This window comes from Parus major, chromosome 7 (assembly GCF_001522545.3).
Source record: "Parus major isolate Abel chromosome 7, Parus_major1.1, whole genome shotgun sequence".
Taxonomy (NCBI): Eukaryota; Metazoa; Chordata; class Aves; order Passeriformes; family Paridae; genus Parus; species Parus major.
Genome location: NC_031776.1, coordinates 26,520,131 through 26,664,309, shown reverse-complemented (window position 1 = coordinate 26,664,309; position 144,179 = coordinate 26,520,131). Strand labels below are relative to the sequence as shown.

The window sequence follows — 144,179 nt, the reverse complement described above, 5'->3', positions numbered from 1 at the left end:
ACAATTCAGTTTATACATCATGTGCAGTTTATTTTATATGGAGAACAGTTATTAAGACATTTTTATATTAGTAAGATCCGATTTAGTACTTGTACTCAATATTCATGGCAATTTTGTCAGACTGCATTAAAAGATTTAATCTCAAAATTCCCAGGTGGAAGAGAAAGAACTATCAAATGTCTCAGAGAAGGAAACCAATACACATGATTTAGGAGACAGCAATAAAATAGGGAATTTGGTATTCAGGAAAGGACTAACTACTCTTACAAATAAAAACTTCCATAGTGTCAATGGACAAGCCAATCTTGATTAAAACCAGAATCTGATTATAGAAGTTTTCTCTCTACTTCATAATGTGATCATTGGAATAACATTGCTGTGTAAATTTAATTTCAGCAAAATAAAAGTTACTAAGATTGTCTGTGCAACCCACATAAATATATAATTTTATAAAAAAGGACCAAGAAATAGATTACATTCCACTTTTACAAGTAATATGTCTCATCTTCAAATTCAATAAAAAACTGTTCACTGTATTTCAAAAATTAATGAAAAATAACACCATTCTACTCAATTTGTTTAATGTAAACTATCATAAAATATTTCATTCTTCATTGCCTCTTCTTGCTTATATGGGAACACAATGAAGACTGACATATATTGCTTCTAGGTCTCATCTTGTAACTAGGAGTTTAATAAAACCCCCTTGGTGAACCAGATCCAGGGAAGTATGTAAGCCCTTGATTTCAAGTTAGATATATAAACAGCCTAACAGTCCTGTGTGCTTGTATTTATGGTTTTCAGGAAATGAAACACTCAAGGCACAAAATGTACATAAACACTCAAGCATCATGTGACGAATTGTAGCTAATTTTAATCATGTAAACAACAAGGGTCCATCCAATAGCACACTGAAGTAATTTCCCATTTAATTTCAGTCTTATTAAATCTCTAAAGATAATTGGAATTTAAACAAGGACTCTCTAAGAGTATTGCTAAAGAAAATGCACCAAATAAGACACATGTAGCTCCATGGCATCCTCAATCTTTTCACCTTTCTTCACTAAGAAACCAAACAAGACAACACTTCTAATCCTACGCATAGAAAAGGGTTTTCAAACCCACCCAAAATGACACATACTCAAAAATGACATATGCAAATATAGTTACTGATTTTCAACATGCACTCATCCCAGAACAGGACTAAGAAACGTGACCAATGCCTCCAATGTCCTTATACAGAACCCAGCCAAGGAGCATAGAAACTCCCAAGGGTTCCCAAGGGCTGGCACAAGTCTCCATTAGGCAGAGGAAGTTGGGAGACAGGAACTGGAACAGAGCTCACTCCCCAAAGAACTTTCAGCTGTGATATATGAACCTCACTATGCATCTAAAAATCAATGTATTTTTGAGAGGACAAGAGCTCAGCAACAATACAAAGTAGCTTTCAATTTACACAGCTTACAGACATACGGGCTAAATCAAGACTTCCTCCAGCACCTCAAAGACCCTTTAAAATCTTGTTGAACACTCTTCAAAAATGTATTCTCTGAGTCTGTTCAGATCTTCAAGTAAGATACTCTTTGTGAAGCCTTGCAAAGACCATCACTACCTTCCTGATGAAAAATCATCCTCAACTTCATAAAAAAACATTATATCCCTATAGATCCATAGAAAAACAGGCTTAAGTCAACCAAGACTTTTTGTCACACTGCTTCTGGCACCAAGACCCCTTCTGGGTCATCCTCTGGGAGGCATACAGTTGCCAACAGTATTCCCCAGGGTACCATCTATACACCCTTCCCAGTCCACATATTCCTGCCATTCCCTAATTGTCTTGCTTGGGTTGGCTGCAACCAGACCTTCAGAAAGAATCCAGGAGATAGCCTCAGCAGGCCAGAAGGAAAAAGGTCACAAAGGCCAAGAAGCCTTTTGAGGTTAGAAAACCAAAAAAAATTGTAATTCTTCCCTCCTAGAACCCTTCTGTAGAGAACTGGAGAACAGCTTATTTAGCACACCTTTCACTAAAAATAAACACTGCTGTTGTCTCTTCTCAGAGGGCCCCATGCCTCTCTGAGAAGCTATAATGGAACTGGATCATGGAATCCAAGAAATGCTTCTTGTAACTATTAATATTTATATTCATGACTATTTATTGTTTCAATTTCCAATTAGTTAAGAAGCAAAAAAACCCAAACCTGACCAAACTTTTACAGCCAGTATGAAACAAGGAGCAGGTACATAAGATGCACAACAGTAGTATGGTTAAGGATACAAATTTATGCAAAGAACTTTTATGTAAAGAACTACTGTGCTGCAATGAAGAACTGAAAACCAGAAAGACCAATACTTCTGAACTTCTTCTGAAGCATCATAACACAAAATCAGACTTAAGTGACAGCAGGCAGCTACTTATCAGTTAGATTTACCTCTGACTGTGAAGTATAGGACTATCTAACAGCACAATCTCCTCTCAAATTTTGACATGCCTCATTTACAGTGTCATACTTCTGATACTTGCCAGGTTTTACATGTTGACACTTCACAGATACATTTTTTCCTGACAGCTTCTTTACTAGCCAACTCCAGTGACAGATGATTGAAGTCAAAGAGTAAACGGTGTAGCTTCTCCAGAGTAAATCTGGTTTAACAGCAAGCAAAATACTGCCCTTGCAAGATCAGATTCCACCAACTTTACAGCTTCAAAACAATAGCATCAAATCCTCCTGGAACACTTGTACTGCAAAGAATAGGTAACTCCTCACAACATGCCTCCAGTGGAAGTGTCCCCCATGGCTGACTCAGGGCTCAGTAGGTCTCCTCTCTGCTCCATGATGAACCAGGTGGTAGGACTCCACCATCACTTCCAAAGTAAATAGCGCCACATTGTCTGTGGGAATCACCCAGACTCAGAAAACAGCATGAAACAAATATCAGAAAACAATCAGGGCCCTCACAAAATCTGCTGATCTGGAAAGAACTTGCTCCAGTGCTCATATGTACTCCTTACACACATGGAGCCAAATGAGCTGAGATTCTCTATTCAGGTTACCTACCAACATTCTCTCAATAAGGAAAGCAAGAAACCAAGAGCAATGGGGTTGTTCATATCTGCACCTCCAATGAACATAGGAATTGAAAAAAAAACAAACAAGCAAACAAAACAAAAAAAAACCAACAAAAAACACTGATCTCCAAAGCAATCAGTTAAGGAAATGAGAAAAAGACCTGTATACACACTCTCATCAAAACAACCTATACGTGAAACCAAGAAATCCCACAACTACACCACTAATCACATTATAAAAGAATAAAATACTAAAGTTTCTTTTCCCAACAGTTACTTCAAAACTTTTCCAGTATTAGTTTGCATTGTTCAGGATCAACTTCATAGAAAACGTGGAAATACAGACTCAGCTCTCTAAGCACAGGTTCACATCTACCTTTATTTCCTTCATGTCATGAGAAGCCAGTCTTCACAGTACAAACCAAAATAACTTAGATTTTAAGATAATTAACAACACTATTATGTATCAGTCGAGATACATATTGCCAACTTAAGTCTAAACTGCTTGAGAGAAGACTGGATGTACAGCCCCCATGGACTCATTTCAAGAATGTACTTTCAGCCCAGTATATATTATTCCCTCAATGCCTCTTCCGTTTTAGGAAAAGTAATTCCAATTTTGAGGCCTTCTCAAACACAACTTTTCTCCCCACCTGCTTTCACTTTTCCTTCCTCTTCCCCCTCCCACAAATGAGGACTATTAATTCCTAAATAAATGGAATAAGTAGCACTTAGGATCAGGAGCCACAAGGGTCCACTGGTGCCTATCTCCTGTTTAGAGGTCTGTTTAAACAGGAATTAAAAGAAATCCCTTCAGTGGATTTAGGCCCAAAAGCTGAAATCTTCAAACATAGGCTGACCTCTCTGGAATGGTCCCCGGGGTGACCACAGAGGAACCATGTAGACCCTGGGGAAGCTCTCCAGAGACAAACACCACTTTTATAAGTTTGGTACAGAGATGCAACAGGCTAAACACAAATTAGGAAACTCTCCCTTGTACTTCGAAACACCGAAGCACAACTTCTCTGTCTTCCCTGTCTTTATATCTCCCTAGCACAAGGAAAAGAAAACCACAGACTTCATGTCCAGCCTGCTTTTAAAAATTAAGAACTTGTTTCATGATGCAATGGCCACCCTGAGCAATGACATTACTTGATCCAAGCATCAGCGCATGTTTGGTAACCAGAAATCGCGACCATGTCCAGGTCAAACAGCAGGACGGCAATGCCGGACTGGAGCACACTCCTCCAGACCCACACCTCACCTGCGACGTCAGATGCCCTAATTCCGCTTAGCTTAAGTATCTTCCTTGTGAATGGACTTTGATGTGTCTTCGTTTGGGCACAGTACTGAAAACAGCAGTCATGATGCCTTTTAGTGTATTACTCAACCCTTTTTAAGGCCAAGGCCACTGAGCTCGAGTGTCCCCGGTCTGGCAGCGTCCCCTTCAGCGGCCACAGGACCGCGGCGTCGGGGGACACGGCCACGGCGTCCCCGCCTGGCCCGGGGGAAGCCACAGGAGCGGGTCGGGGACTCCCGAACCCCCGGCCCCGCCACCCCCGGCCCCGCTCACCCTTCTTGTCCATGAGCCACATGAAGAAGAAGCAGGGCGCGAAGCCGATGGGCCCCCAGAAGACGAGCAGGGCGATGTCCCAGCCGCTGAAACCGAAGGCCAGGCGGGCCGAGTTCTGGATAGGGCCCCAGGTGTTCCACACCAGGCCCTGGGCGAAGCCCAGCAGCGAGAACAGCAGCAGCACCAGCCACCGCCGCCCGTACACACGGCCCGACAGCGGCGGCAGCCGCCCCGCCGGGCCCCCCGCCGGCCCCCGCGGCTGCGGCCGCGGCTGCTGCGGTGGCGGCGGCAGGAGGGGCCGCCGCTCCTCCGCGCTGCTCCAGCCCAGCCCCATCTGCGGGGGCACTGCCGGGGGTCCGCAGGGGAGGAGGGCACGGGGCCGGGGGAAGGGACACCCACACTTCAGCCCCCGATCGCGGCAGCGCTGCCCCGGCCCGGCACTGCCGCATGCGCGGTCGGGAAGGGCCGGCAGCCGCCTCCTTCCTCCGCCGGCGAGGGGAGGAGGAAACCGGCGCCGCAGAGGAGAGACGAACCCGCCGCCCGCGGGGAGAGAGCCGCACCGGCGGCCAGCGGGGGCGTGCGGGACGGGGAAGGCACCGGGCCACCGCCCCGCGGGGAGCGGGGGAGAGGAGCCCGGGGCAGGTGAGCGGCGGCCCGCAGGCGCTGCCGCCCGGGTGCCACCGGCAGGGCCGGGGAGCTCCGGCCGTCACGCTGCCACCCGGCTCCGCCCCGCCGCGGCGCCCGGGCCGCGCTGCCCCTTCCGCCGCCGAAGGCGGTGCCGAACGAGGCCCGCCCGAGCCGCCCCGCAGGCAGAGCCGCCGGAGCATGGCCGGGGCGCGGAGCTGCCGTCCCCCCGTGCCGGGTAGGTGCCCTTCGTCCCGGGCCGCCCTGGGCCTCAGCGCGGCTCGGCTCCAGGCCCGGGCCGAGGGCGGACACGGGGAGAACCAAGCGGCGGCTGAAGCGGGGCCGTGACCGGGCCCGCCGAGGCTCTCCGGCAGCTCCGACACGTCCCTCTCGGCCCCGGGCCCCTCACCGCAGTGTGGTACCTTCGCGCAGGGAGGTGCTGCAGCGGGGCATCCCTCGGGTATCGACCCTTTTAAAGGGAGAAGGAAATCGTGTTGCTTTGGTGGATACAAATCAACCATGGTCCGAATTGTGAGGAAAAAAAATAGCAGGGTTCAGATACAATATGCATTGAAATTCATTTTGAAATAAATCGCGTGAATATGCTATCATGTGGGAAACGCTATGCTCATTAGTATTATCATTTAAAGAGATTGAAGTATATATTCATTAGACTAGGTTATGTGAGAGTTTGTCTGTATATCAACCATCTGCACTTGTCATAAAATTAATGGCTCGTATGCTGCACAGTGCTTCATCTTCCCTAAAAAATTGGGTATTTCAGTGTGGCTTGATTAGGCATTCTGTCACAAAGTCTGGAAGTTGGCTTGATAAATGCCCCATTAAATGGGGAGAGCTGAACGGTGGGATCTCCACAGACTGGTTTCAGGTCCAGTGTCAGTGTCATAACTGTTGATGTTCTGGGCAGTGCACAGCTGAATTTCACACGTGGCCCTCATCCCACAGTTTTGCAGCCAAAACCACATAATCCCATGAAATTCTCAGAACATAACAGACATTGCATTTTGTTTAGTACACACAGTTCATTTTCCTTGACTGAAAGTGCAAAAAGGAAGTCTGTGCTGACCGAAATCAACAGAACTATGATCAAAAGGAGATTGTATTTTGTCTACAAAAGTTCAGGAAATGCTCCAGGAAAAATAAAATTCATGCACAATTAAATAATGGGGGGACATACAGCAAACTCAAATTTGAGGCTGCTGTGTACAGCTGCAGTGACAAAAGTACTGTAAAAACATAGGATGATATTCAGACTTGCTTGTGACTGATGTATATTCTGGTAGTGCTTTGGGGCCCCAAATATGATTAATTCCCCATTTTACTAAGTCTTTTTCATACATTTCCACCTCAGCATAGTTTAGCCCATGCCAAAATGTTCTTTCAATTTAAAAGGGTACGTTACTACTGTAATTTAAGTGATTTGCTGGCATTCATCCAAAGACAAAGTGCTGCTATTTGCAGAAGTAAACAATGTGAAAAAGTACTTCTCTCTTTGAGCATTTTTCAATTAACTGTAGTAATTGTGGAGGTTTCATGGTTCTAGTGGCAGGAAATCCATCCAGAAATAAGGCAAGTGGGGCTTTGTGGTGTCCTTTTAACTGCAAAACTTGTCTCATGCTTTGTATTATCTGCACGGTCAAATGAAAACTTGAATATAAGCCGGATAACTCTTTGATAACTTATCCAAGGCACTTCATCTTATGATGGGTTTCAAGATATTTTGACTCTTTTGTGGGTCAACAAGAAAGAGAAATTTCTGAGAAACAGCAACAAACTAAGGGGGCTGTTGAAATAGGCTCAAAAATATATGTGTATTTATTATTGACTTAATGATGATTTAAATAATTTATTTTAATTGCTTGATGTGAAACCACTCCATCTTTTCATAGCTTCACAACCCATATGCGCATCTTTCAGTCATGGCCTGACCTTTTCTATTCCAGCTATTTAATTAACACAGCGTAATATTCTGTGTGAATTATTCTTGTTTGCAGGATATGGTATCGGTTAAATTTGTTAATGTAAAGGAGCAGTGTATTGTTGATAAACTGTTAGAAACCAAATTAGCTTTATCTTGCAGCTAGTTGATTGCATTATTTCACTCATGGGTATAATACTCCTCTGAATATGCTAATTTCACTCTTTTCTCCGTGTGGTGACATTTTTACTGTTCTCATTACTGACATTTGTAATGTTTGAGGTGGGGAAATTTTTCTTGCTTTAACCTCATTATAACATAGCTAAAGAGATTTGAATATTATCAGATGAAATGCACATATATTCAGGCAAGCAGAAAGGTTATTTTCTCTCCAGGCCCATAACTTTCATGCCTATAGCAGGTCTTGTGTGGACAGAATGACACCTAGATCCAAAACCATGATACAGGTACCCATACAGGTACTAATTGCCTAAGCACAATAGTGTGTCCATTGGTAGGTGTCTTCATTTCCAGCCTACAAGCTCTGAGGTGGTTGTGTGACCATATTCATGCCTGTGTGCCTGTGTCTGACCTGAAACATTCTGGAATTCATCTAAGGAGGAGTTAGTTGCCTGGAGCTCTGATAGACTAGTGGTGACAGACAAAAATTACATGGCTGAGGCTGTTTCTGCTTCCAAATGCTCTTGCCATCCCTGAGGCAGGACTAGTGGATCTGCTTAGAAGTTGGAAGCCGCATGTGTGCCGATTTAAGATTGGCTTATTAATATAAACTGAGGCTCTGCTGGGTTTGTTACAACCTTGAGGCATCTTGGAGAGTCTGGTTCAGCTAAAACACATCTATCATGTAATGGTTGTGCTCAGCAGTCCAGGAGAGCTGGCAACCCTCAGTCCCTAACACATTAGAAAGTGCCATTTGCTCTTTCCTGTCACCATGATTTTGACAGATTTGCTCTCCATGTGACATTCTTCAGAGGGATTCAGTGAACTTCAGAGTCCCCTTGGTTCTTACACCTCTCTCCCTACAGCTCCTGATGTCATGTATACAATCTTGTTCTTTCTTATATCAACTCAGACCTTGCAATGTGACAAGCAGCAAGTGATTGCATACCCTGTAAAGGTTAGAAGCATTTTGGCACAAAATGGTCAGAACACAAAATTAATTCAAAGATTGAAAAGTAAATTCCTAACAGTATCTAAAAAAAATTGTCTCTACCAGGGATTTTCCTCAATTTCCAGACTTCAGCTGGAATTGTGACAGTGCAGTTTCAGAGCTGCCATAAACAACACTGGTGTAGCAGGGAGCTGTAATGGGTGTGTTCTTTACAACCCATCTTGAAAAACAGTTCTGAAGGGAACCCTGTGAGGTGTGAGCAAATCCTGTTCTTCCTTCCTCAAGTTTTGACATCCTTTTTCTATTAGTTGTTCAGGAACAGGTTGGTTGAAATCTGCTCTGTCTTGGGCTTGGTTTGGACACCTTCCAACCTGTTTATTCAGTAACCTTCAGAATATTTTCTTGCCTTTCTTTTTTATTGAGAAGTATGTAAACTCCAGCTCTAATGTCATACAATGATTTCCTTGTCCTTCAGTTTTTACGGTGCTTCCTTTTTTCTGGTATCAACAAGAAGCAAAAGTACAGACCAGACACATCTTCAGCTTATGAAAGCTGAACAGTTTTTATTCTTAAATTCAAACTTCATTTTTTTCCAGTGGGGAATTAATTTTTACCTTTTGATTGCAGGCTGTGTATATTCCCACTGCAAAGTGACCATTGGAGTTTAGATGATTCCAGGTTTGTGGGAAGCCAGAGCCTGTTGTAAGGTTCTCTAGGGAGAGGTGGGATAGCTTCTTTTTCTTCTCTTGTGGAGTGTACCCTTGTAGCTGGCTAATGAAAGACATGTCACTATTCCCTACACATCACACTGTAGATTCTTTGCTGCAGCTCTCGAAAGGAATATGCAAAAGTCACATCTGACTTGGGCTTTGAGCACATTTAAAGCATTTTGTGCTCCATTTCTGCTTGTTCTGCCATTCATCACCTACTTAATGATGGACATGTAAGTGATGATTATATCTTCTTTGAGGGGGAGGTGGAAGCTACATGATGTCTTTCATCAAGGTAATTTTGTTGCCTACTTCCCTACCTCACTTAGCCTTCAGGCTCAGTGTCTTAGATGGTTTAGAGAGTTTACGTTGGAACTCCAGCTTCAGCAGACTACTGCCCCTATGTTATCTCATTTTATTCAGGGCCACCATGTGTAGTAACTGCAAATAATATCAATGGGGTATTTTACACCCCAAAGTTATGTTAAGGAAATTCAGTTTCAAAGACTGATGGTTTCCTCTCTTCCTGAAAACCTGAGAATTATGTAAATGAGCTGAGTCACAGGGATGGTGGAGGATGAGAATTGAATTGGGAAATACAAGATGAAAATCTCCACCGTCTCCTTGCACTAGGACTGCCTCTGTGCTGCTCTCATTGTCTCTGATGCCAGCAAGGAGAGATAGTCATGGTGCTCTGGTACTGCTCTGTCCATTGTGTCTCTGATGCGCGTGTTTCTCGTTTCTTATCAGACTGTGCTATTGTTCTGCTGTTGTCTTACACCAAAGCAGCAAGGGGTAACTTAATTACCTCTCTGCTATAATTAACAATGTAGACATTACGAGTTTGTGTCTGTTGGTCTAGTCATGTTTAGCTCTCATACAATAGGTATGCTGTGAGCACTGCAAATGAGTCGTCTGAAGACCCGATTGTCTTGGTAGGGGTTTGGGATCAAATCCATGTTGAGGACACAAAGCTCACAAAATACTGTTTGTCTCTTTGAAAATGTGATCCTATCATGTAATTCCATATAGAAAGAAGAGACTGAATTGATGATTTCTTTGTCTGTGCTTTTCTCAACAGGGACATATAGGAATAAAGTTTAAACTATTCTATGCTTTGTGATCACAGACACAAATTCTCGGAAGTAGATATAGTAGCATGAGATTTTGGGTTCTGTAAGAGTATTTTAGAAAAGTGCAATGGTAAGGTATTTTGGATGTCTTGGGATAAAAGTGCAACTTTAACCTTTGCAGTTTTATTATTTTGCTAATGATCAGGGAGTTATCTTAAAGTTCTATGTACCATGTGCTTTTGAAGACCAGACATAAAAGACATAATTCTAATACTAGTATTATATCACACAGTGGTGAGTAGAGTGATGCTAATATTTAAAAAGAATATGAAAATATTGAAATTCTTCTTCTGAAAGGAGTTTTCCATATTTACTGATAAGTTGAAAAATACTGAGTTTTGGTTGATTTTGTATATTGCAAGAAACTTCCAAAATTCAAAGCAGCAGCACTGTCATAGTTTGTATAATTAAAGGTCACCTTCAGTCTCCAGAAATGCAGGTGCAGCTGATTATAACAGGAGTTCATGGAGATCTGAGGAGACACATGGGCCTGCAGTCCTTGATCTTCTCTACTATTTAGTCTTGGTGTTTACAGATAAAGAAACTTTGCAGGCAGTTGTTATTTGAAAAAGAAAAGAGAAAGGAAATCTCTGGAGGGAAAATGCTAAAGATACATTGGCATCACTAGCAGCAGTTTGTTGTATTGCAAAGTTGTGAAATGTATGCTTCTATGTAAAAAGGCTGTGCTTTTTCAGCTACAGAAGTTTATCTTATGTTTAATAGTTATATTAAAAAACAGAACTAACATGAATTATATATTAAGGTTGAAAATTAAATTAGAAACCCTCGGTAGTTCACATTTTTGTAGGCTGTTTTGGTCAAGTGTATTCTTGACATTATGTCAAAGCAGTATTTTTGCAGTCTATATGAACCCTAGGATTCAAAACATACACTGTTAACAGTTTTTCACCAACAAAATTCATGTTGCAGCATGAGAACCTTTACAAACAGAAATAGCAATTTGAAGCAAAGATTAAAGGCACTTCTGGTTGTTTTACCCATGCTGAAAGAAATGGAATAATGTAAACAATGAAATAATAACCATGCTTGTTCTTTAGTATGCCTGTAATAAAGAATCTGATAATCTTCTTGTGCTTTTCAGAAACTGTTCTTGAGGTTCACGTGGTGGGTTTCTTTCAATTTGATAATTTATGTAATTCAAAAACTTATTTTACCCTTTTAAAGTATAATTTCATTCTGACAATTAATTATACTTCTAATTCACTCAGTCATTAATCATAATTTGCATCCTGTGCAGTATAATAGTGAACAAGGTCATGTATACTACCATCATTACCACTTTGTGGATCAAATTTAAAAGGCTCCATTGTATTAATTACTATTTATTACAATGGCTTGTAGGGAAAAAAAAAATATTTTGAGAATACTATTGACTATTTACTACAATAGCTTATGGGAAAATAGAGTAAATGAGAAGATTTAGATTCTTTTGTTGTTGCCATTTTGAAGTTCCTGTCAGTCAAGTTTGCAGGACTGAACAACAGTAAAGTCACAATTTGTTACAGTTTCTGACAGTGAATTTTATACAGTGTATTCATCTATTTAAGAGTACTGCTTTCATACTTACTACTGACAAGGAATTGAAAAAGAAATACAAATAAACTTTGCTAGTAATATGAGCAAGTTATTTTTTTTTTCTTAGAAATACACACATTAACTTCCTGACATGCCAGTTTCCTTACTTTCAATTATAATGTTATATTAGTATTGAATTTTGTATTAAATTTTCTGATTATTAGGAAATGTCAGAATTGTGTATCAGTGCCAGTGGGCTACTGGGAAGACATGATTTGGCTACTGAATTTCCTCAGTAGCAGGTGTGTGTAATTTACACCCCACAGACTAATAGAAAGGGGGAATTTTGGCAGCCTAGCTTAAGGAAGAATAGTCTATCTTTTTATATCCTGTTTCAGATTGGTCAAAGACCATAGTCTTTTCCTTCAAGCATTTCTTCTACTGGAGGACACCAGAGGAGCTGAGATCTTTCAGCATTCAGTTCATTAGCTGAAAACTGGCATGACTGCATTCTGCACCTGCACTGCGGGATGGTGGAGAGACAGCAGGCAGAAGCTGGCCAGAGGTTCAGGAAGAGCTTTTGAGGAAGAGCCTTAGGGCATTTAGGGGTAGGATTTCCTAAAAGTATGCTTGAGATGATGCGCTGTCATTTAGAGCAGCAGTGGGAAGTCCCTCCCAGAGCTGTGTTCTGGACTCAGTCCTTACTCCTCCCTAAGGAGTCTGGCAGCAATTCCCATTGCTTTATCTGAAGGACAGCATGAGGTTTGGGCATGGCCCCCATTCCTATCTTATTTCATGTCTGAAGTCACTTCAACTTCCTGTAAGAAAAACTGTAAGATGCTCAGCCTTGCCAGAGGAGCACTGGAAAGTGAGTCCAAATTCCTCTTTTAGCCTCTTTCTTTTCTTTCTTGGGCTGCCCTCCTTCTGTGGTAGCAGATGCGGATAGGAAGGAAGGGTGTGTTGGCTGCAGGCTGCCAGAGTGAACTGCAGGTGCCAGTATTATGAGTGCAGACTGGTTTGTCCTGAGAGTCTCCATGCAACTATCACCTCTCCTTCAGTAACCAAAACATCTGCAAATCTAGGGCAGCTGCCTGCTGGCTGTGTGCATTTACAGTATTAACATTCCCAGAGTCAAAACTAATAGCAACAGCAATAGCTGGCTAGGAAGTAATACCTAGATGTTGATGCAGCCTATCCTGAAAACTGCTCATGGATGTTTAGAGGCATTCTGTTTGCCCAGAGGAGGCTGATTATAGTGCATAGTGTTGTAATCACATGCAGATTATTTAAAGTTGGTTTTTTAATTTACAGAGTTAATGTACTGTGAAACCATTAAGTCTGACCTCCAAACCAAGTCACTTATATTTGGTTTGGGAAGTTTGCTCATCCTCCCCCATACCTTCTCTTTTCCCACTCTTGGTTGTTGAACAGTTAAGATTTTGGAGATTAGGTGATTTTTTGACTCACCCGTCTGCTCTGTATTGATGTATTCAGAATGTAATTATTTTCTTTTATATTTTTTAATATATTTTTTAAATAAATAAGTAAAAGGAAGCATTACAGATTTGCAAGAAAAAACAGTTTGATGATGCATGTACCAAATACGTTACCAGGAGTTCCTTGTACTCCCTATTTTAGAAAATAATTTTAATACCTCTCAATTAAATCTCATATTTAAGCAGCAGGGTGTTTTGGCAGAAGCCAACTGCCACGCACTAATGAACTCTTATAGTTTGCTAAATTATTTTAAATGAATGACAGTACATTTAGCTTTTTAATGACAGTACATTTAACTTCTGAACAACTTTGATCAAGTCCACTTTTAGTTAGACTGCCTGCTGTGCTAAACTCTTAATTCCCAAACCCCACTCAGTTATTCAGAAAAATTGCTAATCAGAAATATTAAATTATTTTCTATTTCAGAAGCACAAAGTCTACTGGAGAGTACTTGGCCAATTCATTACATTTCTTTTACCTGTCCTCATTGCTAAGTCTGGATGAGGCTTAATATTTGACAGTACTTTGTGTAAAGACAACTGGAAAGCTTTTTTTAATTGGGAGATCTCTATTTTGCAAGGTGTTGCCTTTCTAAAGAACACCTATGTTTTTGCCAATTATATAAGCTGCCACAGTTACAAAACTTGAGCTGAAACTTGGTTCATTTTTTCAGTTCCTGGTTGGATTCTGTACATGCCTTGGGTAAAGTCAAAACATGAGACAAATTATTTCTGCTTCCTTTTGTACTGTGAAGTCAAACCGTTTGTTGAGCCTGATAGAAAGAACTAAGCTGAAGTATTCCTTTTCTCTTGTGGATCAGAGTACAACTGAGAAAATGAAGACTCCCACAGAGCTTTTCTTTTTCAAGGGAATATGCATTTCTCTTCTCTCCTGCTACCCAATCTCCCCTAGGAATTTGGTATTTAATGTCTAAGATGTGCTATGGATACTTTTTCTTCTTTGCTACACATTTTGTTTATTCACCTTTCACTTGTGCACATCTGTATCCAAACTGTATGTGCTTACATATGCTACACAACCTCCGGTTTTGCCTCGGATTCAATTACCATCAATCTCAGGCTATAAAATACCAAGAAGCAACAGCCCAGTTTATAAGATCTTTGTGAAGCTATGATAACAGTAACTGAAGAAAAGATTATTTTAAACTATAATCCTGCTAATCTCTCTTCAGGTCTTCTATCTTCAGATATCTCTTGTAATTACTTTTTACCATTCTACAGCATATGATTCCATCAGAAGTCTCTGTTGGTTTTGAGCAGAGTTCTCCAAATTATCATAATATCTATTTGCTGTAGTATATGATACTTACCTTTTACCATGTTCTTCTCTCCAGCAGGCACTTAGATATGCATGACAAGTGTTGTAGGGAAAGAATTTTGTTTAGCTGACTCCATTCTCACTAAGGAATACATAAAGGCAAATGAAGACACAGATTCTTTACACAGATCTAGCAAGAAATCTGCATTTGTCTTTGCAAAAATCCCTAATGTATATTTATTTAAGTCTTTAAATTTTCTAAAATGTTTCAAATGTCACTGTGCATTATATGTATGGTATGTGATTATATCAGAAGATATATACTTATTTAACAAAGATTTTAATACTGTTTGAAGATAGGAATTACTAGCATCTTAGTAAGACAGACTATCCTCTTTCACTTTTTCTTAATTTTATAGGGAAATACGTGTACAGCTGAACATGGTGACATGACAATCATTCAGTAGAGGAGAGGCTATTTAGCCTAATTGTGTTTGTACTCTCCCAGTAGCTTCAGCTCTGAGCTTCCCATTGTGTGTGTATGCACTGTGGTTAAAACCACACCTTGCAAAAGCATGATGTGCATGTGGAAATCACATTAGAAAGCCACACAGAATCAACAGTTGGCTTCAAAGAGCCTTCCTGTCTCTTCCAGTAAAATTTCTGCATTTGTAGAACAGCCCAGCTGTTGACTAAAGTTTACAGGATAAACCTGAAGCTTTTGCAATAAAAGTCAGCTTTACAAAATCCTCCAGAAAAGTGTCATCAATTTCTTGCATTTATTTCAGTTTATATCCTCTAAAATACTGAAATGTAGTGCCCTTAAAGCAAAAAAACCCTGAGTAGTCAGAAAGACAGCCATACAGTGATAAACATGGCCTAAGAAGAAGTAATTTCATTTTTATGAGCTGGAAAATCTGAAAGGTAGGTAAGGCCTGCCAGCTCCCACATGGTGAAAGCCACCTCTGTACAATATTATAATTGCACTGGTGAAAGACAGAAGTTTTATAAACCCCCTGGGGGTGTTCAGATCTGGACCAAGGTTTGTGTTAGCTCTTGAACAGAATCACTGTGAAAAAACATGCTGAGCTTTAACCTCTTTCCAGCCTTCAGCCAGCCCTGGTAGCTGCACCACACGTTCCCTTGTGTCTGCAGATGGTCTTTCTGCTTTCTCTGGACCTGCTCCCTCTAGGTATGCTAACCTATTTCTTGGAAAGCCCCAGAGCCTCCTCCCAGGGGTAGGGAACACCATATGGTGAGACATACGGTCCCTGTGAGGCCTCCTTATGTCCTGGTTGTGTAAGTTGCTGGAGTGTGAGACTGGAGGCCAAGTGTCAGAGACATCTCTGTGTCACAGCAACACCATCCTGTCAAGTGTTGCTCTGCGTATGAGAGAAAATGTGGAAAACAAACCAAAATCCAAACTCCCTCCTGTCATCTGCCTTAGGAAAGAGAAGCCATTTAAAAATTTTATGTTCCATGAAGATAAAATACCAGAGGCCTTTAGTTTTAAAGCTTTAGAATGGAGTTTTCATGAGTGAAAAGTGAAGGATTTGGTTTCCCTGGAAGTCAATGGAAAAAGAGATCCATTGACTCTAGGAATTCGCAGCCCCAATACCGCCCACTGAGTTTGTGTGAAGATAGCAGCTTAATTTAGAAAACCAAAAAGCACATCTATGTGGGATTACAAACCCTGTCAAAAGAAGAGGGAGTCACAAAAGTTGCCAACAAGATACAGCACCCAGCATACACAGGACACCTATTATTCCTCCCATTCCCACTTAAGCATTCATAGATTTATTTTGGATTTTGTTGCATTTGAATTAATCCTGAAGAACATTTCTCAGTGACATTGTTCCCAGTGGGTCATCTTCTGTGTTCTCCCCAGCTGGCTCCACAGGGTTGCCCCATGTGCGACTGGGTGGTTCTCTGCTACCTCTCACACATGGGGAGATCGACAGGCAAAATTAGCAGCCAGTACTGAAGGAAATTTTCTTGGCCTGTATTTATTTAACTCACTGTGCATGCCAGACCATCATTTGACCCCTAAATACAATGATTGAATTGAACTGGATTGTTTGTTTTAAATAAACTGCTGGAAGTCACAGGGAGCCATGTGTATCAGTTCAGTATGTTAAATCTTAGCCATTATACAGATACAAATTCTGGATGAGTTAACTTCAATAGAGGTTAAAATAATGAATGGATTTTTTTATGATCTGAAGCTGTAGTCCACCTCTTCAGCTCTATGGAGATGTTATTCCTTTTTTTAAAAAACTCAGATTTTCCTTCTGAATAGATCCCTAAAGAAAAGTTGTTCTGAAAGTGCTGAGTTAATTCAAGATTGCCAGCATTTCAGCTTGACAGTTTCAGTGGGGCATATAAATCTCTAAACAGCAAAGGAATAAATGGAAATCTTGGGCTAGTTTAGTTCTTGGATCGGCACAACTTCCTTTTTCTAAAATTCTATTGATGAAACCTTAAAACACCTCAAAAATACCTGCTGGTTGGTTATGCTACTGTTCCTTTGTTTAAAGAAAATGCATGGGAAGCTGGTTTCCTATCTCTAACAATACACAATGATTTTGGAAAAGAATCCCATGCAGAAAAACTGTTACTCATTAAATTTATGTTCTCTAAACAGTGGACGTTATTTGAAAGTTTATTTTATTGTTAGTCTGTTTCTAAGCAATTTGGCTACAGTGCTTTATTGTCTAAGATACAAGTGAAAATTGTAAGCATGTGCCTATTTTTATTTTTTGCTTTACATTTTATGTGCTAATACACTGCTTTAAACTTTAATTTACACCTTCCAGTGTTTGCTGTACAACTTTGATTTTAAAAAAATTTACAAATGTAATAAAATAATCAGTCATAAACAAAGGAGGTCTTAATTCTTAATGTTTTCTGTCCTGTGGAAGATGATAGGTAATGCTTCACGTATGATAAATTATCTCTATCTGTTTTTTTTCTTTACATAGATGAAGATGTCAAACCATTTCCTCCTGAGAAAACCAAGGAAATTGTGATGTCTCTAAAGCAACCTGCAGTCTTCTGTAACATGGTTGGTGACTGGCCAGCCCTGCACTGGAATGTGAAATACCTTTCTGCCATGTTGGAGGGAAAGACAATCCAGTTTAGGCTGGGCCTGAAGACGGTGGATTTAGGTGAGAATGAGGTGGACAGGCATTAATTACAATTAATTAATTAAATACAATTAATCACAAGTCTGTTTTTTAGGTCCTGCAATTATCTGCCTTTTCATTATAACTGTTCTTTCTCTAATGTATTGCTTTTCATTGCAGGCTTTGTTTTTAGGAATGAGATTTGGCCAGCAGTAGAACTCTCCCTTCCCTTTCTCATGTGTTTATTGTTAGTAGAAGGTCTGGTGCATACCAGCATTTAAGAACCAAGCCTCTCAGTTTTCCCCTGCTTTGTAATATGTGTGTTTGGTCCTGGTCTTACAAGATTACATGATTAGATTGTTCACATGAGCTGAGCTTCCATATCCATAAGCCTGACTGTGTTAAGAAATTATCTAAATAATTAGCCTGACTTGGGGTTTTTATCTGTAACGGTGGTAATTCTCACCTTCCTCCAGAGGTTTTTAAGACTTAGGTGATTTTCAGTACTTTAAGGCCCTGTGATGAAAGATGTGATGGAAGTATGAAGCATTAAGAAAATCATTTTACACCAGTGCAATAATTTCTATGCTAGCCCTCCAGATTCACTCATACATCTTGGAGCATGCCATTGGAGAAAGACAATTTTCCAACTTGATTTTAAATACTACAATTTCATCTCACTCAGTAGTGTGTCCAGGGACAGACTGAGTTTCACACCATGAAGGGAAGATAGAAGAAACATGTTCCAAGGTGGTAATCTGCTATCCACTTGGAAGGTTATGCACTGCTTTATTCCTGCCCTTTATATCCTTTGCCCTCCCAATGACATAGCAAAATACGTTTTGCCATGCATTTTCTCCCTTTTGCCTGTAAAGTATCTTGACTAACTTCAGGATTTTTTTTTAACCCTTAGGCCAGAAAAATTCACTTCAGAAATACTTAATATGTCATGGTCTTTTAAACCCATCCAGCTATTCTTTCTGTCATCTTCTAACCTTTTTCAGTTGGTCTTCCTCTTTCTTGAAAGGTAGAGTCTGCAGGGTCTGCCAGTTGCAGTGAAAGTGATGGGATTACATCATACTATCTTTCTTAACATTGTGAAATTTTCTTTCTTCACAGCATCATAACTATGTTATTTCATGTTCAATTTTTGCAGAAGAAGTGATGAAACAAGTGTTAGAGGGAAAATGTTTGGTGTGTTAGGATTTCAGTGCATTTTACCAGCATAGATTAATGATTTCTATGCCATTCATGAGGAGAACAGATACTGTTTACTCACTTTCTACAGATGGGAAAACTGAGGTGTAGAATTAAAACCTTGGTACACATCTTCATAGCAAGATCTCAGTAGTTCAGTGAGGTACCACCTAATTCTTGCACTAAGTGTGAAATGCATCCTATTGCCAATAGAGAAGGTGTAGGATATATATATTCTATGTATATACATTATATATATATATACATATATGAGACACTTCCCTTGATACCTTGTTAATATATCTGAGTTATAACACACAAGGCCTGCCAGGTAAAAAAGTAGTTTTGGTCCTACTCTCCATTAATTAGTAGGCACTTTTTGAAAGCCAGATGGATGTTCCTACTGGCAGAGTTTCTGATGGGACTGATGGAGTGTTATGTCTCTGAGTCACAGATTGGTGCTACCAACTGAGTAGGTAAGAGTCATCACTTAACAATAACTTGTAGTCACTAGGGATACAGAGTGGATTTAAATTGGAATTTATATCTTGAAGCATCTATCTGCATTTTGCTTTTTTCCTAAAGGCATTTATCCCTGTGCAGCAATCAGTTTGTCTCCAGGAACCTCCATTATGTGGTAATGTTGGTTAGAATTGTCTTCAAGGAGATGGGTACAGCCTTCAGGGGTTATATTGTAACTGAATGAGACCTGTGATGCTGTAAAAAATTTCAGTGTAAGAATATATTAGTGAAGCCATTATCCAAGCCATTTCAGAGTCTGAAATAATGTAATACATTCCATGTGCCACTGTCATTTGGAAGGTGATTGATCTCACTCTTGCATGCTTAAAACTACTTTTAATGAGGGCCTCTCTTTCTTATTGTTCCTGCTAACTTTCCTAGGTGAAATTGAGCCAGTGGTTACAGTGAGAACAGAATTTTTAGTTTAGAATGCAACTAAAACTGCATTGATTTCTCCCTGAATATTCCTTCCATGTTCACAAAGGGTTTATTGCCTTAAGACTAGGTGGGACTACTCCTACTATGGAATTGGAAATGTAGGAGAAAAAATCCACTCTCCTGCTTAAAGGCATATTTTGGTGACACTCTGAAAGGGCAGCTTCAAAGTTTCTGAGGTTATTTAAGCTGTTCATCTGGACAGAAGTTCATCTGGAAGACTCAAAATTAATGGAGACCTCTTACTACAGCAACTTCTCATCTTTCTTTAGTGCCACATCTGCAGCCTGGATGGGTTTCCCAAGCTGAAGATTCCTTAATGTACAAAAGTGAGAATTGCAAATGTGTCAACTTGTAGGAAGTTGCATGGACTTTGTATTTGCTTTTCTTAAAAGTTTGTAACTTCCTGGGGCATATCAATGTGGATGGCACATTTGAAACATGGAAAAATGTGAGAGCAGTATTATTTGTGTACATTATTTGTACCTGTGTGTTTGATAGTATTCTGTCTGATTACACAAGTCAAACAGTGTCCATAAGGGGGAAAAAATACAATCAGAGGAGTAAGCATTGAAAAAAGATATCTTCAAAGAGAGTACCAGAGTTCATTGCAAGAACAGTGAAGGTGCTGTTAATCAGGAAATCCCTTCCCATCTGGTTCCAGCCACACTAAAATATTTATTTTTCTGATATGGAGCAAAGGATAGGCCAAAGCTAAGAAGTCTCACTTCTGACAGAGCAAATGCAGCATTGTAGCCATTCTGTCTGATGGCTACCTGGACTACACCAGCACAAATTAAGAAGAAAATTTACACAGAACTGACTCCTGTATGCAGACATTCCTTGTTTTGACCATTTTTGGTGGCTGCATAGTAAAATGAATCAACAATGAGTTTACTGTGAAGGAGCTGGAGTGAACAAGAAGCTGTCATGCTGATCAGTTTCTGAGTCACAAGATCTTTGGAGGATGTTTATCTTACTGATGCTGGATAGAGCTCATGCTGTCAGATGTGCAGTTGGGTAGGAAAGGGCTGCAACTTTACCATCTTGCCAAGAGGTTTTACCACTAAGGATGGCAAAAGAATTCAGGTCTCTGAGGTTTGATATAGAGGGAGACTGCAAAGGTTGTTGTACAATTAGTAGCTGAATAGGAGGCTGAAAATACGGTACAAATACTGTACACAGATTAAATGTTGCATAAAGCTGAGATCTGAAGTGATTATTGGAGTTGGATATGCATGGCCAGGTTTTTTGTTTGTGAGTTGTGAGTATGTCTGTGCTTTGTTATAATAGCTATTCTTTGCTTGGATTATTTGTTTAATTCCCCAGCAGCTATGAATAGGGGTTTGGTTTTCTTTCAATAAATGGAGAAGACATTTCATTTGCATTCTTAATGGAGTTTTAGGGGTTTTCTATGGCTATTACACCTTCTTTTTCTACACTTTCCTTAGTACACATTGAAAACACTCTGAGAAGAACAGGTTTTGGCAACTGTCAGAACCAGACCTTAACTAAGGAGGAGAGCTGCTTCTCCAAAACCCACTTCTTCCCTCTCTCCTTCCTTCCAATTTCTATCTGTGGTATTAAGGGAAAGTGGAGAGCTCTTATGCCTTCAGGTACCATGTAGTCAGACAGAACTGGCAGCCTACTTTAGACTTGCATGGCTTAATCTGCAAATTGTCAATTACAAAACACCCTCACCTTTAAGTCATTAAGTATTAGAAAACTGGTTAATAATGTTCTTGCCTTCAGTTGCTCATTGCTAATATTTTCACCCTTGTTGCAGCCTACAAACTCATCTAAGCAAACTGTCTAGATTGCCCAAATATTTTTTTTATTACTATTTATTTTTCCATAAGCACCCATACCTTGGTACTGAATAAGGTATAAATCAAACCAAGAGCCCTGCCCTGAGGAGATTGTATTCTACAAGATAGTCTTGCCTTTCATAGTTGGATTTTTTTAAAATGAAACTCAGAGTGAAATATGTTGAGAGGTAGAAAGAGCATATTTTTTGCCCTTAAAACATTTTCTTCTGAGTTATCTTGGAAAGTAGGCAGTGTCCTACACACTCTTACTGCTCATGAAAGTAAAACAGATATTGAGGCACCCTCAGTAGTGCTTGTATCTTTTGTCTAATTTTTCTGTCAGACCACCTTTTAGTAAAATGATATACATTGCATTAAAAACTGGGTATCAGGAGAGGGACTGCAACACAGATATGGGAACCAGTACAGAGGGTTTTGGTTGTTATTTTGTGAATTGAAAGTGATTTTTATGACTTGTATGCAGTCCTTAGGTAGGGAGCCCATCCGCTGCACAGACCTAGGTTACACACTGTTAAATAACGAGGCTTATCTGACATTTTTAGTTAATGATTTGATAGTAGTGGGAAGGAAACTACTACCTATGTTACTACAATGGAAAACAGCAAAAAAATAGTGATAGAGATTTGTAAAAGCTGTATGAGACTCTGTGAGAATTGCTGCAGTAACAAAACGAAAGTGGTAAAGAATGAGGAGCTGCTGCTGTACAACAGTGAAAGAATCGCATTTCTGTGCAGCTCTATGCAAGTTACACAAGATTAAATTGCAGCTCTGTCATTGTCATTCATGCAAGCTGCAGTAATTTTTCCTCAGTAGTGGTTATAGTAAAGTAATATATTTTTTTTTTAACACTGGATAAGTCTTTTTGAAGATGGCACAATTAGTGGCAGCGGGAAATGAAGATCTCTGATTAACTGCAATTAAAGTATACTGTGATGTGGGTTATCTTACAGACCTTCCAAGTGACCTGACCTTGAGCTGAAAGGCTGTATCAGTCAGCCTGACCAAAGCATGCTGGGAGAAAAACCCTGCTGGTAAACACTTTTTGTGTCTGCCAAGGAACACTGCAAAATGCTTTTGTCAGTCCCAAATGAAAAATAAGGGCACACAGCATTTTCGATGGATCATTGGCAGCATGCATGTGGTTCCATACCTCACTTTCTATGCATGACCACACTGGTTTGGTTATTGCTTTAGGGAAAGGGTAAGGTGACCAGGTCCATCTGCATAAATCTGTGGAGACAAAGGATACAGAAATACTTGATCTGCACATTTTCAACTCACACTTAGGAAGGGAGATGAAGCAAAGTTGATTAGCAAACTTGGGTGTGTTATCGAGTTACTGTGCTGAAGAACAGCAGTAGCTATTGGTCTGCCTTTGTCTCACAGCAAGTTCAAGGTAACAGCCATTCAATTAAACCTTAATGAAAAAGCAATAGTCTCAGACTTTACTTATGAGTTAGGTCATGAGAACCATTTTATTGACCAGAGTCAAGCTACCTAGTCAGATTCGTATCTCATGTTGCATTTAACCAGAGCTGAGAGAAACTGTGTTTTATTTTTACTGGTTCTATGCTCATGTAATATTTGGTTTTTCTTTTGTTGCTCTAGTTCCCCAGTTTGAAACCAGTTGTAGCTATGTGGAAGCTACACTTGAAGAGTTTTTGGCTTGGAGTTGTGGGCAGCCTTCTTGTCTCTCTGGACCATTCAGTTGTTATGATTACTCCAAATACTGGGCTTATGCTGACTACAAGTACATTGCTAGGATATTTGAAGACAAGCCAGAAATTTTCCAGGTAAAACATTAATATTATCTCTTCCTAGTTGAACTATTGCAAATTATCTAATGTAGCTTCTGAAACCTCTACTGCTATCCCTCTCTGCTCCTTTGGCCACTTACTTTAAAATTCTGAAATAAAAGCTATTGGCTCTCAGGCTAACTGAAATCTGCCAAGTAGGAGCCATCAAAATTCTGGGTCTCCTTATAAATTTAGAAACACCACCCCAAGTGACGAAAAAAGAGCTATCAGGTTGGCATCACTGTCCTTCCCATTTAGGCCAGATCCGCCTTGTGCCGAAATGGTGCCCAAATTAACAGCTCCACTCCAGAGGAAGGATTGATGGCATGTATTTCCTTGTAGTAACAAGGCTGTAACATGGCTTTGCTCCATATTTTGCCTTGCGGCTCATTTTTTTAAGCATCTCAGCTCCTTCCCTTAATATAATTAGATTAACTGTGAGGAGGAGAGATTCTGTGGAGGCAGTAAAATATAGGAAGTAACCTGCTCATGGAAGTACGTCATCTGTGGTAATTACCATACATAGTAGGACAACTACCCAAGGTAATTCCTTTCATTTTCTCTGCCTATCTCCTATTTCAATGTCTTGATTCATCTACATTCCTGCTACCTCTCCTTGGAAACTGTAAGAGGGCAAAATTAAGGATAGTTATACAAAAGATGTATTTCTTCAAAAGATACAAAGAAAGAGTAAGTAAAGCCTTATTCATTTCTATACTTTGAAAGGTGAAAATGGAATCATAATTCCCTGTAAAAACACTGAATCTCTGGGTTGACAACGAGTATGAACTGATAAGCCCCCTCAAATTAATTATTTCCTCAGAAAGCATTTCCCATACTTCTTATATGTATTTTATCCTTTTGTGCCTGTAAAATTGGTGGTTTTCAGTGATCAGTCTTTTTTCAGACTTTCTGTTGGGTCAGAACGTAAGGATTGAACACAGAGATCATCTTACCTTTCTTTCCCCTTCCCTTCCTGAGCACACTGAAACATAACCAGGATCACATAACCTTGGGCTGCTCATGTTGTCTGAACTAAATTGGGAATTCCAGGGATGTTTCAGGCTTCCCCAGATCTTTGCATAACTTTCTCTGTCTGTGGTCCTGTCTTGGTCTTCTCTTTGTACTGCCTCCAAAGGCAACATTTCCATGTGTCTTCCAGCACAAGCCAGTAGCAGCTCAGAAGCCCTGAATATCCTGCTGCTTCCTTCACACTTGAAGGAAACAACCATTTTTCTACCTCTTTCTTTCCCTTGCCCCCATTCAAGAACAAAGTTGAGGCTTCAGAAGTTGCATTTCTATGCAGGTGTCATGCCACAACCTGATCACCTGACCTAACACACAGCAGATTGTACTGCAGTTTTAGAATAGACATCCATAACGGTTATGCCTTGGATTTCTTTGAAAAGCAGAATCTGGGAAGGAAAAAATTGGTGGTGTTATGCAAGCAAATATGGTGTGTGTCATCTGCCATTTTCACAGGCATGGGAGAGAAATGCATCTATCAGTTCCACACTTGCATGGCTTTGGAAACACTGCTACACAATTCGTACCATTCAGAAGAGTTCTTTGTAGAAATTCTCTTCCATTCTTGTGTGAATTTGATGATAACTCCTTTTTTTCTTTCTAGATTTTATTTAGATTTACGTAAGGTTATTTGAAGGGGAGAAGAAGGCCAACTGCACTGTTATTTATAGTGATTAATAGGGCCATTTAGAAGTTGTTTGAAATTTAGATTGCACTGTTTATCATTTACAGTTGTGTGGGCTAAGGTAATGATTCCATTATTCTAATCTATGAGCAATATCTAGCATCTTACATTTTTTGTTCAGTTGATATTTCATTACAGAATTTGAGATATAAATCAGGAGCAAGATACATGCATGAAGTTTAAATAGAAATGAGACCTTTTAAAGTGACGTACGAGTACAGATTAACTTCATTATAAGCAGCAAATGAAATAAATATATATCACAAGTAATGTGCCATCTGTTATGGTTGGAACACCTTTTAGTGCATTTCTTCTTCCTGTGGCTTTTTATTGTAGAAAAGGAACCCAGTGTGACAAGATTTCAGTAATACTACCAGTTCCTTTTCAGTTCATTGGTTAAAAACTATTTTACCCATAATCGCTTCAACTACTTACTACAGCAGCAGCATTTTCAAAAAGTTCTTTTAAATCTAATATTGATTATGTGTGCTTTCTTTTCACTTAAATTGTAACAAAATATAAAAACTATTTAGGTGTGAGATTAAAGTGTAGAAATGGTGTTACGCTTAACTTTTTCACTGAAATAGTTGTATTGAATTTCAAATTTTATGCCTGCTGAAATCTATAGGAGCAACTTTTTCTTTTTGATCTTTTGCTGTCTTTGACAAATGTTTATATTACACTTCTGCACTTTTTTCAAATGATATCTTTAAAATCAATAACTCTGAAATTCAGAATCTTTAGCAATACCTAATTTTTGGAAAGGTTATCACTCATTTTGAGGGTTTCCTGATACAGAGTCATGGTAAAGTCATCCTTATAATGTCTAGCTGTAGTTTACCTCGTCCATAGATCTTAAAAAAGGATAGTCATCCACCTTTCTGCAAGCAGAAAGCTTACATACTTAAATTAGGACTCCTAGACTCCCATTTCTCTTTATAGACAGCAGAAAGAGAGAGGCTTTTCCAAGGCTTGATTGAGAGTGCTTTGAGTAGAGCAGGAGCCAAGCTTAAATTAGGTTCCTAAAGTTAGGTGATGTGAATGACCCCAAAGTGCTTTACTGAAATGGAACAAACACCATTATCTTCCTTTTCAAGATGGGAAAAATGAAACTCAGAGATGAAGCGATTTGCCCAAGACCATCAGAAAGCCAGAAATTTAATCTGTTTCCTAAGGCTCAGTCTGGGGCTCCAGCCAAAAGGTGCCAGTATCTCTGGCTGGTATTCCTCAAGTGCTTTCCAATAAAAACAAATGATCAGGCCCTGCAGGTGGCAGGGAGAGCTGTAGATACATTGGAAAGCTTTATCCAAGCTACACAGAACCATTCTGCAAAACCCTTGGATTGTCTGAAAAATACCTCACTGTGCCTCTTTCCAGCTGTTAGCCCCAGGGATTGGTTATAGGAGGATCAACGTTCTGGAAAGATCCAGGACTGTGTTCATAATAAATGCACACCTGTTCTGCCCTCTCTCACCCTGTCATCAAGTTGTTTTAAGTTCACTGTCTCTGCAGTTGCAAATGTGTCCATTAAATAATAAAAAACTTAACCTGGCATAACACTGGGTCACAGATGGGGTAAAGTCTGTGTTCCCAGACTACGTGGAGAAAGCTGAAATAGGAGCAAAGAGAAAGCAAAAATTCCACATATATTACCATTTTTTTCAAAAAGGAATAGGGATTTTTCTTTCCTTCTTTCCTTTCATTATCTTTTTAAATGCTATGTATAAGAATTTTTCTAAAAGCAATCCTGAGCTTGGGTGGATGGTTAAGGGTGGAGAAAGATAAAAAACAGTGTTTGAGAAGGAAAAGAAGCCCCATGTCGCCATGAGAATTTGGGCAACCCTTTTGTAGAGCAAAGGAGTAACTTGAGTGGTATGGAAGGTGGGGGTGAGAATTTTGGAGGAAGGGGAACGGACTATGCGTGCTCCAGAATCCTACCATGGAAAAACAGCTGCAGTGGATAAAGAGTGATAAGCAGTGGAAGGAGAAGACAGGAGACTCTCAGAAGTAAGGATAGGATGTGAATCAGTTCAACAGCTTACATAAATAAACCTTTTTGTTGCTGTAGGATGTAAGGTGGTCTGACTTTGGCTTTCCTGGAAGAAGTGGAAGAGAGAGCACGCTGTGGATTGGTTCTGAAGGAGCAAACACTCCCTGCCATTTGGACTCCTATGGCTGCAACTTAGTGTTGCAAGTACAAGGAAGGTAACAAGTGCACATACATACAGCAAATACAGGGGAGAGTTCTACCATTTTTGGACTCTACCAGTTTTGGACTCTTTGTATTAATTCTAGGTCCTGATTATTTTAGTTTTCTGAGTTCTCAATGATTGAAGAGCATTATAACTGCTCAGTAGGAAATGGACTTCTTTACTTTGTCTGGTTCATGGAGTTAACACAATTTTATTTTCTTGTCTGTGTGTCATATGGTCCAGTTACAAACACTTTAATCTTCCTAGTAATGAATTCAGGAATTTGGAATTAGGAGATAAAAGAGTTAAAAGTAAAAAGCCCCCAAACAAATTAGAAATAAACTACTTTAGACTTTTACAATATTGTCTGTGCAAGAGCCTCTAATAGCCTGCTAGAATTAATTTAAAAGGGGACCATCAGGATGGGAGAAGCCAGCTGTGAGCAAAGTTGAAAGGGACATTTGAGGCTCCAAACTCATTTGGGAGCTTGTGGCTGTTGCTGTATCTTTCTGCCTGTTTGCATGCATTCTTTTTTTTTTTTCCCCATTCTTTTTTTTCTCCTTTCCTTGCATATTGGCCTCAGGGTGGTTTTTTTTGGTTTTTGGGTTGTTATCTATTACTGCTAGAGTAGTGCTAGAGTAACTGAACAAGTAGCACACACTTTTTAAGTTTGATAGAGTGGAAAGAGTAATTTGCTAGGATGTTTTCAATGGGATTAATTACTCTGCTGTTTTACTCTGATCATGATGGTGGTGTGATTTAGGTGCAGGATTGGAATTCAGGCGTGTTGCCTTCTAGCTGGGCAGTGCCACATGCTGACTGGCTTTAAGGCCTGAGGTAAATGAATTTATCATCATCTTACCCCTAAGAAGAGTAGCTCTGTGTAGGGTTTTCATTCATGTTTGTAAACAGCCTTGAAGACCTTGGGTGGATGTGCAGCAGAGACACTCTAAAAGCCTCCCTTGGCACTGCTGTGCTGCAGCCAATCCTGTACACTTCTGATCACATCTGTGAGCATTGTGCATTGAAGTCCAGACACTTCATTGTATTCAGGAGCCAGAAATCTCAATGAAAACCATGAGACTTAAATGCCATAATCTTCTAAATATCCACTTAAATGCTGGGTGTGCTAAATAAGTACAGTGATGTTGCAGACACAATACCTGCCAAGCCTCCTCAATCTCTACCTTCAGATGTTGAACTCAAGCCAGAGTTTCAGCAGCAATTTTGTCCACCTTCCCAAGGCACTCCCCCTCAAGTAGACCAAAATCCTTGTTCGTCTCAGGGAAAGAAATCCAAAGCCTTTGCACAGCCTGAAAAGACAAAGTTGTTTTCATTTTCAGAACAAAGCCTTTAAATAGATTTCAAACTTTCACAAGCTTGTGAATCCTATGCTTCTTCAGAGCAGAAAGATTCCCTTTTGAGACTCACAAACAAGACAGGCTTCGTAACAGAATATAAGCTTATGCTAAACTTAAATAGATTTGCCTTTGCAGGAGAGCCAGGGACAACTCCTTAGCCCTTTGTTGCTATCTTGAATTTCCTCCTTGCATCCCTCAGGCTTCTTAATTTTTTGCTTTATGATATTGCTTTGTTGTGAGCCTGCAGGATTAACCCTGAGCCTCCTAACCTAGTCATTCTCTGCACCTCAGAGGATCTAGCTTGGAGGGCAAAGTAAAGTTGCAAAAAGGCTTGAGTTTCAGGAGAAGTGGTTTTATGCTTGCATCCAGCAGTTTCTTTGGTAATTACCAAGAAATATCAGCAGCCTATGGCACTTGCATCTGTGCTGGTCTCTGTAGTTCTGACTATCCTGCTATTCCTGTCTCCTGTTCCTATCCCTTCTGCTTTTGTGCCATTTGGTTGCTTTGCTCCCATTTTCAGATCTGTGACTTAGAACTGACAACCAGAAGCAGCAGACAAAATTCAAGAATCGAGTGCCAAGGGAAAAGACAAAGAAAAGCCCTTGCTAGAGTCCAAAACAAAGAGAAGAGCTACACAAGCTTTCCAGCTGTGCTGTAAAAGTCCTGCCTTTACTTTTCCATTGCTTAGTGGATTGGTCATGCTGTACTCTTTGTCTGGAACCTCTTAAATGTAATAAATTCTCTTTGTGTATTCCTCCTGGTTATTTCTATCACCCAGAGTACTGCCATATAAAACTTCTATTTCTAAATACCATATGTACATATAATTAAGCTATTTAATTTATGATACCCATAAAACTGGCACCACCAGTTCTAGTATTTTTTTTTTTTTCTCTTTGATCTGGTCTATGTAAGTGAAATAGAAACATTAGCTCCAAAGTGTGGTCTCAGCTCTGCTTGGCCTTGCACTGTGGTGCATTCATGTGCTTCTTTGGGTATGTAGAGAGCAACCTAGCACAAGTGCCCTTATGAGCAAAACAACCCTGTCCTGCTCCATCTGGCATTTAGTTACACCAGTATGTTCTTAAATGCACAACCAGCTACATTTTCATTATGTGGTAGTGATAACACAAAAAAATACAGATGTTTAAGGATGGTTATGTCTATGGATGTATCTGGTTTTATTTATTTTTATTTATGCCATCATTTTATTTTGGCCATCTTTGGCATAGGAACGTCAAGGTGATTTTTACTAAGAATGGGGGGTTCACAACTAACAGCCATGTAAGAACTGCAGGAAACAGAAGATAATGTTTATACCCTTCTACTGTTGTGCCATCCTAAACACACAATGCCCTCCCTTCAAAACAAATACAGATTTGGAAAGGTTTTTATTCAGTGAACAAAAATACATTGTCTGTAACAAAACTATTTCGTTTATAGAGCAGTTTTTAATGCTCTGAGCATCTGTAAATGCTGCATGTAAAAAGGAAGAAGAAACCAGATGGGAGAGGTTTTTTAAATTTTATTTTATCTGCCTTTAAAAATGATTGGTGAGAAGCTATAAATCTTTTCAGTTAAAAAATTAAAAAGTGGAATATTTTAAAAACACTTTCAGGAGACAGTCTGTAAGCACTGGCTGTGTTCTCACTGCGTAGGAGATTCACACAGCGAGGCAGATTTATGTTTTATTGAAAACCTTGCTACTGCCTTTAGTTCTTTGCTGCAAGAGACATGCACTGAATACATTTTTATCTTCTGTCTATTTTCAGGAAGAGATGGCACCTCTTTCCACCTGGTGACACCAGTTTCCTTTATCCTACCAGGATCCCTTATGAGGAATCCAGCATATTCAGCAAAGTCAACATTGCCAACCCTGATCTGAAACGCTTTCCCAAGTTTAGGAACTCAACAGCCCATGTTGTTACACTCAGTCCAGGGCAGGTACCACTTACATACAAGCTTTATATTATGCAATATTCTATTTAACTGGCTAATTAAGGAAATGTTCACAAATTGACTGTAGAACGTCCCTCTTCCTTCACTCTGCATTCAGACTTTATAGATTTCTCTCAGCACAGGAACTTTCTTTGCTGACAGTTACTTGCTTAGACTTTTTTGTACAAAAACTGCAGACATTTGGAGAGCTAGTTCAATCAGCTGCCTGATTCCATACAACCACCTTTCTTACAACCACCTCAAATCTGTCTACTTCAGAACTTTATTGAACTGTGACCTGTCTCCTCTGACCAGCAGTTATGTTCCATAAAATGCATTTGGTTAATGAGTATACAGAGCTAGCAAAGGAAGTCATATTTTGGCAGTGAATTGCCTTCACATGTTGCTTTAATAAATACTTTAATGATTATACTTGCATTTAGAGTGCACACTATTCACAGATTTCATGGTGCTTTACAGGGCGGTGAGAATGTTTTTAATCCTGCTTTACTGAGAATGTTCAGCTCTAAGTGCCAGGCTTACAGTCACACAGGCAGGCAGCAGCAGTGTGAGAGTAGGGCTCAGGACTCTTGATTCCCAGTCTTCTGCTGTAAATAGTGTCCTTCTTTATTTAATCAACAAGGTCTGTATTTGGAGTCTGAATTACCCTTTTTCATTTGTTCAGCCATGCATGTCCTTGTAACGCACTGCTGCGCATCTCAAACTGTCAGGCCTTTCCAAAGGAATTTTGCAATGGTCATTGCTCAGACAGTGGAGTTGCTGCTTCTGGAGCCCTTTTGCCATTCTCCTACCAGATATTGTCACCTCTTTTGACCTGCCAGCTCAACAACTTGTATGAGTATTCCCCTGTCCCTAAATGGCAAACCCAACTGCTTCCAACAATGTAAAGAACTGTATTTTTGCTAATCAAGTTAATTTTGAGGAGGCAGAGTGGGGCAGGACGGTAGCTTCCAACAAAAGGATGATACCCATCAACTGGAAGTGTATGCTCCGCAGTTGGTACAAAAGCAAGTGGGGAATCTATGATCAGCCTTTTCTGTTTGCAGGACATTAGCTCATACTTGTACTCCTAAAGCAAATCATTAGTTTCACATTCAGCACTTCGTAAGGTTGCAGCAATCAGTAATTTAAAGCACAAAGAACAAATTTTACTATGATAAAAATGCCACATCCATTCAGCACTGCGTTATCCCTGATCCCCAATACTATTTGAATTTATAATCTCCTTTGCAATGATCAAGTGTACTAGTGAACCTTTAATATGATCTTAATTTTAATTAGGCTTAAAACAATTAAAAATTAATCTTGCTAGGAATAAAGATCTTGAGCCAGCTCAGTAATACAATTTGTCTGCATTGCCATGAACAAGATACCATTTGGATTTCTTAGTGGGGAAAGTAATGTTGAAGCAATGATGGAGCAGTGAGGTATTTCTTTCATCCATTTTATCAGTGCCTTCTATGTGGTGCTGGCCAGCATCTCATCCAGCTTTTGGGGCAGGTGGCTGGGAACTGCTGCCATTTGATGTTGAGGATAAGAATGACCTAGAAGAACTCCTTTATTAACAAGGGAGAGGATTCCTAAATAATGTCTTGATATGTGCTAACAGTGGTTTTCACATAGAATTAGCCCAATTACTGCAGAATTTGTTGGCGTCTTTATTTTGTGATAATATGTAGCATCTCCACTCATTCCCAGAGGGTATGCAGAACATTTTGGATTATTGTAACAATAAAAGGCTGAAAAAATGAAGACAAAGGTGTTCTTAGGTATTCAGGAAAGCAGCTGCATGTAGGGTGAGTGCAGCTTTGAATATCAAAAACTTAATGTGTCTAATGCCACCTTCTGGTCAATGTTTGCTACCAGCCATTTTTCTACACCCCTTCTGCTTGAAAGCAGAATTCCTTTATATAACATTGTGCCAGTGTACAGAGTGTACTTCAGTTACATCTTTTGTGCCCTTCCACTGCACTGTTCAGAGGTGAACCTCTGATATGAATTTTGGTAGTTGACTGAGACTTAAGGTTTTATAAGGTCTCATCCTGTACCTGACCATTGGCTGTCAGCTGCATTTTGACAGACATAACTTCTGGTTATACATTAGTGATCTGTTCTGAAATAAATTATGAAAACATTTAGATCTCAAGTTTACTCAAATAGGCAGCTGAGTAGTTAAAGGGCTTGCAGCAGTACATTACTATATCCACTATATCCATGAAGTTACAAGCTCAAGTTGTGTCACACAACTTGAATAAGGGGTTCCTTATAAACGTTTGGACCTGGTCACCTATGTGATGATTGCAAAGCTGAGTGTGGAGTAGCATTTCTAGTAACACCTTGATTATTTTCTCAAATATACAAATACTCCCTAAAAGACCAGAAATTACACAAAATATATCTGTTCCAGTATCTTCTACCCATGCTCTGGGCCAAGTGTTAAGAGAGTTAGGGATCTGTCACCCTCAGTTTAAATCCTGTTCAAGACAGGTGTCCTATCTGCCATCAGTGACACCTGGCACCTCAACAAGGTGGTTTATCTTTCCTGTCTTACACAATTACAGTCCTGCAGGAACATTCATCCCACCTTGTCCTTCAGCACAGGCTATAGAAGGAGCCTACGCACTTAGGTACTTAACTTTTTTTGATGATTAAAAATAGGAGAGGTGAATACCACCTGAAAAGGCTACAAAAAACTGAGATGCTGTACAGGGATAAAATCATTGATCATTCTTTCCTGTGCCCCACTTCTCACTGACTTCTGGCTTCCTTCCTGCTCACTAATGTAATTGCTCTTAATCCATCTCCCTGTTAATCCATATCCACATAACTAGACAATGGTAGAGAGACTAAAAAGTGCATCTGAGTTTATCTGAGGATATGAAGAGCAAGCAGCTGCCACTCTGGGCTCCCATGAGCAATCCCCTTCCCCTTCTTGCTACACCAGACAGGTGCTGTTAGAGGCCGTGCTTGCCTGCCCTGTGGCCTGGCCCTGTGCCCCAGTGCTGCCTGGAGCCAGAGGAGCTGCTGTGCAGAAGTGCAGGGAAAAGCCTAACTCAGGTAGTCTAAGAGGCACATTGAGAAGGATGTCCTCCCTTCAGCCTTGAAAAATATTTTCATTGGATGGGAAAAAATGATTTTAGAAAAAGATGAACATTACTGCTTACTGGTTCTCACCATGGTCTGCTGCTCAGAAGCTCCTCTCCCCTGCTGCTGCTTACCTGCTTTCTCAAAGTCAAGAAACACATTTGTGTGGCCACAAGTACAGTTGTCACTCAGTTCCTGTGTTTAGCTGTAGGATTTTCTCTTTCTGTGCTTCTGCTGCAGAATCTAACACACCATGGGATCCTGCTCAGCAGCAGAGCTCCCAACAGCACAGAAAACTTCTAACCTAACCCTGAGCAAGAAGAAATCTTCATGAAGTCAGGGAGGGATTTCCCTGTGTGCTGTCTTTAAAAGAAAGGGTGTGAGTATGCCAGATTGGGCTTAAAGTGGGGAACAGCAGAACACACAGTCCAGATAGCCAAGAAAAATATAGTTGATACCAAAGAAAAGTGTTTTAGGAAGTCAAGAAATGCAGTAATTCGAAGGTAGTGTAATGTTCAAAGTATACAAAAGACTTTTTAAAAAGGGTTACAGTAAAACAACCTACTTTTGTTGGAGAAGAGTTTATGTGATTTTGCTAAAAGAGTTCAGAGTTGGCCCCAGCATTATGCATAGTAGATGGTTGATAATTCTGTTCTGGGGATGGAATAAAGAGTTTTCACATGGAGACTGCAGAGCTGGCCCCAACTCACCCCATAGAGAACGCAGACAGCCCAACCCAGCCTCAAGACATCACAACTATCATCTATCTCAGAAGAAGCAAAAGAGTCCAGGAGCTGAATTTATGCTAGGATTGGTGATAAAAGTACTGCTCAATCTGCAACACATATGGAGAACCCCATGAATGCCTCAAAAGCGAGGCAAACCAAAGGCCAAAGCTGCAAGTTCCAGACTCTGCTTCTCCAGCCCTCCCCTGAATTTCCCTCATTCTCTCACCTGGGTCAGTGTGGGTATGGCCTGATACAGCCCTCCCTCCCTCCCTCCTTCTTCACTGTGCCTTTCCCCATGGGTGTGCTCATATTTCCGACCCCAGTGGCCCTTCAGCTCCATTTCTGTAGACAGGAAGACTCCAGGAGGGAGGCAGGATGAGAAGCACCTTCCAAGCACCAGGACAGGTGGGCAGCAGCTGGGATGAGGCATAGGCTGGGGCAGCAGCACTCACACAGAGTCCTCAGAAGGTGTTCCCACAGAACTGACTATGCCTGCACCTACTTCATTTTATTTTTCATTGCCATGGTTGCAAACACTTCTGGGATTTCCTTGGGTTCCCCTGTGCCCCCATATCTTTATTTTCCCATCACTGGCTTCCTTTTTGTGTGCATTTACCTAAATATCTTTTTCTAATGAGCAGAAATTTCTTGGTATAATATTTCACTTCAGGATATGCTCTCTTTTTGAAGCAATTCCACCTTTGCCCTACCTTTGCACTGTATCAAGTTAATCATGTCCGCTGAGAATTCAAACCTGCTCTGTTCTTTGTGCTGTACAAGTCTTCAGCATTGCTCCACTTGCTCTCCCAACTGTTCCTTTGGTTTCTTTCCTCCCATTACAGCATCTCATTTTATCTTTTCTGGGACTTCTGTCCTACTTTAACTTCATTTGCTATATTTGGCTGTCACTAGCCTAAATATTAAAATTATCTGATTGGTTACTGTTTAGATCAGTATCTTCCTAGCACTAATAAAGTTAGATAAGTTCTGCAGAAAGCAGGCTAGCACAAGATAATCTCTGAGCTTGGAGTAGTTCTGTCTTGCTCTTGGACTTTACATTTTCCTGTAAAATGTGTGCTGCATTTGTGTGTGTTGTTTTACTGTGGCTTACTTTCACATTTCCTATATGAACGTAGCTAAATCTGTGTCCCATATTCATAAACATATGGAAGTCAGCTTTATTTAAATGTGGAATTGATCATTAGAGGTGGCAGTGGTGGGTTTTTTGTTTGTTTTCATTTTATTGTGCATGTATTTGCTTCTAATCTGAAAACCTAGAAGAATACTAGTTTGTAAACATAGAAGAATCATACCTCTTCTGTGTTCTTGGGTTTTTGGGTTCTTTGGTCTTGTTAGTTCTGCTCTCTTGCCAGCAGTATTTTTTGGTTTTAATTACGTTTTTCCATTTCTTCATCTTCCCTGAAGTTTTAATCCTTTTGCTTTTTGATAATTTAAATTTTTCTTGTTGTATAAATCCTTATTTTAATAAGCATAAGCATGTTAAACAATAAAAGAGGGAGAGCAAGTGTCTTTGTGGACCCTCCTTTGCCTATTTGAGTCATAGCTATAAACTGCATCAGCAGTGTCAGCTGCAGAAAGACACACCTTTGCAGTTATTACCCTTAACCTGCTGGCAAGGGAAATCTGATTGGTCTCTAAAGGACCAAATTCCTCCTCTTTGGTTTGAAAACACAGGACAAGTTGGGGGGATTGCATTTTCCTTCTGGCTGTACCTCCTCTCTCCAAAGCGTTTCTGTCTCCATTTTGCATGTGAGTTATGAGGAGCCAGCATGTTCCAGGCTTAATTTCCTTCTTGGTTTTCCAGGCAGCATCTCTTACCGAAATATTTATACCCTTCTCTTAATTTATTTCTTGCTCCTGTTCCCTTGCTACATAGTCCCTCTGCACCAATTCCCCAGTGTCTTCATCCACTTCTCCAGCATGTTGGAATCTCACTGTTCCCACACAAGTCTCTCAGGAAGGATCCCATTGTTGCAAACAGCTGCTTATGGGAGCTCTGCTTGCTTCTGCTGTAAAACAAAGTTTTCCAGGGTTCATCATTACACCCAGTCACTTGGAGAGCACCCAGATTCTTTAGCAGAGTTCAGTGAGATCCCCTATAGAGCAGATGAGCATTTGGGGAGGGGTGGGGAGTATATGATTTTGCAGTCAGTGAAACTGGCAAACACTTCCTTATAGATAAAATCATTGCTGCTAATGCAACTGCACTGTTCATTTAAAGTGGATGTTTCCTTGATAAAAACAAAACTCTGAAACTTGTTCAGAATAGAAAACATGTTTTGGCTACAATCTGTAGGGTTTCATCCACTTATAATGTCAGGACTAACCAGTGATATTTTTAAAATAATGACCCTCCACTGACTGGCTTCCCTTTCTGTTCTGTATGCTGTACCAGATTAAAGAGTAATGTCCAAATGATTTTGACCTTTGGAGAGCCAGTGATTTTTTTGTTTAAATTGAAGCCTATGGAGAACGTCTTGTCATCTGGCCCAAAAAATGAGAGTGTTCCAAGTGTCCTGTGTTTGCAGGGCTGGTGCCATAGTTTCCTGCACAGACATTTTCTCATTAGCTGTGTTTTGATATAATGAAGCACAGGGCTATCTGGGTAACAGAACATTCTTCAAAGTAATTTGTGTCTACCAAGAGAATGAATTGTCTGCAATTCAGATACAGATCATTGCTTTACTTTCCCCATTGTGAAGTGTATATTTTTATCTCTCTCTGACCATTTTTATAACTTGTCAAAAAATATTTTTTATGCTTTCCTTGATAGTTCCATGTTAATCTAATGTTCAGTAATCTGCAAAGCTTGTCCTCTATCATCAAAACAACATCAGTGTCTTGTACCATGAAAACCATGGGTTGGAATCAATTTTATGTCACAGCTATTATCCTGATATTGTTGTAAAGCTCTGATCTAAACTAGATTGTTCTAGAAATCATGACATTTCTCTTAAAAGCCTGTCTACTAAAAGTGACAAATTTAATACTGGTGATTATTTACCAGAATTAAAGCTACATTTTGTCACCTAGTCATCTAGACGAGCATAGGGATGCCTGCTTTTTGGGGAAACCAGCTGGCAGTTCTAAAGGAACTGGGAAGTCTGCTCAGTTGGAGAGTCTACAAAAGAATTCCTGCTTGGCTGAGGCTCTATCTGAAGCCCTGATATACTGCTGCAACTCCTCTGTAGTGCTGGACTTTGCTCACCTACAGCAGTTAAAGGTTATAGTCCTGCTTGGGACTATATGGGAAGGAGTTTGGATGAAAGACAAGAAAGAAAGTCCTGGATCATGTCCTTTTCTTACATGATAGTATTGAACAGAGTGGGCATTTAAATCTTGAGAAAAGGGTCTTTTAAACAGAGAAATAAATATCTCTCACCCATGTCCTTGCTTCAGTTCTGTCTCTATATCCCACATCACCTAAATTAAAAAACCGTGTCTTTCTTCAGGCTACTGCTTGTACCCTAACGTAATGTCTCCAATTCCAGGTCCTGCTTGTTCCAAGGCACTGGTGGCACTATGTGGAATCCATTGATCCTGTCACTGTCAGCATAAACTCTTGGATTGAACTGGTACTTTCCTTTTAATGTCATGGGGATGTAGCATTCCAAGGGATTTCTGCCCCTTGCCCAGGTTTGGTCCTGTTGGGTGTGTTGTGTTCAGAGGCTGGGGATGGAAAAGCCCTTATGGAAGAACCTTTCAAGGTTCCAGATGTGAAGCCCCAGTTCAGCAGAAATCCCCTATCAAGTTTACTTTAATCAGGTAAACAGTTAAACACAAGATAAATGTTCATGCCTAGTTTCTTCAGGGCCAGCCAAGCTTTGTGCTGAATAGGGAGCAAAAAACCATCAACTTCACCTCAAGGACAAGCTTATGTGCAAAGCTAAATTAGAATTTAAATCAGATTAATGTGAATAGGAAGGGAGGGGAAGAGGATTTTTGAATTTCATTCCTCTGTGATAGTTTTGATTTGGCTGAAGTTGGATTTCCTCATGTATTTAATTAATTTTCTTCTCCCTGGGCTTTGATTTTTCTTGCTCACGTTAACCAGAATATTGGATGGAAATATATGGAAACCATGGATGATTCCATGGATATCACACAATCATGGAATAGTTTGTGTTGGAAGGGACCTTTAAAGGTTTTCTGGTCCAATCACTCTGCAAGGAGCAGGGACGTCTTCCTCTAGATCATCTTAAAACTCCAGAAGGTTTTCTGATTGACATTACTTTATTATTAACCCTAGGTTAATATTAAAAAAAAAAAAGGACTTTTTGAAATGGCCTGTGAAAGCTGCCTCACTAAAATACTCACTGCTTTTTTTTTTTTTTTTTCCTATTCGTAAAACCTATGTTAGACTGGAAATCTGCAGGGGAGGGAACACATGCATTCAGCTGCTGTTCCAAGACCATACAATGCATTTCTCAAACCAACATCAAACCAAGCAGGGCAGAGGAAATCACTTGGGTATTTCCTTCATGGAGAAATTTTCAAGATGAAGCTTGTGTATTTAGCAAGGACAGCAGACCCACAGCCCAGACCAGGCTCTAACATAGCCCTGAGTGCAGTCAGGCTGTTTCCAGTGCCAGAGAAAGCTCCAGTTTTATTGTACAGCAGTCACTTAAGCCTGCCTTCATTTTAATTTTGAGCCTTTGAGGTAATTCAGAGGAGCTGGCTGTGTGCTCTGGGTGTGGCAAGGCTCTGATGTCACCACACACACTTGTGCCCTAAGCTGAGCCTCACAAGCTGTCCCCCTCTGGAGGAGCAGGCTGTGATGGGATCTGCTTGGCTGGTAGCTCCCAGGTGCTGGGGTGAGGCTTGAGCACTTCTAGCTGTTCTTATGTGTTGCAAGGAAAAACAAAAGTGGAGCTTTCCTATGGACTCAGTGTTCTTTTCTGTCACAAAGGTCTTGCAGAAGTCACCAAGATCCTGTTTGGTGAGAGCAAGAGTCAGTGGTTGTGTGGCATCGTAAGCAGGGGGGTGTTTGCTGGATCTTGCTAGTGAACAACACACCCTTCCCAAACACCAGTATCCATCCTGAGCAAATGTGCCTATTGCAGCCCAGGTGAAAGCTCCTTACAGAAATCATCCCTGCAGAATTGTTTGTTAGGTGTTGGGCAATCCATCTATAAAATAAAATCTGGCATGGATTCCAAAAGACAACTCTGAGAACATTTGCATTACCAAACCAAGCAGTTCTTGCTTGCAGCTGTTACCAGCTGCTTTCATATTGACAGATGTGAATCACACCAACAATTACAGTCCCGGTGAAACCATTAATTATATTGGCAAGAGTCTAGAGTAGAAATTTAATTTGTTTTCAGCTGGATGTGAGCTACCCAAAAGTATTCCTTGCTTTCTAACATTATTGTCATGCAACCAGTACAGCCCTGTTATTCAGCAAGCCAGGATGAATACCAAGAATGCAACACCTTAAATAATTTCCACATGTAGATACCAATTCCGTATTTTGGTGGTTTTTTATACAAGGCCATTAAAAAGCTAAGCATCCAAACCCACAAAATTCCAAGAGCACTCCCCCCTGCTTCTATCCCAAATTCTCTTTAGGGTTCCAGGACAAATCACTGCCTTTGGCATTCATACCAGCCAGATGTGTGGTTTGCTTGACAGGTTCCCTGGAGCCACAGTTAGATTGATCAGGGCTATGGGCTGACCATATTGCATCTTCCCTCCAAAACAAATACATCTAAGCATCTCAATTAAAGCAGATTTATGCATCCACTTCTAGGTGCTTGTCATTGAGATAACCAAAGCACCATCCTATTTGGGGAGTCTACCATTCCTTCCACGTACAAGAAACTCAAATGGGAAAGAAAGCTAAGATCCTATAAGGTTCTGTTCTGCTATCCTAACCTAGCTAGGATCCAGCTGACCAAGGGGGCCTGAAACAAGGAGCCTGTTATTTAGTAAGTTTTTAGTTTTGCAGGAGAGCTTTCAGAGCAAACATGCTTTTCCTTCTGTTGATGTTCAAAAGCGCAGCAGTTTGTCAGCTGCTGTTACATGATAAAATATTTCCTAAATTTTCTTAAGATTCACTGCCTTGCTATTACATCCTGTGTGTTTTAATTGCTTAAATTAGACATAATATGTAGAAATAAAAATGTGCTATGTACTTCTATGGCTCTTCTAGTCCTAAAGAGCTGTTTAAATGCATACATTAATTAAATGCTAATATTGCATTTTAATTTCAAGCACCAGATTCAATTAACAAAACACTATTAAGGGGAAGGATTATATCCACATACTATTTTTTGCAAATCCTTATTCAGATGAGCAGTCACACCAAAGCCTGTGCTGTCACCTGTTTGTGGCTGTACACAGGAAGAGCCTGAAACATTCCACTGATTTCATGTACATGAGTGTGGCCTTCAAACTAAAGCCATCTATGTTGTTCTGCAGAGACCCAGGAGCTAATCTGTCTCCTAAAACCTTCTGTTCTCTTGAGGCAGGATGCAGATCATGAAGCCCGTGTAGAAGAGGCAATAACTCGAATGCTGGTATGTGCCATAAAATCAGCAGAAAGTCCCAGTGATGGAGATCTCTGGCTAAATCCCACGGAGGTAAGCCCTCTACTGCTCCCATTATAGCAGCAATAACAAAGAATTACTGACATTTTGCTTAGCTCCCCCTGAGTCTTTTTGCTGCTTTGAGAAAAAGAATTTTAAGTTCCATCCCTTCATGTAGCAAAAGTAATTCATGGAATACAATCACACAAGGCTGAATTGAAACATGTCTCCTTTTAACTGAGTGTATTCTGGGTGTTTTCTTAGGTTGAGGCAACATCCCATGAAATCAATCTTCAGTACCTGAATAAAGCAGTGTCTGCATACCTCGAGTGTCAGGAGACAAGCGTGTCAGGACAGGCATGTTCCAGCAGCACCGGTGCAAAGCAGGGGGCAAACACAGCATGCAAGAGGAAGAGAAGGGAAGTTGGCTGTGAGCCAGAGAGCTGCACATTACTAAACCAGGAATGTGACTTTCCAACACCCAAAGCAGAAGAGCTGAAGAAAATACCTTTCGGGCCTCATCTTATTCAGGTTTTACCACAGTCTCGCAAAACAAGTGTGATGGGTGCAGTTGCAGTTGAAAGTGACAGTGGAGATCTCCATGAAAATGAAGGAGAACATTTTGGAAAATTACACTGCAAGAGGAATAGATTGCTAATGAGTAATGACTGTGAGACAGCTGCACATCAAATGGATTCAGACTGCGGTCCATGCACCTCACAAACAGCCCTTTCTACCAATGACTTGTTAGACTGTCTGGTTAATCCTCATGTCATCAGTTTAGTGGCTCAGCTGCTGTTGGAGAGAATGAGAGAGTGATGCTGGAGTGCTTTATCATTTCTGAAACAGAAATCAAACAGCAGCCTTGTTCTGCATGTTTAAGATCTGTAATAATTGAATGCTCCATTTCAAATAATTTTTAGGTACAGCTAGACATGGTTAATGGTTAAGTGCAGGTTGAAGTTGAGCTGAAAGAAGAATAGCTGGTTACTGATGGCTGGGAAGAGAAAGGTGTGTTTAGTCAGGGAGCTCTCAACATTATGAGCAAGAGAGAGCACACACAGTCACACTCCCACAGTGCTGTGCAGGTGGGATCTTCACAGTGTTCCACAGCTCTGAGCTGCAAAACATGGCTTGATGAGAGACAACAGGGGGAGTGCTGGGACATGGTCACATAGCAGAGGGGGACCAAGGGTGGGAGCAGATAGATTGACTGACTGTAGACTGCAGACCTTGAGCACATTTAATATAAAATGGTCAATAAGCAATCAGTTGATTACATTCGAAATAATAAATTCAGGTAAACCTAAACCTCAGCCAAGAGACAATGCACTCACTAATGCATCTACTTCCTCTCTTCCACTAAATAACTTCAGTTTTGTCACAAAGCTCTAGGTTGGAGTGGGACAAAAGTCCTTAGCAAAAAAGTAGCCTTTAGCTAGTTCAGAAACTCTTAAGCTGGGACATTAAGGGTCATTGGGAAGTTGCTGCTATTATTTGTTTAAACCTAGATGGTACAGTCCCCTATCTCTAAGAAACAAAGCAAAATAGCAATGACTTTTTACCTCTGACCTTCTCTTTACCATAACAATCAAAATGTATTATTTTTTTTTATTTTGGTTGTAAATGGTTGCTGTACAAGATCATCCTTTCTTCAAAGGATCATAGTCCTTGGATTTGTTTTTGTAGGCTAGGTTGTTCTTCGATTGAAAAGTCAGGGAACATGAAATAGAGTTATAGAAATATAGTTAACTCTGAAGCTATGCATGGAGGCTTGACAAAATCTGGGCAGAAAGCTGCTGGCATCTTCCAGAATGCTCTCACCTCCTCTGATTTCAGTTTGTGGTGGCAACAAAGGCATTTCCCTAACTGAAGGGACAGCTTCAGGGACAGCTCCTGTGAAACCTTTGCTTTTAAAATGTCTTTTTGCTTGTGTCTGCTAGAGACCTAGAAACCAGTTTCTATCATCAACCTGTTCCCATATCCATAACCTTGCACCGTCAGCCCTCCTGCTGTTACTTCCTTTGCTTGGTGTGTGTTCCCTGCTAAATAAGTGAAGCTGGTGCTGTTTTCACAAAGATCACCTTCCAATAATTTATAGCTGAAAAATCCTGATAGCAAAGGTGCTTTCTCTCTGCATTTATTCAGATTGCATGTTGGCAAGGCCCTGATGAATTATGGTAAGGGCTTTAGATATGCACCAATAGATCAGGAATTCAGGAAACCTTGCCATTTCAGAAATCTCCCCAAAAACCTAATACACTTGGAAGAGGATTAAGTTGAAAAGGCTCAAAGGTTCACATTTAACAAGCACAGAAACCTTACCCTGATGGAAACAGAGCTGTGTATGTAGTTTGCTGGAGACCCTGGCTTTGAAGAGTGGCTGTGAGTTAGCAGCAGAGGCCACACAACCTCCATCTCTGACCCACAAATGTGCAGTTTGCAGTGTCCTGCTCTGCCCTGGTAATTGGGCTCAGACCCTGATAACACCTGTGTGTGATCCCAAGGGCAACCTGCAAGCAAGATACAATTCACAGCAACATGAGAAAACTGCTCTTGTTTCATGTTTCTTCACCAAAGGGTCTCAGTGGGGTTGCACCCTTGCAACCAGACCAGAATTTAATAAACAATCCTGTTGATATAGTTCCTGTTTGTGTAATGGCACTGCTGCAACAAAGGGATTCACTTAGGAATCAGCTAGGAAACACCTTGGTCACCTCTGCTGCCTTTAGTGATTCACCAGGCTCATAGGGAGCAGTCTGTGGGACAGGGCAGACCCATCTCGAGACACAGGCACATCTCAGCAGAGCTGGGTTTAGCAAGACCCTGCTCATGTCCTGCTGCTGAGCTTGCCTTTCCCAGGCTGGCCAGAGGGGCTGGGACCAGCTAGGGAGCACAGCTGCTGGGAGCAGTTGCACTGGGAAGGAGGGCTTGCAAATGCTTCATTTTAATTCACTGAACAAAAATAGTCTTGCAATAAAAAAGCTTTTATGTCTAGAACAGATAGAGGTGGGGGAGGAGAAGCATAGGCAGTAAAGTGGAGGAGGAGGAGGAGGATGGCAGCATCATCTTCTAGTCCCCACAGTGTGAACTTGCTTAGCTTAAGCTTTCCTCCCAACACACAGATCATCTTAACATACCCCCACAAAATCCACCCTGAGTGTTTCATCCCTCTGTATTCCAAATGACTGTCCTTGGAAAGGCTCACTGATCATGTCAGGGGTCTCTGGAGGATTTGCCCAAATCGCCTTTGGTGCCTGTGCCAGAGAACCCACCTTGGGCTCAGTGTAGGAGCAGCATTCTCCCAAGGCTGAGCTGTGTTCAGAGTCACATCCCTCACCTCTCCAATCAAACCCTCTCTGTCTGGGGACAGTCACAGTTTATGCCTGTCCAGGTGCAGCCCATGATTTAAGGGCCAGGCTGTGGCCAGAAGCCATTAAGCCAAGGGGACGGGGAAAAGAGCAAGTGAGGCTGTTTAGGATGCAAGGCAAAAGCACCAGAAGGACTTTGTGTCTCAGAGGTGCAATATAAAATCTCAGTCATACACTCTGCACACAGGGGCAGAGAGAGAAATGACCACAAATTCAGCAAGTCACGTATGGCAAATGGCTTGTGCACCAGTAGGAGGAATTTATAGCTCTGACCCGATTCGCAGGATGCCGAATGCCACGATTCCTGACGCCGTTTCTAAATTCATGGCCGCTGTGTGCAGAAGCTCAGACAAGTTTCTACATATTCATAGCGTTAAAAATAAATGATTTCTGATCTCTCTGGTGACAGCCTGTCTCCAAGAAGAGCAGGAACCCAGTGCTAGCCCTCTGCAACTGCTAATAGAAACTTTCTCCCCCAAGACAGAGTATTTCCCACCACTGTCAGCAGTGGGCAAGGCAGCAGTTGAACTCATAGCCTGGAGCCATCACTAGGGTGGTCACAGTGGTGACATGCTTGTCATCTCTGCTTTAGCTGAGTGACAGTAAGAGATGGGCACTGCAGTACCTGGTGTTGAGTTAAAGCCTTACTCCAGCCCAGGGCCAATCCAAGCAGCAGCATGGACCGGCACATTCATGTCCCCACACACAACCAGGCTGATCCCTTGGCTGGTGGAGACCCTGTGTGCTCCCTGCCCCAGTGTCAGCTTTGCAGAGTGGCTCACAGCCCAGCCTGGATTATCTCTCCTGGTCTGACATTGCTGCTCGCTGGCCCTGAGCATCACCCAGGAATCTGCAAAAACCTCACCCAGGTCTGAGACTCTCAGCACTCAAGTGAGCAGGAAGGGAAAATCCCAAATAGTAACATCTTCCAAAGTTTCAGTCTTCTCTGGAAAACCTCCCCACTAAATTTCTGTGGGTACCACTGGGTTTCACAGTGCTGTTGCCCCCATTTGCCTCTCTCAGAACTTCTGCTGTGACACAGTTCTCTTGATGCCACAGAGCAGCTCAACTGCGGAGCCATGACATGTTATCATATAACATTAACCATAAATTGAGCTTTTAACAAACAAACATTGCATATTGAAGAGGCAGAGAGAATCCCTCCACAGTGCTAATTGCCCTTTAAAAATAAAATTGCTACGATTCAGTCTGTTTGCCAGCTAGCAAGCTTGCTGTGTTTCTCAGCTACAAATGTGAAATGTTTGGTGTTTGGCATGAGCAGGCTTCCACTCATGGGAGTTTCCTGCCATTTCCAGTATGGCTGATGGGGAAAGACCTCTGCAAACAAATGGCCTGGTTTTACCATCTGGGTCATCCAGATGGGGGAGGAAAAGGATCCTAAACCACCCGTACCATATTCGGACAAAGAGGACTGACCCACAGCAAGATGGGGACACACTTTGCCACTCTGGCTGAAGGAGCAGTGGAATGAAGGTGTCTCTGATTAAAAAGACACACATTTCAGAGCTGTGGTTTTGGAGACATCCCAAATGGATGCTCCCACTAAACATTAATTTCTCCATCTAATTAGTGGGGTTTGTCCATCTTAGCAGGGTGACTGGGAGCTGGAAGTTCTGGTCACCTTGGAACAGCCAGTTTGGCAGGGCCACAGCATCCAGGGCTCCAGGGAGGACTATAGGGCAGTGGAGACAGCAATAGCAAGGGCTGTGCAACAGTGGTGGGAAGAGGATTTCTGTGAGTCTCTGAGAACACAAGCAGAAACCCTGGAGCTCTCTGACCTCCCAGTGCCCCTGTGCTGAGGGACCTGGGGAGCCCTGGAGCTGGTAAAAGTGTCTCACATGCCAGAAGCATTGCTTTGCAGCCAAATCTCACATGCATCACAGCTCTCCTGGTCCCTGCATTTATTTACAGGGGCAGTGTCGTGGAAAAGACACAGGGAGCTCCCCGCTCAGCACCAATTACAGATTCTTAGTGAAACCTACCTCTGGGTTTTGAGGGTGCAGACTTTGCTGCTTCCAAAGCTCTGGCAGAATTGTCCCAGCAATGAGTTCTCATTTCTTGTGATGACCTATGGAAACCACTTTGTGAAGGTCTGAATCTGACACTTTCATCACTGAAGAACTTTTAAATCAAATTTCACAGCAAAAGAGGTGGCCCCACATCTTTCAGATCAGAAAGGTTGATCGTAAAACAGGTTTCCATCTCCCTGGGAGATATTTGAATCATGTAGAGTCACTCTCTGTCCAATCACTGCCTCAAGGGATGGCAGATGAACTTCAAGGGCAGGTAAAGAGTTAAAACTGTTCCTGAATTCATCTCTCACCCATGCCATGTCCCCTCCTCCTGCTCCCCAAAGCCTGGGCTATGCCCATTGAAAGCACCAGGCAGTAAAACTGTTCCCTTCTGAGCTGTGCCAGGCTTGTCCTGTGCCCTGGTGGGACACATGAATCCAGCCCAATTAGCAGCAGCCCTAACAAAGCTGGCTGAAAATCCACTATTAAAATGAAAGATGGTGTTGTGTAAAAAGAAGGCAGAGCAAGCAAGGCCATAACACAACTTATTGCTGTCCCCAGACAAGCCCCATAACTTATGAGAGACTCGGTGCCTCGCCTGCATTTCAGCCCCCAGGGAGGTAATGTATTACCTCCACATTTGCTTGGAGCTTTGGGGTTTATCCAAAGGGATTAGGATCTCTGCCATGGTTAAGAATGGAGCTTTTTGCCACGCTGTGATAGCTCACTGCAATGTGGTTTATTCCTTGTTTGCTGCTGCTCCCTTGACTGAAAGCTGCAGCACTGCAAAGATCGATGCCACAAACTGCACGTAGCTCACCCCTGCTGTGGCCGTGGCTGGCGTCCCTTCACATGCCAGCAGCCCCATCTCCCACCCAGGGGTGGTGCTCTGAGGACAGCCTTGCCTGGGTGAGCTTCCTCTCCTTCCTGCTGGGGACTCCATGGGACCAAAGGTCTCCAAATCACCAACGCATTTGACTCCAAGCATGTGAATAGACCCGATTGTCCTGAGGTTACATCCATGAGGAGGAGCCTTGTGGGCAGATCCAGGCCAGCTCGAGGGTACAACACATCAACAGAAGCATCCTCAGTCCCATGACTGCTCTCCTGTGTCTGTCAACCATATTATTACTGTTCTTAACTCAAAACAGTGTTCAGAGCTCTACCAGAAGAAGCAGTAGAGCAGGAATCAGTCCTGGCTAGGGCAGGAGAATGAGGATGAGATGGCCATGCAGGTCTTTGCCACCCCTTCCTCTTCAGAGAGTCAATCAGCAAGGCATGGTAACAGTATTGGTGCAGTTACTGCATGTGCTGATTACAATAAATTTTGTCCTGCATGTTAAAGTCAGAAACATCTCGCATCTGCCAAACAGCAATCAGGACCAATTAATGAAGATGTAATTTCCCCAGATGCTGCTATTAACATAATTCACCGTGCTCCTAGCAACATGAATATAATTAACCCAGTTAACCACAGCTCTCATCACCGCCACACCAAGCTGTCCTTGCCCTCAGAGGAGCCTCCCTGCCGTGTCCCCAGTCACATCCACAGGGCTGAGGGGCAGAGCCACTCCCCATTCTCTCACCTCAGGGGGTGGGTTTGGGAGCCACAGACGTGGCCCCCAGCCCAGCAGTGACAAAGGCTCTTCTCAGAGACAGGACAGCACAAGAACCCTGACACCCAGCATGGTTTCCAAGATTCAGGTGCACCTCCCCAAAGCAATAACCTCTGCAGCAGACCTGCCCCAGCCCTGGGAAAGGCACACACCCGTGCTGGACAAACACATGACAAAATTAAGGCAGTCCCTTAGTGCAGGGTGCCCTCCAGCCCTTTTTCCCAGGCTGATGCCAGCACAATGATGTGGCTCACACACAGCTCTGCCTTCACCACCACCCAGAGCACAATAACTCACTGTCGGTCCAGCTGCGAGTCAGGGGCAATCCTCACCCAGGGGGGCAGTCCTGCAGGGCTGGGACCAGTATCCATCGACACCTCCACACACACAGAGACATCAACAAGATCCAGGGTCCAGCACAGCCCAGCAGACGGGAGAAAATGGATTCCAGGCTAGAGAAATGGGATGATATAATGCAAGGCCCCTTCTGAAGAGAGGCTAAAGCCAGGACTGGTGGCTGGGCTGAGCTGCAAGAGGCTCCAGTGCCCTTGGGCAGGTGTGTCCCAGCTGAGTCTGGGTAAAGCCATGAGGGCTCCCAGGTGCTCCTGTGATACCTGTGCTTGCCATGGGCTGGGCACAGGTGATGCTCCTGCTGCTGATGGGGAAGGCCAGTGGCAGTGGGATCTCCTCCCCTGTCTGTCCTAACTCAGCTTTGCTGCTGCTTCTAAAGAGCAACTCAGGGTGAGAAAGAAGAAGAAATGAAGGTTCAGGTGTTCAGACCAAATTTCAGGGTTTACCCAGTGCTTTGGTCCTTGAAGGGTTGAGGCAAAAGTCTCATCCTGTGCCTGCATCCCAGTCTTGCTCTCAGCTGATCATTCTCCAAATGCTGAAAGCAGGAACTGGAGACACTCTTGGGAAGGACCAAGCCTCCTGCAGCCCCCTGGGTCATGTTTGAGCAGAGAAACATAATCACTGTCTACCTTCAGGGCTGACACAGGGTGCAAGCAATATGCCTCAGCTAGTCTTGGCTGTTTGCACAAAAATTGCTTCAATTTCCCCCATTTTCAAGTGGTCAAAATTGGTCAGAAGCAAGTTTCATCCACATCAGAGTGTGCCCTGAAAGGACTTATCAGCTGGGGGTTTGGGCTGGATTTTATTTAATCGTTCCACATTTTCAATGTAATTTTACTTGAAAAAAACCCCATGAGCAGCATTTCTGAAAAGCTCAAAAAAGTTGGAAGGATTTCCTGAGGGAAGAGCCCCTGGTTTCTCTTCCAGCCTTTTTTTCTGGTGAGAGAGGAAACTAGAAAGGGTATGTTAAAAATTAATAAATGCTTTTTTTTTTTTTTTTTCCCCACAAGTGTGGGGAGTTTTCAAATGAATTTAAACTATTCAGTTAGTTCTTTTGATAGCTTTGGTCAATAGGGAGTTGATTTCCCAGCCAGCTCTGGGAGCACCTTGAAACTTCTAAAATTTGGAGAAGCATTGACCAAATCCCATTTCCTAGTGTGAGACCACTAGTACTTAAAATAATTAATTCATGTGGTTTCTTGCAGATTGATTTAACTCAAATCACCTGAAAATGCTAAGTGTGAAAATGTGGGTAATCTGGCGGGTCAGAAAAAGCAAGACATTTTAATAAAAGCATAGACCTCTCCAAACCAGTGAATAGTTTAACAATTACCTGATATAATAACACGTAAAAAGATGCTGTGGACAAAGGTGAGATCATTCACGTTAATTAAAGTGTCTGAGCCGCAACACTCCTGCCTTAATGGTGGATTTAAACCGAGGCGTTGTAAAGCGATGATAGAACGGTCATTGCTTCCGTGTAATTAAGGGAGAACAGAGAATTAACAAGTGTTTCTGGGGAGGGCCGAGGGATCGCTGCCAGCTCCTCACGGCTCCGCCCGGGGCTGCTCGGGGCTCTCCTGGGCGCTGGTGGCAAAGCCAAGGCTCAGGCAGGGGATGTCGGGGTGAGGGGATGTCGGGGTGAGGGGCTGCCCCAGCCCGGGCAGGGGGATCACCCCAATCCAGCCACGGGAAGGGCTCGGTGCCTGCGGATCCCAGAGCTTTGCTTTTCCCGCAGCCTCCTCCTGCCTTCCCACCGCTCTCTGGAAGATGCAGCCGCCAAATCGGGATCGCTGCCAGCGCAGAGGAGCCCTGGGGACACATTTTAGGGCGTTTTTCTGCGGTGTGCTGTCCTTTCTCAGCCTTTCCCCCGGTCAGGCGGACTGGAGCTTCCCCAAAGCCCGGAGGGATGAAATATTCATGGGGAAAAGGCAGCGAGGAAGGGAGCGATTGACTCCGTGCGGGGCCGATTGCGGCACGGGCGAGGGGGAGAGAGACCAATTATTCCGAGGCAGGGAGCAAAGCCTTCCAGCACCCTGCTGCCAGCAGCCGGAGACAGCCGGGGACAGGACAGACCCCTGCCCACTGCTGCTCCATCCTCAGCCCGCTGCCGTCCGTACCCTCTGCAAGGGATGGGGTTTGGTCCCCAAACCCGAGTGGGGTAGAGACTCCGCGCCCCCAAAAGGAGGAACCTGGCTCCCCATCATTGCCCCGCTTTCCTCTGGGCCCTGCCTGCTCCCAGCACAGGGCACCCAAAGCCGTGCCAGCGTGTCAGTGCAGGCTGGGGCTGCAGAAGGATGCTGTCCCAGGAACACCAGCCCCACTGATGCACAGCACGTGCCAAGGTGGCTTTTTGAACAAAGTTTGCTTCCTTTTTTTTTTTTTTTTTGTGTCACAGTAATTCTTTTATTCCGTCAGCTACAGAAAATCAATGTGTCTTTTCAGTTAGAAGCCCTGGCTTGAAGCTTTCAGTTCCTTAAATCATCTTCCTGTGATTTAAGGGCCGGTGAAATCCCTCTCTGGTGCAAGGTGTGTGATGCCTTCCCAGGAGAAGCCCCACCACAGAAAGACAAAGTGATGGCACAGGATGCAAGAGGGGCTGAGCCTCCATCCCCTGCCCTTTCACCCCCCTGACCCCACTGGGCCCCTCAGCCACCCCACAGAGCCCCTCCTGCCCCAGTCCAGGACAGTGGCTCTGTCAGGACTGGCTTCTCCACCTTCCTCACACCTCTCAGCACCGGTGGGGGAGCTGGCAGGACCCCCAGCTCCCAGAGGAGCCACTGGAACCACAGAACATCCTCTTAACTTGCAAACACATGAGCTGGGTGGGGAATAACCCAAGCACAGCAAACATGGGTGCTCCATGTTTGGAGCCAGCTCCAGCCCCACTGCTGGGAGGGAGCACAGGATACCCATGTACTAACCCAGCCAGATGTTATTAAAGCCTTGATCAAATCAAACATAGTCAGCTTTTAAGTTCACTTAAGTTTTAAGTTACCCAGACTAAATTCTTTAGATAGGATCTGCTAATTGATAAGTTACTTTTGAAAGATTTTGGCAGCTTGCTGGGTTGGAACATCAGGTGTCCAGCCAGGGGCTGCTGGTGGGATGCCTACAGGGTCCATGTGTTTCCCTAATGCTTTATGGACTTGGCTGAAACAGCAGGAGGACATGAAGAACCCCACAAATAATTCCTTTACATCATGTTCTGAAGGCTTTTCCCTCCTTCCCGCTTTCAGATTCATTTATTTAATTTCCCCCATTGAAATAAAGACTAATGTTGCTGAGTTGGAAAGCACAGCTCCTTTGTCTCGCCTTGCAAGGAAAGAAAATAGCCTTGCTCCCCTTTTAAAGCTCATGCATGAAAAATCTCCCAGCAAAATCTCCATTTATCAAGCCAGATTGAAGGGCACACAACAGAAGAGCTCATTGCCCTGCGCCTCTTACCTTGTACCTCTGTTTGTGCTCCAAAGTGCTGTGATTAAGAAGATTGCTTTTGCTTTTAGGTGTCATGGGACAGAAAATTTACAGCAAGGGGAAGCAAGGACAGGGATGCAGCTTTACATGGAAATCAGAGCATTTCCTTACAATTAAGAGAGAGGTACCAACTTTGAGGCACGTGGTGACTTCCAGCATTGATCTGGTGTGTGTTCCTTGCCACCAAGGGGCAGTGGGAAGCTGTTGGGGATGAAGGGCTCAGGCTGAGTCTCTGATGGTGCCAGCACATCATCCACCAGCTGGTCCTACCACAGGGAGCTGCTCCACCACATCAACAACACAATAGGAGTACTTTCCACCAACCTCAACACAACATTTTAAACAATTATTCATAGAATTAATAGAGAAGTCAAATAATCCAAATGAATGATAACATTTTAAAGTAATTATTTGCTACAAATGAACACAAATTATTTCAATACATAATGCATTAACTCCAGCAGAAGGGAAATTCATCCTAATTAGAGGTGTGCTGGGGCTGTGGCACATCATAAGGGCACTTGGCTCTGGGACCTCCCTGAAACTCTTTATTGGCTATAAATCCATCTTTTTTTCTCTCCCATATGAACTTCTCATAGCTTTTACTTTTCAGTAACACACATCCATGGTGAGCTTTTCCTTTCTGTCCATTAATTGCTTCATTTTGTTCCATTTAATTCCCCAGAAGGTGCAGTAATGGAGGGACACAGCCCAGTCATCAGGCTCATCCTCTCTAAAGTAATTTTTCCTTGCACAGAAAATCTGTAGCAAGCAACAAGAGCTTTTTATTTTATTTTAATGCCAGCCTCACTCTGCCAGCAGCCAAATTTGCCAAAAAGGGGGATGAGGCATCCACAATGGTTCCAATGGCATGCTGATCCAGACAGCTCGGATGGGAGCTGCTCCAAGCCCTCCCAACCAAACCCTATCACTTGGCCAAACAGGGACCATGCCTCAAATTGATCATTGGGGCAGATATTTTGTGGGCATAATGCAGTTTCTTACACCTAATTCAATCACTGCATAATTAAATTACCTTCTCTGGCACCTATTTATTTGTACCAAAAGCACACACTTTCTATCTTTTAATTTTATCCTTCCAGGCAGCTGATGTTGGACGATGCAATCAGTGGTGACAGAAAGGTTCTGTTTCAATTAATGAGAGAGCAAAGTTCTGGGGGGAGGAGAGGCAGAAAAGTCAGGATGGAGGAGGACTTGTGATAATTCAGGGTGATTAGGGCTAATTGCCCTGTTTTGCTGCCAGTTGCAGTTTCTGAGGCAGAACTATCGGGCTGTGAAGGTCTGGAGATGTCTTTTGGATGGGTGCAGGGAGGATGAGATGGCTGCCCAGGTTCCGTGGGACTCACTGTGGTCCCACTGCTGTGCATGGAGCCCTGCCAGGACTGGGGCAGGGCAAGCAAAGGGACAGGGGCACGGCCCTGACAGACCAAGGCAGCAGGATGGAGGAAGAAGCTTGGTTTGATGTAGAAGCTCCATAAGGAGACAGCTGCCAGCAGTGATCCTTGGTGTGTTGCCATGGCACTGCATGGGCAGACTAACACCAAACTCAGCTGTGTCTTCTGCCAGCACATTTGTCCATGGAGAAAGCCAGAAGCTGCCTGTCTGCCCACAGCATCTTTCCTCCTCCCCTGGCTCCAACGTGGCTGGCTCACTCCCTGAAGTGTGGTGGGTTTTACCCCTCATAAACCTCAGTGCTGGCTGCACCCCTTCCTTTGATGGACATGGTGGTTCTTAATTCCAGTGACACCTCATGGCAAATGAGCCCAGCTAAATATTTCCTTTAGCTGTGTCAGTGCTGCTGCAGTGTAACCACCTGGCTTTCCCTCTGCAGCCCAGCTGGCCATGTTTGCTCTCCTCTAATCCTCCCCTCTCACCCTTTGTTGGCCTCAACACCATCACCCCACTTTACTCAGTGTGTCAGTGAAGACCGGGGCAGTGAAATGCCATCTTGACAGGAGCAGGATTGCACCAAACAGTTTATGTTTTTATTAAACAAGGCACATTGACTGCTCCAGCTTACACAGATTACCATTATCCTGGAGACACACAGGCCAGGAACACTTGGATTGCCGGACTCCCTTGACTGGCTGTTTTGCCAGTGGATGTGTGTGACATCCCCACACTCACATTAGCCTATTTTTCAAGGCATATGATTTGCTTTTGGAAATTCCCAATCCTCAGGAAATCAAAATGAGACTTGGCTCCTTCCCAAAAACAGCACTTGATGTATGAAATGTTCCTTGAGTGCTGTGAGTTTGCCGTGCCTTTGTGTGGCTTAAAGGTTGCACTAGGATCATGGAAATCGGGAGAGAGGTTTTTAATTATTACTGGTTTTGCCTGTTTCTTAATAAGTTTCACCATCTCCATGGCCTCAGGTGGGATTCTGCTGGTTAGGGGCCAGCATCCCACCTCCCCTTGGGTTTTTCCACCAGCCACTGCTCAGACAGGACTGGGAGCACAAGAGGGATCTATAAGAGCATTTTTTGCCATCCCTGGTGGGGCTGGCCTGTGCCCAGATGGGTCAGGTGATGAGGCAGATGGTGGTGATGGGAACAACATGGAAAGAAGCAGGGTTCCCATTCCCAGGTGTTCATGTGCATTTGTATATCTGTAGAAAAATATCCGCACCACTGCAGAGGTGAGGGTAAGGAAGGACCCTTTTCCAATAGAAATATATTATTTATTTCTGGGACCTTAAATTCTACCCATGCCTCACGCCCTGTGGCAGCCATAGAAACAGACCTGCCAAAGTCATCTTTGTGGAGAACAGAAGTCAGAAATAACGGGAAGCTTTTATCCAGAGCAAAACCTTTGTCATAAAACTTCAGAAAACTAATTTCTTTTCAATGGATCCCCTGGAGCCTAAAAAAATAAGTATCTAAGGATTCATGTAGTAGTAAAAGTCTATAAAAGTCTTTGAAGCAAATGGGCTATTGAGGAATTATGTGTGGAAATGAATGGCTGGATTCCTCTGCAAATCTCTTCATGGAGATGCCCTGACATAATGAAGATGCAGCAGATGCATTAGTAGAAATCATCTTTTTAATAACTGCTATACCTTATGGTTTTCCTAAAGTGAGGGTTTACCTGATGAAAAATCCACTTAAACACTTTTTTCTAGAAAGGAGCTGTCATCATTAAGTGGGAAGGAGCCAACTTGGTTCTCCATCCCCACCCTGGGGTGGGTGATGCTCTACCTGTCTGTGTAATACTGAGGAATAGTGAAAGCCTTCATTTCCCCTGGCAAGAGGTGGCAAAAGATGAACCTGGGTCTACAGCCAAGTTTATAATAGCAAAATGCAAGGGGAAAAATGTAATTCATGGAAATTCAGTGGTTCCTGGCCAGGGCAATGGCAGGCACATCACTCACAGAGCACCTGACACAAAATGCACTGGACGAGCTCCTTGCTGTCCCACAGGCTGGACTTGTTCCATGGAGGTGCCTGTGGCTCCCCCAGAGTCCTCAGAGCAACATCTGCACCCTCCCCATCACCCCCCACGTACCAGCCCCGTGTCCATGAGGTCCCCACATGTGGCCCTGGTGCAGCTTTGTCACAGCGCTCGCCCACCCTCGCGGGGAGTGTTCCACACCCCCAAAGAACATGAGCCGAGTTAGTTTTACATAAGTGCCGGGTTCTCTGTGGAAACAGAGCTCCCTGCTTTAATTATTATCGATTTTCTTTTTTCCAAGGAAATGCTGGGCCTCTCTACACCCCCCGCTGCTGACACCAGAGATCTCACAGCGATTTCGGCTGAGCAAGCGTTTCTCTTGCAAATCTAAATATTTATGCTCCAGCTGTGTAAACAGCCCAGACTCAAATGGAAGGTATTTTTATGTTACTGAATTGCAGTGAGGGATCAAGACTGACCCATCATGTGGATCTGACATCTTCTTATGCCATTTATTGCACATTGCTGCCGATGGGCTCAGCCCCCTCACCTCCCTTCTCCAGGTGTTTTGCTCTGATTATTTATATGGTGAATCCAGATGGATAGGAATTAGATGGTCGTTACTTTATGTTGTATTGTCTATCCAGATGCCAAATGTACATCTGCTTGAATGCAGTGATTTAAAATCATATGACATTACAAAGGGAAAAAACAAAACACCATCAGGCTTTGCTAAAACATGAGGTCCATGAGGGAGAAAAGTTACACACTTATTCCTTAGTGTACGTCCAGAGAATATGTTACCGATCTTGGCATGGCCCTCCACAGTCTCTTCTCATGGAGAAATGATTTACTCAGCATGGAACAAGCAGGAGTTTTTGTGGTACACAAAATGTGTACAAGAGCTGGCCTGGAGGTTGCACTATCCATAACTTGCTGCTCAAAAGCCAGGTGGGAGTGGGTACGTGCCTGACAAGGTAGGGATGTGATTGCAGCCCCCCTCCTGATGTTGGCTGGGGTCTGCCTGCACAGTGAATAAGAGGTTTAGCTGTGTCCATGTGCAGTGTCTCTGTGGAGTCACTCACAGCTCTGACCAGCTGCCTGCAGATATCACTGATGCTGGGAGACAGCCTGAGGAAATGGGAATTGCACAGGATGAGCAGCCTCAGTTAAATACATTTCCAAATAGATACAATTACTTTTTTCCTCTGGTCATAGAAGGAAAAGATGCACCTTGCTTTCAGGCCCCCTCTCTTGGGCCACGAGCAAAGCATCCCTTAACCTGCCTTGTTCCCATTGTGGAGACACCTGGGGGTCCATGGGGAGGCAGCAGGGAAGGAGGTCCAGGACCACATCCCAAACTTTCACAGCAATGCTGTGCCTCCTGGGGCAAGAGCCTGCACAGCAGGGGCTTCCTGATACCTGGGCTGAACTGCTCAGCAGGGAGGGGGATGCGAACACCCAGAGATGGAGTATTCTAAATAACCACTTCATTCCCAGGTGACAGCGTTCCTGCTGGCACCTTGCTTAGGCAAGGAATCAATTCCCCTCATCACCATTCCCGCTGGCTGGTGGCATGTCCAGGAGGCATGGCCAGGGGACATGTGTGTCAGGACCCTGGGCTCACTGGGGCTGTGTGGGTGCTGCCCTCCTGGGTGGGGTGAGGCCACCAGCCCCTGCAGGAGCTGCCCCAAGAGCAGGGGGCTCAGACTCGAGGCCTCAAAAGCAGTTTCCACTCAGGTTTTGGTGTTTTGAAGCCTCAGTCACCCGAAATGGGAGCAGTCCTTTGGCATACTCCAGTACCAGTCCCACACATATGCTCAAGCCTTTTGACAAATTTCAAAATGAGACTTGTGCTCCCAGGACAAGTCCGGAGCAGGAAAAGAGCTCACATTTCAAGCTGTGGAGGCCTTGTCAGAGGTTTGTCTGACAAAATTAATATTAGGCAAACAATTTCTAAGAGGGGAACATTTCCAGAAATACAGTATTTTTCTGCTCAGGTGCAAAAGAAAAAACAGTGAATGGGAGCTCAATTTCCTTCTGGTTTTCACCAGGGAGGTTATCACAGTTTGCAAAGTGCTGCCGGGGGAGGAAGGACTGAAACCAACTCCTTATGCTCTGCCACTTCATTAATTTTAGACACTTTACAGTAAAACATAATTTGTCCCAACTTCTACAAATGCAAGACGGAGTGGTAAAAAAGCACCCAGCTCTGTTGCACACCCAGAACATGCTGCAGCCAGACATGGAAGTTCTCCACCTGAATATTAAACAAGCAGTAGAAGGTAATTCAAGCTTCCTAAAAATTAAAGGTCTAAATCCATTTACATTTACAAGCTCTGTAATTAAATAATAAACCAAAATATTATGGTTTGCACTCTAAATGTGAATTCAAGAGCATATGTCTAAGATTACATTACAGCCCCTTATTTGTTTAGCCTGCTGCTGTCTCTGCTTGCAGGGAGGAAAAAAATTGCATAGAGAGGAAAAAATTAAATCCCTGGGTCCCACAGCCACAGCAGGTCCCTTCTGCTTTAGGCTGGGCAGGTTCAGTCAGGCTTTTCCTTCCAGAGCTGTCCATGTGCCTGTGGCAGCACAAGCACCTTCCTTCCTAGTGCCTGACCCCATCCATGCCCCACCTGTCCTGCTGTAACCCTGTGCCAGAGCCTGTTCCCAGTGTGGGACCTGTCCCTGAGGTGACTGCTGGGACCTGCTCTCTCTGCCCCATCACACGCTCTCATGTGCCAAAACAAGGCAAGCCCTGTGTGCTTGTCCCTTCTCTGTGCCCTGTGCTGGCAGCAGCTCCTCCGTGGGGGGACATCCTGGGGCTCTGCCTCTCTGCCCATCTCTGCCCACCCTGCTTTTGAGCACAGGGACAGTGGCACAGCCACCACTTGTCTGCTCTTTTATTTGCAGTCTCGGCAAAGAAATGAAGGGAGCAGGAAGGGTAATAAAGCAGCAAGTGATGCTCTGCTGCTGTGCTTTACATTTCCCATGGTGACAACAACAAATCACAGCCTCTGTGCACCACGGTCACTTCTGGGAAGAGAGAGGGGTTTGGGGAGCTTGTTCTGATCTGGAGGATTTTTTAATTGACTATTTACCTTATTTCCTCTTGGGGTGTCCTCTGTCTGCTCAATGCAAGACATAGCCCCCCGCTGACATTACCAAGAGCGGCCACTAAACAAGAGTTTGCAGCAGGGCCAGTGTGCAGAGGGCTTTGGAAACCTCTCAGTCTCTTGCCCAGCATCTCGACATCATCTGTTGCATTATAAATATTTAAAGGCCTCATGCTCATGTGCATGCCCTGCTGCAGCAAACTTTCCCCTGGCACTGCAGGGAAGAAGCACTAGTTCAGCCCAGTGACAAGCTGGGATCAGTGGCACAGCGGTGTCTCATCATGTCCAGCAGTGGCTGTCACCCAGAGGAGGTGGTCCCCTCCTCTCCACCCCCAAGCAAAAGGTAATGTGCCCAAAACCCTTACATCCTTGTGTCAGGGTGACCTAAACCCATCTGTCACTCCTTCCCCTTTTTATTTCCCCTTTTATCCCGCTGTGCTGCTGAAGGAGAACCGGCAGCCGTCACTTAGAGCTTCTCCTTCATTTCCCTGCCTGTTTTAAGAGATCCAGGCGCCTTTAAATCCACACACATCAATTATGGCAGCCAAGTTTCCATCCTGCACAAGGGCACAATAAGCAATGCAAATGGCACAAATAAAGTGTTTGATATTTAATGATCCCTCGCTGCATGGGGAGGGTGTGCTCTTGAACAGGAGGTGCTTTCTCAAGACAGTGCAATGCAGAAGGACCCCTGTCTCTCATGACTAATTGAGCCCTAATGATTTTCCTTTATCATCCAAAATGAAAACAAAGGATTTAAGGGATGTTTTATTGCGGCACTGTGGGTCTTTCCATTCATTTATTATTCTCCTTGTTAAAAGCTGTGCTTTGGCTTGTCCTTCTGAACTCGCTTCTCCCTGGTGCTGCTGCTGCTCTTGAAGTTCTGTCCCTTTCCCTCTGAGGACTGGAAAACAAACACAGCGTGTCTGCTGCTCTTGCAGCCTCTGCCAGGAATGAAGGTGCCCAAACTGTCCCCATTAGCCATATTGTCCTTCAAAAAATTGTGGATTTGGGTATTTCAAACAGGGTGTGAATTCTCAGGGCCACACATACACCAGGAGGGATGTGTGGGAGCATGGCCAGCCCAAACACAGGGGGACAGCTCCCCTCCAGCTTTCATGGGCTTGATGGAATCAGCAGAAAGGACCAGGGCAGAGCAAATCGTGAAGAAATGATGCTTCATTCCTTACAGCCAGGGCAATTGTTTGGGATGAGCTGCTCGCTTGCCCTGCCTCTCTGAAAGAAAAGCCCACTAGCCCCTCCCTGACAAACTCGTGCACCAGCTGCAGGGTGTATATTTAACAGGGAGAAGAAAGGGAAGGCTTGTTTTTACCAGGAAAACACCCAAAGGGAGCATCACATGCACCTGCCCCTGTGCTGAGCACAGAGTTCAAGCACAGGCTCTGATGTAAAGGAAAGACATCAGGATAAGAGCAGGACTGAAGGGAATCTTGCAGCAGAATCATTCTGCAAATGGCAATAGCTCGAAGCACTGCACAGCTCTTTCTGGCCATTTGATGTAATTAAGGCTGGGCTCTGAAGTGCCACCACCCCACAACGTATTTCCAAATTGCTGCTCCTCTGCAAAGCCGCCTCCAGAGCTGTCCTTGAGATGTCGGCACCGGGGTTAATTGGAATCAACAGGAAAATTGGCCTCTGGAAGGAGAAACACGGATGCTGGCTGTGTTTGAGTAGTGGGAACAGAGCCATGCTGCTGCCAGGGCCCCAGTGTCCCCCTGAAGGGTAGCACTGGGTGCTGCCCCCCCATGAGATGGGTGACTCCATGCCCAGCCCAACCTTCACTCCAGATGCCTCTGTCCCAAATCCAGATGCCAGCATGGAAACCCCACAGGCATCAGTGCACTGAGCCCACATAGCTCCCTGTGCTTGTGGGAAGGCTGAGGGTGGATTTGGCCCTTCCAGCTGCCAGCTCCCCAACTCTGTCACTGACACTGAGCTCAGTGCCGGCATGCTGGCAGGATCTCAGTGGGAATAAAAACCACCTCCCATCTCCCTCACCCTCGAGTAATGCATCAGCTCCACTGCAGGGTTGCAGACTCCTGTCATTTTTCCAAGTATTCCTCATTCCCTCCAATGCCATTAATCACACTATTTCAATTAGCAGACCTGAACCATTGAACAGACCTGTCCTGCGCTAATGCGTTATTAATTGGGTCAGGTTGGATGGCAGCAATATCGAGTGCCAGGAGGCTCTGAGCTTTCATCTTCTGGTCTGGGCTGGTTTCATTTATCTAATCGCCTCTCCAGTGCCACAGGGGCCCTTTCACTTTTTCCCTCTCCACCCACCTTAAAGGCATTCAGATATACTTTCTGCATTGTCTGGTATCAACTACACACTGAAGAGAGTCATATCTAATTCACAGTACTCTCCCAAGAAAAATCAATGATTGTTTACATTACTATCCTACAATCTCTATTTTAAAGTAATTCATGGCAGAGCCAGCACTATTAATTTTATTAAGCCGCTAATAGTGGGCAGATATTATTCTGCTCCATTGATCTTAAGTTGATGCAATTACCACTTACAAAGCTTGCACCATGTGGCTGAAAATTTCAATTCTGTGTGCAAGCTGAAGCTGTACATTAAAAACGTGCCAAAGCCAGATGCTGGTGATGGAAACTGGGGAAAGCTGATTCAAAACAAATAAGGAACTGCCCAAATTTTTTAACTTCCACTCTTTTAAGGCTGAGGTACAGAAAATAGCCTGGAACTCAGCCATTCCCAAATGCCCCATGTCAAAGTGAGAGACAGACACTGCCCTCAAACCCCCTGGGACCTAAGGTTCACAGAAAACTCAGCATCATGAAACATCCTCTCATGTGAATGGGAAATTGTATAGGTGAAACTAAGCTTATCTCTATCTGCACAGAAAACATATCAAAAGCCAAGACAGTCCCACGTCCATCTGAGTGTGCTTTGCACTCTGTTTGCAGATGATGAGTATCACTCAGAGTCCTCAGATCTTCTCTTCCTCTTCTCTGTGTAAAAAAAGAATTAATAGCAGAGCAGTTTGGAGAAATGGAGAGATACAAAATGGTGCAAATCACCCAGGTCTTGAACATCTCCAGGAAATCCAACAGCACAGAGTGACCATCTGATCATGAGATGTGAGGGATCCTGCATGTAGGAAGATAGAGATTCCCCAGTGGTGATGCCCACCCTATTGTGAAGATGCCATGTGGGTGCTCAGTGTGATTCACAAGGCACAAACCTCTTATTTTAGCCATCAGAAATTAAAAACTGCAGTTTAAATCAGAAGTGAGGGCTCACCCTTAAGCAGCTTGGAAAAAGATTATCTCAACTTTTCCTTTTGATCATGGGCAGAAATTCCCTTTGTGTGTATTTGTGAGTCAATAAAAAACTGCCACTCAAGGAATGGGATAAAAGAAGAAAAGGAAAGGCAGTCCCTGTCTCAGGACCTTGCAGGATGGATGGATGGATGGATGGATGGATGGATGGATATAGTGGACAAGGGTGAACCAAGGAGGAGGCAGAATCCATCCTATCAGCCTGCAGTGCCAGCAGCCTCATTGTTGATGATAGTCAAAGGGTTTGGAGGAAAACCACTGAATCTGCTGAGAGCCTCAGCAATGCAAAGAGGAGGGAATTGAGCCTCCAAGAGGCGTGGATAACTGTGACCAGTAGCCTTTGGAGAGGGACCTCCTTTCTTCCAGTGCTTCAGCCTGGACTAATTTTGAAGTGACAAATGCATTTGTTTGGGATATACAGTTTGACCTGTGTGCTGTCTCTCAGTCAAATATATTTTAAAACACCTTGAAACAACATACAAACTCTTCAGTGAAAACAAGGGCACCTGAAATTGTCAAACTCATGGAAGTTCATAGCAGCATTGGACAACGTAAATCACCTGGATTTGGAGAGTGACTCCAAATTACACCAGCTGAGACTCTGGCCCAGAATCCACCCAGACTAATATGGAAAGGTACCATAAAACTTCTGATTCCTGGGTCTGACTAATGCTCTGGAGAAGGCAATTGATTTATAGGACTGATTTCAGTCAGTTAAAGTAATTGTTCCACATTATAAACCAGTAGCCTTGTCTCCCATGCTAAGCAAATAAATTAAGAAATAAATTCTCTCCACAGCTTAAATATATTCTGCAGCTGGGAGGCTCTTCCATGGTCCTGCAGGAGTGTGTGTGCCAGGGGCTCAGTGGGCTGGGATGCAGGAGCAGGATCCATGCCATTCAGCTGGGATGCTCTTTGCTGCCCTTCTCCTGGTGCCAGCTTCAACCAGGCCCAGAGAGTGAGAGTCTCTGTGGACAACATCAGTGGGAGCATCTCTGAGCCTGTCTGGTCCCCTCAGCCAGGGTTAAGTGGGGCACAAGCTTCCCCTCGGGGGGTGCCTGGGGGACAGAGGAGCAGGCACAGCCACCTCCCAGACCCTGTGTTTCTTACCCTGGTCATGAACAAAGCTGTTTGCAAGGTGGTAATGAAATAGAAGTTCAGATTCATGAGCATTTTTTGCTATTGAAAGAAGTGATTTTTAGCGTTTCCCCTTCCTTGTGCTTTTTAAACCATTTAAACCAGATGCTGGAGTGGGTTTTTTAACCCTTTCAGAGAGTGGAAGACTTTACAAGCTTTTCCTTAAAGACTTAAATCTCCCCCTTCCTGCAGTGACTGGGCTGTGAGCAGCAGGAGCAGCAGGACCTGTTTGCTATAGAGGTGTTGGGAGCACAGAGCACAGTCCAAGCCTGCAAACAGCTCCCTCCAGGCAGACCAGATGCACATTAGCCTGAGTGCCTTTCCCAGTGCTTAACACCCTTCACCAGGGGGTAAGTTCAAAGCAAATCCATTTTGTGCTTCTCCATCCAGACAGCTCAAAGTCCCTTGGAAACTGATAGAGTTTGGCTCATCAGCGTATCAGGATCTGTTTTATTTTATCTGTCTGCACAAGCCTGCATGCAGGGATAGATAGATTAACATGACTGATGAAAAACATCCTCCTCTTTATCCCCTCTGACAGCAGCAACCCTTTATCAATAGTCTGAAGACAAAGTTTTCTCAGCCAGAAGTTTTTCTGCCCTGAAGGTTCGTTGTTTTTTTCCAGCAGAAGTTTATTTTTGCTTCAAGAAAAATCAAAACATTTTGATGGAAGATTTTTCAGCCATCCTTGTGCATTAGATGTGGTGGCAGACAGGCTTGGCACATCAACATCTGCTCCTTCTCACTGGATTGAATTTAATATCTGGTGTATGAGCACTAACCCTCCCTCAGAGCTCAACAAGACAGTTCAGAGAAGAAAACAGCCTCTCTTCTGGGGCTTTCCAAACATTTTTCCACAGTGACCCTCTCATGATTTTATCCCCCTTTATTTAGCTAACTTCATAATGCCCTCCAGTGGGGTTCTGGGGAGGACAATGTTATAAATTGCAGACTGGTGAATCTGCCACTCAGTGCTGCTAATACGCTGCATTTATCCTCACTGCCACAGAGGCTGTGGCAGCAAAAGGAGGAGAGAAGAAGAAAAGTAATTACTTCTTGCTCAGCTTGTCACCAAATCCTCTCATCAGCCTTCTCATGTCTTTCTTGGCTGCCTCAGTGATTTGCCATGCTCTGCAGTGCCTGGCTGGATTCAGTGGTGCTGGTGTAATGGAGCATGAGGATGGGGAAGGAGCTGGGTACCACAGGTACTGGGACCCCCTCAGTGCCCAACACACCCTGGGCTGTCCTGTTTGTGTGCACCAGATCCCAAACAACTGATGTTTGAATGCCATTAGGAACTCCTAATTAAGACTTGGGTTTATTTCAGCCAGGAAATCTTATCCCAAAAGCATCTCCAGTGAGGAGTGAGGGAGGAGGGGTTTTCTTCAGGAGTGTTTTAAAACACCTTTCAGAGGTTAGAGATGTTGAAGAGCCCAATCTCCTAGAGAAGACTCAAACTCCACATCCCCATTCAGCAGTGATCAGCCAGATGTTGAGTTAAAAGTAAAGACACTGAGTCATGAAATTAACTTAATTTTAAGCCAGTTTGCTAGGTGGTGCTGAGGTTCCCCAGGAGCAGCAGCATCCTGCTGAGACCTGAAATTAGGTGGGATATCTAAAGACCTTACCTGGTGCATGTATTAAATTGAAGACAAATATTTTGACCAGCACCTAATGGGCCATTTTCTAGTTTTCTTCAAGTCCTGCAAGATCAACTGAAAGACAAACAGCAAGGGCTGTTTTCTTCTGAGGAGGTGGTGGATGTGGGGGACCACTGGTGATGCAGTGAAAGCATCCCACTCAACTGTCCTGGCACTGCCATTGCTGGGGTGTCACGCACTGAACCAATGTGCCACGTGACAAATTTGATGCACTTCACACTGAAATTGATGCATCACCCTTGGAATCAAATTTATCATCTCTTCCGTCACACTCCATATACTGGATCAGAGTCACCACCTACTGAATTAAAAACTTCACGTGCAGTTCACATCACACCATAAATCAGCCCAAAATGGAATTAAGTGCATTGTATGCTAAGAACTCATCCATCATGCCATAAATTAAACATGGAACAAGCCTCTTAGGTTGGATGTGCCCAGATATAGACTGCAGAGTCCACTGGGGAAAACATGACACCACTGAAGTCACTGAGGGCTTGGTCATTAATTTCAGTTAACTTTTTAATCTACTGTGTACCAGATCTGTCTCTGTCCTGCATCAATCTGAACCTTGGGTACCCAGAAACATTTTCTGTCAGTGGCTCTCCTATCAAGCATTGCACATACCCCACTTTGAGGTTTAGGCAGGAGCCTGGAGGAGCAAACCAGCCCCCTACCCTGCTCCTGCATGGGGAAATGGCAGCAAGGGGCTGAGAGGGCTGTGCAGCCCTTGCTGGCAGCCAGCACACACTGTGGGACACACACAGCACCTCTTGTCTTCAAAGGACCTGCACCAATGAATGGCCAGGCTCAAAGTCCTTGCTGCTGGAGGGGAGCATCCTTCTCCTAAGCTCTCAGCAGAACTGCACAGGGCTGGGCCTGGCTATGGGGGCTGATGGATGCCTGAAACACTTTTTGCAGTCTTTGGACTTCAAACAAACAAAGAGGGAAAAAAAGAAAAAAACCCAAATAAATAAAACAAACAAATAAACAAAACAAACAAACAAACAAAAACAAATTAAAAAAAAAGAAAAAAAAAGAGAAAAACAGTCTCAGGAATACATATCATATCAGAGCATCCCAGGCAGTTCAGCCCTCGGCAGGTGTTAGTCCCATGTGACAAATGGGAACAGGAGCACAGAGTGGATGGGTACCAGCTGCCCAAGGCCAAAGCTGGAGACTGGGGCAAAGCTAAGACTTCAGAAATTCTTATCTAAAACCAGGATACTATTTTCTCCTTTTCGTTACCTGTGTTAATTTTTGCTTTTCTGACAGCACTCTCGCAGCACAGGAGCCCCCTGTTCCTGTTCCAGTTCCTCAGGGAAAGGTGGTGCAAACTTCCAGCTGAAGCACAATGCAGTCAGAGACATCCTTGGATCCAATCCAATCCATTTCCTCTTATTTTTGTATTCATCTGGTCCTCTCAAAATCTGCTCAGGAGCAATTAAAGCCTGTCAGCTAGAAGCTGATGCAACTTCTATTTAATTAGCCCAGCAGCCAATAAAGATCTCGTTCATCAAAATCTCATGGAAGGTACGGCTATTGTGGGGGGGAAGGAGATTTGTCACTTCTTCCCTAGATCCAGATGGCTGTGGAGCATCGATCAGTGATCTGATCACATGCATGGATTCATGCACGTCTGAGGAGACCGAGCAGCTGGGACACATCTGTCCTGAAAGCAGCAACGGGTGCAGGACTGTCCCAGGTGCTGTGGTGGCAAATCCTTCTGGAAGCTCAGTTTTCAGATCATGACTAACCTGGGCAGGAAGTGGCCCTGGTGGGATGAGCAGCTTTGAAGGGCTTTTCTTCTTCTGACCCATTTGGCTGCCCTATCCAGCAGCAGGAAATGGCAGAGGTGTGTAAGGAAGGCTGAACACCAGCAGGAAGAATTGGGAGGGGGCTGGAAAAACATGGGGTCTCCCCAGAACTTGTTGCCTTTGCCCTGAGAGGGGTTTAAGAGTCCCTCTCATTGTGCTTCCAACTCTGAACGTAAACACATTAGGGATGGAAAAACAGAACAGAAATTAGTACCCACAGTGATGGATCCCTGAAAAGTTTTGGGGTTCTCAGCATGCCAGAGAAAGTCTTTAGGGGTGACATCCTTTTGCCCTGAAAGCTTCTCCTTAAATTGGCTGTCAGGGTATCAAATATTTACCTGACCCTTGCAGGGTTGAGATTTTCCCAGAGATGGTACAGGGTGGTCAGGAGGATGGGGGGAGCATAAATCTGTGCCAGCGAGGTCACAGTGCTGGCTTTGTGTCATGAACAGGGGGTTTCACCTGCTCAGACCTGCAGGAGCAGATCCCTGTGTGAATCACTTGCCAACACTGTCTCCAGCCTCACCATCACAATTCACTGAACTGAAAAAAAGTAAATCAGCTATCACAGGACAGTTCATACTTTACAAACATAAGTGATGATATCTTTATAATTAATGATTATGAGACAGCAGCTTAATAGTTTGGTTCCTTGTGAGCGGCTTGATTTGCAATACATGGCATGGTGTAAGCAAAGCAGGTAATTGGAGCCAGTTTACCCTTGGTGTGTCCAGCTGGTAGCTGCACTTCACAAACTCTCCTCAAAGCCTTAACCCCCGGGCAGAAAAAGGCTGCAGATGCAACCCCAGTGACACGCATATTCCCAAACTGGGAGGTGCTTGGTGGAATGGTGGGCAGTCTCTTGCTGCTGCCCCACACATTTTACAAGTTGCTGCTGTCAGTGAATCTTCCCTGGCATTTGCAAGGAAAATGCCTGTGCTCAGCTCAGGGCCTTGAGCCACCCATCTCCTCAGGAGTTATAACAGGAACATCATAGCTGGCATATTACTATGATTGATGTTCTATCAATCAACTGGAAAAGTGTTAAGCAAGTCTTAAAAAGAAGTGAGATGAAGGCTTAAATACCAGGCTAAGACGTCCATATTATGGGATTATTCCAGGGTTGAAAACACATGTGCAGAAATCCTGACATCCTCAGCTGTGCCCCCATCCCTGCCCCTGCTGCTCCATACTGGCCACACTGGTTCCATGGGAAGTCAGTAACAGGTACTTGCAATGCAAACGACTGTATGTACTGTGAGACTGTGGTTTTATTGCTTATCAAATAAAATATAATAAGAAATACTCTCTATTAGCACATTATGTCAAGCCAAGTATGTTTTTATTCCATTTCATCAAGTCTGATTTGATTTGGCTTTGTTCAAGATTGATATGATAAACTACACTCAAGCTTACCAATTTTAGTAATTTTTGCTAAAGTGACATTCTGTATTTCAAAACTCAGGTGGGAGGCCTCCTCTTTTAAGGAGAGTCTCAGATTTTCTTGCATTATAACAAAAAAAATTGTGGCCAGGTCAGTTGTGGAGAAAATTATGGGTGGCATTCAGTTTGTCTTACCAAAAAGGCAAACAAACAAACAAACACCTTCCAAAAGAACAAACCAAAACAAGCAAATAACAACAACAACAAAAAACCCTAAGCAAAAAAAAAAAAAAACAACAAACCCTAAACCCAAAAAACAACCAAAGAAAACAAAACTAACCCTCAAATGTGTTATCTTTTAATCATCTGTTATTTTCAAACACTATGCCCTTGGGGAGTCCAACTCACAGATTTTCTGCCAACAAAGAGTGATTTTTCTTGAGAACAAATTCACTTCTCATCTCCAAAGCCAGGCCCACACACCAGTGAATTCCTGTATTGTGCATGCAAAGCCCAAGATCAGAAACCACAGGGCAGGGATGGCCCAGTGCCCAGGACGTGCTCTGACAGGGGTGCTTGACACATTTTTCAGTCTCTATTCTGGTGCTGTGTTTTCTCCCAGAAGATGCCCCTGATTCCCCTGGGGATGTATCCAGCTTTCCCAAGGGGGTGTAGTACCTTCCTTGCTTCACCTGCAGCCATCTACAGCAGGAACAACCTTCCCAGGCAGATGTTGGCCACCAGCCCTTTCTGTGCCCCTCACCTCGTGCTCAGACCTGGAGAAGCTGCTGCAAAGCATGGATGTGTGTTACCACTTCCAGAACCTGGGCTGAATGTTTCCCAGTGCTGCTCAGTGCTCTCCAGAAAACCAAATCCAGCTTGTCCTTCTGGATCTCTCTTTTCCATGGAGGGTCAAGGTGGTCTCTTTGCTCCCCTGCTTGTGTTCAGAAAGGACTTTAAAATGTTTACAGCCTGAATAGACCCAGAAAGCTCAGGGCTGGCAGAGAAAAAATACTCCTTTTTCTAGCCCTTCATGTTAAGTGTCTATATATAAAATGACTACATAAACTAAAAAATTATTAACAGGTCTAAACACTTTACCAGGCAAATCCAATTTCTTCTTAGGAGAACTGGATGGAATAAAGCTAAAAAATTTGCTTTGAGGATGAGATTTAATTCAAAGTGTCAGTGTTAGTTCTCCTACTGCACTTGTAGGTTTAGAGAATAAACCTGTTTGCTAGCAAACAATTGTCTTAAACAAGATTATCATTAATCCTGAATTCAGCTGTCAAAAGGACTGAGACTGCAAACTAAGAGGGAACAAGGAAAACCTGGTAATTTGTTTGTTAAATATTTGTAAACTGTCATGTCAGTAATGGATAATAAGAAAATTTTGAGCCTTCAGAGCTGATGCATAACACAAAGCTTTGCTGTATTGCACCTAAACTATTATCAATAGCACATTTATTATTATAATAGATGAAAAACAAGCTTTCTGGCTGAAAAGCAAGATCAATTTGAGCCCAAGCTATTTGAACATGTTCTAAATGTTGTAATTAAAATGCAGCATGAATGTTCCGCTTAAAAAATAAAAAAAAAGTGAGAAAAATAGCCTTGCTACAATTAGATATGCTATCCAGCCCTGACTCAATAGCCTGACCCTGAGAAAAAAAAAAAGTACAGGCAAAATTGTATTTGTGTCCAGTCAGACATTTCTCATCTCCAGGGCTTGCTGCAGAGCCTAAGCTAACATGACTTCTCCTGTTGGCTCAGGATCCAGCCCAGCCTTGAAGATTTGATGCAGGGAGTCAGCTCTGGTTGCACTGAGCTCCCTGTGCCGGTCAGGATTTGATCACAGTCCAGCAAAGAAACCCAGCTGAGCTCTATCTTGCTGCAAAAGCAGCTGCAGTTTATGGTGGGAAAAAAACCAAAAACCCAAGCAACTGTAAAAAGAGATAAAGAAGCCACCTGTGTGGAAGGTTTCTCTCCTGGACCAAGCGCCCAGGGGACAGAAGTGGTTGGAGTGGCTTTCTCCCCAGCACCGTCCTGCAGTGATATAGCACACATCAAAGCAGGAGCCCCGCCTCCCGCAGCAATTAGAGACTCACGGACACTTCCCAGGAGCTGCCTGTCATCCTGGAGAATTGGACTCTTCTTTTGTTCTGATAAAGAAGTGACTAGTGAGCTACAGCAATCTCCTGGTAGCTCTCTAAATAATTGTGTTCTCTCATGTCTTTTAATCATAAGTCCCGCGAGGCTCATAATACCACATGCGCACTCCAAATTGGCCCATCAGCTCAGTTTATCAAAGGGACTTAATTTAATCCTAGTCTTTGATGGAGGCAGCAGCAGTCAAAGTCCACCCTAATGATTTTCTAAGTTTACTTATCTTGCAGATTTGGGGCATGAAGGGCACTTGGACTCCAAGTACAGCATTGATATTGGGAAGTCACGAGGGGAAAGACAAAATTGGCAAGAGCTTGTCAGTCTGAATCAAGAGAAATCTCAGCAGAAACCTGGAAAAACAGTGGAGACTGAAAAGGCAAAATAAATCCCGTGACTGGTGTAACCACAAGTAACAACATGAGACAGGTAAAATAAATTGCTGGAGGCAGTATCTACCTCTGAGTGAATATCATAGCTGCGAGAGACCAACTGAGGAGAGGCCAAGAGCAGAAAAGTCCAGGCCAGGAAATACAGAGCCAGAGCAATGCAGGCACAAAGTGCTGTGGATAGTGGAGCTGCTCTTACCTGGCAGCATCCCCTCTCAGACAGAGCATGATGCAGTAGTCATGAAAAACATACCTTTTCTTGGAAAAGTGCTTGCTCTTCCATAACAAGCTGAAAAGAAGCTTTAAACTTTCAGAGTTGAGCAGGTTCTGTCTAGGTCTAGGCATCTTTTAAAACCAGTGGGATGACTTCTCTACTCATTTTCAGCCCAACAGGTCAGTGGACCCCAGGAGGTGTAATACAGTGACACCAGCTAAAAAATGCTGAGCAGACTGAAGCAAAAACACAAAGAAAGGAACCAAAGACCCTGGCTTCAAGGGATGCTGAACAATGAACATTAGGACCAAAGGCATAAGAGTTTGATGGAAAAGCTAAAAGCCCAGCCTTCTCCTGAGAGAGTTGACAAGAGAAGACTGTAGCAGTGTTTCACTCCTGAGCTGTAAGTGATGGATGTGAACACAGTGGAAAAAAGAAAGAATTAAAAAAAAAAAAAAAAAAAAAAAAAAAAAAAAAAAAAAAAAGAGAAAGAAAAAACAACTTTAGTAGACAAAACCCAGCTGGTTCTGAAGCTGTCAACGGCCTTTAATAGTTTCCAGCTCAAATGGAAGAGGGAACTCAGAGCCCACATTACAGAAGCTTGAGGAGTGCTGTGGGCTGTGAGAAATGAAGCACAAGCCCTTTGGTTACAAGCAGCACATACAAAAGGATGGTGTAAAGGAGGAACAAAGAAATCCTCCAGTAAGGATGTAAAGGACTATGCTGGCACCATTAGTGCAGAGGGATTCTTCATGGCACAATCAAAGTTTAGGTGGAAGATGGCTAAAATATTTGCCTGCAAAAGTCAAGGTCATGAATTCATTTTATATAGACAGTGCAAGTGGTACAGGACAACCTTTGGGGAGAAAATGTAAAGAAGAACAGTGATACTAGCTCCAAAAATAAATCCACAACCAGCAGACATCAAAGGGTAAGATGCAAATGTTACCCATGCTGACTAATCCCCAGAATAGGACTGACTGGCTAAAAACATGTCAAATCCTTGTTCTCATGAGGGAGGTGCTCTTTGGAGAGGTGGAGGACCTGAATTTGAGGAGAGCTTCCCTGAAGGTGCTTGTGGGTGGGCAGAGTGGGAAATCCCAAACCTCCCCTTGCTCCAGGTGGTGAGATGGGAACTGCACACCTCCTTGGCCATCCCTGAAATAACAGGACAGCTGATGACACTGGCTGTGGTGAGAAAGGAGCAGGAACACACAAATTAAATACACTCTATGGAAAGAGGGAACTGTCTTCTCTTTGCTCTGCAGATTTTGGGTTGTATAACGTCAGGAAGCCAAGCTGGCACTGGTAGCCCATGACAGGCACACAGATGGGCTGGCCAGTGCTGGGCCTGGGAGCTGCAGCCCCCAGAGAGCCATGGGAGCATCCACTGGCCCCTGCTGAGCTCGGGGTACAGCAGGAGCTGGACTGCATGGCCTCGTGTGTGGGGAGCCACTGTGACTGGCAGCAGTTTGTCTTTTTGAAAGACAGCAGCTCCTGTTTCCTGATGGATTCCTGCTAGCCTGTTTCACCTCGAACTTGGGCAGGAAAAAACATATTGGTACAGCACCTTTCACAGGTTTCTTTCTTTGGTGAGGGCAGCATGAAGGCTGCTTGGAAAGCGTTTTGATGCACAGGTTAAACAGAGAAAGATCCCAAAAAAAGGCTCCCAGCAGCTCCAAGCAGACTTGGGTAGAGTCAGAGCTTCAAGCAAACTCACTTGCATTTGAAGAAACTTCATTTGTGAGAGGTACATAAACACAGTAAAGTCTGGGACATGCCAGTTATTACCCAAGACCTGGTCATTGGGAATGGACAAGCAGACCAAGAAGGAGCAGAAGGTGCCCTGCCAGGATGCAGCTTGCTGCTCCTTGACCACAGCATTCCAAAGCTGAAGCCTGGCAGCACATAAACAGGTAACACAGAGCTCTCAGCAAAACACTGACACTGACTTTTAAAGGGCCAAGCCTGGAATGGCCACAGTGACACCAGCTGGCACTGGTGACAGAGGAGCTGCCCCTTTCTGCCTGCTGCTGTTTCCATGCTGATGGGAGGGCTGTGGCTGCAAAGGCAGCCCACTGACCACACACCACAGCTGAGATAGACACAGCCTGTGTGGCTTTCCCTCAGTTCTGTGCGAGAGAGACTCTCAAACTGTCTGGCAGGGCAGGGCCATAAACAATGTGTAAATAGGCTGGGGCCACAGGTAGCACCAATGGATGCTCCAGGGCTGGTGACAGCAGCATGTTGGTCCAGAAGTCCCTGTGGCTTGACTTGGCACAACACAAGGGCTGACTGTGGGCAGCTAACCAGACACAGGATAGGTGGGAGGGAGATGCTGGATAACCCCGGTGCTCTGAACTGATTTGCCTGCAGAAGATGTGTCAGGGCATACAAAGCTGTGACAAAAAGCCAGAGCCAAAGCAGCCAGGGCAGATGCCATTACCACCCAGAGATTTGGCTCTGCGTGGTCTCTGCCCAGACACAGTTCTCCTGTGGGTCAGCAGCCTTTCTAGATGCAGGAAAGTGGGAAAGCATTATCCAGGACAGCTCCCAAGCAAACACGCTGTTGCTGCCAGCAAAGAGGCTGCACGAGTGGAGGAATAAGCAAGATGCTGAGGGCTGGCAAAGTCATCAGAGAGAAGGGACTTGTGAGGAGGGAAGATCAGCATGTGGGACTGGGGGCTGACTGCTAGCAAAGGGAGTCAGTTGGAGCTAACTTTTGAGTCTACAACAAGAAGAGAAGCAAGCTGCAGCTTGGAAAGGGTACATGGCAAGTCCATTCAGCTTCTTTTCCTTACACACATGGGTAGATCAAACAGGACAAGCCAAGCAAACTGAACGACGTATGCAATGACAAAAAATAATCTTAAGAGGGATGTTTGCTTGATTTGTGTATCTTCATCTTGGGTGCCATTTGTCACACTGGTGGATTCCAGCTACAGCTCCTCATTGCTCTGACTGAATTGCTAAATTCAGGTTTACATTTTTACTTTCTGTAAGCATATTAAAATTTTAATTAAGCACTAAGTCAGTGTTTTAGCAGGTTTTTGAGACTTTAGCTATTTAAATTGTTGATTACAGTCCTCTCAGGTCCCTAGTTGTGGCCTAATTTTAGAACAATTCTGACTGACTGAGTCCTGCAGGGTAACTGCTACAACTATTCATTAAAAATGAAGAGATCAGAGTTGATCAGCTGACTGTGGGAGCCTGCTATGTGGCTGCTCTGCATCCTGACAGTCTTCTGATCTACAGGTGATAGAGACAGGTTAATGTCGATCTGCTGGCAAAACACAGCATGAAAAGACTTTGAGAAGACGAAGCAGCTCCTTGATACAAAGTTCAATAAGAAACAGTTTCCTTCCCTGTTGTCCACCTGAGATGGTGAGGAAGGAGGGATTTTAAGCAAAACAATTATTTTCTTTCATGCCATTTCCATTAGGTAACATGAGCCCTTCACAAGGTAAAATGTTTGTGTCCCTCATTTTTGTCTCTCTGGGGAGCACTTTAGAGGAGATGAATGAGGGTCCCTGCTTTACAAAGCACATGGGAAGCTCCCTCAAAGAAGCAACACCACAGTTCATGTTAAACCAGCTTCATGTGGAACTTTGGGGCTTTTTTATAAATTGCTGGAGAATTCTAAAGACCCCATATGTACTTGTACATGAGAGGTTTATCACACACATTAACAGGAAAGACTAGCTATCAACAGCTAATGAATCCAGCTATCAATATGCAAAACCCTGGCCAGATCTGTCAACGTCTGGGACCAGATGCATGACTTAACTGCTGTTTTAAAATTGTATCACAATAACAAATGTAGTGATAATGAAATACAGAGTCTTGTACCATCCAAAATTCAGCAGCTGTGGTATTTGCCATGGTGCTGATCTCCCAGGTTTAAGCAGCTTGTGCCAGAAAGTGGTTCTTGTAGCTTAGCAAAGAAATTCAATGCAGAGAAAAAAGGAGATTATCCTTCTGGGCACTATCCTGGCTAAAACTTGTTAACCACCCCTAATTATATCTCTTCCTCCTGTGCTAATCACATCTGCATTACCTTTCACTTGTTTGTTCTGTCCCATAGGTTAAGCCAAGTTGGTGGCTGCCATGGAAGATAGGGACATTGCTGGGGTACAGCCACCTCCTTCTCCAGTCAGTGCAGACCCACCAGTGCTGGTCTTCGTGCTGGTTTTTGCAGTACTCTGGAATGCCAAACCCATTTTCAAACCATGGCTGACCATCTCCCTCAATGGCCCTTCACCACCAGAGCTAGGAGAGTGCTCTTCTCAAAGACCTGATGTCATCCACCTAGATGATTATCTGAGCTTTCCTGTTCTCTCATCTCATATTGTCTGCAATTAATTCAATGTAACTTCAGCTGTCCATTGAGGGATTGGGAAGACCTTGAGCAAGCAGCCCTTTGTTTCCTGCCTGCCCACCAATCTGCATTTTCCTTGCCTTATGCCAAAGCCAAGTAAAGTGAAAACTTCCTTTCACTCACTTTCCTTTCACAATAAAACTCAAATCCAGATCACTGCTTAGTAAACCACAACTTCCACCAGGGCCAGCCCTGCCTCAGTCTACTTTGCCAAGCCCCATTTGGGTATCTAGAGAGGAACCAGCTCCTGACCTGGCCAGGTTCTTGCTTCCTAGTCAGTGGTGACAGCACACACCAGCTGCATCCTGCCAGGGCTCATCTTCTGGGATTGTGGTGAAAGGAAGATGAAAGAAAAGAGAGATGCAAGCCCCTTAAGCTGCACAGAGAAGTTTGCTACCTAAAGTCATCTGCCTGCCTCAGAAAAAGAGGTAAGTTTAAGGAACCAACAGCCAAGGTGTTATTTTGCTGAGTTTGCAATCTCACTTTTATGCTTATCTCATGCAAAACTGGAAATAACACTGGTCACACTTACAACCTTCTAAGGGGAAAAATAGCAACAGCCAGTGCAAATGAAGGGAAGTTTTCTGCACAAAAAATTCTTCCTCAGAAAGCACCCTTCAGAGAAACAGATAAACACACATACTTACAGAGCAAAGCCAAACCCCTGCAATGAAGATTTGTGCAGCAACACATCTACAGTTTCCCACCACCTCTTTCCTGTCCATGGAAAGGGTAATTCCTGTAGGTCACTTGATGTGAGCTTTCCCTAATCTGTGCCAGGGAAAGCTTCATCAACAGCTGTGAGTCTTCAGTGACAGGGTGAAGATGGACAGGCAGCAGGTTGCTATTTCTCTATAGAGGTTCATACAGCTTTACATATATTATCTCTACTTTGGATCCTCCCTGCGATCCTAAAGCAAAGAATTGTGAGGAATAAAGAATATTTTTCTAAAATTTGGTATGAAGAGCTGAGCCTGGCCCCATCTCTGAGGTGACCATATGGGAGAAAAACCCAGAGACCCCCATTACTCTATGGAATCAAGTCCCAAACCTTTGATCCAGTCTTGAGTCCATTTGAAAGTGATGCAAGGCCTCCAAGGATGGAGTTGTGGCTCTAAAACTTGAGAAGTGCTATGCTGAATGTGCTATTTGCCCCCCTTCTCCAGCTACAGAAGGGGCAGCTCTTTGCTGCAGCTCTTTGCTACAGCCCCAGCCCGCTCCTGGCTGGTTGTGAGCATGCCAGTGGAAATCCCTCCAAACTGCTGGTGCATTCCAAATAAATGGGTCCAATTTGGCAAAGCTACAACAGCAGCTGAAGCAGTGGGGAAGGATCATACCAGCAACCGAGGAAGCAGATCAGAGAAGGAAAAAGCTTCCAATAGGTGATGATGAGCAGGTGGGAAGCAACCAGTTCATCTCTGAGAGAATTGTGAGCAGAGCCTTACAGGCCCCCAAGCAGCTCCTGGGAGGGGCTGCTCCTGCAGCCCCCAGCCTCATGTTAGCACTTTATTTACAGCATTGCCTTTCTGTTCATAATCTTCCCGACTGTGAATTGCAATTTTTCCTTCCCCCAGCATTATGGTGACAGTTTGGAACATGGAGATTTTTGGAAAGGGACAATTTGGCATCAGGAGTCTAAAAAGCAGATACAGATGACATCCTAAATGTATCTTTTATGAGTTTGGAACAATTCATTTAAATTAAGCTCAGAGTCTGTGACAGCTTCTGGTAGTGTCACCAATAAGGAAATAAAACAAAATAAAACAAAAAATCCCCCCCAAAAATACCAAAACAAAACTAACAAAAAACCAAAAAAAACCAAACAAACCAAAACAAAATCCAGAGTTCTCAAGCAGATGTAGTCTTAGAGACCTGGATACCTTACTTTCACTCATGCAGCTTTGAACTGCTTACCAAGTGCTTCCCAAGGAAAGTGCTTCAATAATTTTCATTTGTCTTTTTGCCACATATGCCCTCGAACCCCGACATACTTGCAAATTCAAGGCTTATAAAAAATTAAATGCTCCAATAATTCTAAATTGTGTTTGTTCAGTGCTACTGGAGCCTGGCCATTCCTTCAGTTTGGGGATTTTTGTTTTGTTTACAGTGGGTGGAGGAAGAAATGCTTTCTATTAGTGCTTCAACTTGGAAGCTGGTCAAACAGCATCAGAGCAGAGTGATTCAGCAGCCTCTGAGCTGATTCACAGTGTGTCATAAAATGGGATTAGGAAAACAACAATGCTTGGAGGAGAACGAACCTACACAAAGAATCACAGCAGGAGAACAATACCAGAAAGAACAGAGGGGAATAATCCTCACTTGGCTTCTGAGAAGCAGGTTGGATGACCTAATAGGTGGCTTTCAATGCCCTTCATTCCCCATGGAGTTGCAGGGTTCAGCTGCCTGGATCCAGCCACCACAGCTTAATAAATGTCTCTGCATGGACTGAACCACCCCAAGTGTTCCTGCGTGCACATCTGCAGCCTCTTCTCATTTATCTGATGAGACCATGGTCCCCCTCTGGCACAACCCCAGATGCTACTTCACAGCAGGCAGGTGTGAACTAGTGGTGAAAGTCCATGCCCATTTAGGACAGGAAGCAGAGATAGCAATCTTATGCTGTGAGTTACAAACCAAAAAGCTGTGTTTTCTTAGCGTTATTCAAGAAGATACACACTGGGAGCACATCAAAGGAGCTGAGGTGTCAAACTGAGTGTATTTCCTAGCACTGTCCTGAATAGGAATTAAATTAAACATGTATTTTGTGATCTCCTGTATCCAAGTATCATCAACCTATGGCCGATGCCAAGATGGAAGAGGAAAGCATAATTTAAAATCTGTTCTCTGTGAACCTGAAGAGCCTATTAAGAACCTTTTTTTAAATTAGGCTTGGATTATAACTGTGGATTATAACCTGTTATAACTGTGGCCTTGAAGTGACAGAGGAAGGCAGGGTCTGTCTCAGGAGTTTTACTAGATCAGCAGTAGTTGAATTACTCCTATGCAGAACATGAAACCACAGCTTCACGCAATTGAGAAAAAATGAGGCAATTATATCGCAATTCCAATAAAATTGCTATATCCAAAGTTTGGTAGGGATGGAAAAACAAGGAGGAAAAAGAAAAATCTCATATGCCATGGTCTCCTCTTGTAGACTGAAAAAATGATAAAGTACATCCTTGTAAATAACTCACTGCAGGAGTCCTGGAATTTTATAGAAACTACTGCAACTTGTCTCCCAGTGGGGAATAACTGAGGCATGAGATAAGAAATCAGCCATATCCTAACTTGCAGTGACAGGTGCTGTAAAAGGAAATGCCCAATAAAGGCTTAATGTATAGGAAGATGGCAAATAACTGCCTGGAATTCTGAAATAAGAAAGCATAAACCAATTCTCTAATCATGTCTAATCAAAGAACACCATCAGTTGCTAAAAACTTCTAAGGGAAAAAAAATGGGTATTGGAGAGGTGGTAGCATGCCTGTCTTCGTCAGCGGTGTTTTGGGAATATTTTAGCCTGCAGAATTTAATTCTGTGTTATTACTTCTGAGCCTGAAGGTGAAAATCATAAATCAGAACCATTCATAACATGCAATAATGGGATGAAATACTCATAAGGAGAGTTACATGATGAAAGCCTTTGGGACTGTGTGTAACCCTTACAGTCCTTGATGATAGCATTAAAATCCCTTCTGTCACTAACAGCTATTCTTCCCTAATTCCTATACTAGTTTTTCCTCTTTCTTCTCTCTTAACATCTCCAGATTTTTGTGTCATATGGCATTCCTTCCACCCTTCCTCCCTGCTGCCCTAAATATATGTTTAAGGCAAAATCATAGGAAAGCATTCCATGCTTAAAAAGATGGGCAGGTTGTAAATTACACTGTAATTACTAATAAGGGCTTTTAATACCTGAGGAGCTTTCCCAGGGAGTTTTGCTCTGATTTCAGGACCCCCATTGTTTTTATAGAGGGCTATTTGGTCCCATTTATAAGGTGGCTACATTTTGAGTAACAAAGACTGCAACGCTCTAAAATAAAATAACACTGACCCCACCCTTCTTTTACTTTCTCATAATTGAGTTTAAAAAAAAAAAATCCCAACCCATGATGTGTTAGAGCTTTGTTTTCTGAGTAACAAGACCAATCATGTTTCCTCTGCTTGAGGTCTCTCTCTTCTCTTCCTTTTCTTCTAGGTCCTCTGGATCCACACTGACATAGAAATATCCCATGATGGAGAAAATAATGCACACAGCAAAGAGGAGAACAGTGAACAAGACAAATTCAGCCCACTAGGAAAGAAAAAAGAACAGCATGTCAGGAGACCCCAGACTCACAGTCCAGAGGATATCTCTGCACTTTCAATTGCTTTTTAAAAAGCTGGGTGAAAATTATTTTTTAGTTTCCAAAATGGCTCACAGGATAGAAATTTTCTCATCCTGTTTTCTGGTCAATGCTTGTACACATAATGTAATTACAAATATGTGATACCTCTTGAAACAAAACAGATTGAGTTGGTTCCATTAAATATTTCCTTACAAATCTGACTGGAACGTATGTACCTGCGCTTTTAGCCTGAAAGATTCTTTTGGGAGAGACAGATTCATGCTGGCTAGAAATAAGCCCCAGTTCACACCTCCATGGCATCATCCCAGAAGTTTCACAGCCTGAATTAAACTACCTCTGCACCATGACCTCCCCCTGTAAGCCTGGCATCTCAGGGATGCTGAGGCAGCTGGCCTGGCAGGACTCCCCAGGCAAGAGCCTTGAGGAAGAGCTGAGTGCCCACTGGTCTTGTTTCTGGTGAGCAACTCACTGTGTGGCTGCCACTATCCAGGCTCCAGGTCCAGACACAGCCAGCTTGCCTAGAGCTGAGCTCCAGCAGCGTTACCAGTGCAGGTAAGTTACTTCCTGCCGCTGGGAGGGTCAGTGAGGGAGCTCCACTGAGAGCCCCACAGAGCAGGGGCTGGGGGACAGCTCGGAGTAGGCTGCTGTCACCTAGGTGCAAGAGCCTGGGGCTGGCAGAGAAGCTGTGCACCAGGAGCACCAGAAGCCTGTTGTAAAGCTGACCTCTGTTTTAAGAACCAAACCATACCTGTGCCATTGGTGCAGCCTCGGCAACAATGAGCACAAAGGTATTTCCCACAGCCACTGTGAGCAGCCAGCCTGCCTGCAGCACCGACTTCATGCTGGCTGGAGACTGAAAAGAGGAGAAGGGCCTGATCAGTGGGAATCATGCTGTGCCCTTCAGTCCTGCTTCACCCTCTAGAGTCCTGGCCAGTGCAGGTGTCACTGGGCTCAGCCTAGGAGGAGATGGTGGAATTTCCTCTGTGTGGAGTGGTTAACCTGAGGTTAATCTCAACAGCTGCATACAAGGAGCTTTCAAAACATGGTCAGGAGAACACACGAAGAAGCAGGAGATGCTGTTGTTGCAGAGCTTGAATCCAGGTCATCCCCAACCTGCATCATCTGAAACGGTACCTACGACTTCAGGACGTCCGAGGAGCCACACAAGCCCTGCAGCTTGGAGTCTGGTGCCATGTGGCTGTACACCTTTGGAAAAGAGACTGGATCTTGATGTTAAATTTCCTGCTGAGGACAAATTTTTCACATTCCATTACAGATGATCCCACTGCATTAATCATCCTCATTAATAAACATCTGCACCTTACTCCAGGGATACATCTGAGTAGCTTTAGTAGCTGTTTGACCATGTGATGTCTCCGTTCTCTCTTCTCATCATCCTCCCCAGATAACAATCAAATCATACCTTGCACATTCATTACCCCTTGCTCCCTTGTTACAACCTTGCATGTTTAGACCTCTTCAGTCTCTCAGTTTAAAGCAGGTGCCATGCCCTCATGCCACCCTGTAGCCCTTGAGAATATCTTTGCTTTTTTATCACTGAAAAATACATAGCAAAAAATACTTCACTAGGAGAAAACCCTGATATTAAAATATTCAGAGTTTTCCTGTTAACTATCCAGTTCTGCTCTGTGTTCTCAGGTTTACCAGAAAAGGATATTTCCAAGTATCACGGAGAAATGGTACCTTCAGAATATGAATTAATTTAGTTTAAGGGCACCCAGCAATCTGTGTTACAATCCCACTTTCAGCTGAAGGATAGATAACATTGTTAGTGTCATGTCAAAGGAGGTATAACCAGCCAATGACAGATGCAGAAATAAATCTTGAAGTCTAATTGTAAGGCCCTTATCTCTAAGTGGAGTACCTGAGAATAGGAGAAGGCCAGACCCGTAATGGAGAACATCACCTCCCCAGCAGATATCAATAAATATTGTGGTAACTGCCAGGCCATATGGACATTGTTGGCTTTGATGTCCTCTGATTTCCACATCTCAACGGCACCCCCAGAAATCTAGCAGGAAAATAAAGGCACAATGATTAGTTGCTGAAAGGTCAGATCTTTCTTAGCCTGGACAACAGCAGCAAATTTACCAAAACAAAGTTTTAAGCAAAGGTGGGAAAAAGCTCTGCCTTTGAAGCAAACTATGGCTCTCAACCCTGCCATTTCCAAGCCTGTTGGGAATAGGGTGACTCCTGCTGCACAGGGCAGAGAGAGGAGGATGGAAGAATTCCACTCATTCAGGTACCACAAGAATTTCCTGAATTATTGAAAACCAACAAGTTGTCTTCTGTAGTTGGGCTGGGAAAAGTGAGGTTCCAGTGCAGAGCCTGTGGCCTGCTGCTGTTCCCAAGGTCAAAAAAGAATGAGAGGGTAAGTGCTCATTGCATTCATGTTGTCACTGCTCCCATTTTATCAACGCTCTATAACTTTCCTATGATATCATTGACACCCAAACAAATTCAGCTCAGGAATGCCAAGAGTAGCAAAGACTGCTCCATATTAGATCTATTCAGATAGATATGGTAGCTGTATTCCTAATTATTTTTGTTTCTTTTCCCAGGTGTAATTAATACTGCCTGTGATGCATAGAGGCTCAGAGGCTGAGAGAGATTTGACTAGAAGCCAGGGAAACACAAGATTGAAATGACTTCAGGCAGAAAGGCCTGTGTTTAAGGAGACTACTTGGGAAAATACAAGGGATGTTTATGAGATGTTCTTAATCACCAATCATTGCCAGGGAGGCAAATTGAGAGACTGTATTTCAGCAGGCTAAAAGGGGTGAAAGGAGAGCTGTGCATTGCTCTTTAGCCCATAAAGAAATGTCACAAGCACCATGCTGTAACTGCACACTGAGGAAGGCTGGGTAGAAGGCAGCATCCCCGTGATTTAAGTTTCACAGTTCAGCTACATTAGCAGGCTAATATATTGTATTCTCTGTTCTTCTATATGGCACTCCTGGCAGAGGAGCAGGGCTCAGTACAAATCACTGCAATAATTAAAAGTGATCTTGGCCTCAAGCAAACTAACTCTCTACAGAAGGCAGGAACCACAGAGACAGAGATGGAAAAACAGAGGGTGAAAAATAATAAAGTACTAGCATAGGGTTCAGAAGGGCTGAGGCACAGAGCCACCCTGAGCAGCCAGGGCTATAGCAGGGACTTATGCAGATGAGTCCACAGCCTGGAATCCTTGGCATAGTGATGTGGGACACATCTACCTCAGCTATCCTTGTTACCAGAGGCTCTGGGGGCAATTTTCTTAGTGTTATATTTTTAATGCAACATCTCTATCTGGTTTCTCATCTGGTGAAAGAGGCTTGCAGCCATGGAAGAAGGGACTGGCCAACATCACTTCAAGTGTGTGTGTTTTATGTACATAAATCTCTGCACTCACAGATGGCAGCATCTGCTTGTTCCCTCCAGGGCTGTACATCCCACTCCAGCTACTGGAATTGGAAAAAAAAAATGCCAGGTGCTTCACGGCTATATTTTTCCCCTGACATATTTGGACTCTGCAGACATGAACAGCTCCCATTAATTGCCCAACAGGGAGATGCTACTGCCAGGGAGTAGCTGACAACACTTTGCTCTGCTCATCACAACACAGCAGCCAAAGTCTCAGAGGGCAGCTTAGCAGTGTGTCCTGTCAGACCCAGTTTGTCTGTGTGCCGTTGTGGTGGAAAGGTTAAAATGGGAACTAAGCTGATCACGTTCATCTCCATGGCTCCAGCCAGCTGGACCAGGGTTGAAGCAGTGTGTCTGAGAGGTTGGCAGGCAGGGAAAGGAATTCACCCTCTCAGTGGTGCTCAGACCCCATCAGGGCTAGGCTGTTCAGAAAACCATGCCTTGACTTTACACTAGGATCCAAATTAGCTGTACAGACAGTGAGAGGAGGAAACAGATGTACAACCTCACCAACTTCCTCCCTCAAGACTTTGTCCCTCTTCCCCCAATGCATAATCTACAAAATCTTGAAAGATCTTTAGTTCAGTAAGCTAAATGTGAGGATAGAGCAGACTGTTTCTGCAGTTTTTTTGGGTGTGATGCACCACCAGGTACAGTATTTTAAAGACCACAAGCAGACTCAGTTCTTGGCAGATGGTAATAACTCTTTGCAGTGCTCTGGGTCGATGTTAACTGCTCAAGGATGGCATGAGACCAGCACAAACCACAGATATCAAATTATTTTCTATGGAGGATTTCTATCAAGTATTTCTATTATACTTCTTTTTAACCCTTGCAATCTGACATGTTCACAGTGCAAGATGGAACAAATACACTCCTGCCTTGCTTATGTAGGTACCAAAACTTCTTACTATCCCTTTCAGAATGGATTGCCTTCAGGTGGCTACTGCCCAGGGATCAGAGTGTGGACAAAGCAAGTAAGAGCCATCAACACAGGAACAAAAGCACTACCAGAGAGTAGAACAGGAGTGCGTTACCATCACAGGAACACTTACATTAGTTATCACAACAGTGTATGAGGCACCAAAATCAAGCAGCCCCAGCTCCAGGGGGAACTCTCCTGTTTCAGTTATGCATTTTCCATTATTATATCTAGGTAAAAGGATGAAGAACAGTATTTCCCAGTTAGTCCCCCAAAGATCACAGAGCAGAGCTATCAAACATGGCCCTGAAACGGAGCAGGGAGGATGCAAGATGTAAAGATGCAGTGGCATTTACATTAGACAATCACTGGAGTTCTTGCTATGTTTTCCTTCTAGAAGCTTTTTGACACTGACTGGAATTCACCTAATGACCCAGGCCAATTGCTAACATTTTTAATGGTTTCTGCCTCTTCTTAGTGCTGATGTAATTTTTCCCCCCCTTAGGTTTATTTTTCTACCTCATTTTGCTGCATTTCTTCAGGAAATGTAGGCCACACGAGCAGTCAACAGGAACTCAGAGATGTGGACCCAGAAGCAACTTTGTTTCCTTTCAATAGAGCAAATTAGCCTTCATATTTGTTCTTCTGATTTTGGATGTGTGAGATGGCACAGAGGCTCAGCAGCATTGCCACAATGGCTGCTGCGTCCTACTAAATTGCAGCAATAAATATTTTGGATGGAGCTGATGCAGAGAAAAGCCATGAAGCTTGTTTTGAAACATTGCAAATGCTAGAAATACCCTACAAGAGCCAACTCCAGTGCTGCCAATGCAAGGCCATATGGAGCCCCTGTCTAACAAGCCCAGTCTGCAAAGCCATGTAATGCAACTTGATGTTACCAACCCACATACTAACATTCTGTAGCATGGAATATGAACTGGCCTTTTCCTGAGGGCACCCTAACACCAGGAGCTTGGGCCTGAGAGAATAACAAATTAAGCAGGCACTAAATGGCAGAGGAGACTTTACCATGTCCCACCCTACTCCATTGACAGATGCACAGGAATGGCCAGTCTCTTCCCTCTAGGCCCCCACATAATGTGAATAAAAACTTCTGCACACAGACGAGTGGCCTGGAGCACCTGCTCTGCACTGATAATTCTGCTTTTTACAAACATCTGCCCCCACAACACCATGCCAAGACAATAGCAATGAAGGTTTTGCAGCTGGGCTGAGAAAAGCCTCTTTGTACCCAAGAAAATGCTTCAGCAAGGACCTTCAGCTCAGGAAGGGAGACTTACATGTCCCTCTCCAGCAGTGAGTACTCAGAAGCACTGTAGTTTTTCTGAACAGCAATGAACCTTTTGCTATCGATGGTGAGGTTGACATCTTGGCTCAAACCATTAATGAATCTGCAAAGAAACCATATTTCATTGACCTGTTAGACAGGGCAGGAGAAGCATAATAACAGACACTTTAGAAGTCTGCATACTCTCCCAAAGCATTCTGTAATTCCATGAGGTTATGAGAGTCTCTTCTGCAAGTTACCAAAATATTTGTCTAATTCATTGCCCAGTGTTTCAATACAAGATTAGCTTCCCTGATGCATAATTTTACCCTCTTACTCTCTTTTCTATGAAAAATGACCCTCACTTTTTGTGGTCTAGAACCTCCAGGCAATCCAATATCAGAGACCAACAAAGATTGCAGCAAATTCTGAGGAGGCCGCGAAGATGATCAGAGGGCTGGGGCACCTCTCCTGTGAAGACAGGGTGAGAGAGTTGGAGCTGTTCAGCCTAGAGAAGAGAAAGCTCCAGGGAGACCTTGGAGCACTTCCCAATACCTGAAGAGGTCCTATAAGACAGCTGGAGAGGGACTTCTTACAAGGATATGGAGTTATAGGACAAGGGGAAATGGCTTTAAACTGAAAGAGGGCAGGGTTAGATTATGTTAAATTTTAGGAAGAATCTCTTAATTATGAAGGTGGTGAGATGCTGAAACAGGTTTTCCAGCAAAGCTGTGGATGCCTCATCACTGGAAATGTTCAAGACCAGGTTGGATCGGGCTTTGAGCAACCTGGTCTCAGGAAAGGTGTCCCTGTCCATGGCAGGGGTGTTGGTACCAGGTGACCTCAGGTCCCTTCCAACCCAGACCATTCTATGATACTGTGGAGACTGGTCCACGGCTGTGTGAGAGGACAGAGTCTCAGCCTACCACAGGAAACTCTGAAGCTGTGTGTCCTGATGAGCAGGCACACCATGCTGGCTTTTTCATATTTTGCTTTTTGTCTGGTTGGGGTTTTGTTTTGTTTTTTGTTTTGGGGTTTTTTTTTGGTAGGGATTTTTTGGGTATTTTTGGGTTGTTTTTTTTGGTTTTGGCAAATTTGCATCTTCTGCCCTTCATCAGACAGCAGAAACCAGCACAGGAGTGTTCATGGACTAAATGGAGTAGCTCAAATTAGGAAGAGTGGACTAAGCATAGCCCAATGACCAAATGAATTGTTTATGAGGATGTAAAATTGTTGCTGTATCCAATTTAGTAGACACTTGTGCATGAGTTTGGGTGAACGCCATGGGTTGGCCCATTTGCAAAGGACACAGCAGCAGCTCCTATCCAGATTGCTGCTTCCCTTTCATCAGTGAGATGAACTTGCCACTTTTCCAAGGAAGGAGCTCTTTTATGTTGCCATCTCAGCTCAGACTGTCCTATTCAGTGTGCAGCAATAGCTCTCAGCTCTGCATGGCATGTGTGGGAGGTGACACTCTGTCAAGCCTCCACAGCTGACACCCAAGTCTTGCATGAGAAGTGTGGACTAGGTTCCAACCCGAGAACATCTGGGCTATGTTACATACAGATGCATTAGACAAAAGCACTTTCCCCCACCCAACCACCACCAAATCGTCAAAAAAAGCCATTCCTACCTAACAGCTGCCAAACCATTTTCTGGCTTTGCTTCCAAGTCTGTAATCTAAAGAGGGGAAGAAAAAAACCATCAAACACATTTATTAATACTGCCTTACAACGTGTGGCAGACAATTGTGGTGTCTGTAGAGTCACACATGTGCTGCAAAGTCTGTGGAAATCAACTGGACTGTCACATAAGCTTTACATCACACAGGCCACAGCTAGGGAACCCTGGTACAACGAAGCCAATGGCAAAAGTTCATCTCCGCCAAGGGCTTAAGATGAGATCATACATTTTCTCCTCATCTCTTCCGTAACAAAGGCTGCTAAGTTTCAGCCAGTCACCCTTTCAATGAGGCATGTACCACCCTCCAAAAAAAGTATTTTTTCTTGATCTTGAGATAGCAATAGAGCATTATCTACATTAGCATCTTTCAGTGACTAGTTACAATCAAACTTGAGTGCCTTACTTCTACAAAATGTGCAAATGCCTAACTTTCAGACCCTGATTCTTTTCATATTTATAGACTTCACAGGAGTTTAAAGCTGAGAGGAACTGCTAGGTTACTATACTGATCATTGTGTATCACTCAAGCTTTCCCTGATCCTTGATGCTCAAGAGATTAAACTGTTGTAATGTGCAGGCAGAGAGCAGGAGAAATGAAGATGCACTGAGCTTGTTTGTGCTCACAAACAGATCCCTGCAGACACATCCCTGAAATGGCCACCTGGATGGGCACACTGGGAAGTGAGACTCTCTCTCCTGGAGACCACGGCTAGAGCTGCAGCTAGATAGTTAATCAATGTTCATTTGGAGAAACCTATTTTGTGTGCAACACTGAAAAAACAAAGCTAAGACAGAGCCCTGCCTTGGAGGTTGCATGCAACAAAAAAAGAACACAAAGCAAAGCTCTCAGTGGGTAGAAATCCAGAACTGTGCCGTGTCCACTGAAGATGGCAGGGAAATTTCAACTTGCACTGCCCACATATAGAACCCAGGCAGGCCAAAAGGGACTTTCAGAAACTGGCTCTCTCAAAATTTTCTGGCCTTTTCTCTATACTTTTTTTTCCTGATGCAAAACCCCAATTTTCTGAGACCAAGGATCCAGAATTTCAGTATATCTATAAAATGTCTATTGTACTTCAGAGTAATATGCTATCCACAAATAACATATGCCCTAAATAATAAATAGCCACAGTGAATAATAAATGTCAGAGCAATAAATAATAAACGACAACATCTTTTTTTTTTCCATAGGAGACATGTGGGAATGAATACTCTAGTTTGTTGCAGACAGACCAGCCAAATTATTACTCGTTTTCACTGATGATCCCCAGAGCTTTCAAATTCATTTCCTGCCTACTCAACAGCCCACAAAGGAGAAGAAACCAATTTCAGATAGTATCCTTCCAGGAAAGCACTCCCACCTGAGTGAGTGGGCCAAACCTAGCAGTGAGGGAGGTTACTCGAGGGTAAGCCCTGCAACACAGCAGTGATGGTGGCATTGCTTTCCTTCCAGCAGTGCTGGAAAAGTATCATTTACCACACTGTCCTCCACATCTCCCTTATCTACAGCTGTGAATGACAGGTCAATAGCATCACCCAACAGAACAGCTGTTTCCCAGCACATGACAGTCTGCCTGTGCCAGGGTGGGCATTAATTTAAGCACAGTCTAGACAGCTGGGGTAGCATAGATGTACTGGAGCTCTGAGACTGCTAAGCTCCAAGCCTGTTGCAGGCTTTTGCTTCTTAAGGACTATATAAAAATCATGACTATCCATTTCTTAAGGAAATAGCACACAGCTTTCAGGGTGTGTGCTTAACTTAACTTTGTGTGATACTGAGCCCCAGACTCCAAACCATAATGTTTGATCATCAGCAAAAAAAACTTGATGCTATGATAAAATAAATTCTTTAAATTAATTTCAAAAAACAGTTGCATGATTTCTGCTGTATAATATTGAATGCTTAGTGTGGCTATCCTGCAAGGTAGAAGGCTCAGGAACTGCAAAGAGAATGGATATTTTAGCATAAGGACATATTCTGATGGCATTTACACACCTGCCACAACATGCAATAACACCATGAATTTCAAGAGAGCTTCTTAGAATACAGCTACACATTTCATGTGCCCCTCTCTGATTGTTGCAGAAATACACGACGAAAGTCCAAATACAGTCAGCTCTGCTGCACAGCCTGAAATGAGCTTAATCATTTATTCTGTTCAGTAAAACAAATGGGCCTTCTGTGCTTTTTCACTAAACACTTGCAATAACTAATCCCAGAATCATTCCTGTGATGCTTTTATTCCATGGCCAGCCCTAGAGCCTCTTTAACATCTTTGCTTTATAGAACCATCTTTGGGGGAAAATCTCTGGCTCCTTCCCCAGCTTTCTCCAGCTCTGCTGCCTAGCAGGCATGACTCTGCTCTCCCACTGCAGCATTCAGTGGATTAAAGTGTGCCCAGAAACTCTCAGATGCCACAACGCCTCTATTAATCAACCAGCAGAAATGTGCACAGATCCAGTGCCTCTAGCTAAGAAGTGAGGTTTAGAGCATCTGAGAGCAATCAGACAGACATTGCAACTGAGCAAATGAATTAATGAGCCTATTACCCCATTGTAGCATCACAGCCATTGAATTAATACTGTATTTACACTTCACTCCCACACTCACTAAGCGGCTTGATAGGCTTCCTTCTGCCTCAAAAACAATTAAGCTGTATACTGATTTTTCCTTCACGGTGTAGTTAAAAGCAAGAGTCAATCCTTGATGTTGCAGGGTGAAGTGAAGACTTTGTTGCTCTCCATTCAATATTAATTTTGAGTACTCAGCTGGGTTCTGTGGAAGAAAATAAACTTGGTTACACTTTCTTCAAATAAGAAAGAATCTGTCTTTTCCTACCAAGTGTAACACTATCCCCTCTTTAAGGAGACTGTAATCCTGTTACCCTTTATTCCTAATTACAGGTGAATGTAAGGTGTATCCTTTGCTGGGGAAATTTTCCTCCAAATGTTCAATTTCTGTTTCATATAACAGAGATATTATGCTTCATTTGTAAAGCTATTCCCATGCACTTCTAAGGCGATGAAGCAGAACAAGCTTTTGCATCTATGGGCTTTATTAGAAATGCCTGACAAAAAGCCCATCCTTTCTTCAATGACATGCAAGTCAGGCCTTTCAGTCCCAAATATATGCTTACCTGAAAAGACTCCACAGGCTGCTGAAATAGGTCCTTGTCTTGGATTGTCACTTGAACAGGGTTCTTTGCCAAATTCAGGGCCCGAATTAAACTTTCTTTTGGGACAAGTCGAGGCATATCGGTTTCCTAATTAAAGTAAAAGGCTTTAAGTGCCATCTGTATGCTTTATTAGCACTTTAATATCTCTTCATTTTTAGCCATAATAGTCTTCCTCTCTGTAATGACACTTTTCCATCCCTTCCTCAACAGAAGTTGCACTCAGAGAAAACGGAACATAAATCTTTTTTAGGGAGGTTTCCTCATAGTAGCTCAAAGGCCAACCCATCATTCCTCCCAAAAATTGCTCTTCACACTACTAAGTGTACAGACTTCACACCTACTGAGGAGGTAGAACAATGTCACAGCTTTCATTATACAGCTCCCTTGTGCCTGGATTTAACCAACTGCCACATCAGAATGGAAAAATTTGTGCTTAGCTTTCAAAAGCAGTGACCAGAATAATTATTTCCCATTGCAGTCAGTGTCTGGGAGAAGAATCAGACCAGAAGTTAAGTAGTTTTGAAAATCCCAGTTCAGCTTCGTGTCTGTAATCAGTGTTTTTGCATTACTGCACACCTTGCTATCTATACAGCCAACTATATAGATATTATTCCTTGTTTTCTGAGAGAGGTAAGCTGATGCCTCCAGCACTGAGGTATCTCCTTCTGTCAGGAACCATTTCCTAGAAAGTGTACATCCATCAGTGTCAGCCTTGTACCACCTGCAGAGCTAATTTTTTTTTAAACTTGTCTTTTTTTCTCGTTTTATTTTCAAGTAGCTGCCAGCAATACTGCAGAGCTATTTATTTTTTTTTTCTATCTTATCTGATAATTTGGGTAGTGCAAGTAGGGTAATTTGAACCTAACCTGGTGGGGAGACACACTGCCACAGAAGACAGAATGAGCTGATTTCCCTGTATCCATATGCTGCTCTGGACCAACAGGCCTGCTAATATTATCCAGCAAATTCAATTACTGTAGCTTTTCACTTCTGCTACCCACAGTCAAGAGAAGGTGGACCATCATATCTTCCTCTTTGGTACATCCTAAAATGGCCTTTAGGGTAAAATTTTCATGCACAGGCAAGAAGGAACTTCTAACTCACCTTGCCTCTGCCCAGAGGAGTCACCCACAACCAGAGCAAACTTTGGTGCTTGGCCAGAGATTCTAGTGGTAGCAATGAGAGCATTTCTTTGCTCACATAAAGAGATTGGAAAAAAGACCTGAACCCACACAGTCTTATTTCAGTGGGAGGCTCATTAGGGGATTCACCTGAGGAGCCAGCAGATATTAATCCACAGCTGTGAGCCAGCCACTCTAACAGAACATTTTAAGTATACATAGAAGCTTTAAAAATTAATCCTATAGTAACTTTTGTAAGACAAAGGTCAGCCAAGGTCTACACAATGCTGCTCATGAGCCAGAAACAAACAGTACAAATCTGCCAGAGCTAATATGGAATTTATGAGTTGTGCTGCCATCCTCTCTGGGGATGCCTGGCAGACCCTGATGCCTGTGACAGCATTCACCTGCCTATCCAGAGAAACAATTTGGTTTGTATAAAAAAGCCATGCCACCCTAAAGCAGGAAAGTAATTAAATTAAATTTTTTTTAAAACAATTAAATAAAAAAAAAACAAAACCACCACACACACACAAAAGACCCCAAACAGCAAAGTATAGGCAAGCTACAGCAAGAAATAGGAGTGAGAACAAACTACCTTTTGGAAATTAATCACTAGCATTAACTAGATGTCTGTCAAGCACTTTGACGATGGAAATCTAGAATATAGACCCATACAGATGACCAGCACAGCAAAACTGCAAAGACTAGAAAGAAAGACATAGAAACAAAGACAGGGAGAAGTAGACAAGGTAAGAATTATCATTAGCAACTGGATCAGTATGCTCAATTGTAAAGAAAACATTACAAATTTTGATTAAGCACAATGGCTTAAAGGATTATCTACCAGACATCAATAAAGACACTCCATGGAAAGAAAGTATTTCTGAGGAATGCCTTGTGCTTTACTTACATTTATTTTGACTTCTATAACAGCTGCAAGTCCAAATGCCAGCCCTGCAAGGATCATACCTGTTGCCATTTTCCTAATAGGTCTATGGAGCAAATGAAAGAGGTCCCATTAAAGGAAAAAAAGTAATTTAAACTATAGAATACCATTCCTCAGAGCCAAAAATGTGCCAAAACCATGTAATAAACTGCCCAACAGGTGGCACTCAGGATGACAGGCTGTTTAAATTGCCGATATCTTAACTTAAAACTATTTTATTATTCTGTATGAGGCCAGCACTGAGGCCAATTAGAACTGATATGCTATGAAAAGAAGTTCTTTCCTTGCAAGTTTCAAATCATCTTTTTCCCAGCTCTTCTAGTGGGAATAGCTCATGACATTATGTTAATCCATGATGTTGGAAGAAGCACCAGAAATGATGTACCTTCAAGTCCCTTTTGGGAAAGGCAAAAGAAAAGTAACATTCTATTTAGCAGTGGGAATAAGGAACAGAAAAATGTGTAGTTTGTGTCATCAATGTTTCTGACCATCTGGGGCATCATTCTGGTTTATTTCTCATGCCAATACATTTACATTTCTAGAAAATAAAGAGCTTGCTTCTAAACTCAAGGCAAAGCTAGTGCAACTTTACTAGAGTTACATGAGAAAATCTGATATAAATCAGAATAATACATGTCCAGAACGGCAGATTCAAACTGAGTATTGAGCTCTTGAGATTTGAGACAAATCTGGTTCTAGATTCAGTGTTCTCCACTCTTTGTAATGGTCTTTAGTCCTAGCATTCAGTCCTGGTTGGTGCTTGAGTTTGTGCTGTTGGGTGGACTACTCTGTGAGTTGGTCATAAGGCAGGAAGTCTTCTGCCAAGTCCAGGCCACAGGCTCACAATTAGGGATGAGGGAGAAGCCCAGTTTCTGATGTGTATCCTCCAAAGGGGGCACCATTGCAGGGCTGGACAATGTTTTTGATATGTCTTCAGGTGCAAGTAATTCAGCACGGTGGGAAAGGACCAGGAGGGTGAGGAGAAGGCTTCTGAGGCACCTGCCACCCCCATTTTATGTGGTTTTGTCTGTCCTGCATTTTAGTTTGGATTAGGAACATGCTTTTTAAGCCAAACCCCACTCATTACCCTTTCCCATGCTATGGTTCACATGCAGAAATGGTGTTGGAGAATAGAAACTTGACTCCTTCTGGTTGAAATTCCACTGACAAAGGCACTCCAAGAGTGCATATAATGTACTTCCACTGCTAGAGGGCATCAGTCCACAGAGGCAGAATACTCTGAAGTTAATTTGCACCAAATGCATAAAGTGGATCTCATAAACAACCTGAGGTCTGCTCGTCTTACACTGCACTTCTTGCTAACATAGACTAAGGATAAAATACTTGGCTCATATGGAAATCCCCTTATGCACTCACTGGTTCAGATCCTAGCCAGCACAGGACCATGAATTTGGTCCCACAGGGACTTTTCAGGGAGGGAATTATTTGGGCATGACATGGGAAACAAGGTGGAAAACATGTTGATGAAATTCGAAGTGAGACTATTAGTATCTTTTGGGGAAATCTGTATGGAGCAGAATTGGAAATCACTGAGTTTTACCCTTTTCCATGGTCTGTGCAAAAGGGTGATGCTGCCTCTTGGGACTGAACTATACTCAAGTATTAAGAAAGGTGAATGGAAATTTGTGGTTCTCTTCCTTAAAAGCTATTATGCACACTTATGGCAAAAGAAAAAGCACAGAGGCATCTACGTGGTCCCCAAGTACTTACGTGAAATTCAATTTGCACATGTTTATCAGGGGGTAGAGTCCAAGGTCAAAAATTGGGATGAAGACAAGAATAAGAAGTGGATTTAAGAACTGCAATACAAAAGAATGGGAGTTCAGTGGCTAGAAAGCAACTTTCAGTAATTAAACCCATAAAGCACTGTCCTCCAGAAATAATTCCATTACAGAAGGGACATGGATAAACACTTAAAATCTCCTTTTAAAATATAATCATAGTTTGCACTTAACAGCTTCTGCTATTTAGTTTTCATAGGCATGAATACATTTGGTTCATATCCTCCCCTCCAAGAGGCAAGCAAGCATCACTCGACCAGTTTCCCTGGAGAGAGAACTGAAACATGATGTTTTTAAAGAGTACAAACCTCACTGACAATAGAGACGGGTGACCTTTGGTGCTGTGGTGGGACCTTACAACAAATCAGCAGCAATGGAAACATCTTGGGACTCCAGCAAAATCCCAGAGGAACAGGCACTATTGTGTGAGATTGGAAATTTCTCACACTTCAACATAACCTAGGAATCCCCCAGGAACAAAATTTCTCCTGGGAGGGGCACAGCTTGTCTGCCAGCCAGCAGTGGCAGAGCAAGGAAATAGAGAGTGATGAAGAACAAGCAGTGAGAAATGTTGTTTCAGTTCCAAAGGAAGATTTCAGGGAACAGAACAGCTTTGAATTTCTCCAGAGCTGTTCACCATAAGAATTGTAATCAACTGTGACAACAGCACCATCTTGGAGCTTTCATGTTTTCATGAAAAAACCAGCAGAAAGGGAGGAACCAAAAATATTTCAAGAACATTGTTCATCCCGGGACAGGAGCCTGTTAAAGGGAGATACTGGTTGTATTCTTCACATGCTGGCACTAGCTCAAGAACTGTTACAATGGTATGTTACCACACACCTCTGCACTGTTCTGCAGGAGTCAGCTTGTGGATTAGGACATCCTCAGGGTCCTCTGAACCCCAACCTTGCAAAACTGCCTGTGAACAATAAGGCAGAGGGCACACCACAACAACCAGCAGAAGCACTGCTATTACCTTGAAAAGGAGCAAAGAATGGCCACTGGTCCCATGAGAAAAATATAGATGAAAGAAAAGAAGAAGATACATTCTAAGGGTTATTTCCTACCCTGTAATATCTTTTACCTGCATTTGGTCAGGCTGAAGGACATATATTCCCTGAAACAAAAAGATATTCCAAGTGATTCATAAACACTATAATACATCAGTGCATATGGCAAATAAGTAATCGGTCCCAGAGAGGCCTTTGCAGCCAAGGTGGTTTCCTCAAATGCTTTATGTTGGCTTTAGCAGCTGATATTGTGTTCTTGACACTTGTTGTCTAAGGACACAGTGTTTAATAAGAACATTTGGCAGAAGGAAGCTGCACTCAATCCTTGATATTTGGCAGCTGTGACACAGCTCATGACAGGTACTGAGACCCATCTTTCAGGCTGGCTGAGCCATGAACTAGGTGAGTGGAGAAGAATGGGGGTGTTAGTGTCCAAGCTGGGAGGAGGGCTTAGAGCTTCTTCCCTCCCTGCTTCTATAATGTGAAAAGCCCCAATGCTATAAGTGAGTGTTCCCAAGCTTCAGGACCCTGTGAACTCTGTTGGTATTTCTCCCAAGTTCCCAAAAGGATAATAAAAGACCATCCTTGAGCCAGTGGGCTGCACAAACAACTCTTTCTTCCCCCATCTGCATCTGACAGGCTTTGGACAACTGCAGCTTCTTGTTTTGAGCCAAGTCCTCAAGGCTGAGAGGTGCCTCACACTTGCATCACTATCCCACCTCCCCAAAATGGGCAAGGTCAACAGGAATGGGTGGATGGAGGGATCTCAGACCTCAAAAGGAACCATGGACCTGTCTCTAGGGAGGGACTGGTGGTTTTCTGAACTCCGTGAAATGCTTTTCATTTGAAATTAAGATGAAGAAGAGGGGTGGGTGGGGAGGGGTCAGGGGGTGGGGAAGAGTGCAGGAGGGAAGAAATTAGGAAGGAAATAATGTATTTCCAAGAAAATGGTGTGGGGGGTTGTCTCCTGTCTGCCAGTCCTGTCCTGAGCTGAGTGTAGACTGGGTGCCTGCCTCTGCCCACAGCTGCCTCCTGGGAGAGTGAAAAAACACCAGGCAAGTACCCCCTCCTGCTACTTTGCACACACCATAGAAATGTGTCATTAGGAAATGAGCCTGCAAATATTTCATCTGACACTAAATCATTCCCTCTTTGACTCCAGACTCCCTAGCTGAGCCCTTGTCTGCTGAACAGAAAGTCATAGAGTATTATAAACATGAACTCCAACAAGCCTAAGGGTGGGATTACTCCAATGCTGCAGTTAATTTTCACCTTCTTGAGGTGGGGCAACTCATGAGGGGAGAGCAGACGAGACTGAAACAAGAGCCAAGGAGCTATCCAAGTTGGTGTGACAAAAAAAAAAGCCTTGAATCTATCTTTCCTCACTTGGGAGAGTCCAGTAGTGACACCTGGTGATACTTAGCTCTCCTGTTAATGGATCACTAAGTACATGTGAGCGAAACACTAGAAAACAAATGTTTTAGATATATATCACATAGACTGCAAGGACTTTGTTCTGCCTTTCTGAGGTGGATAAATATTACCCAAGGTGTAGTCTTTTTCATGCCTCATTTGAACTAATTAAGCCTAATGAGTATCACATATTGAGAGCCCAATTTTTAACAGTAGTGACATAGAAGGTCTCATATTTGTGACTTTAAGTCAATTTTAAACTGGAAAATGGACACTTACAGCCCTAGATTTTGATATGAACATCTGCAGACAAGATCTAGATGGCCTGTTAAAACATGTATGTCTGAAAAATAGCCCTGTGTGGGGACATCTTCGGACAGATAGCTGATGTACATTTATCTGCTACTGCAGCCTGCACCTTTTGCCATTCACACCTTTGAAGAACTTTATGGAAACTACCTAATTAATCCCTAACACATCTTAATCCTATACATAAGATTCTTGCTGGTTTTAAGAGGCTTCATTAATGTATCACCAAGTGATCCAGTGCAGAAACATACAACAGCTCTGGTCACACCTTAATAGGGCTGACTTGGCTGCCTTCCTTGGGGGCAGCAGGCTGAAAATTCTACTTGCTCCAGGTCACAGGGCCACTGGCTGCCACAGTAGGTCAGCACCCCTGACCTTGCAGGCTGCTGATGGCTCCCCAGCCCTCACTTCCAGTTGAGATGAGCTGTGATGAACTGAACGTGGCTGCATGAACAGAGCTTCTGGCTTCTAATCACCAAAAGTGAAACTCACCCAGATTCACCAAGCAGACGCTCTTAGTACTGCAAGACTCCGGTTAATAAGCAAGAGCAGGGATGTTACTACTAGTCTTACCAGCCCTGGTAACATTAAGTACTTACAAAATCAGCATTCATTTTTGTGGCTTGCAAAGTCCACCTGGATCCCTAAGGAGAAAACAGACATCTGTGAAGCTTTCAAGATGTTCCATGGGGCTAGAAAATGGGGACAGAGAAGATGGCAGGGAGGACTTATTTCCCATCTATTCCTTCCCTTCCCTGTAACACCCATCACTAGGCAGGGCACATTCTCCCCTCTCATTCTCCTGTGCCAGACACTTGGCAGGACTCTGAAGGGCTGAATAGCAGAGATGGTAGATGGCCCTGGACATTTGGTAGGAATGTGGCCCGCTGTGTCCCCAGCATGCTTTGGCATTACCCCAAAAGGACAGAGGTGCCAGCCGAGGCTGGTGGGCAGAGCTGTACACACTGTACTGTACCTGCTGATCAAACAGGGCCCAGAACATTGGCAGTGGTATGAAGAGGAAGAGAACACGAGTCACCATTTTAACCTCCCCAATCAGCTGTTTCTAAAAGGGAACAGGCAAAAAGGTAAGGTGGGGGTGTAAAGCCAACAGATGATTCAAGTCACAAAGCTTAATTCCTATTTCCTTCTGCATGGCAGTTCTTCATTGTACTTACTTGTGACATTGGATATATTTGCATTTCTACATTTCAGTGCAGCACCTAAACCGTCCATTAAGGGTCAGGAGAGTACAGATGTGGGAAGAGACAGGAAAATGCGTATGAGGGATGCTGTGGCCAGGCCAGTCTTACTGTCTCCTCTCTCTGTCTGCCCATCTCCCCCTTCCCACTCCAAACCTACCAGGTAGAGCATCACTTACCGAGTATTTTTCTGATGCCCAGTCCAGCCAGTGATCTCTCTTTGGAATCTCACGGGAGCGGTTTTTCAGCCTGTTTTTAATAGCAAACTAGGGAGAAAAACAGGTGAGTAACGCACTCATACTGTACCTGCCCTTGTCACATCCCCAACTCAAGGCTACCTTCCCCATCTCCAAATGTAAGTAGTACCAGAATATTGAGGGGGGTGGGTTGCTGGATACCTCTAAAATCTCAGATTGGATGCTTTATGATGAATTGTCTGGAGGGAAGTTTCTATGACACCAGTCAATTAAAGGTATGATGGGGGAATGTATTATAGAATCATCGAATCTTAGAATATCCTGAGTTGGGAAGGACCTACAAGGGTCACTGAAGTCTGACTCCTGGCCACTTTATGCTGTGTGCTCCAGTCACTGAACACTGAGCCACACTGGCAAAATAAATGGCAGACCTGACTTAGAAACCCTGTCTTTAAGATCCCGCCTGTTTCCCAAAGGTAAATTAGGCACTAGGATTGACCTAGATAAAAAAGAAAACATCTGCTGTTAGCAACAGCTTCCTGAAATAGAAACATCATTATCCACCTAATAATAAGAGAGCATTTTTTCACATACTGTATTCAGCTCACACACCATGAAAAACAATTTATAAGGCTCTAATGCAACTTCAGCAAGTGTCTCTTCCATTTACATGAACATGCTGAATGTCCATAATATGAATGTATGCTATTACTGTCTGCTGAACTGATAAAGTTCAGAAAAATTATTCAACTGGAAAAAAAATGGAGTCGTATATCTCTGAGTTTCTGAATTTTCCTTACAGTTCAGTTTCCACCAGCATCTGCCACTTGTGGTCTACTGACATCAACTGAACAGTTCATGGAGCTAAGGGAAAACAATTGAAATGCTGAAAGAATAAACTAGGACTTAAATGTGTTTCTTATTCCTTACAGCTTATCAACAAGACACCCAGTAGCAACATAGAGAAGAACTCCAAAAGTCACTTCCCCTTTCCCTTTGCATCTTTTTGTCCTGCAACCTCAGTCATGCATGAAAAAGAAAATTACACACACTTACACCGATGCATTTGCACACTTCCAGCAAGACGTTTCCTTGTGGTGGTGTTTTTCTGTACAGTCCACTTCCAGCAATGAACACAACTGAAAAAATATTATAATCCAAATGGGGGTTCACATGGCTGAAGCTCAGTCCTGCACTAGCTTCTGGGAAGGATCCCCCAACCCTGCATTCAACAGAAATGTTCTGCCCTCAGGAAACACAGGACTGTACTTCTAACTAAATAAATATACAGGAGTGCTTTAATACCTACAGATGGAAGAAAATGCAACATCCTACAAGAGGCAGTGTGATCCCAGAGAGTCACCATTGTCTTAACACCTGCTCTGGCACAACAGGCACCTCCACATCTGATTCATGCTGGGAACCAAAACTTTGAAAATTCACTTTGTCTTTGCTTTTTGTAGATTAAACTGAAGTACAATCCACGTTGAATTGCTGCAGCTGATGCTGGAAATCAAACCTCACCCATTGGAAACCTGTGAGGACTAATCCAGATAGAACACAGGATCTGTGCACTTGCACCTCACACACATTTCAGTGGAAACAGCCCAAAGATCCCTGCCTTACACAGAGATATAAACAAAAATTACCTCTATTTATAGTTTCCACAAAGGGAAATACAATTTAAGATAATGTTTTATCTTAGTTTTCTCCCTCAAAGCCCAAAGAATATCAGAATGAGGCTTCAAAATTCTGTCAGAGATGGAGTTATCTGATTGTGTATCATTTGTCCCGCTCTACGAGAGTCTTTGAGCACATTGGAATTTCAAAGAGATTAGTAAGGAGAAACATCTTAACTTTTAAAACTAACCCTATTATCTGGGTCAGTCCACAGGCAGTGAAGAATAGCAGGTACTTCTGTCCTAACACAGGAGGCCTGAAACAATGCAGGGAACTCACCTTTGCTTTTATCTGACCATGAACATCTTTCAGCATCCAAGTTTGACTTGCAGAACTTGAGAGACCTCTGAAGTCAGTTTAGGTGAGTAGCACTTTGCATCTGTGCAAAGTCAGAGTGGGTAGATGCACTACCTGACCCTCAGCATCTCCCTCTGGAGATGTTGGTGCGTTTAAAAATGTGATCTGTTAGTTTTGCTGAAATACCTTCTGGTGATGCCATTGACTCCTTTGGGAGCTGATGTTCCTGCATTAGGTTTAGCATTTGGAATTAAAAGGTATCAATCTACCCCATCCTTACAACCATAGCAGCCCAAACAATCTCCCTCTAAATCTGCTTCTAAATCTATCCTTGTTTTCCATCAACACAGGGAGAGGGCCAGTTAGGGCTGAAAGTGTATTTTCTCCAGCTCTGCATGCTGCTCACATAGTCAAATATATCACTTCCCAGAGCATTTTAGCATGTTACAAAAGAACAGAGCTGCTTTGCCAGGCAGGACTTGGAATTTGGCAACAGGACACTAGCTAAAAACACATTTCCACCGATGCCCTCACTGAAACTGCAATATTTACACCTTCTTTTTCCCCTGGGCAACTATTGCTCTGCTAGAAACATTCATCACAGCATGGTGCACAGAGGAGAGAGCCTGTGTGGTCCTAAACTGATAGGAACAGGCCACAGGGGGAAATAGAACCTTCTCAGGACTGTGACCATGCACTGTTTTGAAAAAAATTGCTGCAACATTAGCTGTGGCCTGATGACCTTTCTTCAGTTTCCTGATTCTTTTCCCTGATGGAAATTTGAGTGGAGACCGCAACATTCACATTCTCTGGGGGCAAACTTTTCAAATCCCAGATGCTGCGGTGAAATCACACAACTGCTTGGTCTCTCAGTGAAGGTAACAAACTGAATGAGAAGTCACCCCATGCTGTGTCAAAAGCTCACACATGCAGTGTAATAAGGGGACTGCTCTTCTCAGCAGTTTGCAGCTGTGAAATTAAAGCTAATAGGGTGTCCTCTCTACTGGCTATCAAGGAGTAACATGCCATGAGTAAAAATGGGGAGATTGCTGAATGTTTTATAAAGGTTGGAGAAGAAGTCTTGACAAGTAGTCTTAATGGGGCTAAGATGCAAGCATTAAGAAGCATGGGGATTGTGGCTGTCTCCTGACACTTGGATAATAAGGATTTTTTATTGCAACATAATAATAAGTTGTCACTGTAATTGTGGGAATTACTTCAGCCAAGCAAAGTAAGACAGCTCAGAACAAACTAACATTTCATTTAGGCTCCTTCTGCAGCACACAGATTCAGTGGCAGAAGTCTGAGACATTAAAGATGGCCCTGAGCTGCAAGAAGCCCATGGAAAGGTTAGAAGTGGCATGTTAAGCTTCTCTTCTATAAGGTGGGGGTCTCTGAGGACTGCTCCGATTGCAGTTCAAAGGCCATGCCTGCTCATAGGCAAAGCTGAAAGCCATCAGGAGAATCATTTTGGTGCCTCCCTTTGCATTAGAGCAAAGCAATTATACTGTGAAACATCCATCAGAGCACCCCCTTAACAGTATCATGATTACAGTAAAACCATGGTCTGCCCACCATCAATGAACTACTGATATTTATTGCTATTCTGAACTGGGGAATTGTTAGGTGACCTTGAACCCTTTCATTTCCCATCACAATATCCATCCAGAATTAATGAATTTGTGCACTTTCTCATCTATCCATGGACTCAAAAATGGTAACTCCTATTACAGGCATCACTTTTTCAACTTACCAAGCGCCAACACCATCAGTGCTGCTGGGACGCCAAAAGCCAGTGCATAACAATCCTCTCCAAAACATTTCACATCCCCTAAAAAAGAATTCAGAAATAAAAGCAGCTCATTACATCTAGACTTATGTTACCAGGGCTTTTGATTTTATTCCCTAAATCAGTCACTTCCCCTGCTTTTAAATCTTCTTTGCTGGTGCTTGACACTGTGAATTGAATCTCCTTGAAACAGTTGTCCTCCCTTGATGAAGAAAATTTGGAAGCAGGGTTAGTGTCTGCCAGCAAAAGCAGCTGATAATGGGATATTGATGCAAATGGTAGAAGGGAGGGGGCAGACAAATAGGTATAATGAAGTACTAGGAACTGTAATTGGAAAAAAAAAAAAAAAGTACAACATTTAAAATAACCTGAAGCCATTCTGTATTTGACTAGATCTAAATAACCAGTACTGTGTTTCCACATTCTTTGTGCCAGCTGCATCAGTCTTGAGTGAAAAACCTGAATTTGATTTCATAGCGACCTACAGTGGACAAAGTGGAAGCCAATGCCTGCACCGTGTAAGTGGAAGCCCAGGATAAGCCTTAGAACTCCAGTTCCCTCTCTCACCACCATCATTCTCACTAGGGGCAGCCTGCTCCAAATGTCAGGTCTTGCAGCAAACCATTAGGAAGCTAGGTGTGTTACAGCACGGTTTGCATCAGTCTGAGCTCTGGGTCACTGAAACCCTGTGCCTCTTGGACCAGATCAGTCCTTGCACGGTGCTCCAGCTGCAAACAGCAAACCAGCTGTGTGGGCTCTGTGTTTGAGTGCCAGGGGCAAGACATTACTGCATTCTTACATGGATAATGACAAAATGGCTAAAGCAAGCCAACAGAATTAACAGGAGACCAATCCATGAAGCCCTCAGCTGCTCCTGTTTGCTGTAGCTGGAAAGTCACAGCTGCACAGCATAGCACAGCATTTATTTACTTATTTTCGGCAAATTAGCTGAAATCCAACAAAGCTGAGAGCAACATTATAGGCACGCTGAACTTCTAACATGCTAAATGAGTTGAACCTCTCTACCTAAAAGTATAAATTTCATATTTGTACCAAATGTCTACAACCTGCATTTCCTCCCTTCCAAGAAAAGATTTCACACTTAGAAAAAATATTACTCTTTCCCCATCCTCTCCACTTCAGTTCCATGTTGCAACTAGTTTATACTGGCACACATTTTGAGGCTTCAAGGGACTGGATTTTCATCTGCCCATTGACTACTTTAAGCAAAAGCCCCTCTCAACTGAATTCTGACCTGGAGTCACCAGAGAATGAACAAGTAAGAGATACAGCATTTGTCTTTGTCTCTGTGCATGGTGTTAACATGAGACAAGAGCATGTTAAAATGACACTCCATACAAACAGAGCTTTCTGGAAGCCATGGAATGGAATGAAAAAAATGGCAACTAAATGTGAAGACTACCTTGTCCCTGTCCCCATCACCTATGGCCTGCTGCTCTGCCACTGTGTGTGTATTTAGAGCGTGCCAATCCCTTTGGCTTCGAAGTGCTGCGATACAATGAAGGAAGTGCAGCGAGGCTCAGGGACTAAAAAGGGTTTTGCAAGCAGGCTGGAATATAAAGTAGGTCGTAAATGGGGCATAGGCCTGTGCTTTGTCTTCAAAGCTAGTTGCTCAGGGCAGCAATCTTGCAAACAGACCCACGCAGACAAGCCTGAGTGCCAGGACAGAGACCTCCAGAATCAGCAGCACCCCGTGGGAGGGAGAAGGTAGGACTTTAAAACCAGCCCTGCCGTTTTTCAGCCCTGATACTGCACAGGACAGCAGAGCTCCTTTCCCATCCATAGTATACCTGAAGGCAAGTCCTTTGCTGGCAGTGGGGAGTAGATGACTATACAGGTCCTTCCACCTTTCATGTTTTAATTCTGCAGTTCAGGCTGGCTTTGAAATACAACCAGGAATATAATTTCTGTGAGTTGTCTGCCTGTATTATAAATCTGTTATGCTGCTACAGCAGGATTAACAAGGTGTAAATGCAATACACTGACCACTCCACAGATAATATAATTTCTGCCATTCTGTTGTCATAAGAGTCTAACTATGCACAGCAGAGTAGTTAGATGGCAGCTAATTTATTGTTTTATTCAAAATCCACACTGACCTCTTAGTACAGGAGTTACAAACGTGGAGATCAAACTTCCAGCATTAATGGATAAATAGAAGATGGAAAAAAACTTGCTTCTCTCCGAGGTCTAAAACAAGAGAAGACAATGTCAATGTCATGGCTAATGCACTGCATTGGGCTTGCAAATTGAACACTATCAATTCTCTCGTTAGGAAGGCTGGGTAAATATTGACACAAAGTGCATAAAATGTTAAGCAAACAAGCTTGTCTTCAGTTGATGGTAAATGCTCACACAAATCAGCTCACGTTACTTGAGAAGTGCTTTGGGGCTTTTTGGCATTTCAGAGGAAACGCCGCTGCTTTGAGAGTGTTGTGAGACTGGAAGGAGGGGAAAGCATTTACTTATTCAGGACAAGTAGCATGATTCAGATCCTTTGTCACCTAATTCAATCCAATTTAGCATGGTTTGACAAGCTCATAATTTCTTTCCATGTCTGAGCTCTTTTTTTTTTTTTTTTTTTCCTTTCCCCTCCTCTCCTGTGTAGAAATAGAAAAAGAAACCTGTATATTTTAAGGAGCTGCTAATCACAGCATAGGTGAAAGAGTGCCAGCAATTGACAAGTATCTATCAAAGAGGATACCACCAAGGTGAGGCCAATCAACCTCAAAGTAATAGGGTAAATTAAATCTAGGGGAGCAAATTTAAGAGCCTGGTGGAGGGATGAACTCTAAGAGGAAGAGTTCTGAATTTAACCTAAGCTGTAACATACTGTAGTTTATTGAGTCAAAGAATTCCTGCTGATCTTCTTTCTTCCTGCATAATTCATAATTTGGAAGGAATCAAGAATTTGATGCAGAGTTTGGTCCCTTGTGCAGGATTAATGTGTGTGTGCAGTGTCTCCTGGCTTGCAGGAGGGACATGCATGCACAGTCACACGTGTGCTGTATACAGTGTTAACCTCCTCCCCGAGCCTGGGTGGGCTGCAGAGAGGGGAAACAAAAGCAGACTACCTGACCCACCCTGTGCTCATGTGGATCAGCAGCTCTGAAACACCTGAATTGATAGAGGTAGTGGGGAAAATTGTCAGACATGGCATGGTGCCTGGAAGAGAGCTTCTTAGGGCACCTTGAGCCTCCTCTCTATGACCTGAGCATTATTTGAATGCAAAGCTTTAATTTAGCTGAAACTCCTCAGGGACTGTTGTTCTGTCTCCTTTCCTTCTAATGTGTCCTGCTTCTGTGAGCTCCCTGAGACAACTATATTCACAAGGCTAGAAAACTGGAGAAAATGTGAAGAATTGCAGGCAGCTAAAAGAGGACAGCTGTAAAGTAATGAATCCTGAGCTCCAGAAACATAACAAAACTTCCTGTAACTGATGGTGCAGCCAACAGGAAATATTGCTACTTCAAATGGCAAGAAGCCTCTTATCACAGGGGATTACTGCAGGGAAGAGGGGGAGGTGGGAGAGTATGGGAGAGCTTCTCTTTATGTCCCCTTGTAAAGTGGGTAGTGAGAAGGTCAGGGTGAAAGACCCATCACCTCCCACTGCCACCCACCAAGGAGTCTGGGGGTCTGATAACTTGGATTAAGGGCTCTCTGCCTTGACCCAGCAGTTAGGAAGACTTCATCAACTTGAGCTTTTGGCTTTTACACAATTTTATTTCCTAGAGTGCTCAAGAGTGACCCATACATTCCTCATAAATTATTTATCCTGGACTAAAGGATTTGAAAGCCCATAAAAATCATCTCAATGGCATGTTCTCATGGTTAATAGAAAACAGCAGTGGGTCTTACTATCTGTTATATTCCATTCCTTGCTGCTGGTTTTGATAACCCAGAACTTTCTACTGCTAAACTAGTAAAATTTTATTTTCTTTTTCATTCTACCTTAGTGACTAGTTATTTGTCATAATAGAGAAAACCAGAGAAATGAGCAGCCTCAGCAATCTTCCCCATTCCTGGATAGCCCTCCCATGATTTGTCATGCAGTAGAGCCCTCACAGTCCTGCCCTCTTCTAGCCAAACTGTCATGGCATGTCTCTAACCCTTCATATCTGACCAAATCAGAATTTCAGAGAGCTGTGATAAACTCAAGCATGCATCTTTTGACATGATAAAGTCTAGAGCAACAATTACCAAAAAAAATGTGGTGGCAAGAGAAGAGGGTAGTGATGCATAAAGAATTTGGAGCACTTTATTTCACACATTTTCAGATTTTAGTGATGAAAAGAAAAATGGTCAGAGAAAAGCTGAAATAACTACAAAAATAATGACCCAGTAGCTTGCAAATTATACTGATTTGAATAAAGATTTTCCTCCCTATTGTCTTAATCTTTAGAGCAGACATACATTAACAACATGATTTGGATTAGCTAATTTGAGAAAAGGTACTGTACGTGATAATCCTGATCTCCTTGGCAACCAGAAAATAAAGAAACAAAGGAAAGCTATTAGCACCTTAAACACCATACTGCACTGTTTGAAAGCAGCTTTGGTCCCTAATTAATATGCACAGCAGCTTCACATTCTTATAACATATCGTAAATATAATTTTGTTCAGGTATTTTTTACTTGGATTTCCAATCCCATAGACAAAGGCATTTGGAAATCTCCTGCAGATAAATCTGTTTTCCCTATTTGACCTCCTGCCAAATCAGTCCCTATCACTGTCTGTAGTAGTACCATTCTCAAAGTGGCAGATGCAAGACTATTATGTTCCTGAAGTACTTAAAAGAGGATCAGATTGATGTTGTGCATTTACCTCAAAACATAAACTTGTGTCTAGGAATAGCAGGAGCAATTTAGTTATTTATACACAGAACTACCTCATCCCAAGTTTTCAAACAAAACAACTAAGCCTGTGCACTTAAGGACTCAGATTAAGCTTATTTGTGTCCTGAAAATTAAGGGGGAATCAAATGCTCCAGTTCATAGGGAATCTAAAAAACTTATTTCAGCCTACCTGGAGTGGAAAAAAAATAAAACATAAGGCCCCCCCAAACACCACTTCAGAGGAAAGAAATATTCTGGGTTGGCCTCAAACCTTTCATTCCTTACAAAATCAAAACTTCTCATTCCAATTCTGATGACTTAAACTTCCTATCACATAGCATAAAACATTTGTTTCTTCTGAAAGGCCAAGACATTTCAAAATGGTAAAATTGAAAACTTTCTATTTTGAAAAGAACGTTTGAAAAAGAACAAATAGAGCAGAACACATTGTTCTTATCAGAATGCTTTTTACAGTTTTCTTTCTCTAAATTAGTTTTTCTTGAAGGTAGCACACAGGTGAATGTTTGAGCCTTTGTACTTGATAAATTTGTTGGAGAGATGTAGTCTGAATGCTGGAGAATGGGTACAGGCCCACACAACAACAGGCAGTTCAGGTTTTCTCTCTGTAACGCAGCTGTAGTCGTAAATTTGGAATAATAATATGTATGTGCCTGAGAGGGGTGCTGAGATTCATTAGCTGAAGTCTACAAAACACTCCGAAGATAAGTGTTACATATTATCATACTGTAATTAGGTGGTAATTGAAAGATGCTGGATAAACACTATTAATCATTAATATTCATAGAAGTAGCACTTGTGTAAATGCTGCTGTTGGACCTCTTGGAATTCTTTTGGGACAACTATTGGTGCAGCAAGCCAGGATGCCCACGCACTGGGATGCATACAGCTATCCCAGAGCACGTGTTCTGTGCTGCCAGCCTGCTTTCAGAGTTGTGCCAGCTGGGGAGGCTGGTGACCACCAGAGCATTGCTGATCCCCCCTCTGCAGCATCCCCTAAAGCACCAGGTGCAACTGGCAGCATGTAGACACGCCTGCAGGAGGATCTGCTTTGGACAAGTGACCACGGAATGTTCCATGTTTTGTTACTTCCAAGTAATCCTAAAATTCATCACTTCAGCATCACTCAGCTCATGTGCAGGAAGCACTTCCCAAAGTTTTAAATTCAGTCTATACTATTTCATTACGTGTTGACTTCATCCTGGGCATTGCAAAAGACAAGGAGAAAGCTGCCCTACTGGGCTCTTTGTCCAAGGGCCAACTCTTATCCAACTTTAACGGTGCTTTTCCTGACACTCTATTAGTCTAATGTCCTTCTCTAATGCTTCCATTGATGGGAATTTCCATCTCCCAAAGGCCCTAGTATTTTCCATTATTTCTCTAGATCTATTTCTGGAAAAAAATTTCACACTGTCAGTCCTAAATAATCCTCCTTGATAAGCCTACTCACCACAGACCCCAACACTTATTTTCTTTTTTGTTGCAGTGGCCGTATATATATTTGAGGACTTAAGACACACAACTTGCTGATTTGAATACTTATCATTAAGAAAATATAAAATTTTATTTGTGTGTTAGGCCAACATAAATCTATTTAACTTGAAGTCAATTGAAAAATGTAGCATTTTGCCTGAGGATTAGCACTTCCTGACCTGCTTTGCTTCCTTAAATACTACCTTATCCCTGGTTGAGCCCCTGTGCTGAATAATGGGAGTTTGAGATTAGTGCAGATGAGGGGCTAAGCACTCATGACAGAGAATGAGGACACAAAGCACCTGGACAACAATTCACAGGATACACAGCACAAACACAGCTAAACAGAAACATTTTCTCTACTCTTCAGAAATTTCCATTCTGCAATATCCAGAAAACATTCTGGCATTACTTGCAAAAGGCTAGAATTTCCTGCAGTTCTTTCTGAACAATATCTGAGACTCAGACTATGACTGATTTGAGGAAAAAAATCCTACAGAAGCATAGGCTGGTGATAGTCTTTTCTTTCATTTGCACTATTCTTTCATTTCACAGTATTTTCTTTCATTTGCAGTATTCCACTGCAGTGCATTATAATCACCCCTGTTAAGCTGACTTGTGATATATACAATTCCGTGATATGCAAGACAGGATTTTTCAACTACTCTGATGTCCAATTAACATTTAAATGTTTAGATGCAATTATGACCTATCCTTTCCAGTATCAATCCTGTTCTGCTGTCATTTTGCCTTCTTGAAGCATCTAGATTCTTTCAAGTCTTATGCAAACCATCCTATCTCATGTGTTACTACATCTTTTCTAGCAAACTGGCCCGTATTCTAAGCACAACTGGATTTTGATCCCATAAACATCCTCACAAAGTAAGCAGACACTGCAGATTTTAGGAAAGAAGTCTTACATGTTCTTCTTCAAACTGGTCCCCACCAAATGCAGAGACACAGGGCTTGATCCCTCCTGTTCCAAGGGCGATCAAAAAGAGACCAACCATAGACAGGACCCTTCATGCAAGAACAAAAATATCACCATTGCAAAACATTTCCAGTGCTTATGAGAGCATTTTAGAAACATGATTCCTCTGATAATGTTGTCTTTTGCACACAAGTAATGATGATGAGCCAGATAAACAAACAAATTAAATATCCTATTAATTTGAAAAACAAATTAATTATCTGTACCAGTCAATTAACCAAACTGGTTTTGTCAGTTTCTTGTTGTTCTGAGATCCAACGGACATATAGGAGATCAAAGATCTAAGGAATAGTTTTTACTCATATGACAACAAAAGATTTCAGAGATCAGTTAAGAAAAAGAAAAAAACAAAAAAGGGGAGTAGTTTTTGCAGCCTTCTAGCCTGAGTAAAAGCAGACAAACTGCTCGAATTAGGCTCATTCTTGTGTGCTTTCTACTTCCCAGTGGTTTTCAAAATACCATTGTTGGCCTGACAGATTATGTCTCTAGGGAACAAGAGTATCAGCACTGGCCAGGTCTGGGACAAAGAAAACTTTCTGTAAACAACATGTGCTCCTGCCTGCATGGGCATATTTTTTTGAGCCATGACCACACAGGCAAAAACAGCTTGGTGGTTTCAGAGACACCACCCTGACAAGCCTATCAGTTCAGAATGTAGAGGGCAGTATCCTGTGGAAGAGACAGACTCTTCCCCTGTCATAAGAAAATGTATTTCAGTTTTCTGTGCCCATGCACCTGGGGGAACCTTGCTGAGCTGTGCTGATGAAATGAGGGAGGAAGGAGCCTGGTGTAGGTAGTTGGATGGAGGAGACAAACCAGCATGGTACAGCAGAGAGGGGTGATCCCCAGTGACTGTGTCAAAGGGGCTAGAGTCTGTGTGCTGATTTCCAGCTCCATCTGGCATATTCTCACACTAGATCCACCCTTCTGCTCTTTCTCAGACATTCTTAACCCTTTCCTGATGAAAGTAATCCATGCACAGCCCCCAAAATGCTGGCCTGATGAAGGTGAAACAAATTTCAGACTTGGGTAATCTAACTACCATCACAACCTGCTACAGCACTATGGCTCCAAGGGCTACTTACACATGAACTGCCTGGTTGCCCAGGGATGGAATGGCACCGACTGACTTTATCAGATGGCCAACAACATACACAATGGAGAGGTAGATGATCGTCCTGTGAGGAAAGCAAACAGCAGTGACTGAAGATGCTGGATGATGTACAGTCTGAAAACAGTGTGCTCATGTACCCTGATGTGGCAGCTCTACTTGGCAGACACACAAGGAACTGGTTTGTTCTACCAATGGTACAGTGGGCAGCTATAATTCCTTTGTGTCAACACTGAGTGCACTAGAAGGAATAGATATGCAAATGGGTTCAGATTAAGGAGGGATAGCCCCTGCTTTATTTGTAGACATTACTGAGCAGAATAAATGAAAAGTGTTCCAGTCTTGTCATGCATGGAAGACTGCAAAGAGAAAAGCACTGTTTAGGTCCAACTCAGTTTCCAGATTACTAATAACCAGCATTTTGTAGGATGTGCATAAGCGAATCCTTGACTGGAAGGAATGTATAGAGACTGTTACCCACATTCAACCCACCTAACAAACCTGAATTAGGAGTGTGGTTTCCTCAATGTAAATCTGTTTTGGGTCCCAAGTATCTTTGAAAGACTGAGCCCATCTATCTGCCTTCCATGTGTTGGTGAGGGAGAAGAAAAAATATGAGCAGGATGATCAGACTCTTGAGTGTATTCTATTCCTTCTATTCCTTCTAGACTAAGATAAATCTATGTATTCATGTGCTAAAGACATGTACAGAGGGGATCAAAGGACTTGTAGGGACAGAAACACTATAAGTCCTATGAGCTTTGAGCATGGAAGAGGTCCCTGATGTATTCAAACACTGGTTGCAACAGCTAATTTAGCGCCACATCACATCATTCCTAAAAGCCCCTCTAATCTGTTATATTGGCTAAGGTCCAGCTACTACAGCAAAAACCACTTCCCAATAAATTATAGGGATTACTCCAAGGAAAGTCTTTTGCAAGAGAGTGTCAAGCATCTGTATAAGGATTTACCTTCTCACAACATTGTGCTGCAAGATAGACATCTGTAAATACCAATGAACATTGCTAGGTGACCTTAGATAATGAATTTAATAAAGCCCCACTTTATTTTCTTCATTCAAAGGGACAAAAAAATGACTAAAACTGAGCACAGAGAAAAAAGGACACTGATAGCACCTTAAGAACTTTCTCCTGGATCAGCATATGACAGCTGTTTATTTCCTATTGAGACTCTTCTGCCAGATAGACTTAGTCCTAGAGAGAAGAGTTCAGCTGCACTTATCACCCTGACAGCCAAGACTCCTCAGACAATGAAAAAACAGTGCCAAGCAAAGAAAGTCCTATATCCAGCTGCTCATCACCACTCTGGGGCAGATGTTGGCTCCACAACTTCTCATCAGAAGGGAAGACTGCCTAAGGACTCTTACTCAGGAAGAGTTTACCTGGTTATGTGCTGCTGGAGATGATTTGAGAGAACACAGGTTTCTTGGGCATAAAAGTGGATGTGCTGACACATTGCCTATGCTGTGAGAAGTGTAAGTATATTACAGTTAGTGACATTTCATCTGAATCTGTGAGATCTACATGATGACACTGCTTCCTCACTCTCTTTGAATCCTTCTCAGAAGCAGACCTGAGCAAACTGAGGTTTAATCACCCTATACCTCAGCTTCCTGAAGTCAGGTAGGGAAGGACAGTGGAGGAAAAGGGTTATTGTAACATTTAATTTGTCCCAACTTTGTTGCCTACTGGCCTTTGGGTGTTCGACAAGCACAGAACAGCACACGCAAACAGATCAGCTCTATTAACAGAAAGGAGCTGACCTTCACAGGTGTGTCTTTGCTGCACTCAAGCCAGCTCAAAACTGGGAGCACACACAGCACTGTCCTTGCACAGGCTGCATGGTGTCAATGCGTGCTGGCCGAATTAGAGAGATGTCTTCACTTACTTGTACTTCCCCAGCCATGAGTCTGCCATGATGGCGCCAATAACAGGTGTGAAATAACACAACGCAGAAAAGGCATGGTACACAGCAGTGGAGAGATTCTCATCCCAGTGGAAGTAGCTTAAGAAATACAGTGTCAGGACAGCTAAAAGGAAACAAAAAAAAATCATATCAGATAATTAATGTGTATATCTTCAGGTAAGCAGGATCATGGTGGCAAGAAAACTACTGATTTGTCTAGCAACTGAGCAGTGCTGTGGAAAGATTTGTGCTTTCAGACCTGTTCCTCATAATCTCTGACACAAGAGAAGCTAAACGAGATATATAAGTATCTGACATCCTTTGCTCATAAACATTTATGTTTAACTGAAAAACATATTTTCAGGCTTATCTTACCCAAACCTGTAGTTCTGTTTATGCACATTTTCTACTTGCAGATTAGGTGCCTGTAAGATTCAATTCCCAAACACATTGATTGCACATCAACTATGAAAGACATCACACAGTAGAAAACCAGGTTTAATATGTAGAGAATTGTATAATAATTTAGACTGGAAGGTATATTTGGCATCCTCTAGGCCAAACTTCTCATCACAGATATAGCAACAATGTTAGGGTACACTGTTCATATATGCATTCCAAAATATCAATTAACTTTGAAAGACAGCTGATATTATGCACAGCACAGCTCAGAAACCCCAATCCAGTTTGTGTAAAGACCTCAGGATGGGAAAGCCACTCCCCAGACATAGGCCACATACCTCGCATGCCATAGTAAGAGAAGCGCTCACAGAACTCATTCACCACAATGAAGGCAATGCTCAGGGGGTAGTTGGAGCCACAGAGTTTCTGTGGGAGACAAACAAGAACATAGCAACTGTAAAAGCCTTCACCCCAGCAATGTATGCCCACGGCATCTGGGTGGTGGAGAGGAGTCCAGTCCAAAAACCAAGCGCTAACAGGTGCTTGACTGGCCTGTGAGTTGGACTCAAAGGAGAGAGTGGACCTCACTCTACTCTGGCTTTGATTAAGGCTCCCATGTGAATCAGCCTGGCTGACATTGGCCTAGTAAGGACTGCCATGGGGATCTGTGGGCTGACAGCAGCCCACATCTACAAGCCTACAATGCTTGTAGCTCTAGGAACTCCACTGGAAGGGTGCTAACAACTCTCAGCAATGCTAAAACATCACTTAGACAAAAAAACACCTTTGGATGCCTTTTCTTCTGCACTTCATGTAAAGCTACCACTCTGCTCAAAACTGCTCCCTCTTCTAGTACCAGACCTTGCCTCAGAAACTGGGAGACCTCATGGATCTGCTATCTCCTCCCGTGTGTGAAGCTGCTACCTGTCTCAATCTCTGCTCCTCACTTGTGCTGAGTTGTGCCACCACTCACTGAAGCAGAGCATCAGCCCTCTGTCCAGAACTCCCTCAGGCATGGCATCCATTTCATATTCCAAACTTGCTGGCATAGCTATGAATAATTCAATTTATTAATCAGAACTTTAAAAAGCTCCAGCGATGGGACTGTCAAACCTGTCTAAGTGTGGCCACTCTTTCACTGAGCCTGACTTTACTCCAGCTAACATCAGCACTTCCCAAGTGAAATACAAGGCATTCAACAGATGAGTGTTGGCACAACCTTGTGTGGGCCTCTGTCCCTCTTGCTACCCCACAGTGGTCTGAGCTAAGCAGCTTTCAGCTTCCAGCTGCTTAGTAGCTGCACTGCCTCACAACAGGAAAGCAGGTTTTCATAGCACTGCCCAACCTCTGCCAATTAGTAGGAGAGAGAGAGGCTGGCCATAGATTTGGTGAGGAATCTGGGGGGGGTGTAATATTAACAGACACTACTATACTTATAGATTTAAACAGCCATGATATGGGCCAGTGAAGTGAGATGAACTCTTCACAGCCATTTCTGTGCCTCATGTAGGAAATAATGAATTCCTGTACTTCTTCCCAGAGTCCCAAATGCAAATACAGTACCAAAATAGATGTGTTTATTCAGGTTTATTTCACCACCAAGAGACCTAAGCTTATTTGGATTCCCAAAGCAATGTCATCAAGTTTAGAGGAGTAGCTTAATGACACTGTCTTCCTCAACATTATAAAAGAGCAACAAAACAGAATGATTGTAAAAAATCAAAACTCCACAACTCCCACCTCCTCACTACTTTCCATTACTTAATCCTCCAAAGACAAACATTTTTGTCCATTTTTACATAAAATATATATGCATATATTTTTCTCACTAATTATGTGTTGCCTTTTTATAAAAAAACCTTGACCTTTTTGCTTTACAAATAATAAATTTACAAACAAATAAATTACAACAAATACATAATTATCAATTTCATTTATGATTTACTCTGAAACCATTGTTCTCAGCAATATGGCTTGTAAGAAAGAGTGGGCTCCCTTGGAAACTGCACTGGGGCCTCCTGTTTTTAGACTAGCCTAAAAATGGTGGCATATATAAGCTGTAAATGCACAAACACACAACCATATGCACACACAAAATATTTTCTCCAACAAGTTTTTCATAATAAAATAAGAAAATCCATAAGAGGCAGATTATGTTTTGTGTGGGCGCTGGGAGTAATTTTATGAAAATGGAAGTAAAATTGTACAATAGGGATTTTTTTCTTCCTCTCCTTCCCAGACCTCACTATACATACTCATGGCATTTAATATCACTTGGTGGAGGTGCAGAGAGTGACTGTCCAAACTAGGTGGGCAGGTCCAGGAGCGCTGCTGCCCGAACTCACCCCTCCACACCCAGTGCACAAGTCCCAGTGGATTGATCTGCACTGGTTTAAGGTGCAGTGACTCATTTCAGCCACTCCTGCTGTGGAATGGGCACCTCCCACAGACAAGCAGGGACAAAAAAAGCAGGAGGCAGTGACTTCCCAGCTAAACCTTCCCAAGTTCCTGAGCCACGACCCTGAGTTAGTGCTTACAAACACAGAGCAACGACTTACAAGTGAGGGTACTTCCATCTGGCTTTTGTGTCATGAGATGGCATCAGCACATGCAGAAACCCTCATGTATTCTCTCCACTGTATCACTGACCTGCCTGTGGCCTGCCTGGACATCCAAAAGTGGGAAGCTTTCATCCATGCGGAGAGCCAGATGCAGTTTGCTCGCTTTCGCGGGGAGGATCGTGCTCAGCAGAGAGCCCCAGCAAAAGCAAAGAGGTTAAGCCTGGATTCATGAACACACAGATAGTCTGCAGTGCTTAGCTACCACAGCAAGCCTGGGATCTGTGGGATTATGGATCTCTTAAAGATACTGTGGAAGTTGATAGACTGTGTATTTGGAAAAAAGAAAGTTCATTTAAAGAACCCACTACAGGAAACACTTGTTTTCAGCTCTCCTTCTTGCTGACTAATGGCAAAATGGGATAAAGATTAATATTTCCCAGGAGCTCTGATGTCCAGTAGTTAATGTCTGCATAGTAATTAAAATTGAGTTAAACAGTTGGTTTGCTAATGACATGACTGTGAGTTTTAAGACCAAGTATTACATATTATCCTGCAAGTCAAAGTAGCTGCAATATAAGCCAAATTCTTCCTGAATCCTGCAGTGAACAGTTTTTAGGGGTCAAGCACTCAACAAGAATTAGCCTGAAAACCTGCATAAACATCAAAGCTGCAAGGCAGCAACACATTCACCTGAATGAGGCATTAAATCAGAGCCAATTATGTAAACCCAAGGCTCCGGCACTACAGCTGGCCTCTGTAACACTCACCAGTGGCCTGTCTTCAATCCCTGTCTTTCCTTCTGCTTTTCAGCATCTGGGTACCCTTCCCTGGTGGGTTTCATCAAACTAAACAGAGTTAAGCTCCCTCCTTCCTATGCACAACAGCCCCATCCACTTCAGAGATGCAAGTTCCTTCCCACAAGGAAAGTAGTGTTCAGGAAAAAGGCAATAAAAACTCACCCTTTTCCCCAAACATTCAGACAGTTTGTGTTTTCCCTTTAAGCTGCACTTTCTTAACTTAATCAGGTTAGTGGGGGGATTTTTGCCTTGAGTTGTTAAGGCTTATTTCAACCCCCTGCAAGAAAGGGTGTTTGTCTCTAGCCAGAGCACAACAGAGGAGAGAACAGAGAGATCTTGCAATGTTTAAAACAAGCTGAGCAGAAAGCAAAGCAAAGGAAACCAGCAGTAACACTTACCGGGGATTTTTTCTGAAGAGGGAAATCTCCTTTGGGGGGATCATCTCCTGCAGAAATAAAAGTGAACAAAGTTTCCTTGGATTCGTTTCTCTGAAAAGCGTTCATCTCCCCTCTCGCCTTGTCTCCCACCATGCTATGTGGCTGTGGTGAGTTGACTGGGAAGATTTCCAACCTCAGGCACGAAGTTTGATTCAGTTTGAGTTAACCCTAATTGAGCACATTTGTGCAGCCAGGGCAGAAAGGGGAGGGAGATGCTACAAGGAAAGAAAACTCCAGAGTTCAAGAGGAGTCAGGGAACACAGCCTAAATCAGTCACAGGTTGGGGCTGTCAGCACTTCATGGCACAGACCTCCCTGTTGTTTGGCGTGCTCCCAGCTATTGTATGTGCACCAGCCCAGCACGGCGCTGGATGCTGCACAGATGTGAGTTGAATGAAAAATCCCAGGTCCCAGATACACCTACAGCCTGCAGATTTAGGAGCAGAGTGTGCATCTCCTTCCCAGCGTGGTAATGACAGGTTTACTCTGCAGGGATCTCATTTCACTGGACAGCCACACATTCCAAGACATAACTACTACAATGTTCATCACACCAAACCCTTGGACACTGGATGTCACAGATGCCTGCACTGTGTTAAATCATTCCTTTGCTACAGCAGGAATGAAGTGACCTGGGGTTTGTTCCCACACCAATTCCCTAGAATGACCTTGCCTTTTCCCATGGGACAGTTTAATCAAGAGGGCACCCAGAAGCAGCCCAAACCCCTCTCTCTACTTTCTATTAGCCAGAAGACCACTTTGGGGCTCCCTATGTGACAAATGCAGCCTATCTCTGCTGGGAGTGCCTGAATTCCCCCTGCAGCTACGTGAACTCAGCTCCCTACAAGTACACTGTTTTCCCTCCTTCCATGCTCTTCCCATGGCAATAGTGGAGCCCTTCATCAGCACTCTTCCAGTGCCAGTTGCAATTGCAGAGCAAAACTCACAACCTTCCCATAAACTATATTCAGTGCTTGTGGCTATGCTGTATCCTCCGTGCAGTGCCGAAGTTTTTTCTTCCTCGTAGACTTGGCTTCTTTAAAAGGCAAATATTCAAAGAATTTTCCCAAATATTTCTCCCTTCTCTTATCAGTAATGCACAGACCACACCCAAAATCCACAGCTGGTAGAAGGAGTCTGCACAAACTCATCCTTAGTGCAAGTACTAAGTTGCTGATGGTACTTGGTTATCACAAGAACCAGGTTTGCAGCTGATGAACCAAGAAAGAGGCCTTTGGCAGCACCACAGATCCTTAATCTGGCTTCAGTTATTTCTACCAATACATGGAGAACAATTACACAAGGCAATCAAATGTGATGGACTGCACAGAAGAAGTATCATTACTATCCAGAGCACTATTAGTGCTCTGGCATTGCTTCCTCTGAAAATCCCGAGATTCTATTTCACTCCTGCTAACTGGCCAGCTAAACGGGGTCAGCTGGGCATCTGACTTGAAGGCCAGACCTCAGGTAGTGCCAGAAAATTCTATCCCTTCCTTGTTCCTTTTCTCTTCTACAGCAGTGGCAAAACAACAGTTTGGTACCTCCTCTGTAGTGCCATAAACCAGCTCCTTGTATTCAGCCCTCCCAGCGACCTGCACATATGCACAGCCTTGCTTTTCACCTTGGTGCAGCCTCCAGGGAGCTGAGGTTTATCAAGCCCTTTTCATGGGCATGACTGCTCAAAAGCAGAACAGGTTATTCACATGGGTCCTGTCCCTACACACCAGCCTGGCACATACTCATGTCCTGCAAGTCTGACCCTGTGCTAGAGGCGGCAGAAATATTTCTGAGCCCTCTGCTGGCATCTCATACTGCAGGTATTTCTATACAGTTCCCAGTAGAAACCTCTGTATTCTGCCATACTCAGGCAAGCAGAGCAAACACAGCAGCAGAGTTATTAAAGGAATAATACAAAAGAAAGACAGGAAAGGTTTCACCATCCATTGCACAGCACTTCCATGCTGCTGCAGTGTGATGCCTTAATATTTTCAGCCTCCTGCTGCTGTATTTCCTCTGTGTGTATACAGCCCCGTGCATCACATAAGCTAAATGATTTTTTTTTTTTTTTAATACTAGCATGAAAAACCCTATCAGTCAGTAGGATTAACATACTACTTATCTAATACACTGCAGAGCTGTTTGGGCCATTAGCTGCCAGAAGGTCTTCTCAGACAGAAAGGAAGAAAAGTAATTCAAATGTCTGGCAATAAATGGAAACTTGTAGCAAACAGCACAAACAGGTTTAGGAGAATAAATTTGCAAGCACCTCAGATACAAATACAGAATAATACTTGATAAAAGGAGACCTGTGCAACTGGACTGAAAATCAGGAAGGAATTGTATCACAAATGGAAATAAGATGGCATTTCTGAAGACAAGTATAGACAAACAGATCAAACACAGAGCAGTAGAGGTGTGCCCTCAAAGCTAAGGCACAAAATGAACTACAGCTAGCAAGGGCACATAAAAGGCAATAAGAAAAGGTGTTAGAAATGCTGTCAATATTGGAGAAAGAGGAAGGAAAATGAAAAGCTGTTATTTAAACCAGAAAACAAGCAAACAAAAGCTCATCCAGAGAAGCCAGGAAACTTGTGTCCTTTCTGTTATTTTCACTAAAAAAATAAATTGCAACAAGGTATGTAACACCTTTGAAATGAACCAGCAGGAGTACATGTGAAATGAGACAAAAACTGCTTAAATAATATTTGGATATCTCAAATGTGCTCAGATCATCAGAGCCTGATGAAATTCACCTTCAAGTGCTGAATACCATACTGAGCCACTTCTGTTGTGAAGGGCAAAAGCAGAACAAGCATCACCACTTCCTTCAAAAAAGCAGATTGTTCCTCCAGGAGTGTTCCTCCATAGCAAGAGAGATACTTGATCAGATAATACCTTCTAAGCACCAAAAGGAGAATAAGGATTACAAAACAGCCATTTCAGATTGGAAAAAATGCTCTCAAACCAGAGTGTTTTATTCTTTGGTAAGTGGAGTAACAGCTAGAGCAGCTCTGTATGTGATATAACCTAATTCTAGTGTGTCTGATCTCTCACAAGGAAAATAGGGTCCATATGAAATCCCAGTAATAGTGGACAACTAGGAAATCCCTTTAAGAGTATCAATGATTTTTCCATCAGATTAGGAAAGCATGAAACATGCAGATCCTCCAGCTTTTCCATGAGCAAAGAAAACCTCAGCACAGCCAGCATGGTGCTTTTGTTTGTACTCAAAACCTGGGTGAAGAAACTTGGGGGACAACAGGCTATGAATCCAAAATGGTGTTGCAAAATGGGAGAAACCATTTTACAACCCTGGAATGAAAATGATGAAATTTGGGAAAGAAGAATACCAAATGCTACTCCTTTTCATTGACAGGAGAAACAGCCAGAGAGATGAACTATAATCCGTTTTTGCTGAGGATGAGAGAAATAACTGACTTTTCCAGTAAAGAATATTTGGAGCTCCTTTTTCCAATTTCCCTTTCAGTGAGGACAGATGAGCATTGGAACAGAGATGGTGTGGCTCGGCCTGCAGGGTTCAGACAACTCTTGATGTCTGTTATATAAGAATGCATTAGGGACTACATAAATATCTGGTCCTGTCCCAGATCAGGCATATGGATGAGGTGCCCTCCTGAGTTTCTGCAAAAATCTTGTGCCAAACAACTTTACCTGGCAAGCATGAAAGCAAGGACTGCTTTCTGGAAGATTTTCTCTTTTCTGAATTATCCTTTATGCAACTGGGGAGTCAGTAGGATGATTCATACTTAAATGTTATATTCAGCTACCAGATGCCTTGCATAGCCAGAAGTTCCCATGAATACATTTTGCTATAACTTTCAGTTCATAATTTAATTTTTTTTTTCTGGCTCCCAAACCCTCAGAAAGAGAATCTGCATTTTCATGTTGCTTTTACAATCCTCACATTCTCACCATTCCCTGCTGCAGTACTGTGCACCTTCATCTGTTTATACTCAACTAATCTCTTCACTTTTGTCTGCATTCATGTCATGGTACAATCCCTTCCTAATTTGCAGCTCAGCCACACTTGTCTTTTAATAATGAGTCTTATTTTTAATTCATATACGCTAGCCATACTTTTACAGCCATTTTACCATATATGTATTTCTCTTCTCTTTCTCTGTTTCTGAGATAAGGTTTTAAGAAACTAGATGAATATGTGGCAGCAACACTTTAGGCTTAATGACCAGACCCTGCAAGGACATGATAACCTCTGGAGGTCTCTTCTGGCTTATTTTCTCCCATTCTTTGATCACAAGAAAGAGCAGGGCTTAACTGATTTACACAGATCAAGAGTGGTTTCCATTTCCAGAAGCCTGAAGACTTCTCCCAAACTTCAAAGTAATTTAAGAAAATGATGTATCAAATCATTTGAACAAGCAGGAAAATACTCCAGAAGCCTTCAAACCCATATTTCTCCTCTATTCACCAGCCATTACAGACTGAAAATTGTGAAGGTATCTAGATTAATCACTAACAATATCAAGTACCTAATCTCTACTTAAGAGTCTGTCATCTGGTCACAACCAGAGAAACTTCTCATCCCTCCTTGTGCCTTTTTGCCTTCAGTTTCTCCTACTATCAGCAAGAAGAAATCTTTAAAAACTTCCTCACCGGCGTGGGCTTCCTTTGCGGGCTGTGGTGTGTCGTCCCTCGCTGCCATTCCGGCTGCTTCCCGTGCCTTGGATGACCCCAGCTCTGCTGTGCCTGAGGATGAACCTCGTTGAGCAATCCTGGCTCTCTTTCACCTGCTGTTAATGTTTCACTTCTCAACAGCGGTCCTTTGGTCACCAATAAAATAGTTAAACTTCCATTTATTTCTGATCTGAAGTCATCTCTGCTCAGCTCTCAAATGTCATAGGGAATCTGCCTTTCTTGAATACAGCCTCTGAGGCTGCATGGCACCTTTCATGGATGTTCACAATCAATCACTCCACACTGCAGCTACACTATCTTTCAATAAAATTACTACTTCTGGTTGAGGAGAGGGACTGGCTCTGTGACTAGACAGAATCTAAAGCTGGCCATAAATCAAAAATTTTGACACTGTACACCAGCTACAGAGCTGGTCTTAACTATACATGTCTTTTACTATCATCAAATCACAGAACAGTTTGGACTTCAAAGTCCATCCATTCCAACTCCTCTGCAATAATCAAGGACATCTTCAACTAGATCAGGTTGCTCAAAGCCCCGACAAACCTGATTGTGAATGTTTCCAGGGATGGGGCACCTTGCATTTAAAGCTGTGAGAAGACGCAGGGTTTCAGCAACCTTTGACAGACTGGCTTCAGTTCCCAGTTCTTCACATATCACACAGGAAAGCATAACATTGAGCAGCTGTTCTCCCAGACCCTTTTTCACCTTCAAGCCATGAGCTGCCTGAATGAGAATCAACAACTTTTCTACTGCACTTCCACTATTTACTCCTTTCTGCTTTCCCCCAAAGCCTCCTGTAAACTGCTGTGACTTTCTTTCAGAGATGCTTTAGGGAAAATCTTCTGCAGGGGAAAATCCCAAATAGTTTCTGCTGACACAGAAGTAGTTTAGAGTAAGTTCAGCAGTTGAGTAAAATGGGGTCTCCAACATCATGAAGCCATCTGCATCCTTCACCTTTTTACTGCACTAAGTCCCACCTGCTTCAAGGCCCCGTATCTATCATCATCATCCCCAAGATAAAGTCAAGTCTACAAACAGGCAATCAGTTCCTGATGAACTCTGCTATTAGCTGGACATAGGATGATCCAGTGAAATTAGAACTAGAAAGATCAGTAGGGAAACACCAAGAGACACCTGAATTTAAGAGTGAAAAGAAGCATACAATAGCTACAATGTGCAATAATGAGAAGCCTAAGCTGATCACAATCAAACTCCAAAATTAATTGAGGAATAAATTCCTACATGTGATGATTCATTTGATAGAGCATGATGGGGTTTTGCAAGGGATGCAAAGCCTGAAGTGAAAGACGAAGAACAGCATGAACAACTCATAAAAAGATGATGCCAAATTGTGAGGGACTTGTGAAAGGAGGATTGAAGTAAAACTTTAATAATGACTACAAAAGGCTGTGAACAGAAGAGATATTAAAGAAAAGATAGATGGTAAGAAGAATTTAAATCTATAATGTAGGAAGTATGGCAAGGATCCAGGGAGTGTTATTCATATTATAAGATATAGCATAGATAAGTACAAAGCACAGCATGGCAAAGCCAGCAGCATGAGACTCTGGGCAAGCACTGTGAAAAACAAGCAGAAAGGCATATGAGCACTACAGGCCAGACAATGCAATAGAGAAGAAAAGCTGGAGGGAGAATAGTTGTTGGGAAAAATAAAAAGCTTCACTTGGTAATGCTTGTGACATATTAGAAGACTGAGGCAGGGAGAGAGGGGGAACACAAGAGGAAGGGCTTTTACTTCTGAGCAATTATTTAAGAGGCCATGGTAGCAAGGAAAAATTAGGATTTTTCTCTTCATTGAAGGGAATGTTCAAGCCAAACACAGGTCATGAGAGAGCTGAGGCAGGAAATGAAGAAAACTCAGCACAAACAAAACACAACCATGAATTTAAATTACTTTCTAGGCTCTCAAGATGACAGTATCACAAAACCACTGAAGAAAAAAATGGAAGCTGGTTCCAGAATAAGACTTGTGATCTTTCAGAACAGACCACTGATTAACAGGTGAATACAAAGGAAAGCTATATATTGCATAGAAAATCAGGAACAATTTAACAATTCAGGCTGTCAGTAAGGACATGGGCTAAGGAACCTCTTGAATAATTTTCCAGCTATTTCCCCCTCCACTTCTAAGACATACTTGTTGCTACAGTATAAGGTACCATGCACTGACTGATAGCATTGGTTTTAATAAGTTCAAGACATAGAGAAAATGTGCATACAGGTGCTCCAGGCAATGGGAACATTTCCAGTTCCTGGGATGTTTCTATGTTCTGCCCTTCATGATAGTCCTTTGTTCCCCCTTTACAGAAATTTAAGGCATTTTAGGAATTCTCCCCACTGCTTAGAAACAGTTCCTAGTTGAAATAATAGCTATTCTTAGTGTTCACATAGGTATGTAAAGTCAGTGTTTTTTTTAGAGACAGTGCTCTGAAAAAAAAATAAATGCAGAAAAAGAGAGCCAAGATAGGTGTGCGGGTGCACGTAAGCTCAGTTTCTAACTCGGTGCTGTTTGTCTCTCTCGAGTGCAAGTGATCAATTCTGACTGTCACAAGGTGTGCCAGTCCCTCAGGCACCCAGTGCCACACCTGTTGGTACTGAGATACCTGCCTGGTTCAGGCTCAACTCAAACTCTCTGTTCAAAACTTCTGAATATTAGAGAGAGCCTGGAAACAGAAAAATCTAAACATATACCCAGTCCACTTGCCTGGAGCTGAGGGTGGGTCATCCCCTTCCTGGTGTGAGAAGGTGGGAGGTGCTCCCCTGAAGCTGGAAGAAAGATGTGTGTGGTGAGGCAGAACTTTGGAAAAACATCCGAGGACCATTTGGCATCCCAAGAACATATTGTCTCCCTGGTGGTTTCAGAAGCAGGATCTCACACAGGGCCTTTCAGCAGCAGGTCTCAGGGCATCTCACTGAGCAGATATCAGTACCTCCATTTCAAAAAGAAGCAAAAGAAGGAAGACACATCCTGATGAGGGTAGATTCCGCTGAAACCTCCTGCATGCCAGCCAGCAGTCTCTCCGTTAAGCTGCCCCGCCTGCAGTATTATCAGAGCAAGTGAGAAACAGCTACTGATTTATTATGCCACAGGCTCTGAGGGACAGCTCAGCCACTGAAGACATCGCAGTCTGCAGCAGCCTGGGCATGGAGGAATGCTGAAAGACAGTTGCATCCAGTGTCTCAGCCACCCCATGGATGCCTTGCCCTACTCTCCGTGCTCGCTTCCAGCCTTTGGGACAGATACTGCCTTGGGAATTTCTCTTTCTGCACTGATCGCTCAGCTGACCAGTAGCTCTCTTCTGGTGTTGTGTCCTGCTCCCTCTCCTACCCTGCTCCTGAGTAAAATGCTGCTTTTACTGGCTTCAGTGAGGCAGTTGGTACTGAGAAAACAGCAATCCTCTAACTAGTCTATTCCTCACAGCCCGCTCACAGGGATGCCTGGAACTGGGGGTGTTCTGTTGGGCAGTGAAGGAGGGGCAGCAGGACCCTGGGGTTTGGTTCTGACTACATTGCTTGTCAGGACCTTGAGCACTATTTCAAGTTTCCTAACCTTAAATGCACTGTCCATAAAACAAGTGTCAAGCAGCATAATCTCCTGTATATCTGGGGCAAGTGGTTTCATTCATTAATCTGGCTGGACTAAGAAAATCTCAGAGAAGTCATGAATTTCAGTTTTTCCAATATTTTTTTCCATACATGCACAGTAAACAGCCTGTTTGCTGCCCTCTGCAAGTTTTCCTGTGTCAGGACACATAATACACTGCACAATTTCAAATCTTTACCATCACAGAGAGGGTATTCTCACTATAACCCAGCACACAGCTGATTTTTTGACTATGGTTTAAGTCAGATTGCAATTGTGTAATCAGTATTTCATCAAGGCAAGCTGCCAGGCACCAAGAACTTGTAAATCCCCAAAATACCTCTGTTCTGATGAAAAAAACCTTCCAGACCTAATCCACAGAAATCTCAGCTCTCTGACAATGGCCCCTCCCAGATGCAAACACTGACAGTTATGATACGACCTTCTGCATTCTAGGGTCTGTCATTTCCACTGACATGTTAATCAGCTCCTCCACACCCAGCTTCCTCTACCACCAACACCAAGGGCCAGGCAGATTAGAGGCTTGTCCAAGATTCATTAACTCTGCTTCCCTGCATTTTCATAACGAGCTTGCAGTGCCATCCATTCTTTTCAGCCTCCCCCCGCAGTGACCATGGGGATCAATTTGCTAACACAGTGAGTGGGAGCAGCTCTCACCAGCTCCAGGAGGAAGCGCAGTCATGTGGGCTTTCCCTGCATCAGGTCCCAGAGGAACTGGTACAAAAATAGAGATTATTTTTTTTTGTTTTTTTTAAATGTTGATCTAACTATACAGAGCTTGGGTCTCCAGGGACCCTAACACTTTGTAGCACAATTCTTTTTTTTCTGGCCATCCTGTGCCCAGGGCAGTCTGTTCTCCACTAGCACTCATGACAAATCCCCTCAAAGTTTGGCAGGGATAAGGGTTATATTGTCATAGAAGGAAGAATTAATCTGTTACTCTTCATCCTTATGCTAACTCCCAAAAAAGGTCCTTTTTTCCTAGGAGATGAGTGGCATCTGATCCACACGACCCGTGGGACCAGGAGTGCTCAGCCTTCCCTTGATGCCACCCCAGAGCACACATTGTCTTCTTCCTGCTCAACCATCTTTCTCCCAGATCTCCAGTCTCATTACCTTAACTGAAGCACATCTTCTGGCTGTGATTGAGTACTGAATTAGGCATTTGTTTTAATTCTCCTCCTCTATCCCCAGCCTGTCTCCTTCCTCCTGGGATATTGCATGGGCTTGTGCCCACCACACACAGTTCTGCATCACATACCTGCAAACACTCTGTGTGCTTCTCTTGTGCAAACAGCAACCCTGAACAAAGAAATGTTTTTTCCATGAGCACACAAAAGCCCCTCTGGTGTTCTCCAGTTTGTGGCCACCCAGAAACCATAAAGCAGTGCTGAATGTGCTGGGCACCAGCATGGCACATACCCAGTGTGTCAGGCAGTGGTATATATTAATAGATCCACTGCAGTCTCATCTGTGGTGTGTGACAAATGGGGATGGTGTTTCCACCCCAGCTGGTGCATAGTGGTGCTGCGGATGCACTGGTACAGGCTTTCCACCATTCTTTTCACCTCCTGTGCCCACAGCTGTCTTTGCTGTCTGGCATTCAGTCTTTACATGTCCCCAAGTACTCCTTTGTTTATAGAGGAGACCACACTCTCAGAGAAATCCATTAGTGACATTTAATAACTTTGATAAATCCATGCCAAAAATTGCAAACACCTTTTCCATAATCTCCAGCTATGCCTATACTACATGAGAAGATCTAGCCATGTCAGTCCTTTAAGATGCAGATGGCCACTTGACTGAATTGAATACATTCAATTGACTTCAAAGAACCTTTGAGTGCTCAGCAACTTGCAAGAGATTTGTTTATAGAAATAATCACTTTCAGTGACATGGCACTTTTTCCTCTATCTCCCATTCAGTTTTACCTCTAACAATAAATCACAAGAGGCTCAATATGGAATGGCTTGGAATTGTATTCATCTACAAATATTTCTTTCCTGTATAAACTCAGATTAATATTAATTCTCTCCAAGATAAAGGCAGCTAGAAATAATTTGAGGGCATAAAACCAGTTTTCAGCATTTCTGACACTTCTCATTGTTAACAAACAGATGATCTTATAATGGTAAAGTCAGAGGAATAATTCCTCTCTTATTCAAGGTCTGATTGACTAGACATGACAGATGGTGTTTTTATTACTTTCTGTTCTAAAAGAAGCTTCATCTAATGCAGTCCAAGCTGTGTTACGAGTCTTAACCTTTCAGATAAGCAAACTCTGTTTCATCAGGTTAATGGATCCTTACTTGATTCAGGAAGGCAATTTTCCTTAAAGTTATTCTAATCAAGTACTCAGAGCCCAAATTGTCCTGCTTGATTGACTGCCAGCAACAGCTAAATCTCTCTACTAAAACCCATATTTATTTTCAAAGAGGGAAAGCAAGTTGTTATTATTATTATTACAGAACCAATTCCATCCTGTATTCAGGGGCTTGTCCTATACTGGTTTTTACTGAAGTTGCAGAATTAAAGACAAAAGTATAGTTAATGGAGCCTTTCTCTCAATAGTTTTGTTAAATAATAGGCAGAGAAGGAAAATTAGAGAGGTGCCCTGCTGTCTACTGACACCCCTTCAATTAACTGCCCCTATGGCAATAACATCTGACCCTAATCAGTACAGAACTCTTCAATCAGACTCACTCCAACCTGTCTTCCTGCACTGGCCCCCAAATTGAGGACTGCCAATCCCAGTAACTTTGCCAGTAGGCTGAGAAGCAACAGAGGACTATCCACTTTCTAAAAGAAAAGCTCTGAAGAAAAAACAGCGCATGAAGGATGTTCCCTGTAATTCTCATCTCCTGTATGGCATTTGGCTCCACAGTGGTTTGGTGGTACAGCTTCATGAGAGCGCAGTGACGGCACATCGGGAGATGAGGGTCACAGTGCCCTGCTGCCTCGGCTCCCTGCTGACTCTGGTCACTCCGGGCAGAAACCATGTCCAGGCTGCTTAAAGAAGCAGATGGAGGCCTGACCTCTCCTACTCTCTTCCATATACTGCAAGACTGGTCTAGCAACTGAGCCCACGTGACAACAAGAAGAGCAACCACCTTGAGGCTGCACAGAAGACACATAGAACACATTGAATTCTTGCATAGAAACAAGAACCGAGTCCACAGCTCCTGAAAGATCATTCAGTCAGTGCTTTTACTTCTCAACGCACATATTAGCTTTTCACACAGCCTCACAAGCAGAATTGGTAGCCCTGATGCCCCATCAAACCTTCAGTATTGGATTTCCACCTCAAAAAATTTGACACCCAGGAACCTTAGCTGGAGTTTGCATAGCTGGCAAAGTGAGCTTTGTAACAAAAAAAAAGTTCCTTTGCAATTTTCAGGGAAGCTGAGCTGTTCTCCTTACACCTCTGCAGAAGTTATTGATGCCTCAAATGAAACAATCATTCTCAATAATTTTTATTTACCAGCCACCAGAGTTTTAGGGGTTTGTCATGCAGAGAATTGCATTGTTATATCAAGGCAGGCATCTTAAAAACAGTGATTATTCTGCAGGAATGATAAAGCTGTGGATAGCAGGTGAAAATGGTGTGTTTGAATCAGAGACTCCCAAGCCAAAAAGTCAGGAAGTATGGTTTGGCTCAGGCTCCAGGATCAGAAGTTTCCAAGCTTCCTCAAATGTCTCTGTTTCAGGTCCTGTCATGTAGCCTGTCACATTTAAAACACACACAGCACACTTCAGGAGGGGCAGCCTTTTAAAACAGTGCCCTCCTTGAATATCATTGTGGGGTTGATTGCAAACACCTTTGGATTCAGAGCAAGCACCACTGCTATTGTTCAGACAGGGGATTAATGGAGAGGCATAACTCAAAAACCTGTTACTTGTGAAGACAGCCTCAGGGGACAGCCCTGGAACCGTCCCCCCAGTTAAACAATCCCAGAAGAAGTAGACATCCATTCCTGTTAATTACTGATGGGAAATAAGGCATCAAAACAGGAGGAGGATAAGATGAGAACTTGACTCTTACTAGGTCTCATCTGCTACACCAGTTTTGTAAATGAGCAGTGTATGGTATAGAGAACTTGTCCCTGGGCCTGATGCAAATTCCCATAAATCAGGTGAATAGACCATAAACAAATTTCCCTCCCATCCAGTTTCTAGGTTTCTAGGAATAGCTGACTCCAGCTGCTTTGGAACTGCAAAGTGGCTCCACAGCTATAGGATAAGCTGGCCCAGTAGGCTTTTTATTGACTTTATTGAGTGTTGGGTCAGACACCATACACAGAAGTGTCTGTGATCAATGAACCCATGCTTTGCTAGTTCTCTGCACAAGAACTTATTCACAGTTAATCCAAACCAACTTCATTCACGAAACTGGCTGGAAATCTCATTAGAACAGGATTTGCGGAGAGATTTCTGACACTTTTTCTTCAAGCACCAGCTGAAAATAGAGCAAAAAGAGACTCCAACTTCCTCTGAGTATTTTGTCAGATCTGAAGATGGGTGATTAACTCATAAAAAATAAAGCAGCTTGCTCATTTTCCACCTTTTGCTTTTTTTCCCCCCCTGTGAACAGGGGTGTTTTTTTTCCTTAGGCTTATATGTTTTTCAGCACAATTTATAACGTAGTTTCTGCAAACCATTTCAGGTATTTAACAGCATAAGTGATCTGCAATGCAGGCACAACAGGACACATAGGTTACATTGCATGCTTCCTAGATTTCCACCTGGATCAGCATACATCTCAGAAACAGGTTTGCAGTGCAAATTTGCACTCTCATTCTGAAGCTCTTGCATGGATATTTTGGACAATTGCCTCAGAACAGCCTGCTCCCACCAACATTCCACACACATCTGTCTGCTTGAGCACGCCTAGCCAGGGAACATGGAAAGAACGGGAACACAAACCAAGCATGTTACTTACGGAAATCTCTGTGGAGAGTCTCAAACAAAGGTGTTGGCAGAGTGTCCCCAGACAGAGGGATTTCCATGGAGAAAGCAGTCAAGTGGTCCAGTGCAAAAGAAGAGCACTATGACCTGTTTAAACTACAGGATGTGTCTGAGATAAATGCAGGGTATGAGGTTATTTCTTCTTGTACCCACAGGAGCAGTTGTATTCCATGGTAACGTACAGAGAACAAATGGCAAAACAAACTCTTGGCCTCACAGGAACATTGTTCTGTTTGCTGTCCCTGGCGACTTTCAATCTTTGTCTGTGGGTTTGGCCAGAGAAATGTACTGGTGATCCTCCCCTCTCTGATTTCTCTATGCAAACTTAAAGCTTCTTGAGGATTCATTAACTCTTTACTTCATCATTTCATGTATTTCAGGGTAGTCCTTTGTATTTTCTGTACCACTCAATGACTTTGTGAGAATAGAGTTATTGGTGAGATCCCTTCCCAGCTTGCACCAGAGCAGGGCTCAAGAATAAACAGCTAGTGATACAGGGAGGACAGACAGCTAAAACAGGTACATTGGACCTAACTTGGCCACACCTGGTCTCTCTCAGCTCCAGTTTCTTCCTTTGTTCACATTCCCTGTTGGGGAATGGAAAGCAACTCAAAGGATTTGACTGTATCAAGCCAACTTATCAAAACTGATCAGTAAGCAGAATTGATGCCATATACTTTCTAAGAGTTCATAGCTTAGTGCATAAAATTAGATTTAGGCTTTGGTGACTGACAAGAAAGTTCTCAAAAAATCCTGAACTCCTATGAGTGCTGAACATTTCTCTGGTACCCCCAGTTTCTACTCATGCAAGAATCACCCTGCCATTCAAGTCCAGGTTGCAGTGAAATAGGAGCAAACCAGGCAGGTAGACCTGTGCTCCTAAGGCAAAGTAACCTGGAGTGTTTTAACTGAGAAAAAAATTTTCACTTGCTTCAGTCTTGCCTGCATAATCTATTGCAAAGCTGAAATTTGCTGCTCCTGAGAGCTGGTATGTGGAAGGACAGAGCCTGACACAGGTGGCTGACCTGCCACCCAACCAAACACCCTACGCCCTATCTCTCCACAGCACCCAAACATCTCAAGTGCACCAGCAGTTTCCCCCAGGTTCAGACACAGAGGTCCAGAAAATACAATAATTTCGGTCCAAATTTCAGCTCAGGCTGAAATAGGTGGTTACCTATGGCATGTTAGTTGTGAAATATGGGTGATTGATGAGCAGTGCATGAATCATTTTAGAGGAGATAAACCAGACTTTCAAGATGCTTGTGGCAGAATAATTCAGAGGACATGATAAAATGCCATTGCATCACTTGAGATTAAAGGCCTGATTCTCCTCTCACCTAGGCTCTGTATTGCCTGTGAAGCAAAACATTAAGTAAAATGGTTTGATAGGAAGAATCTCCTCCTTGGATGTTGGCAGGATTGCACTGGAGTGAGGATATCTGGGTTGCAGACCTCAGTAGCCTATGGACAGTAGGCTGTCCAGGGAGCCCACAGCTCATTCCCACAGTGAGGACACTGCAAATCCTTGGCATATGGGGGTTTCCAGGCTTCCCACAATAGAGGCAAGGGCCTGGAAGCCCCAAATCAAGCTTGTTTCCATTCCTGCTTCTGGCAAGGAATCACAGACTTCTGGGGTCTTCTCCATTCCTAGATAGGTCCCAGTCTGATCATGCCACATTAACAGCCCTTCAGACTGCAGTACAAGCACCCAAGCCTCCTATGGCTGGGTCATGGATGCAGAGTCCTCCCCAGAGACAGCAGAGAAAAGAAATAAAGTACGTAAATGCTGGAATTCAGGCACTAATGGCTGTGAGGTCACCAAGGAGAGGAAAGAAGGGAAGCAAAACAACATGAAGGAAGCTCATTTTGCCATAAAAATCATAGACAATAATACAAAATCTCTGTAAAAGATTCTTTCTGCCTCAGAGTTCATGCACAGGAAGGAATCTGTCAAGGCAAACGTGCCCCAAGAAACCACCTGGGAAATGTTGAGGCAGTTCTGCCCAGTCCCCTCAGCACATTAATATGTCAGGTCAGTCAAAACAGGACTGGACAATGCTTCAGTTTATAAAATGGTCAAGGCTATTTTCAACCAGCTGTACTTGGTATGTGGAGCAGCTCCAGCTCATCACATTTGTCTGCCCCTAATGCTCCATCCCTATGGGATTTCAGAACAGCTGCTTTGACCAGAGTCAATAAAAGCAAATAAATCTGTGTTTTTAAAAAGGGCTGTTTAGGAAACTTGCCATGTGTAAGTCCAGAATAAACAGGAGCCTGTAGAAAAATTGTGTCTGGTAGTTGCCACATAGAAATAAAAGCTAGAAATTAATCACATGGGACAACCAAGGAAGGGAGAAATTACCATAACAGAGCCTGAAGACAGTCTCCTCTCTGCAACCTCACACTGCAGTGGGAATGAGGGTGTGAGGGATCTAACTACAAGCCTGAGCAGTGAGTGTGAGGCCAGGGATGCTACGTCTTGACTTGTGTGGAGGCAGAATCATGACTTTCTCTTGTGCCCCAGTCCTACCCACAGCCAGGGAGACAAGCAGGAACCAGTTCATTCTGCCCATCCCCATATCAGAGAAAAAACAGGGATTCAGTGCAGAAAATTAACACCTAGGCACAAACACTTTCCTCAAGCCCCTCATAGAACCAGGGTGGAAGATGGATCATTACTAATAAAAACAGAATGTTTTGCTTTCAAAATGATCTCAGGGAGTCAGTGTCTGCTGGAGCAAAAAGCCTATTTAATGAAAATTTAGCAGGGGAATAATTTGATGGAGCTCAGATAAAAAGCAGTCACCTGGAACTCAGATTTAGAAGAAATTGCCTTTTTCTTTTTTTTTCTAAATTACTGGTTTGGAGGTTAAATAAGGAATATTCATCTGATTTCACTTTTCTCACACATTTTCCCTGATGGGTGCACTAATGAACTCTAAACTGTATGGCAAAATGCTTTCAGTCCATCCCCACACCTCCCAAGGAGCAAGTTCTTTATTAAAAACTAATGATTCTCTTTTTCAAATTCAGCATCTGCAAGTTTGGGGGCAACTTCAAGCCTGGTAGAAAAAGAAGCAATTCCCTTTGCAATGATTAGGACTTCCTCCTTCTCACAAAAATCCCGAGGGCCTCTTAACTTGACTGTCTTGATTAAAGAGGGGCTTAGCTTTAATTGGGTAATTGCTGTGGTTTGTTAACTCTTGGTTACAACAGAGATTTTCTCTCCTGTATCTTGGCCAGGCAGGGTTGCTTCCCTTGTACCTCAGTTCAACCCTCCTCAGGGTGAACTGCTGAAACAATTACAGGTGTCACATATCATCAAAATACATATGAATATGTGTAAATCCAGACAGTTTAATGTGCCAGCACTGGAGGAGGCATCATCCTGCCCGACAGCAGGTCGTGCACCACTATGATGCTGTAGTCAAGTAGCTACAAGACCTAGTATGAGCAGAAACTTAGCTGAGGATAAAGCTCAGTAACATTTTCCTGAAGCCCTTTAGAGGGATTTGGAATCAGCTGCCAGTGCATGAGAAGGTAATGTCTTTGCTTGCAGTTAGGACTGTAAAACCTCAGGAGGTTCATCTCTGTTTGCTGCCTCATGATCAAATGATCTCTTAAGTGCTTGGTGAGGCTTCTTACAGTGATTTCCTGAGTCAAACCAAAGACAGAATTACCAGCATTTGAAATTGAACTAGAAGATAGGAAAAACTAGTTCCTGGGTTAACTTTGTATCCAGTGGTAACCTCTTTGACACCATTTATCATACAGGAGATAAATTCCCTGACTTTGCTTCAAAAGCTCTTTCTAATTGAATCAAGCAGATTTACATTACACCAACTGATCTATTTTTTTTTAAGCAGGAACTAGGCATTCACTTAAACCAGTGAAAAATACAGGCTTCTTTATATACGAAATCAGAGAGAGAATGAAATTTCAGCATTATTCAAATATGTCATTTCAAATATTTTAGTTGTTGTAGATAAAAAATATGCAAACACATCATAAAAGCTCACATGAAACAAAACATGTCAAAAATATTTTGACTGACTCAAGCCACATTTTTCATGTTTTCATTCTTTTCAAAATACAGGCAGTTTGTTCTGCCTCAGGATAGGAAAATCTTCTAAATCTCAGGCATTCTGGTGAGGTGGAAATATGCATTTTTAAGTCTCTAAGACTGTTACATTTCCAGATCTTCTAGAGACAGACAACTGCATTGCCAGTGTATACACTCCTTCCACTTCTGCACCTCACTAATGGAGCACTGGCTCAGACAAACCACATGCAGTGAGGCAGGGTATTGCCAGTGAGTGACAACACCAGTTTACACTGCCTCAGCTGCCTCTTCAGTGAGCACAGCTCATTTTCCAGTCAGCCAAGGTCAAGCTCTGGAGCTGTGTTTGCTTTAGGGAAGGGCAGGGCAAAAAGAGTGGGTACTTGCCACTTGCATGGGCCAAATCTACCCCACCTGTGCACCCCATCCAGCCCTGCCTTGCTTGAGCAGAGTCTCAGATACCTCAGCTATGTGCTGGCTGCTAGAGCCACTGAATCTAAAGCCACAGGCACCCAAAAAACTGCCTACGTGACAGATATTGTGACTCTGCTGAACACTGTGGATTCAGGTGGTTTTAACTGGGGAAGGAGCCCAACTCATTTGAGCTGAAAGCTCAAAGGGAACCATGCCAGGGCAGAGCCATTGCTCTACTAAATTCTGCTCTATAGTCAGGCTGTTGGAGTGGTTGGTCACTTGCCCTTTACAACAGATCCCAGTGGTTCAGAGATTTGCCAGATGCTGGTCAGCCCCATTCATGCAGAACAGATGACTTTAGCCATGTCAGTGGAAGCTGTGGCAGATGCATTGGGTGACTGCCTGAGGCAGTTTGTTTTCATGTGCACGCCAGAGAGGGGAAGCAGGTTTGCCCAAATGGCAGGATGGCCAAACATAGCTTAGATGGCACAGTAAGCAGCTCCACTTCTCCACCTGGGGCTGGATGGATGGCCTGGAGATAGGCAAGTGTCCATCACTTAACACCTTGCTGCAGGTCACAAAGGGCTTTCTTGGGCAAGTGTCATTGAAGCCACCAGGCTCTCTGCCTGCTTTCAGGCTAAGGAAAAACCTTTGGGACCACTGGCTTGGATTGCATAGCTGTATTTGCCACTGAAAACTGTGTGTGCAGCACCTTCTGCTCTACTGTATTTTTGGCCCCTTCCCCATCCTGGCAGGCAGAAAGGATGAAAGTAATTTGACATGGGATGAACCAAGGTAAGCCAGAAACAGGAAGGCAAAAGAAAGCCAAAACCAAGACAAAGGATGGGCTTACACTCACCAGAGCCAAGCACCTGCCCCAAAGGATATGATAGCACTGAGTTCTCCATGAAATAAATATTCTTTGGCTTCAGGGCACACAACAGAAGCTCGATTAACCTTTTTCTCCCATCATGCAGCTGGAGAGTGCTTATTCTCTGAGTTATTCCAGGACCATGGTGATGGGCTAACAGTTGACAGATGGACTTGCCTCTCTGTTCTTCAATGTGTATGAAAGGCCCCTGATCCACAGATTCTTCTTCCCTGGCCTTCTTCCTTCCTGTCAGCCATGGAAGTCTCCATGCTCATTCTAGCCCTGATGGGTAAGGTAATCAGCCCTGCATTTCCCCACTGGTAACCAAGTACAGATGCACTGCCTTTCAGCAGCAATCCAGCAGCCCACCTAAAATGAGATGCTGATTCCACTTGACTTCCGACAAAAAAAAAACCACACAGGTATCAAAGCCATGCCCGTCTGTCACTGACTGCAGAAAATATGAGATAAGAGTGACTGGAGACACAGCTCTCTGGGACAAAGCAAACCAGGCTGCTATACCCATCCAATCATTGCTAGGAGAACCATTTGACCAAGCAACTAAAGAAGGTGAAGGCTCTGCTCAAGAAAGGGGTATTCCTGCAAATTTTATCAGGCCTGAAAAGCCAGATCATAGCTGAATCCATCCCTGTTGGTTGAAAAGGAGGCTGTTTCTACCACAGGATTTAAACTTGCTCTGTTAAGAACTGATTTATGAGGAATCTTGCATTCTGGCAAACATATGAGGCTTAACATTTAAAATGTTAAGAGAGAAGCCATCACAAAGCCATTTCTTGAAACATTCTCATGGCCCTTCAGGCAAGGAGCAGACAACCCGAACTGACTAATTGTCATCCTGCTAGTCATAAAAAAAATAAAGCACCAGAGATAAAAAGGCCAACAATAATGTAATGCACATCCCCACCTTCAGTTAAGGCTGCGCTGAATCTGGCACGACCATTTTTCTCCTTCTGCTTGAAAATTGGAATGATAGGACTTTACAACCAAATTTCATGAGTTTACAAAACAGCAGTCAGATGGGAGTGTGGCTTGAAAGGACAACTCTTATCTGAGATGGGACATGCTCAGGACAGCCATTCACAGAACAGAACAGCTGTCCCTAGCCAGGCATGAGAAACACGTTGCATGGAGCATCCAAACTGAGTTAGGAGTGGTCTTGGTTCAGAAGAGGCCAGCAAGGTCCAGATATTAAAGGAGCAGAAAGGATCACAATTAACATGATCATCTAGATATTCAAGTGAACAGATTCTCCTTGCAGCCAACAGGAATTACTGTCCTGATATAAGGAAAAGGGTGATTCTCAGATCAACCACAAAAATAAATCCATCTAGAGTTTCTACAGAGAGGTTTGAGGAACAGGCATCCTGTGGCTGACCCAAACTCCTTTGGCTGGATTTAGAAAACAGGAAAAATAAAAGCTCCACCTTGGAAACAATGCAAGTGAAAGCAGCCACAATGTTACTTGTCAGAGCCAGTACAGCCTTGGAAACAGTCATGTGGAGCAACAAGCATGTCCTTGACAGGAGCACTCATAAAATTTTAGCCCAGAAATATTTCACTGATTTCTTTCAACTTTTTAAAGCAACACTGTCAAGAGAATGGAAAAATAAAACCGGCTGCCCTACATTTTTGTTACTGCTTGAGAGCATCCAACCCAGAGCAGCGTTTGTTGCTGTATCACACACAAAGGTACAAAGCCACTTCCCTGGGCTTCCTCACTTCTCCTATACCTACAAGGCAGACCAGGGCTGAGGGAAGAAGACAAGGCACAGCTGAGGGAGCCTAGGTCTGACACAGGAGTAAGCCCTCAACCTCACACAACACGATTCCTTTTTCAGACACCATTCACCCACTGGCTGTGCCTCGTACTGCAGAAATGTTTTCCCACCATTCTCCCTCCCAAATTCCCTAACACATCCATACAGAAAACATCCCACCAAATTTTGAACACCCCCTATCAATTTTTTTCTTTTTCAGATGCCTGCCAGCCCCAGCAGAGCAGGGCTGCCCATTTGCAGAAATCAGCACTCTAATCCACTGACCTTTTCAACATTGTACAGGATTGTCTATTTCTTCTCACCATAACCTATTTTAAGTAATCTTCTAGATGTTCAGTTCATTCTTCTGCTTGCCTAAGGAAATATAAAAATTTACACCTATTGTAAAAGCATGAATAAAAGCTGATTGAGGAAAGTGGAGACAATAATGTGCCCATAATACTAACAAGCTCACTTGCACTGCATTTCTCTTTGAAGGAAGATTTGTCTGATTATCAACAGCGTGTTGATTTAGACTGCTGCTAAAATTACCACCGTAAAAGTAAACCCATTTTTATTGCATTAGTACAGAGAACAGTTATGTACTGTTTAAATGTTTATGTCTGTTGCTGGGGGTGATCAATCTCTTAATTATCAGGTCATAAAGGTTTCTGTGGCAAAAGATGATATATTTAGTGCACTTGAGATATTTTTTGAAAATATTAAAATTTACAAAATAAAAAAAACAAACCTTTTTTAGAATAGAAATCAGCAAAGTTGGTAACAGAATCAGGTATATAATTCATGCCATTCTTAGATCAGGCTGTTTGACAAAGCCAAGTGAGGGCAATGCTCTAGAATGTAAGATTCACATTAACTTTCCAGTTCTGAACAGACTTATCATGTGACTGCAGCTATCTTTTGGGTTTGGTAAATGTTTTTTGCACTGATATTGTGCAATTTTTCTAAATGCAGCTATGAAACTATGAATGACATGCCCTACTAAGAGTCAGTCACCTTCAGTGATAACTATATATATTTTGGTTACTGTTTACACAGCTCTCTGGTGACCTGAAACTCGAGATGTAGTTTTCTTTGGCAGCAATGTCACCTTCCCCACATTCATGCATGACTAATCTCAATTCTCTAATGAATCCCAAACAGCAAAGAAGGAAGAAGTTTGTGTGCCTTCTGCATGGACTTAGCTGTGTACACTATCCTAAGAAATAAACCAGGAAGAAAACACTTTATATGAGCAAGCAGAGAGTTGCTTGGATCTCCTGGTGTCCAGGTGCTATCAATTTCTGCAAAGTGGAGACCATTAAAACTGGAAATGTACGTAGAGATATTCTTACTTTGGTTTCAGCACACTCAGTATTGATTCAGTCCTTGCTCAGTGTTTCAACTGCTCAACAAGAACATCAAGATCTGCTCTGGCCATTGAGAACAGTGTGCCTTTGCAACTGTTCCCCTTCAGCTAAAATCACAGTGGCTGGACTATGGGCTTTTCAACCCTACACAGCTCACAATCAGCTCTACTGCAGCTCCTCTCCAGGGCTACACTCAGGTCAGCAAGGACAGGGAGTTGGCAGCAGGACTAGAGGGCAACATGAAAAATACCAGTTGGAATCACTTTTGTGGATCATTTACAGAAAACACATTTAAAAATGAAAAGCACATTTAGCTGAAGAACATTTCATCAGTCAGAAAGTCACTTGAATGCACTGATGAGGAGCACTTTGGAGAGCACTCAGGATCCAGTGCTTTTCAGTACAGCTTCATTATGAGATTTGCATAGACTTGCTTTCCAGTTGGGTGACGTTGCTGGGTAGGAGCATTGGTTTGAGTGACTGATAGCCCTGGTGGTGCAGGCTGTGTGGGAAGGCTGAATGCTTGAAATGAGCATCACAGGGACTGCCTTTCAGACTGCCATTGTAGACCAGATCTTCTCTGAGAGAAACTCATTGGCTAAAACATTTCAAAAAAGTGAGATCATGAAGATTTAATGATTGATCAGAGAGATTTCTAAGATAACTCCCTCACCAAAGTACCAGAACTACCAGCAGACAGACTATGTGGAAGAGAGTAAACCCTGTAATTCAGCCTATATCAGTGCATGAGAGGAGGTGCACAAAACAAAAATCAGGTACCTTAGTTTCAATTCTCAGCTTTATCTCATCTTCCTGTCATGGTCTTGGGCAAATGACTTGGCCTTCCATAACTTTAGTGCCTCAGTTTTGGAATGGGGAAGGTTCTGCAGCCTTGATTACTTGGCTTTTTAAACAATTTGAGTGAGCACTGCTGTGGGGATTTGTACAGTACCTAACGTATGCTCTTTGTGGCTGTTTTGAGGGGAAAAGCTCCATCCTTTATGTACTATTGTAAACACCACTAATTAATAATCACTGGAAGCTTTCCATTGCATTTATATAGCTCAAGAGGGGTGTTCTCATTCCCAGGCCACAGAGATGAGTAGAACAGACTGAATTCCTCATGCCTTCATCAAAGGACTTCAGCTGGGACATTGGCTGTCTGCAGGTTAAAGGTTTTCAGCAACCCTTTGAAGGCACTGGCATTGCCTTTGGAGTCTTCAGCCCAAACAAAAGAGTAAAGACCCTTCAGGTCTTTTGGGACTTAGGGCAAAAGAAATCTTTCTTTGAATTGAGGAAATCTTTAAAGAAGGGACTTCAGACCTATAGTGATAAAGGAAATAAAAAACATCTACACTGACAGCTCCAGTTAGGAGCAAACAGGCACAAAAGACTTTGAAAAACAAGCAGCCTTTCATCTTCAATAGCAAGCTCAACAGCTCTGCACCAGCTGCTCTGTAAACAGTATAGCAAGGGAAAGAAAATCACTGGCAGCAAATGCATTAAACATGGCAATGTCTTCAGATGACATATTTTGTAAATTTCCTCCTTAAAAGTTATGTTGTTTCTTAAATCTAAAGGATTACCTGCTGTAAAGTAGCAGAGACAGTCTTCCAGGCAGCTGGGCAGTTTCATTACCCTTATTTCTTGCCAAGCTTCCCACAATGCAAGTAGGCATTTTGGCTAGGGTGGAATGTCAGGTGACTTGGGTTCATCTCCTGAGTCTGCTTTACATTTTTTGAGGGACCTTTAGCAAAGCACTTCATCTGTGGGAGCTGTTTTCACCTGGAAAAGAAAAGGAATTATTCTTTTGTCTTAAAGCAGTCAGCACTTTGTAACAATCACGTGCAACCTTTTATTGACTGTGGATCCATAAGAACTTTATCAGGAGACAGGTACACGCTGCTTGGGAAACTAAAATCTGTTAATAAAGTGACTTTTCCCAGCTCTGGACCACAGAGGAACAGTCCAGGAGCACCCGTGCATATCACAGGCTGAACTTATTCCAAAGTCTAAGCTCCTAAACATCAAGTAAGGGAAACTTCAGCTTAGAGCTGGTGTGGTTTAATTAAATTAAAGTCATGCTATGTGAAATATAAACCACTCTATGCAAGGGGTAAAAGAAAACACTGAGAATCACAGCATACAGAATACAACAGTATTTTGTATGCTGAAACAGGGAAATATGCTCAGCATCTATGTAGATATATGGGGAGGGATTGCATCCTCTGATCAGTTTGGTTATTAGAATATATTAACACTGAAGTATGATTTTCCCCAATTTCAAAATTCCTTTTTATTATGAGAACTATGTTAGAAATAAAGAAGCACAGTTAAGAACATCCAACCATCACTTCTAATGCCTCTGGTAAGGAATGACAACACCTCTACCTTTCCACTTTCTCTTCATTCCAGAATCTGTTGGGATTCTGGTCACTTGAACTTCCTAAGCCTCATTTTGCTAACAGAAGAATAACAATGCCAGACCTTTCCAGAGTGCACCAAGGCTTAACAGTAGCATGATATACTTAATACATCTGTACTGTTTAAAAATCACTACAGGTTCTTTAAGTAACCGACTGCCTTTGCAAGGAAGCAGCTGAAGATTGCTCCAGCAGCTATGTTCACTCTGCTGATGGTAACTCAGAGTCATAATCAACAGTGAACAAATCCTACTCAGTGCCTGACACCCACTGCAGCTGAGCCCTAAAATGCCCCATTGTATAGGTCACAGCCCACTCTCACCTGGCACTTGACAGTTGCATAAAAGGCACCTGACACTGCTTAGGGGGAAGTGCTCGGCGCTTCCATCTGTCCCTTGGTCTTTGCCAAGGTGTCATCCAAAGATTTCCACAGCAGGAAGCCTTTGCCAGCTCCTCCACTTCTGGCTAACTGGCTGTTGTTACACCAGATGCTTTCCCTTCCATCAAGCATGGATAGGTGACTCCTCAGGAACTGGCTTGAGAGGAGCGCAGCTGTCTCAGTGTGCTAAAATAGACACTTCAATTTGTTCTCCCCACTTTGACCAGTGAAATAACATACGGGCATCTGCTCTCTCTTATTTGCTGCCAAGCAGCCCCAGGGTTTCAGGAGACAGCATTTGGTGATGGCACTTGTAAGAATCCTGAACACTTGTCCAGCTGGTATCTGCACACTTACTAACCACTCCAGTGTGGGGAACAGAAACACTGCATCCCATGTGTTCTCAGGTCTGCACCACGCGTCTTACAGCTGACAGCACTGGTGGCTCAGCCCTACACATAGGACTTTAGAGCAATTTTGCTAGCAAAGTCCTTTAGCAGCTGAGTTGTTATTCAATACCTGGGAGACAGGAGCAGGCTTTGCTCCCACTCAGTTCAGCATTAAAAAAATATTATCTTCTTTCCTCAAAGTTGACTCATGCAGCAAGTATAGCCTGTGGAAAGCCAGTGTTTTACACAGCCTGCTGTGGTGGGTCCCTAGGACTCGACTTGGAGAGTGTCCTTTAGCCAGAGACATGATATCTTCAAAGGGGGACCACAGACAGCTAAGCTTAAAGAGCCCTGGTGCTGCTTGGACCTTGTGGGGGTCCTCCTTCCTGTAGTAAGGGAACAGCATTAAGAGGTGGTGTATGTAGCCAGAGTCAGCCACTAGTTTAATAGCAAAGGCAAATATCCTTCTGCCTTAATCTCAAAACCAACCTCCTTTCTCTCTCTGGCAGCAGCAGCCCTCAGCAGTGACAGCCATAATGACACAAAAACCCTTATCACCTCTTCCCTCCCCCACGGCGTTAATATCCTGACATAAACAGGGGAAACTGAGGCATAGTGCAAGGTGGCATGCAAGTGAGGCATGACAGCAAGGTAGCAACTTGTCCATGGCTGCTCAGGGCACTGCAGACAATCAGGAGGCTACATCAACTACTGGTCTGTGGGCAGCATCTGTTTGCCTGCCACAGCCTCAGGAAACCAAGCTCTGTTGATGGGAGGATGTTCTTTTTCAGGTATCCACATGGTCTGACGAATACCAGGATGACCAGACCCTAATCTGCAGCAGTGTTAAGGACCCTATCATTGTTTGGCTTTCCCAGGGACAGTCAGCAGGAGCAAGTGTGCTCCCCACTGCCTTGGAATCCCCTTCTCCCAGGCAAGCAGAAGAAGGGGAGATCTTTTCCCTGCTCCCCAGCCTGGCCTGTTTCTCACCACAGCACAACTGACCCCAATTCAAGCTGCTGACACTTATTTTCAGGGTGTTTCAGAGCTTTGTTATTTGTGAATGCCTTTTTGTGTAGCACCACTGGCACTAGCACAGCCTGTTCCCAGCCTGTTCCAGCAGCTCCCCAATGACTGAGGTGACAGGCTCCAAACAAGGCATGGGCTCTAAGCAGGTCCTCAATGGGGTCAGTCAGAGACAGCAAGCATCCTGGTGGATCTTCCTTCCTTTTCCAGCTTCACCTCCCTGTACACAGCCTTCAGTTTCTGCTCTCCAAGAACTCAGTGCAGAGACTGGTTGGTTAAAAATACACATATACATTTTTAAATCCCCAGCAGCAGGCTGGGTATTGACAAACTGCATGACACTGGGAGGAAGGCAACAGAAATGGCTTCTGGGACTGATTTGTGAGGATCAGATTAAAACAGACTAAACATCTATATCCCAACTAAGTAGTGGGCCTGCCAGGCTTCAGGCAGGGAGCTAGCTGCACACATATGGAGATAAATGCTACAATGAACAATCCACAATATCTGCAGTTATTATGAGAATCCTACATTTAAGAAAGGGAGGCTTCTCCAGTGGAATTGCTGCATAAACTGGCAGACAAGAACCAGTACCTGAAATGTTCACTGCTCTCTCCACATCCCACCTGTAGATGCTGTCAGACTCAAATTAGGGAAGAGACCAAGGTATGTCCTCAATCAACTTCTCAGCACAGACAGCAGGTAGGAAAGCAGTGGGTTAGGAAAATAAGAATAACTAAAAAAACCCCAGCATTACCAGGACAGATGTGTGTCCACTTTGATCAACAGCCTGCCTTCAACTACAGCCAAAGATGCTCAGGAGAAAAATGCAGCAACAGGGCAAATGCCACAATCCCAAATGCTCTTCCAGCTTCTGAATTTGTACCTCAGGTGCTTCTATTCCAGAGGAAATTAATGACAAAGAGAACCCCAGCTGGGAGATCAGAGCAGAGTAAAGCCTCCTGAGAGCTGAAAACCTGCAAAAGCATGCCAGGTGAGTGGTGATGCTTGGGAAGAACACTGGATCTCAGTGTACAAACAATTTTCAAAGGAAAACAGCTGTGACTTATGTGACAAGCTTTAGTGGGCATCTCAATCTCTAGGACATGTCCAGTGTAGGACATTTTTTTTAAAGACACTTCACATTTGAAATTATACCAAAGCTTTAGGCAGCATGCTTTTCCCATCCCATGTAATCTGGAGAATTTTCTGTTAGTAAGAATGGCTGGGAACTCTGGCACTTGAAACACTTTGCACGGTAACTCCTTTCTGCAGGATCTCATCCCGGGCAGTGGCTCCAGCAAGCAGAGTCTGCATTTTGACAGGGTTGTTCAGCTCCTGCACACCAATACATACCTAAATTCAGCTCTGCTGCCTTTTTGTCAAACCCTTGCTGTATCTGCAGGCACAGCACTGCTTCTAGACCTCTATTTACAAGTCACACCTTCTTCACTGCCAGAAGGGGAATTACTTTTTTCCAACAACAATAAACACCATTTATTGAATACTGAATACGGTTACCAATGTTGGCTAGCCTTGGCTGCTCAGGAATAAAGACAAGGAGCTTTCACACAAAAAAGTAGGAGGTCCAGTCCTGACTATGCTGTTGAAAGGGTACAAAGCTAAAAAGCATCCTCAGAAACATCCACAATCAGCTGAGCTTGTTCTTGCTGTCAAAGGCTGAATTTCCCTATTTATGATATTCAGTATGAATGCCTTATTTTTCTATCAAGTGTGACATTTGAATTTATTATAATTTTACAGGTAGCCTCCTGTGTTAGTCAATGGAAAACTATTAAAAAATAACTGCTTCAAATTCAGGCAAAAATAATACAGGTCAAAGTCCAAGAAAATAGCCTATATCATTGCTACAATAAAACTTAGACTTGTATAGCAAAATGTTCCATGCTTTTAATTTTCCCTTGAGAGTGTTAAAAATTGTATGCAGTTGTCCTACTGGACATGGGGCATGGCTGATGGGACACAGAAGTACCCAAAAGCAGCCCACACCTTAACATTCTAAAGCAGCACAATACCAAAGAAGAAACAGCTATCTTCATTATCCCCAAATAATTGAGGAAGAAGAGCATTCAAGCAGTACTGGACAGGGCAAAGTTGTCTTTTCCCCACTCTAAAATCCCCAGCTTCACGGTCAGAAGTGGGAAAGGGAAGACCACAA

The 144,179-nt window shown here is 43.1% G+C and overlaps 3 protein-coding genes and 1 long non-coding RNA gene across 7 annotated transcripts in view; 1 reads left to right on the top strand and 3 right to left on the bottom strand.

The window, feature by feature from the left end:
* SLC49A4 (solute carrier family 49 member 4) overlaps nt 1-5,213 on the bottom strand; it is a 70,228-nt gene extending 65,015 nt beyond the window's left edge. The window contains exon 1 of the mRNA XM_015634676.3: nt 4,641-5,213. Within this exon, the coding sequence (XP_015490162.1) occupies nt 4,641-4,974 (334 nt within the window). The 5' untranslated portion in view covers nt 4,975-5,213. The remainder of the gene's footprint in view (nt 1-4,640) is intronic.
* Nucleotides 5,195-45,558, top strand: HSPBAP1 (HSPB1 associated protein 1). Its single transcript, XM_015634674.3, has 8 exons — nt 5,195-5,502; nt 17,471-17,656; nt 23,206-23,390; nt 27,173-27,309; nt 30,430-30,601; nt 37,941-38,024; nt 40,923-41,033; nt 41,244-45,558. Exons 1-8 carry the CDS (start codon nt 5,466-5,468, stop codon nt 41,796-41,798), a joined length of 1,467 nt encoding a protein of 488 aa, XP_015490160.1. The 5' UTR covers nt 5,195-5,465; the 3' UTR covers nt 41,799-45,558.
* LOC117244742 lies at nt 43,287-48,363 on the bottom strand. The gene is made up of 3 exons (XR_004498381.1): nt 48,297-48,363; nt 46,354-46,439; nt 43,287-43,492 (listed from the first exon to the last, which is right to left on the bottom strand). It is a non-coding gene; the product is annotated as an uncharacterized LOC117244742 (long non-coding RNA).
* A 20,152-nt stretch (nt 48,364-68,515) lies between these two features.
* On the bottom strand, nt 68,516-129,475 carry SLC15A2 (solute carrier family 15 member 2). Of its 4 annotated transcripts, none has more exons than XM_015635161.3 (23): nt 129,262-129,475; nt 115,977-116,023; nt 112,559-112,646; nt 111,801-111,942; nt 109,867-109,959; nt 108,711-108,810; nt 103,563-103,653; nt 101,407-101,484; nt 98,733-98,815; nt 97,659-97,745; nt 97,254-97,343; nt 96,877-96,921; nt 94,630-94,662; nt 93,472-93,560; nt 91,705-91,786; nt 89,632-89,757; nt 89,106-89,270; nt 86,445-86,491; nt 84,825-84,935; nt 83,657-83,753; nt 81,061-81,207; nt 79,924-80,028; nt 68,516-79,120 (listed from the first exon to the last, which is right to left on the bottom strand). In XM_015635161.3, the coding sequence occupies exons 1-23, from the start codon at nt 129,326-129,328 to the stop codon at nt 78,944-78,946; spliced, it is 2,190 nt and encodes a 729-aa protein (XP_015490647.1). In that variant the 5' UTR covers nt 129,329-129,475; the 3' UTR covers nt 68,516-78,943. The 4 variants fall into 4 exon arrangements, 3 of the variants coding, with proteins under 3 accessions (XP_015490647.1, XP_015490648.1, XP_015490645.1); XM_015635162.2 differs by lacking the exon at nt 129,262-129,475 and adding an exon at nt 120,653-120,728; XM_015635159.3 differs by lacking the exon at nt 129,262-129,475 and having other exon boundaries at nt 115,977-116,274.
* Between the last annotated feature and the right edge of the window lie 14,704 nt (nt 129,476-144,179).

What these genes read in the sequence shown, in the direction of transcription:
- HSPBAP1 (XM_015634674.3), top strand. Translation starts at nt 5,466, where the DNA reads ATGGCCGGGGCGCGGAGCTGCCGTCCCCCCGTGCCGG. An exon ending in GTGTTGCAAGTACAAGGAAG is followed by an intron (nt 27,310 to 30,429) that starts GTAACAAGTGCA and finishes GTCTATTTTCAG; the next exon opens with GAAGAGATGGCACCTCTTTC. An exon ending in TAAACTCTTGGATTGAACTG is followed by an intron (nt 38,025 to 40,922) that starts GTACTTTCCTTT and finishes CTCTTGAGGCAG; the next exon opens with GATGCAGATCATGAAGCCCG.
- SLC15A2 (XM_015635159.3), bottom strand. Translation starts at nt 116,108, where the DNA reads ATGGTGGGAGACAAGGCGAGAGGGGAGATGAACGCTTTTCAGAGAAAC. An exon ending in TCATGGCTGGGGAAGTACAA is followed by an intron (nt 109,960 to 111,800) that starts GTAAGTGAAGAC and finishes CTTTCCTCACAG; the next exon opens with GACGATCATCTACCTCTCCA. An exon ending in AGGCTGCACCAATGGCACAG is followed by an intron (nt 79,121 to 79,923) that starts GTATGGTTTGGT and finishes TTTCTTTCCTAG; the next exon opens with TGGGCTGAATTTGTCTTGTT.